Genomic DNA, 144179 nt, shown 5'->3' on the forward strand with positions numbered 1-144179 from the left:
GGAGGCATTAGGACTAAGCATATTTTTCTTTCTAAACCATTATTTTTCATTTTTTTTACCACCTACCCAAAATCCCCCTAGATAGCCCCTTTGAGTCTAAACCTTTCATTTCATTACCCCAAAACCCTTTTTACCCACCAAAAACCCTTTTTATTTTTCACCCTTTATTTTAGTAACAAGCTCGGTTTTTCGTAAACTCGCCTTTTTATGTGATGAAAAATATATATATATATATATATATATATAAATGATGAAGTCAAAAACAAACAAAAGCTATATAAAAGCTTGTTTGGAGAAATACTTCAAAATAAAAAGTCATTAAAAACAAGGTATGTCACGAAAACCGACGCTTTTTACGATTTTCGCCCTTTTTTTTAACTAACCCAACCACCCACCTTTAACCCAAGCCTAACCCTTCACCCAAAAAAGTCCTCTTGATATTTACAAAGGTAAAAAGTTAAAAAGGAGGAGGATTGATTGCTTGGCAAGCCTATGGAAGGCGTAAGTTCCATGCCGCTCTCGAGTGATTCACTAAAAATTACACCTTCGGCCGAGTGTTGAGTGATCTCCCGTGAGGTATGTGAACTTGTATATAAATGGAATTTTAATAAGGCATGCTATGCCCGAATAAGTAATTTATCTTATGAAACGTTCAAAATAAATCATAACGAATAGGATTGTAAATAAATAAAAATAAAACTTACAAAGACCTTGGATTCCCGACACTCTAGGACAAGCTAAAAACTTTCTCTTCTACCTATTCCATTTGGGAGTGTAAGCCACATTTAAAAGAGTTTTGCTTGAGTACAAGCAAAAGTTCAAGTGTGGGGGTATTTGATGTGTGTAAAATGCAACATATAAATCACATCAATTAAGGCATAAAACTAACCCTTTTTAAGTACTAATGTTGGAAAAAGAGTGTTTTTGTCTTCCTTTTGTATTTTCAGGATGAAATGAGCTCAAAATCACAAAAGAAGCAAAAAGATAACTAATTCTAGCATAAATACAAGAAAAGGAATAAAAGTAGACTGCCCGGATCCTCAACGGCACCTCCCAAGGCAAAGAAGAGAAAACAGAAGACTGAACACGCCCCGTGTCCAGCGAACACGGGGCCGTGCCCAAGAAGCAGCAGAAAAGACAAACCAGTAGAAGCTTCCATTGCCCACCACGGGGCCGTGTCCAGCGGGCACGGGGGCGTGGTGAAAGTACAGCAGGCGCATTAATTGTAATTGCGAATTACAATTAATGAAGAGAGAGAATGTCAGACGGGCACGGGGGCGTGTCCAGCGGACACGGGGCCGTGCCCAGCCTTCTGTTCAGCCTATAAATAGGGGTGCTTGGTTTCATTCCATCTCATCCCTTGGCACACCACCTCTCTCACACTTCATCCACCACCCACCACCACCATAACACCATCATCCACCACCATCATCAATTGTCCATCATAGAGTGTGTGAGTCGTCTCGGGATCCAAGATTGATCGTAAGAGTTCTTGACAATCAAGGCCATGTTTGCCTAAGTCTCTTACATCACTTGGTGAAGACAAGTGTTTAGTATAATACTTTTTATTTTTAATCTTTTGCACTTTTTATTTGGTTTTGTATTAATGACTTTAATAACTAGTTACTTATGTTGAAGGTGATCTTTCCTTATCGTTTGTCCGTGGTGTCTTGGCATTATTTTACCGTCTATATAAAATAAAAGATTTTCACCATTCATATCTCCACGGTCTATATGGAGGTATGTTGGCTACCTGGTCGGGGGTTAAGGGAACGGTTTAGTAAGGGTCTTGCCCTTGTTCAGCGTTTAGAGGTCCTGCTTGGGACCTGGGTCAAATTTAGTAGGATCTCCTTCAATGCCCATAGGTATTGGATGGCGGGGATCCAAACTCTTTGACCCCCTCATAGGTTAACTACTATTAATACTATAACCCGGCTATTTAGGACTGTATCCCTGCTGACTCAGACTACTTAGCCGAGGGTAACGTCACCGCCGAAAGCGGGGCCTACCACAATTTGCATTAATAACTTAATTCATTATCTTTCAATAATCCGACCCTTTAGGATTGTATCCTTGCTGACTCAAACTACCGGGTTGAGGGTAACGTCGCCTTCAAAAGAGGGGCCTACTACAATAACTAAGATAATCTCTTAAACAAGTGCAAAAGTGCGAAAATAACCAAAGGTTATACTAACACACGTGTCGGATCCAAGTGATTCATCTTGTCTATCTGTTTTTATTTTATTTTATTTTTCAGCATTTAGTTAGTTTTTATTTTTCTTAGTTTAAAACATTTTTCTCACTTTTTGATTTGATTAGACGTTGAGGATAAACCGGTATTAAAAGCTCTTGTGTCCTTGGACGACCTCGGTATCTTACCAACACTATACTACGTCCACGATGGGTGCACTTGCCCATATGTGTGTTTAGTGTTAGTAAATATCGTGTTTTATAAATTTAAAACTTGGCTAAAAGTGTAAAAAGGGGCTTAAATATACATCTAAAATATAACACACTTCACGCACATCATTTATCATGAAACTGGTATTAAAATGTATTTCAAGAAGGTGGACGTTGTTGTGTTGGATGATCCTATTTACGATGATGACGGATTTGATCTACTCCTTGCGTTAGTGTTATTACGCTTATAGTTAAATATTTATCTAATACGAACTTATTGGTTAATGTTCAAGTTAAGAATGTCTAAAATTTTGAATATTATGTTTTTTAGTGGGAACACAAAGATAAGGTGATTACATATGAAAGTGATGTTGATGAAGATGTTGTTGGTGATGTAGTTGGTGACTATATGCGGCTTTCATCTTCTTGTGATGCCTATCGGTCTCATGTAAGTGTTCACAACGTTCCTTATATATTATATAACGCTTTTAATTAGTTGGTTATATATTTATATGCTTATTATTCACTTTTATGTAGAATGACCCAAAAGGGAAGGCAAAGATTGTATTTGGTCATGAGACTGTATCTCCAATGGTTGTTTGTTATATACTAACTTAATTTAATACTTATTTTCAATACATATAATATACTTTTTATTCCATTAGGTGTCTTTGTTTTCTATATTTTTTTGATATCAAAAAATTTATTTCCTCTATACTAACTGACTTTACAAATATATAATCCTTTTAATGAATAAATATATTTTTCATTTTAATATGTTAATTTAATACTTATTTAATGTTTGTTTTCAATATTCAATTTTTTTATAAAACTTTATCGTGTCATTTATACGATTACATATAATGTTGACTTAAACTTTATACATCAACACTTTATATTTCTGTAAAAAATTTACACTTATTGTTTACTTTCAATTATTTAGGCTAAACCAAAGGGTAAGGTATCCGGATCCTTGACATCCACGTCTCATATGCCTTATGGTACACGTTCTATGTTTCTGAAAGTTGATGATTGTATGGTCCTTCAGGAAATCAGCTTTGCTGAAAACAAACATGTAAGTATTCTACCATTAAATTATCTCTGATTATTTAAACAACCATGTATCGTATTGTTGTACACTTTTTTCTTATTAATATATTTTATATAACAAAAGTTTACATTTCTATATAATTTTTACACTTATTGTTTTAGGCTAAACCAAAGCGTAAGGCATTCAGTTCCTTGACTTCCAAAGCTCATGATGTTGACCGTAAATGCTCTACATCGAAAAAGTTCAAGAAAACTGCTGTAATTGAGTTCACAAAGAAAGCAGGAAGCAGACTGGTAAACTTTATAATATGATTTTTTTCCTTAAAATTTTATAATACAAGATACATAACTTATTAATGAATCAGATAATTAATCCTTTTTTTTCTCAGCGTTTACCGACTGATGTTTCAAGCCATCTGTGTCTTTCTATTGACAACTTGCACAATGTTACAGTTCAAAACGAAAAATTTGAACTCACTAAGTTGTGTACTAGAGCCGAGAAGTCTGGGAAGGGGTTCAGGGCTTTAAAAAGTGGCCAGCTTTCTTGAAATTGAATCACATCAAGTTCGGCGCCACTCTTTTCTTTTCGTACGTCAAATCTTCTCAGCGTTTGATGTTGACGAAAGTCGTACACAAGATCACAAAGAAAAGACGCCGTGCCTGAATGTTGGTTATTATGTTTATGTTAGATGGTTAAGCATGAATATTAAATATGGTTTTTGGTTGGTTTGTTTTGTTACTTGGGGATAGTACGGATGGTTGGTTAGTACACTCTTTTGGTAGTATGTATATGTTGGTTATATGCTGATGATGTGGTTAGTGTGTTTCATTTACCTTTTGAACAAATAGTAAGTAAACAACACTCTATTGTATGAAGGTTGATAATTTAGTCTTAGTGTTCCTGTTAATGGATAACACAACTTTGACATTATTTACTGTCAAAACTTGGTTGTTAATTGTTTCGACGTCAAATGCAGTTTTTGTTATCATATAGTGTCACACCCCAACCAATGGCGGAAACATCGGGATGAGACGAAGTGTGAAGATTGCTCGAGACATCATAACGCTAATAATTGTGACAAGTATTTAAATAATCCGATTTCATTTCATAAGATAAATTGTCAACATTACAAGAAATTCAAATACAACAAGTTTAACGAAATACATAACAACATAACAAAATTGATACAACATATTAAACCTAAACGTCTATATGTGTATCTAGGCATCAACGCTACTTCTTTTCATAGCATCGTCATCATCAACCTGTAACATGTTTAAAAATACAATTCAATGCAAAAGCAAAGGCGAGTATACAACTTTTGGTACGTACTTAACAAAAGATATGTTTTAAACAATTCCTCATAGCAAGCATGTGATTCAAGATAAACGTTTAAACATGGCATGTGTCTAACATATCAAACCAAGGAAACGCAATATGCTCATGACATTACCAATGATAAAGGGCGGGTCGTTAATCCTATAGCGCTACATATGTCACGGTTTGGCTCGTACGAAGTTAATGATAAGTTCAACACATAAGTTTCACCCAAGTTTAAAGTATCAAGCCATCACGTATACAAGCATGTTATAGGAATGTTCATGTGTTTAAGCAAAATGTTCATGTGTAAGTTTGTTGATAGGTAAACATGTTACACCCCAAAAGTGGTAAAAGTAAAAAGGGGAAATACGAGTATACTCACAAAGTTTGCATATGTTTTCCGACTATCCAATGTGACAAAGTTGACGAGGTTGGAAGGTTGAATGCGTAAATGTTTAAGTTCAAGCATGTTTAGAGTCGAGATTCGGAATGAAAGTGACATGAAAATATATATCAAAATATTCATCTTCACACATAACACTTGTATGACACTTGGTAACCACAAGGGTTATAATGATTTCATGAGTTGAACACCCATAAGAATCATAACAAGGTTTAGGTCCTTAGATGATAACCTACTACTTTGACAAATGAATATGATTTCAACATCAATGATTCGAGTGTACATAGATAGTATTTAGGTTGTATAATATACACATATTATTAAGTCCAAATGTTCAAGTATTCAAGTAAGAGGTAGAAGATTACATCTTCATTTAGGTACCTCAAGTTGAGTCATGGGTGTCATGGATGGGGTAGGAAGACAAGGCTTCCATTTAGGTACCCCTTTGATGTTCACCATTACACTTGATGTAAAAACAACCAAGGAGGGTCATGAACTAAGGTCTTTACATGTATGTAAAGTAAACTAACTAATAGAAATCATCAAATCATGTGAGGATTGTATGTTTGGACAACCCAAGTTGTTCCATAATCACTCATGTATCAAAGACTATGTTTGACATGATTTGTGGGTTGAAACCCTAGACAAAACACCAAGTTTATGAGGTTTAATCCTCTGATTTCAAATGTCTCAACCTTGTTTTTAAGCTTAACCAACCATGGGATAAGTTGTAAGCATTAGGACATAGGCATGAGATGTGTTAGACACAAGTTGCATAGGTTTAAACAAGTTTTGAAGAACATAAAAATCAAACAGAAAGTTTATGGACTATTTCGGGGCATTTCCAGGTCTGATTTCTCCAAGGATAAGTCTAGGAATCGAACCCCATGATTATCCAAGCAAGTAGGAAAAAGAATCAAGTGAATCGGATAAGAATTGAGTGAGTTATGCTCATTTTCGTGAAGGGGTGTCAATCTGCTCGAACCTTTGCTTTCAGCTACGGTTTGGAGGATGTTTTGAGAGTTTTTAGGGTTGCAAAAGTGGTAGGGAGGCTGGTTATAAGTGGTATTTATAGGGGGAAGGATTAGGGTTTCAATGGGTTGGGCTTTGGAAGTGTTTAGAAGGGGTTACACCTTGAAACTAGCCCACAAAACCCAACTACATGGGGCTGAATTTTGCTGAATTGGGGCTGCCATATTTCTTTATTTTTTTATTTTTTAAAACATTATAATGAGTAATTTTGTTAATTAAGTTGTGTAATAATATGCAACAATGTTTCCCCTAACTTGTAACAAGGTGAAATATGAAATAAAACATGATTTAACTAGGTAAAAAGTGTAATGTACAAGTATGTAACATGTTTGTAAGTGACAAGTATATGTCACATTTTAGATGATTAACCGTTGTATAAATAAGTATATTATTAGGGGTTTTTAGGTACCAACAATTTAAGGACAAGCATGGACATGCATCGTGAATAAGTATCGTATAAGTATGAATTACAAATAAGGATTCGATGTACAATGAATTCCAACGTATGAACATGTATGAATATGTAGATGGTGAATTTAAAGAAATACGAAATTTTATTTATGATCCAAGTCTCGGATTTTACAACGAAAAGACGACTACAATAATACAAGATTTCCAAAAATAGCATTACAAGGCGAGCTTTCTAATTATGGAAAGTATGAAAAAGCAGGGCGTTACAGTCTCCCCTCCTTTAGGAAATTTCGTCCCGAAATTTATTTAAGAGGTAGATTTAAAGAGTTTTGGTAACAGTTCGAGACTTGAGATTTTGAAACGTTTTGAAAAGTACGAGATTTTGGGAAGATAAAGATAAGTTTGTAAAATGATTTGTCGAGCCGAAATGGGTTTGAGGCATAAGCATAGGTAAAACGGGTATGCGGGCGCATAGGCAAAGGAGTTTAAATAAGTTTGAATGTGAACGGGGTTCATATGAAAGAAAGGATAATGGAGAATAATAGGAGTATGGGGTGAACAATTGACACTAAATGAATGCAAGTATATGAATGATATAAGTATTAGATAGACGAAAGTAGCGTGTTAAAGATGAAGTCTCGGCATGGATAATCGGATATGATGCGTTTGTGAGTTGTTTAAAGCTTGTATTAGGTCTAAAAGGTCTGTAAAACACTGAATTTCTCATGGCACGTTTTACGAAAGTTTGGTAACATGGTGAAAACACTTATATATAGGAAGTACCAGCGGCGTATCCACCATGTTTTGACCATGTTACGTCCGTTTCGTCTTCGGTGTCATGTTACGTTCCGTGTATTACCATACGCAGTAGCACACTCTATGGTTCTCATACGCCTATCACTATAATCCCGTGTGCACCCGTGATTATTTTGATCGTCGTATGATCCGCATAGCTTGTACTAGTTGTGTATGAATCGGGGTATACATAAAAAAATTTAGAATGTGTACGTACAAGAATGTAGTATATAAGCAAGTCCATGTTTAAGTATGTGTGGGACCCACGCAAGCAAATCCCTCGGGTTGCGCTCGCGTATAGGTACGAATGTATGAATCATGAGTAAGGATGAAAGTATGAGCATAAGTTTAAGTATGAATACGCATGTATGTATGAGCATAAACATAAAACGTGTAAGTAGTATGTGTACAAGTAGAAGCGTAAAACGTATAAGTAGTATGCGTATAAGTACAAGCATAAGACGTATGAACATAGGTGTAGGTATGAAAAATAAATATTGCGTAAATAGTGTTTGTTGGGACACCACGGATCTAAGTGTATAAAACATTCAAAAGGTCGAGTATGTAAATACGAATGATATAAATGATGTTATCGCGAGGTATCGACCAAAATGTGTACGATGATATGCATGTATAGTTGTTTAAATGAAACATTGAGTTTATCGAATCAAAATTAGGTTGACCTTGGTTGAAAGGGTAGGATATAGTTGTGTATGTAAGAGGATATAAAGTACTAATTGGTTAAGCATAATGTATTTTTGTAATGATTGAAATGCTACTTTTGTTAAAAAAAAAATTCATGTAAGTTAAAGATTGTCGGTTCCCATGAAGACTTCTTGCCCGCGTGTTTTGTAAATTGGTGTAGGAAAAAGGTTTTCGTTAAAAAGTAAGTTCGTTTCATCAAATAAGAAATTATGAATTTAGGAGGTCCTTGTGAAAACTAGGATCTTTAGAAGGGAAATTTAGCAAAAGGTCTTAGAAATAAAAATAAAATAACAATTGATTTGTTGGTGTTGGAAAGGGTATTGGGTAAAACAATCATATAACTTCTATAAGATCTTATAAGTATTCGGGAAAGGTTGGTTGGATTTTGATTAAAAGTAGAAGGTGGGCGTGTTTTAGTGATTAAGTCGAATATGAAGTTCATGGGCAAGAGTTTCATTGAACCGATTAAATTGATAGGTAGCATTTCGTAAGGTTTTGACGTTCGAGCAATAAAACGTTTTAAGACATGATTATGAATTTCGCGTATATGAGTTGAGTGAAAATAGATTGTAGAATAAAAAGTACGTTTGACAAATCAATGTATTTTGAAATTGGTATGAGTGGGTATTTTGAATAGGGATAAACAATTTGGGTATAAAATATGATCGAGTTTGCATAATAAGATATTTTGAAGAGACGTTTTGGTAACGATCACCTAGGTAAGGGAATCACCCCTAACTCGTTGGTGATGTCGTTTTTTTTTTAAGAAAAGGGGAGTGGAGTTAATCGTCAAGATAAGGAAATCATTCCAATCTTAGTGATATGTCTCCACTAGTCGTTACAAGGAATATGAATTTAAATTATATGAAAATCATGCATATATATAAATGTATGGAAAAGATTCAATATGTTGTGTGTGTGAAAAGAGAATATCGAAAGTAAACTCGAGTTTGAAGGATTGCATCGTATAAAATAAATACTAGAAACACATGTTGATCAAAATTTGGATGGTCCCAAAACGGAACTTTGACTAACCAAAGTGGTCGAAAAGTCTTTTGAATTTGAGGAGCATGCTTTGGCCTAATAGGTAAAATACTCTCACCGACAAGTCGGTTAACGGTATTTACCCTTCCGGTTACTACATGTCCCAAATCAATCGAAATTTCGAGACTTGGCGGGATTTATGAAAAAAAATACCTAGGAGTGGAACTAGTCGACAAGGTGCGGGTTTCACCCCTAACTTGACGATTTCGTATCCTAAGTGTGGTTGGTACTCGTCGGGTCAAAATTTAATTTCGACGTGTTGACGAGGGTCCACTAGAATTTGAAATTTGAGATTTACCATTAAGATGTGGATTTCACTCCTAGCTTAATGGCGATATCTCGTGTAAAAAAAAATAGGTAGATTGAGAGTCGTTCACCAAATTGTGGGTTTCACGCCTATTTTGGTGGGTTCGTCTCATTTGTACAATATGAGTGTTGTCGGATTTAGAATAATCGAGTAAAATGCATGAGGGAAGTGTATGTCGAAGGGAGTACACAAACAAGTATAAACACATAAGAAAGCATATCAAGAATGGTACTTAAATAATGAAATGATAAAACAAGTATTAACACATAGAGAAATATGTCAAGAATAACACATAAAGAATCGAACAACGAAACAAGTGTTAACACATAATAAAACAAGCATTAATGCGTAAGAATAACATGTCAAATATTACACATGAGTAACATACATGTTTAAAAGAGCATAAATAAGTAACAAATAAAGTATCATGTAGTAGTCCAAGCAAAGCATACGAATAAGGCTCTAAAACTATAGACTAGGTGAAAGCATTCCTACTTTTCCTAATTCCCTATAGTTATGGCTCTGATACCAATCTATCACACCCCAACCAATGGCGGAAACATCGGGATGAGACGAAGTGTGAAGATTGCTCGAGACATCATAACGCTAATAATTGTGACAAGTATTTAAATAATCCGATTTCATTTCATAAGATAAATTGTCAACATTACAAGAAATTCAAATACAACAAGTTTAACGAAATACATAACAACATAACAAAATTGATACAACATATTAAACCTAAACGTCTATATGTGTATCTAGGCATCAACGCTACTTCTTTTCATAGCATTGTCATCATCAACTTGTAACATGTTTAAAAATACAATTCAATGCAAAAGCAAAGGCGAGTATACAACTTTTGGTACGTACTTAACAAAAGATATGTTTTAAACAATTCCTCATAGCAAGCATGTGATTCAAGATAAACGTTTAAACATGGCATGTGTCTAACATATCAAACCAAGGAAACGCAATATGCTCATGACATTACCGATGATAAAGGGCGGGTCGTTAATCCTATAGCGCTACATATGTCACGGTTTGGCTCGTACGAAGTTAATGATAAGTTCAACACATAAGTTTCACCCAAGTTTAAAGTATCAAGCCATCACGTATACAAGCATGTTATAGGAATGTTCATGTGTTTAAGCAAAATGTTCATGTGTAAGTTTGTTGATAGGTAAACATGTTACACCCCAAAAGTGGTAAAAGTAAAAAGGGGAAATACGAGTATACTCACAAAGTTTGCATATGTTTTCCGACTATCCAATGTGACAAAGTTGACGAGGTTGGAAGGTTGAATGCGTAAATGTTTAAGTTCAAGCATGTTTAGAGTCGAGATTCGGAATGAAAGTGACATGAAAATATTATATCAAAATATTCATCTTCACACATAACACTTGTATGACACTTGGTAACCACAAGGGTTATAATGATTTCATGAGTTGAACACCCATAAGAATCATAACAAGGTTTAGGTCCTTAGATGATAACCTACTACTTTGACAAATGAATATGATTTCAACATCAATGATTCGAGTGTACATAGATAGTATTTAGGTTGTATAATATACACATATTATTAAGTCCAAATGTTCAAGTATTCAAGTAAGAGGTAGAAGATTACATCTTCATTTAGGTACCTCAAGTTGAGTCATGGGTGTCATGGATAGGGTAGGAAGACAAGGCTTCCATTTAGGTACCCCTTTGATGTTCACCACTACACTTGATGTAAAAACAACCAAGGAGGGTCATGAACTAAGGTCTTTACATGTATGTAAAGTAAACTAACTAATAGAAATCATCAAATCATGTGAGGATTGTATGTTTGGACAACCCAAGTTGTTCCATAATCACTCATGTATCAAAGACTATGTTTGACATGATTTGTGGGTTGAAACCCTAGACAAAACACCAAGTTTATGAGGTTTAATCCTCTGATTTCAAATGTCTCAACCTTGTTTTTAAGCTTAACCAACCATGGGATAAGTTGTAAGCATTAGGACATAGGCATGAGATGTGTTAGACACAAGTTGCATAGGTTTAAACAAGTTTTGAAGAACATAAAAATCAAACAGAAAGTTTATGGACTATTTCGGGGCATTTCCAGGCCTGATTTCTCCAAGGAGAAGTCTAGGAATCGAACCCCATGATTATCCAAGCAAGTAGGAAAAAGAATCAAGTGAATCGGATAAGAATTGAGTGAGTTATGCTCATTTTCGTGAAGGGGTGTCAATCTGCTCGAACCTTTGCTTTCAGCTACGGTTTGGAGGATGTTTTGAGAGTTTTTAGGGTTGCAAAAGTGGTAGGGAGGCTGGTTATAAGTGGTATTTATAGGGGGAAGGATTAGGGTTTCAATGGGTTGGGCTTTGGAAGTGTTTAGAAGGGGTTACACCTTGAAACTAGCCCACAAAACCCAACTACATGGGGCTGAATTTTGCTGAATTGGGGCTGCCATATTTCTTTATTTTTTTATTTTTTAAAACATTATAATGAGTAATTTTGTTAATTAAGTTGTGTAATAATATGCAACAATGTTTCCCCTAACTTGTAACAAGGTGAAATATGAAATAAAACATGATTTAACTAGGTAAAAAGTGTAATGTACAAGTATGTAACATGTTTGTAAGTGACAAGTATATGTCACATTTTAGATGATTAACCGTTGTATAAATAAGTATATTATTAGGGGTTTTTAGGTACCAACAATTTAAGGACAAGCATGGACATGCATCGTGAATAAGTATCGTATAAGTATGAATTACAAATAAGGATTCGATGTACAATGAATTCCAACGTATGAACATGTATGAATATGTAGATGGTGAATTTAAAGAAATACGAAATTTTATTTATGATCCAAGTCTCGGATTTTACAACGAAAAGACGACTATAATAATACAAGATTTCCAAAAATAGCATTACAAGGCGAGCTTTCTAATTATGGAAAGTATGAAAAAGCAGGGCGTTACATATAGATTTATCTCATTAGCCATACACGCAGTTTTTGGTAAATGGTTTATTGAGATCGGCTCCACTCTTTTCTTTACGTACGTCAAGTCTTCTCAGCGTTTGATGTTGACCAAAGTCGTACCCAAGATCACAAAGAAAAAAGGCGGTTCGTGAATGTTGGTTATTATGTTTATTTTGGATGGTTAAGCATGAATATTAAATGTGGTTTTATGGTTGATTTGTTTTGAAACTTTGGGATAGTACTAATGGTTTGTTAGACAAGTATTTTCTAATATGTATATGTTGTTGATATGCTTATGATGTGGTTAGTGTGAAATGCAGTTTTTGTTACCATATAACCTAAATAATAAATAAATTAATAAATAAAAAGTAAATATATTGTCTATTTTGAAAGTTTTCTCTATTTTTTAAAATTAATTAACATTTGACTTTTATCATCATTCTTCAAGAATGGTTTTATTTTCGTATTGATATGATATTTTTGGAATGTTCCACATAATTGTAACAAATTATAAGGAAACAATTAAAATTGATTTCTATCAATACATATTTGGAAATATGTATCGTTAGTTATTATATAAATTTTTACAAGATTTGTAATAACATTGTTTTGTTCTATTTTAGTATATGTCACCTATTTATATATATATTCTGCAATTCGGTTTTCTGTATGATAACCAAACAGTTTTTTTTATATATCTAAGTATTTCGAATCAAAATCAAGTTACCTGTTCTTGATCGTGAAGCAAATCTACAAGGTACGTTTCTTACATTCTGTATATTTATGAAACCGAATGTTTATGAAACCTATTAATGTATTACAAACTGTTATTATAACATCTCCATCACATTTTTGTTTATGTAACTAATCAGCATGGATTATGTAACATGTTTTTATACTAATAAGCTTATATTATCACATGGTTGATAAGGATTCGTTATGTGTGTTTAGTTGATTTTATTTCATATATGTTTTAAAAAAAATAATTAGCATATATTATAACTAAAATTGATAATTAATTTAATTAATTTGAAAATTCATAATAGATATTCTTAATTGTTTTGTTTATGTTACGTGTGTTTGTAGGTTTTTAATATGGCTGAAAGTTCTTCAAGGTATTTTTTTCTTTTTAATGTTATCATTTGTTGCGAATAATACCATTAACAAGTTATATTTTATTAATATCTTCTTTTTTCAATCAGTATTAGAGAACCACTCTTTTGTAGACACATGAATGTAGCGGACGAACTTTTACTGGTATTTTCTAAATTCAGACATTAATTATACTTTGTTTTTGTTGTTATCTTGAAATACAATTTAAAGTTATGTTATGCTTTATAAATTAGAAATATAATTATAACTTATTTTTGATTCATTGCTTTATCAGGCCATTCCTTCAGACGTTGCATCCAAATTGTGGGGTAACAATAAAGCACCTACAAATGTTGTGATACAAAGTCAAGATGGTCGAACATTTAATGTTTAAGCGAAGCCAAAGGAAAACATTTCTTTTTCCATGGTTGGTCAAATGTTGTAAAACATTTACATCTGAAAAAAGGTTGTTTGGTGCTCTTCAATCCTATCGAATTTTCTACATTCAAAATAACACATTTCATTGATGGTGTGATCCAAAGCTCTTTCTGGACATCGCTGTTATCTACAACATGTAACTTTATTGTAAGATTATTTTTTACTTTCATTTTATTTATGTTAATATATTTACTTTTTATGAACTGATTACAAAACTAACATTTTTATTATTTTTGTTGTTATTTCTACAGGTCATTCCCGAGTCCATTCTGCCCAACTATTATGATTATACATCAAATCATATAATTTCCATTATAGATATAGGCAACAAAATCTTTCACGTCAAGATTGAAACCCTTGATGGTAAAGTCGGTTTCTCCATTGGTATTGATGTAATTGTTAATCTGTTTCAATTGGAGGCTGGTTGTTATTTAATATTCACAAGAGGTTTTGGAAATTATTTCCATTTAAAAATTCTTGGAAAAAATGGTGTTGAAATTAATTTTGCTGATGTAGATGTTGATGAGGTAACTATACATTTGCTTGTTTTTTTATATACTTAATTACTATATTGTTATTCTAATAAATGTTATATGTGATTTTCAGCATGTAGTTGCACCTATTGATGCAGTTGAAGAGCCAGCTATTGATGAACAAGAAGATGGTCGTGTTTATAAGTTTGTTCGTACGGCTTCTAAAGATTTTGTAAGTTTTAATATTATTCTTGGAACTACTTATATTAAAAATTACATTGTTTTATTCACATAAAAGTACATTGTTATTTTTATATTCTTCTTCTTATTAATTTTATTTTAAAAACAATACAGCGGCTGCCTGATAATGTTTCAAGGATGGCTAAACTTGATTCTGATTTAAAACCTATGACCGCCAGACTTCTGCATTTGACTGAGCAAGAGGAGTTTACCAATCGTACCAGACGTGAAAAGAGAGGAGAAGGTTTTCGTTATGCGTTATGCAAATGGTCGAGATTCATGAAACGTGCTCGCATTAACGAGGGTGATACGGTTCACTTTTCTTTTAATGAAACTCATCAAGTCTTGAATGTTGAATTCGTTATACCTCCAAAAAGGAGTACTGATTAGTTGTTTTACATTTAGGTTTTCGATAATTGGTTTTCATATGATATACATTTACTTTGTTATCGTTAATAGTTTTTAACAATGTTTAATGGTTTTGAATTTTAAGTTATTATATCTTATCATATGTTAGTTTACTATTAGTGTTTGTTTTAGTGGATAACACAATTTTCACTGTTCAAACTTTATTGATAATTGTTTCGACTTACAATGTAGTTTTTGTTATGATATCCATTCATATATCAGCCACAGACCGTTTTATCATTTATTCATACACTCTATTCATCATACAATTTATCATTTATTAATATATATGTATATATTTATTTGTTTAGAAAGATAGATTAATAACCCGTGAGTATTCACGGGTTATAACCTAGTGTTTTACAAAAGGGGTAGATCTATCTATACGCACCACAATTAAACACATCAACCATGTGTGACACATTTTGTACTAGTTTAACTAAGAAGTAAAAAATTAAGGTGTTAGTTTGTTTTTTAAGAGATAAAATGTCTGCAGACTGCGGATCACCTCTACAACATTTGTAATCAGAATAGGTGGATCAAACCTCTGCAGTCTGCAAGAAGAAGGTTGTTTGTTTTTTAACGTATGCAGACTTCTAAAATAAACTAGTGGTGGTGTACGGATAATGGTGGTGGGTGGTGGTGCTAGACGGTGATGATGGTATGCTTGATTTTATACATAATTTATCGGTGAGATTCCCTTTGTTTTGATGTGTTTATGTATTGATTTACCCATGTTTTTTATATTGATTTGGTTAACTTATGAATTTGTGGGAAATGGTGGAAAATCAAGTGATTATATGGAGAAAACGAAGAAACGTGGAAGAGTGTGGAAGAGTTAAAGAGTTTATGTGAAGATATGTCGAAGAAACGAGAAAAAAAAAGGAAAATAGCATTTTACATACCCTATATAGACCGCATGGGACAACCCATACGGTCCGCATGGGTGTTGCAACAATAACAATATTTAGATACACGATTAAGGATCACATGGGGATACCCCATACGTTCCGCATGGAACGCCAGAATCGAAAAAATCATAAAAATCCTAGTTTGGCTGGATGGTGAAGGGATAACTCGTAATTGACGAATCCAGAGCAGTTGAGGGAGAATTTTAGAGTTGTGATTGAAGGTTTGAAGGTTCGGGATAGAGAGATTGAAGTAGGAAGCGATACGGGTTCATTTTACTATTGTCAGGTTGTTCTTAAACGTTGCAACTTTGATTTCCATTGTTTTGATTATTGTTTTGGATATGCTTTTGAAAATTATGAGTAGCTAAACGTTTTGAAGTTACTTAGGTTAGATGAACTAGACCATGTTTTGATGATTTGATGTTGGTTATTAGATGAATTGTGTTGATTTACATGATTGTGGCATATTTCTGATTTTGAATATTGTGTGATAGTGTTGATTGTACTTTCTAGTTGTTTGTTGGTTTTGTTGGTCTAGGCACATAAAGATATCCCCTAGTCTAAGAAACCATTCTAGATCGTTAATCTTAGGGTTTTCGGTTTAATTCGTTTCATTAGAAATAATACAAGTTTAACAACTACAAAAATTAAAATTAACTGAGGTGCGCATCCGTTCTTGGCGATTCGAGAGATGAGTTGGGTTTACTAGTTTATTAGTTGGGCGTTGTTTGGTAGTTGGGTGACTGATAACTTGGATTCATCTACTTATTTGTGTCTAGAGTTTTTTAGGATTTCAGTTATCAGGGTCTAATCAGCTTCACAAATTGAGGATTTTGGCACCATAGTTGCTATATATCTGATAATTGTTCATGGCCAAGCAGATGGCTAAGGTTATACCAGACATCGTCAGCAAGGTTCAAACCCCAAAGAACATCGAATCCCCCCATGGCTCAGTCGATTCCAAAACCGACCCACCCAACATCAAGGATTGTTACCCAAGGTTCACCATGGTGTAACAAGGTAGTACAACTCCATAATTGATGTCCAAGATATGATACATTTTATGCTTTTACAAAACTTTTACAACTTGTTCTTGTTACATTCTTCTTAGGGAAATAATGCACCAAACCTTGTTCCCAACTAAAATCATGTTGGGGGACGTGTGTTATGGTAAATTTCCAGAAGTTATGAGGTAACGTTGTTGATTGATTGATTCATTTTTTATTAACCTTTATTCTAACAATCAACAACACATTTATCCTAAATGAGGTTATTTTCTATACCTGTTTTATCGTTATAGTGCTAATGGCATTTACAACAAACTTTGGTACAATGTCTGTTTCAGGTAATCACCTTATTTTACCTGACATTAATTGATTTATAGTGATTTACGTGAAATGAATTGATTTATGGTGACCCTCTTTATTTGTCCTTGGGGTTTAATGTGAAATTAGAACCCATAAACTAACAAATGGGTTGATTGGGCCGTCTTTTATCTTACACTGGTCAAGTATGTAGTTATAGGTAAAACAAGAACTGGTCAATCCTAAAGACTATATATGTAGTGTATATAGCTTCCTAAAAAATTATTCAAATACTTAGATTATTATTCCATTACTTCAAGATAAAAGCTATTGGTATTTCCGTACATAACATAATGAAATAAGCTAAGTCTTTGAATAAATATTTTAGGAAGATGAAATAAAAATATATTGGAAATAAAACGATAGAGGCTTAACTCAACCCAACACGCTTAAGCAATGCTAATAAAGGACCCATCAACTTAAACCGATGAATTTAAAGCTCATTGTTATTGATATATATATATATAGAATAAGTATAATGTACATTACGGCTTATCCTACAAAACATACGCGACAAAATAACGCAAGTTATAAATGGAACATAATCACGCATGGGAAGTTATAAGTTGACCTAATCACGCATGGAAAGTAGGTATGTGCTTTATTACGCATGCATGTTCAAATCACGCATGTTTAAATAATCACGCAGGGGACTGATTAATAACGCATGGATCTGATCTGACGGTTACTATACTCGCGTACGTGAAGTATGATAAGCCCTAATGTATGTTAACCGCACTCTATATATATATATATATATATATATATATATATATTTTGCAGCCATGTTGTCATTTTGTTTGACACGCTTGTATGAAAGGCTATGATTGTCCTTTCGATCATGAAGTATCCAAATACCTTTGTAATTGTTATTAAACAAAAGGGTACTGCAATTGAGGTTCAGATTGAATATTTTTCCATGACGTAATACATCATTTGTGTATATTATCTAATCAAAGTAAGTCTATATCTAAAGGGTTTCATGTGTTTGAAGAATATAGACCTCTAATGAAATAGTATGTTTAATCTCTAACGGTTTCTAATGATGAGATTAATATTGGATTGCTAAGTTGATTACGTCAAAAGGTCGGAATACAACATCGCGAGGTAACGTTGTTGATTTATTGATTTGTTTTTTTATTAACCTTTATTCTAACAATCTACAACACATTTATCCTCAATGACATATACAACAAACTTTGGTACGATGTTTGTTTCGGGTAACCACCTTATTTTACCTGACATGAATTGATTTATAGTGATTTACGTCAAATAAATTGATTTGTGGTGACCCTCTTTATTTGTCATTGGGTTTTAATGTAAAATTAGAACCCATTAACTAGCAAATGGGTTGACTGAGTCGTCTTTTATCTTACACGGGTCAAATATGTAGTTATAGGTAAAACAAGAACTGGTCAATCCTAAAGACTATATATGTAGTGTATATAGCTTCCTATAAAATTTTATTCAAAGACTTAGATTATTATTCCATTACTTCAAGATCAAGAGCTATTGGTATTTCCGTACATAACATAATGAAATAATCTGTCTTTGAATAAATATTTTAGGAAGCTGAATTAAAAATATATTCGAAAGAAAACGATAGAGGCTTAACTCAACCCAACATGCTTCAAGCAATGCTAATAAAGGACCCACAAGCTTAAACGATGTATGTTTCAAGTAACCACCTTATTTTACCTGACATGAATTGATTTATAATGATTTACGTCAAATAAATGGTTTCCAAGTACCCAGTTATAAAAAAATGACGTTCACTACTACTGATCAGCATGACTTTCTTTCTTGAGTAAGGTAAAGGGGTATGGAAACGTCCTCTTATCACAGCTTGAACGGGATTCATTGTACATCTCATCATTCTTTATTGTATTTTCAATACATATTTTGATAGCATGTGTTTGTAGAATTCTAATTGCACTCCATTATTTTTATCTATGGCAAAGTAAAACTGCCTTCCAACATTTGATAACCTCATAACCATCATGAATTGTCCCTGATGTAATATTATTGTTATCTATTTTAAAAAAGGCGGGATCCGTAGCAGCAGGTGTGTGACTTTTGTCCCATTTAATTGTTTCTTTGTTTCTTGTATAAGATGCGTTTTTTGCACACCATATTTGTAAGTTGTAGTTTGCTTTACTTATAATAGTATACTTTCTTTCGTTATGATCCGTAATTTTTAATTTCATAGCAAACTATAACTAATGCTTATGTCATTGTATTGATCTTTTTGCTGTTGAGACTGCCTATTGAGAGCGCAATGTCATTGTCTTTAGTATAAATCACTACTTAATATTTAGTTTATTTCATGAGTTAGTAATTGTTGGAAATTTGTGGAAATATCACTTTTCACAAATATAGGAAAATGCATTTTTTCCTAATTTTGGACGAGAAATAAATATAAGAAACTGAGGGTTTTCTATATATTTATTTGTGGGTTTGTGTTCTATGTTGGAAGAGCTTCGCAACGAACTAAACCACGTTCAAAACGGAGCTAAGATGAATGAGATATCGATGCTCAAAGTTTGGTGTTTTGAAACGTAGAACAACACTGAAAAATGGGAAAGTGACACATTGTCCCACATGGGAGGAGAGATGAAACTTAAATGAGTATTTAAGTGGGAACTCTCCATCCTTATTGTTTCATGGAAGCACACACTAAGTGTACTCGCGAAGAGTGCAGAGCACCCTAACTCGCACACGTGCGCGTGGCGTGGGCGATGAGGCGCAATGTGGCGTTTTGATGGCGTACTTTGCACTTGCGCATGAAAGTGAGCCAAAATAGCGCACACGCGCATGAGTGTGCACGACCTGCGCACATAAGCCAGAAGGACGTGCGCACCAGTCTGTCTTGCGCGCGCGCGCAGAAGCTTTCAGCATTTAATGACAGTGCAGTTACACTTCAACATTTGAAACTGACGAGTCAACAGTTTTGACTGAGAATTAAATAACGAATTAAAGTGCATTGAAGACGTTTAATGCAATTTAATTATCCCATTTAATTCGTTTTTCAATTTCATCCAAGATATGCAATATAAATAGGTGGACACCCCTGCTGCAGAAATAGACCGAAAACACACAGCTCTTACAATCTTCTCCCTTTTGAATCTTCTTCTATCCTACTTCAAGGTAAACCTTCGGGTTTTAGTCAAGACCGGCAGTGCAACTGCTTAGGCTGCTGTATCCTGGAAACAAACGAGTTCTCCTGTGAGACTCGAAATTTGTTTTAAGGGACTCGTGTCTAACACGATCCTCAGCTAATAAATTGTTTTCTATTGTAATTCAGTTCTTGTTTTTCATTTATTTCCGTTGTAATTGTATTGTATTTTCTTTTCATTCTGTTATTGTTTAGAAATTCAAGTTAATAAAATTTTGTATCTATATTTACATGAATGGGTTACTACAGTAACAAAGCATGGTTTTGTTGTTTTTATGTTCTAATTTGGTGTAAGGAAGAGTATGGTATTTAGTGTTTTTTTATTCGCTGTATGAAATTCTTCTCAATCTCATGCCATTTGGATATGTTTGTGTTTTGTTTTTTTTTTAGTTTAATTAAATGCGTTCAATATGCAATCTCTGGAATAAAATAAGTAATTGAACGTTTATTTAATTTCAAGGTAGTCAACACAGTTAACCAATTTAATTTACTTTGAGTAACTTGTGAACAAATTCATATAAATTAATGAATAAAATTTAAAGCATTATGTACTTACGATTGATTCGATAGAAAGATTGATCTAATGGTGTAAAACAACCTCGTGTAATACACGGGTCATAAGCTAGTATATATATAAATATTCAATACCCCGGCTGAGTGTTCAAGCAACTTACATTTAATGATATAATATATTGGATTGGCCAAGTCCCATGGAAAGCAATCAATCTACAAACTTGTTTTCTAATGATGAATTAACTCTTTCCAAACGCTAGACTTTTGTTAATTCAAATTAAAAATGTTTTCAATCCAGTGTGTAAGCTTATAACATAAATCAAGGAGTAAGAAGTTGCTCAGCATAGTAACTAAGCAAGTAAACATGTAAGCTTACAAACCAAGTAACCATGAACTCCTATAATTTAGTAAAGATAATTGTGTAACGGATTATAAAACATTGTTTTCGAAGTAACAACCATATTTACAATAAATTGCAAGAAATAGATCATCATAGTGAAATTATAATTATAATAAAGGCAAAAAAAATCAAAATATATAACATCAATGGAAAACGGAATAGCGTAATAAAGACTCAAAAACATATTAGTTACCCGAATTCCAAACGGTTCATGTAAGCAAGAAGCAATAAGTGACTTGTGTTTACGTTTGCTGTCACACCCCCAAATTACCACCTAGGGTATGTCCCTATTGGAGGTGCAACGATCCAACAAAGAGCCACCAATCATATCAAACACGAGTTATAATGTATTGAAATACCCAATTGAAATAAATGTATCGTTTGAAAAGTTAAACCAAAACCAAAGTACTGAGCGGAAGCATAAATGTATGTACGTATAAATGTATCGAAACCAAATCAATGTAATTGTTTATTATGACCATAACCACTCCAGCAGCATCAGACGGCAAGCTTCCAAGTCCCTTCAATAATTACCTACAAGCATGTAAACAAGTGTGTCAGACTACGCTGGTGAGTTCAAGGTTTGTGTTTGTTTACCAAGTTGTGTTACCGATCATGTGAGTAAAACAGTTTACAAGACGATATGTTGTTCGTTGTTATGATGTTTGATGTTTCGATGTTGTTATTACTCGATTACCGAATGGCCATATGATATGTGATTGCCAACCCCAATGCCTCTATCAAAGCATTGGTCATGTTTTAAGGTAATTAGTTCACGCCCGTTCTCCTCGAACGTCGTGAGGGTGCCAAACCTAATAGCGCTATCAACTAATAACCCCCGTTGCCCTACAAGCAACGTGCCGGTAGATATTGTGGTCTTACAATGATAGAAAACTGAGTACAATAACCAACATCCCATTACACATGCATTCCCCCTCGGAACGTTACCCATTATCCCTTCCCTGGGATCCATGCTTGAGAAAAGAGCAATGAACTCACCTTAGGGTGCTCAACAAAAGTAAATCGAGTGTAAAAGCCTCTATGTCAGATACGCCCTAATATCAATACCATATTACTATTAGATAAATTAATTAAATGTCATCGCCTAGTTTCACATGGTTGGCTTGGTTTCGAAGTCGAGTATCCTAACATCATACCAATCTCTAACACCTAAATCACTAGCACATTCGTACACATCACACACGCCTGTAATTATATATACCCCCCTAAACCTCAGTTTATCACCATACATTATGTACACATTAATCACGTTTCAAGCAACTTGTAATTATTGCATTGCACAGATAATATCACAATACTACGCAAAAATACAAACTTCCATTTAATCCCATCATATCATGTGTCCCCTCCTAAGGCAACATGTAGGGATACCATTCCACAATACATATTTCACAGAAGCTCATCCTACGATCTCATAATATCATCACTATAACACATGCATACATAATTCATATGCACTACGCAGGCTACTGTACAAGGTTTCATGGGCTTGCATACATCATTCACATATTGATACATACATACACTACGTGACTTCCACACAATCATGCTCAAGAAACAACACAAATTAACATAAATATGGGGTTGGGTTCGGTCCAATAAACGATCAACATATGCGGCCACTCAATTCAACTCATCAAAAAGTCACATGCATATTGTGTTGATTGGAGTCTAGTATCGGCCCACTAAGACACAACCGAAAGGACTTCGGTCCAATCAACATCACTCACAACAATTTGTCCTATATGTCATTCAATTTCACTAGCATGTGCATGTACCAAATTCATTAATGCATGTCAGACTTTACACAAGTACCTATTCAATCCCTAGCCCCTATTCAACAAAGACACACCACGTGACATACATACAAATTGTTGACACCAAGCATGCAACCAATCATAGCCATACAATATTAAAATCCCTAATATTATACTTATCAGAATGTCAATTCAGAGAGAGGGGAAAGCTGATTCGTTGGGCAGAATAGAGTAGCATATACACATTACATACAAGAATTTAATGCTACTGAAGAAATCACATGCAATCCTCATGAAACAATCATACAATCCTCTTACAATAGTCAGTTTCCTCATGCCAACAAATATTCATGCGTCACATTTATGAAACCACATATTCATAATGCCGATAAACATAACTATTACGCAATGAATCAGTCAATCACAGTTACATAAACGACAAATAAAAGCACTGACCTAGAGATGAGTTGCCTCGAAGGGTGGGGGTCTCCTATGCCTGCCGCGAATTAGAGAAGAGGAAGGTAGGGTTTGTTTTAGTTTTTAATCGATCTATTTATAATGATGTGTATTGCGTGTACTTGTTACCCAAGGAAGTAAATAGCCAAACTAATCATTTAATAGGCTGGCCAAAGGAAGTATTACGGTTTAGGTTGCTGGCCGAAGTAGTGGGCTTAAGCCCAGGTAGAATAGGCTGCCAAAATCTTTTAGTAAACAATTAATATTGATAATTAAGGGGGGGGGGGTGGGATCCGGCTTAGATTTGGGCCTCATATTTGGGCTCTCGATTGCAAGTATAAGTAATCATTTAATTAGGCTGGACCACAAAGGTTTTGGGTGCGGCCCACTCGAACATGAACACTAAAGTGTGGCCCGATGCACTAATATACGGTTACCGAATCATACAAACGCAGAACGTGTAACGCTTAAAGAGAAGTAACGAGGCGTTGAGACCACAAGGTTAAACGATACTAACCTGAAATGTTCGGGTTGTCACATCATCCCCAACTTGAAAGAAATTTCGTCCCGAAATTTGACAAGCGTCAAGTGTGCGAGAAACGAAGTGAGAAGTCAGAATTGTTGCGGGTTCTGCTCAGTGGTGACATCATCCCCAACTTGAAGCGGAATCTCGCCCCGAGATTCGCCAGTTTTGCTTGACTCTGCTTTGTCTTTGGGAAAGAGGTGAGGGTACTTTAGCTTCATCTGATCCTCGCGCTCCCATGTGAACTCTGGTCCACGTCTTGAGTTCCAACGAACTCTAACGATGGGAATACGACTATGTTTACGCACTTTGACCTCACGGTCCATGACCTCGATGGGTTCTTCAACAAACTGCAATTTGTCGTCGACTTTTAACTCTTGAAGAGGTACCGCTAATGGGTCATCAACATAACACTTCTTTAACTGTGATACATGAAAGACGTCGTGAACATTACCCAGCTCAGTAGGTAACTCCAGCCTATAAGCCACCTTACCGATACGCTCAAGAACTTTAAACGGCCCAACATAACGTGGGTTCAGCTTGCCACGCTTCCCAAAGCGTACAACCCCTTTCCACGGCGAGACTTTCAGCATGACGCGGTCATTCACTTCAAACACTACCTCTTTGGCACGCTTGTCCGCATAGGCCTTCTGGCGGTCCCGAGCAGCTGCCATACGTTCTCTGATTTTTACGATCATATCTGACGTCTCGAGTACCATCTCAGGACCGGTGATCTGACTATCACCCACCTCAGCCCAGCAGAGAGGTGAACGACACTTCCTCCCATACAGTGCCTCAAATGGTGCCGCTTTGATACTGGCGTGGTAGCTGTTATTGTAGGAAAACTCTACCAACGGCAAGTGCTTCTCCCATCCTTTCCCAAAATCAATAACACATGCCCGCAGCATATCCTCTAGTGTCTGAATAGTGCGCTCACTCTGACCATCCGTTTGTGGATGATAAGCCGTGCTCATATCGAGACGTGAGCCGAACGACTTATGCATAGCCTGCCATAACTCCGAAGTAAAACGAGGATCTCGATCAGAAATAATAGAAGTCGGCACCCCGTGCCTAGAAACCACCTCTTTAAGGTACACTGCTGCGAGCTGCGAATACTTATATGTCTCCTTGATTGCTAGGAAATGTGCTGACTTTGTGAGACGGTCGACAATCACCCATATAGTATCGTTCCCTGCCTGTGTTCTAGGTAACCCCGTAACAAAATCCGTAGCGATCTGTTCCCATTTCCACATAGGTATCTCCGGCTGCTGAAGTGGACCCGAAGGCTTCTGGTACTCTGCCTTGACCCTAGCACAGGTCAAACACTTACTCACGTAGGTGGCAATAATAGCTTTCATGTTCGGCCACCAATACAAAACCTTGAGGTCATGGTACATCTTGTCAGACCCTGGATGAATAGAATATCGTGACTTGTGTGCTTCGTCCATCACAAGTTCTCGAAGATCACCAAATGAAGGGACCCATATCCGTTCCATGAAGTAGTAGATATTGTCAGACCGTTGCTCGAAATTCTTCTTGTGTAGCCCTCGCAATCCTTCGGCCTCGATATTTTCTTCCTTTAACGCTTCAATCTGAGCTGAACGAATCCGGGCAGGTAAATCAGAGTGAATAGTAAGCTGTAGGGCACGAACACGCTTCTGTTTCGGTTCCTTGCGACTAAGGGCATCAGCTACAACATTAGCTTTACCCGGATGATACTTGATAGCACACTCATAATCATTGAAAAGCTCGACCCAACGACGTTGCCGCATATTCAATTCCTTCTGGTCGAAGATATGTTGAAGACTCCTGTGATCGGTATAGATGGTACACTTGGTACCGTACAGGTAATGCCTCCAAATCTTCAACGCAAAGACTACGGCTCCTAACTCCAGGTCGTGTGTCGTATAGTTCTTCTCGTGTACCTTCAACTGTCGAGAAGCATAAGCTATCACCTTGTCTCGCTGCATCAACACACAGCCGAGACCCTAAATAGACGCATCGCAATAAACCACAAAATCTTCAGTACCCTCTGGTAGCGATAAAATCGGCGCGCTGCACAACTTCTGCTTTAAGAGCTGGAATGCTTCTTCTTGGTTCGATCCACAAGAATAAACAACTTTCTTTTGAGTCAGGGCGGTGAGGGGTTGAGCAATCTTAGAAAAATCCCGGATAAACCGACGATAATATCCCGCAAGACCAAGAAATTGACGCACCTCCGAAGGATTCTTTGGTGCCGCCCAATTTCGAATAGCATCGATCTTGGCAGGATCCACATGAATACCCATTTCGTTAACGATGTGCCCGAGAAAGTGTACTTCCCGAATCCAGAAGTCACACTTAGAAAACTTTGCGTACAACTGCTCCTTCCTCAGGAGCTCCAAAATAAGACGAAGATGGCGCTCGTGGTCTTCCTTGTTCTTGGAGTAGATCATTATGTCGTCAATGAAAACGATAACGAAGTCATCAAGGTAAGGTTTGCACACGTGGTTCATGAGATCCATGAAGACCGCTGGTGCGTTGGTCATCCCAAATGGCATAACCAGAAATTCATAGTGGCCATACCGCGTTCGAAAAGCTGTTCGAGGCACATCCTCCTCTCTAACCCGTACCTGATGATATCCTGACCTCAAGTCAATCTTGGAATAGAAACTTGACCCTTGCAGCTGGTCAAACAAATCGTCAATGCGTGGCAGAGGATAACGATTCTTGATCGTCACCTTGTTGAGCTCGCGATAGTCGATGCACATACGAAAAGACCCGTCCTTCTTCTTCACAAATAATACAGGGGCTCCCCAAGGAGAAGAGCTAGGACGAATGAAACCCCTGTCTAGTAACTCTTGAAGTTGATTCGATAATTCTTGCAACTCTCCTGGTGCAAGACGGTATGGAGCACGAGCAATCGGTGCTGCTCCTGGCTGGAGTTCAATCTGAAATTCCACCTGACGATGTGGAGGTAAACCAGGGAGCTCTTCAGGAAAAACATCAGGAAACTCTCGAACAACAGGAAGGTCTTCGAGTTTCCTCTCGTCAGTCTGAGAGTCAGTAATAAGGGCCAAGAGGGAAGGATAGCCCTTACGTAGACAACTTAGAGCCTTCATGGCTGAGATAATACCTACTGTAGCACCGCTACGATGACCCTGAACCGATAAAGATTCACCACTAGCAAGGGGAATATGAACGACTTTCTCCTTGCAGAGAATTTCCGCCTGATATTTGGATAACCAATCCATTCCAACAATTACATCGAAGCTTCCGAGAGTGACAGGAAGTAGGTCAATGTCAAATACTTGACCTAAGAGATCTAATTTGCAACCCATGAGGACATGAGACGCTTCAATAGTTTTACCATTTGCTATTTCCACTACATGCTTAACAACAAGAGGTGTAGGACTCAATCCTAGACGACTACTGAATCCCGTAGACACATAACTCCAATCGGCACCCGAATCAAATAAAATAGAAGCATAAACACCATTCACAGAGAACGTACCAGTAACTACATTGCCGTCGTTCCGAGCTTCACCAGCTCCAATAGTAAATCCACGCCCACGCGCCACGTTGCCCCCATTGCTCCCATCATTGTTCCCCGTGTTGTTACCACCTGTATTCTGTTTCAATTGTGGGCAATCCCGCTTCATATGTCCCTCAGCCCCACACTGATAACATCCTTTTCTGAACCCCTGACCCTGCTGAGATTGCTGCCCTTGCTGTCTCTGATTCGGCTGAGTCTGCTGCTGCTGCTGTTTTGGCTGAGGAGCCCTACAATCCTTGGCCTCATGGCCTACCTTGTCGCACCTGCGACAAACTCGATCACACTGCCCATAATGATGAAACCCACATTTGCTACACTGAGGCTTCTTTCCCACATAAGATCTCTGATTTTGATTCACTGAGGATGATTGGCTAAAGCTGCGAGTACTGCCAGTGTCTGTCTTCTTTTGGGGCTGAATCGAGTGGGACGCCTTGTCCACATCACCCCACTTGCGCTTACTATCAGTGACAGGAGTAGTGGCTGTGGTGGTGGCAGCAGTAGCTTTAGAAACACGCGGTGGTAGTGAGTTGCTTTCCACCTCCTGATCTATAATCTTGTGAGTCAGCCGGACAATCTGGGTTAAGTTATTGAGGTTTGCAGCAGTAACCAAACCCTTCACTCGTGGAGGTAACCCCTTGATGAATAGCTCAATCCTTCGAGACATAGGTCGAGACAAATTCGGACACAAGTCAGCCAACTCATACGACCGCTTCACGTACGCTTCAACTTCAGATCCCACCAGTTTCAGATCGTAATACTCGTTCTCTAGCTTCTGTATCTCATCACGAGGACAGTATTCCTCCCTCATTAATTCCTTGAAGTCATCCCAAGTAGTAGCGTTTGCTGCATCAATACCCAGCAGCTGAACCTGGGCATTCCACCAGGTTAAGGCACCATCCTCAAGCGTGCCTGTCGCATACTTCACGCGGTCCCCCACGGGACAGTTGCACATAGCGAACACTGACTCAGCTTTCTCGAACCACCTCAATAGTCCCACAGCCCCTTCCGTCCCGCTGAAGGTCTGTGGCTTACAATCCATAAACATCTTGAACGTACAGGCGGGCTGGTTGTTCGGGTGCGCTGAGTGAAAGAAGATACAACACAGGAGTAAGAGTTGTGTACACGATACAGGATTAAAAGTATTTGGTACAGTTCATACCAGCTTGGTAGGCTGCCAGAGCCTCAGCCACACGTGTGTTTATCAGATTTGTTAACTCAGCCTGAGTCATGTTAATCCTACCACGTCCGTGTCCTCGTCCACTCATGTTTCTATAATAGGAGAAGGAAACGAATTTAGGAGTCGAGAACGAGAAAAGTGCTCAGGTTTATCACGTTAGGGACGATTAACTACCATGTTCTTACACAAACAGGGAAGAACCCCTCTTACACTCGTTAAGCCTCATTGAGATTTGCATGCACCACGCGTTATTATTATGTGTGCACCCATGATAATAAGGCGGTTTGCATGCTCCTCTCGATGCTTCTTAACTTATGTTTGAAGTTTCTCCCACCCCAATCAACACAAAATATGCACTACCAACAAGATTAGGATCTACTAGATGTAAGTGTTATGATACACTATCAATGTCACGATGCCTACCATGCCGTATCGTGTATGCTATAAATATAGTTACGTTTACTAGGCATATAATGCGTAAACTAATGGGGAACGAACCTTGCAATCTGAAGCTGAGTGTCATGGCCATCGTTTGGATCAATTCGGTTATAGTCTGGTTTTATGAAAACGTTTTAAAACCGAGTTCTCTATAACCAGTGGCTCTGATACCAAACTGTCACACCCCCAAATTACCACCTAGGGTATGTCCCTATTGGAGGTGCAACGATCCAACAAAGAGCCACCAATCATATCAAACACGAGTTATAATGTATTGAAATACCCAATTGAAATAAATGTATCGTTTGAAAAGTTAAACCAAAACCAAAGTACTGAGCGGAAGCATAAATGTATGTACGTATAAATGTATCGAAACCAAATCAATGTAATTGTTTATTATGACCATAACCACTCCAGCAGCATCAGACGGCAAGCTTCCAAGTCCCTTCAATAATTACCTACAAGCATGTAAACAAGTGTGTCAGACTACGCTGGTGAGTTCAAGGTTTGTGTTTGTTTACCAAGTTGTGTTACCGATCATGTGAGTAAAACAGTTTACAAGACGATATGTTGTTCGTTGTTATGATGTTTGATGTTTGATGTTTCGATGTTGTTATTACTCGATTACCGAATGGCCATATGATATGTGATTGCCAACCCCAATGCCTCTATCAAAGCATTGGTCATGTTTTAAGGTAATTAGTTCACGCTCGTTCTCCTCGAACGTCGTGAGGGTGCCAAACCTAATAGCGCTATCAACTAATAACCCCCGTTGCCCTACAAGCAACGTGCCGGTAGATATTGTGGTCTTACAATGATAGAAAACTGAGTACAATAACCAACATCCCATTACACATGCATTCCCCCTCGGAACGTTACCCATTATCCCTTCCCTGGGATCCATGCTTGAGAAAAGAGCAATGAACTCACCTTAGGGTGCTCAACAAAAGTAAATCGAGTGTAAAAGCCTCTATGTCAGATACGCCCTGATATCAATACCATATTACTATTAGATAAATTAATTAAATGTCATCGCCTAGTTTCACATGGTTGGCTTGGTTTCGAAGTCGAGTATCCTAACATCATACCAATCTCTAGCACCTAAATCACTAGCACATTCGTACACATCACACACGCCTGTAATTATATATACCCCCCCTAAACCTCAGTTTATCACCATACATTATATACACATTAATCACGTTTCAAGCAACTTGTAATTATTGCATTGCACAGATAATATCACAATACTACGCAAAAATACAAACTTCCATTTAATCCCATCATATCATGTGTCCCCTCCTAAGGCAACATGTAGGGATACCATTCCACAATACATATTTCACAGAAGCTCATCCTACGATCTCATAATATCATCACTATAACACATGCATACATAATTCATATGCACTACGCAGGCTACTGTACAAGGTTTCATGAGCTTGCATACATCATTCACATATTGATACATACATACACTACGTGACTTCCACACAATCATGCTCAAGAAACAACACAAATTAACATAAATATGGGGTTGGGTTCGGTCCAATAAACGATCAACATATGCGGCCACTCAATTCAACTCATCAAAAAGTCACATGCATATTGTGTTGATTGGAGTCTAGTATCGGCCCACTAAGACACAACCGAAAGGACTTCGGTCCAATCAACATCACTCACAACAATTTGTCCTATATGTCATTCAATTTCACTAGCATGTGCATGTACCAAATTCATTAATGCATGTCAGACTTTACACAAGTACCTATTCAATCCCTAGCCCCTATTCAACAAAGACACACCACGTGACATACATACAAATTGTTGACACCAAGCATGCAACCAATCATAGCCATACAATATTAAAATCCCTAATATTATACTTATCAGAATGTCAATTCAGAGAGAGGGGAAAGCTGATTCGTTGGGCAGAATAGAGTAGCATATACACATTACATACAAGAATTTAATGCTACTGAAGAAATCACATGCAATCCTCATGAAACAATCATACAATCCTCTTACAATAGTCAGTTTCCTCATGCCAACAAATATTCATGCGTCACATTTATGAAACCACATATTCATAATGCCGATAAACATAACTATTACGCAATGAATCAGTCAATCACAGTTACATAAACGACAAATAAAAGCACTGACCTAGAGATGAGTTGCCTCGAAGGGTGGGGGTCTCCTATGCCTGCCGCGAATCAGAGAAGAGGAAGGTAGGGTTTGTTTTAGTTTTTAATCGATCTATTTATAATGATGTGTATTGCGTGTACTTGTTACCCAAGGAAGTAAATAGCCAAACTAATCATTTAATAGGCTGGCCAAAGGAAGTATTACGGTTTAGGTTGCTGGCCGAAGTAGTGGGCTTAAGCCCAGGTAGAATAGGCTGCCAAAATCTTTTAGTAAACAATTAATATTGACAATTAAGGGGGGGTGGGTGGGATCCGGCTTAGATTTGGGCCTCATATTTGGGCTCTCGATTGCAAGTATAAGTAATCATTTAATTAGGCTGGACCACAAAGGTTTTGGGTGCGGCCCACTCGAACATGAACACTAAAGTGTGGCCCGATGCACTAATATACGGTTACCGAATCATACAAACGCAGAACGTGTAACGCTTAAAGAGAAGTAACGAGGCGTTGAGACCACAAGGTTAAACGATACTAACCTGAAATGTTCGGGTTGTCACATTTGCGTACACTCACTTTTTGTACATGTGTAATAACTAACAAGGAACATGCTTTCTAATAGGATCGCGTTTTTTTGTTATTCATTTAGTTTAAATTTAAATGATGTTGTGTAGAGGGGGCAATCTTGACCCAAAGTCTTTGATATGGGTCATTTTGGGTTATTTATAAGATGCTATGGGTGGATTTGGGTAAAGTTATTTAAGTCAAAGGGTTGAAATGGGTTAATTAAAAAAACAAAGATGATATCTACGGGTCAATACGGGCTAAAGAAACGGTTTCTTTACACTATGTTCCCGAGTAACTCGGGAACAACGACAATTCATTACTCATCAGCCATCAACGACGCGCCGCCTCCGCCGTCTCCTCCGCCACAAACCCCCACCGTCTCCGTCGTCGACTGAACATCATCACTTCAGCGACGACATCTTCGATTTTTCCAGTGAAGGTATCATCAAAATTGTTTTTGTTTTGTTTTCATGAATTAGATGAGTTAAGATAATATTTACAAAAGAATTTGATTTTCTAGTGTTATTATTATAATGATGTATTGGGTGTTCTTCAATCTTCATTAGGATGTCAATATTGATTGATCTTTTTGCATCGGTTGATGATTATGCTTACATGTTTGACTAACTACATAAGTCAAAATAGCAAATCTTTGTAGAATATTCTGATTTTCTGTTATTTTTAGCATGTTATTTTGATTTGTTGTAGGAATTAGAAAGGGTACTGTTTAAGTCATTAACTGGAGTTTCTTCACTTTTTGACCTTTTTTACAATTTGTTGATATATATTTTACATGTTTCTCTATTTTTAATGTTTACATCCTTTCATGTTATTTCGGATAATTTTAGTTGTTTTGATGCAAAACTCGCAGACGCAACAGTAGGCTGTGATGTTTTAGTGTAGTTAGTTTGGTAGGTCTGTTTCATTTGAGATAATCTTAATGTTTAACTGTTGATGTTTTATTTAACTATGGTTTACTTTACATATATGTACAGCTAGACAAGCAAAGGCTGTTAAAGTTTTTGATCTAAAAATCTGAGTTTCTATAAGTTTTGATAATTTAGTTTTTTATGATTCCAATTTCCGTGTTTGTCACTTTTAAATGTTTTTTTTTAGATTACTGCCTCTGTATTATATATTTCTTTCTGCTCCAAGTATGACTCCAAGCATATTAGTCAAAAAAAAAAAAACTGACCCGACCCGAAACCCGTTTTGACCGGATCCGTTTCGACCCGAACCAAAACAACCCTTTTTTTATATAATTGAACCGTTTTGACCCATGACCCGACCCGACTCGTTTGCCAGGTCTAGTTGTGGCATGTATTTACTTTTTAAAGATCATTATTACTAAAATATTTATTTATTTATGAGTAAATTACTTTTTGAGTCACTGTGTTTTAGTGGTTTTAAACACTAAACCACTTGAGTCCAAAATCAAAAACGTTAACGCCCAGAGTCCTTATCAATTTATTTTATAACCTTTTAAGTCCAATTTTGTTAAAAAAATGGAAAATTGGACTCAGAAGGTTAAAATTTTGATGCAAAAGGTTATAAAAAAAACGTCTAGGGACTCAGGGCGTTAAACATTTTGATTTTAGACTCAAATGGTTAAAACCACTAAAACACAAGTACTCAAAAAATAATAATAATTTGCTCTTTATTTAATATTTAATAATATCTATAGAAGATAAATAGTAAAATTTGAAGATAACATATAAATAAATAATATATAATAAAAGTGAACGGTTGAAAGAGAGGGGGGGGGGGCAAAGTGAAAGTTAAGGGGTATAAAAGATATGAAATCATCCCCCAATTTCCTTAGGAACCCTAAAACGAGATAAATCGGATTTTTAGAGAAGAGAGATGGAAGAAGGTACGCAATTTTAGAGTTTGATGATTTGTTTTAGTTGAATTGAATCGGCATTCACTCTTTCGTTTCGTTAATTCATTCATTCGTTCGGTTGATGTATGTATGTATCTCTTGGTTTGGCTTGTATGATGATGAAGATATCTGGATTTATACTGTTTATAATACGTAGTGGTAAGGGTGAATAATGCCCCATCGATGGGCGTTTTCCGCCACGTGTCATCCTAAACAGCAGATGGGTGTTTTTCACAAATGCGCATAGTGGTGATAACGCCCAATAATGCCTTGTAAATCATTACACAGTTATTAATCTTTTTAATTAAAACTATTAAAAATAAAAACATTTGAGTTAATTGCCAAAATCGTCCCCTGAGGTTTGGGCACGTTTGTCGTTTTCGTCCAAAATGACACTTTTGTACCAAATTGCCCCCAAGGTTTGTAACTTTTTGCCATTTTTTATACAAACCACTAGCTTAGTTTATTTTTTATGTTAAGTTGAGGATATTTGGATGAAAGTGGCAAATATAAAACCGCAGGGACGATTTTGGCAATTTACTCAAACCCTTTTTAATCTCTTTTATTTATTTACTTTTGTTACATATATAATAAAAAGAATATACATGGAGTTTTTAGAAAAAAATTAATAGTTTGGTCACATAATTTTTATAAATTTTTATCCAAATCACTAACTCAGTTTATTTTTTCTGTTAAGGTGAATGATGTTTTAAATTTTATAAATTAAGATAGAAATTAATTTACAGCTTCTTTATATAAATCGGTTTTATAAAGAGAAAACGTCATTGGTGTGCAACACATAACAATTGATTACAACTTTTAGTATTTATTAGTTGTAGAGATAGAAAAAATTATAAAACGTTACATATTTTTTAAATCTGTTGAGCACATGGGAAATATGTTGGTAAAAATAAAATATTTATTTAATTTAGATTACGAGGGTAACTAATTAATACTTATTCTTAGTGTCTTGAGTAAAGAAACATTTGGTTCATAGCATTATAATTATTTACAACTAGAATTACGACCCGCCGCAATGCGGCGGGGATTCTTTAGTTATAACTAAGTCAATTTAGGACCTGCACGTTTTGTTGAACATGTCAAACAGTAAAACATAGACGATGTAAAAACGTTCACCCACACACGCACGTTGCGTCGTGTTAACTCGCAAAATTTAGAACGAAACGTAAAAACGTTAAACCAAAGACGCACGTTGCGATGTGTTAAGTCACAAAATTTAGAACGAAGCATAATGCGAAAAAATTGCGGAAAATGAAAATTATAAAGGAGCGAAGTTGAAAGAAAAAAAAAAGTTGTGAGGATAAATTGCAAAAGATTAAAAGTTTTGGGTTAAACGTAAAAAAATAAATAGTTTTAGGTTAAAAGTAATTTATCAAATACTTTTGGGTGAAAAGTAAAAAGATCAATTTTCTTAAACCCCCAAAGCCATGGTTACAACAACCATATGCATAACCATTTTTTCTTTGAAAAACTCACAAAGCCAAGATTACAATACTTCGCGAAAGATGAAAAGTATAAGGGACCAAAGTTGCAAAAGATGAAAAGATTTGAGTTAAAAGTAAAAAAATCAAAGTGGTTAAATCACAAACGATGGAAAATTTTGAATTAGAAGTGGAAAATCAAATCAATCAAAAGGTTTAAATTGTATAAGATGGAAACTTTTGAATTAGAAGTGAAAAATCAAATTAATCAAAGCGGTTAAATTACCAAAGATTAAAACTTTAAACTTAAATTGTCAAAGATTAAAACTTTAGAGTTAAAAAGTAAAATTCCATTTTTTTCTGAAAAACTCCAAAAGCTAAAGGTACAACAACCTTAAGCACAATTAAGTTACTTATTTATAGGTTAACCGGCGGGGATTCTTTAGTTATAACTAAGTCGATTTAGGACGCGCACGTTATGTTAAACCTGTCAAACGGGAAAAAATAGACGATGTAAAAACGTTCACCCACACACGCACGTTGCGTCGTGTTAACTCGCAAAATTTAGACGAAACGTAAAAACGTTAAACCAAAGACGCAAGTTGCGTTGTGTTAAGTCACAAAATTTAGAACGAAGCATAAAGCGATAAATTTGTAGAAAATGAGAACTATAAAGGACCAAAGTTGAAAATAAAAAAAAGTTGTGAGGATAGATTGCAAAAGATAAAAAGTTTTGTGTTAAAAGTAAAAAAAAAAAAGTTTTGGGTTAAAAGTAATTTATGAAATACTTTTGGGTGAATAGCAAAAAAATCAAGTTTTTTTTTTTTTTTTTTTTTTTTTTTTTTTTTTGTGTAAAACCCTCAAACCGAAGGTTACAATAACCATATGCATAACAATTTTTTCTTTGAAAAACCCCAAAGCCAATATTAGAACACATAAGTAAAAAAAATCAAAGTGGTTAAATCGCAAAAGATGGAAATTAATTGGAAGTGAAAAATCAAATTAATCAAATGAGTTAAATTGTATAAGATGGAAACTTTTGAATTAGAAGTGAAAAATCAAATTAATCAAATGGGTTAAATTACCAAAGATTAAAACTTTAAACTCAAATTGTCAAAGATTAAAACTTTAGGGTGAAAAAGGAAACAAAGATTAAAATTTTAAACTTAACTTGCCAAAGATTGAAACTTTAGGATTAGAAATGAAAAATTCAAATTTATTTTGAAAAACGTTAAATTACCAAAGATTAAAACTTTAAACTCAAATTGTCAAAGGTTAAAACTTTAGGGTTAAAAAGGAAACAAAGATTAAAATTTTAAACTTAACTTGCCAAAGATTGAAACTTTAGGATTAGAAATGAAAAATTCAAATTTATTTTGAAAAACTCACAAAGCCAATTGTACAAGTATCATATGAATAAAGTAGTTGGTTATTAATAAGGTTTTAATTTAATTTAATTACATTCTTAAAAATAAAAATAAAAACACAATTATTATATAGTTTTAGTAGTTCCAGCCTGGCCATAGGTGACGTACGAGATGTATCCCCAAACCCAACACCTTTTAGATTTAAGTTTCTTTTTTAGATTACACCCAAACACACAAAAAAACCCTAGCACCTCAAATCGTTCTCTCAGCTCCTCTCTGTCGTCGGACATTGCAGCCATTGTATACCTCAAATCCCTCTCTACCACCACCAGATAATGTTGAAGGCAGCTGTTGACGGTTTTTACGGCGGAGTAGCTGGTCATCTGGCTCACTTTTGTAAGGTAAATCACACAAACTATTCGATCCCTCTTTGTATCTGTGTATAAGTATCCACATGTAATAATTTAATTTTTATTGAATTTAACCGTTGTTCAATGGTTTGATTTTGAAATTCCTGCGGGGCCATGGCTTGTTTATAAAACACCTTTCAAAATTTTGGTTGAAAATCTGTAGGGGGGGGGGGGGGGCGTGGTTTAAGAAAAAAACGCCCAAATTTGGGACGACTACGGATGGTCTAAGATTTTACCAACACACACATATATATATAGGTAGAAAAGCTCAAGGGAAGAAGCGTCCTTGTGTCTCTGCATCAACAGCAACTACTGGTAACTAATTCATCACTCTTCTAATCTTGTATAAAGTGTTTTTGTTTGTTTAAGTTTAATACAGCTTGTTATGTCAATACCTATCTATGTACAGGTAGAAGATAAGGACAACTTATAATAGTTGAGAACACAATTGAATACTAATTCTAAATATATAAATTCGGTATTGTTTTGCAATTCAACCCTTAATGTTTAACTACAAGCTCACAATATACCTTTATGCTAATTCAAATGAGTTGTCTGTAGGGATGACAATGGGTCGGTTATTAATCGCAGTCTCATACCCGTTTACAAATCCTGGTCCCATACTAAAGTCATGTTAAGATGGACCACAATTTATCAATCAATTGCAATTAGCACCGTTCATAAGTCATATGTACTAAAGTCAAATATTTAAATGCTAATTCTTTATTATTTATTATATATACATGCGTTATCACTTTTATTACTATTGTGTAAAATATTGAGGATGACTTCTGTTTAGATAGAACCTTACATTAATGGATTTCTCCCACACTTGTTTAACTTGTATGAGCTTTAATATGTCTATCTTGAAAATAAAATCCAAGGGAATGGTTTTCAGGTGACGTTCTTACAATAGTCTTATTTTGATAATTATATATGAATAACACTTTTAGCAAGAATATTATGGACACATAAAAAAAGGGCAAGAAAATATGATAAAAAATAAAATGGGTAGACTACTAAGAAAATATAACTAATAGTTTAAGACTATAAGTATCGTGAAAATAATAATATGTAATTACTACTAAGCCCAAACCCAACTAAAGAGCCCAAACCCCAAAATTCAGAACCGTTGACACTAAACCCTAGTTTTCACCATCTCCACATAACACTCCACTTTTCACTCCAACATCGCGCCATTGTCGAAGAATTGAGCTGGAGGTATTTTGCTCTTATCCTTTTTTCACACCCTCTTCCTTATAGAATCTATTAAAAATGGAAATAATAATAATTAAATAAGTTAGCTGCAAAATAGGAAATTCACATTCATTTTGGGAGTGGAAAATATTGTAACTAAGTTTTGTTTTATTACACTTCACAACTTGTTTTTTTGTTCGAAAATAGTAGATAAAATCATAAAAATAACGTGTTATTTCTTGGATTTTGATATTTTAGTGAAATAGTCATGATCGAACGTAGTGCATACATACATACATTTAATTGTACATGCATTTTTGTGGAAATCATTAGATATTATTATTATTATTATTATTATTATTATTATTATTATTATTATTATTATTTAACGATGCTATTAATTAATTAATAATTAATTAATTTTTTTTACTAAGATTGTCTTGTAGGGTTAAATGCTGTTTATAGAAAATATTATGTAAGGGGTTGAATTTATTTTGTTTGGTAAAACAGTGACTATGAGCATGTAATCAATCCACTGTTTGTTCCATCATATTATTGATTGGTTTGGTTTTGTGAATTGTAAATTACAGGTTCTAATGGCCCGCTTCGGAGACATGCCGGAGGATGTACTACTTCTCATTTTCTTGATGTTGGATTTCATTGAGCTTGTCTCGATCAAAACCACTTGTCGCCGCTTCAGACAATTGGTTTCGAATCAGAATTTTATAAGAGAATCCAATGAGCAAGGTGCAAGCCACACCCTGTGGTACTACACCTATTTTTATGGCCGGCGGGCTCTACGTCCACATAGGATCAGCTCTGTGAGGCACAATGATTTCAAGAGAGTCGTGTTCTCCCTCGGTGGCTTGGATGCCGGCCTCCGTCTCGAGTTGATTGGTGTTTGGAGAAACATGCTCGTCTTCTTCCATGTAGAAAACGGTTTCCTGCTTTACGATCTATGGAGGGGGAGACCTATCCATATTGTCGATCTTTTTAATCAGGAGATAATAAATACCGAAATACGCAACTCCACAAGATATAACTCTCCTGGCCTCAATATAACTCTTGTGGAGTTGTGTATTTCGGTATTTATCATCTCCTGATTAAAAGGATTCAATATGGATAGGTCTCCCCCTCCATAGATCGTAAAGCAGGAAACCGTTTTCTACATGGAAGAAGACGAGCATGTTTCTCCAAACACCTATCAAGTCAAGACGGAGGCCGACATCCAAGCCACGGAGGGAGAACACGACTCTCTTGAAATCATTGTGCCTCACAGCGGTGATCCTATGTGGACGTAGAGCCCACCGACCATAAAAATAGGTGTAGTACCACAGGGGGTGGCTTGCACCTTGCTCATTGAATTCTCTTATAAAATTCTGACTTGAAACCAATTGTCTGAAGCAACGACAAGTGGTTTTGACTGAGAGAAGCTCAATGAAATCCAACATCAAGAAAATGAGAACTAGTACATCCTCCGGCATGTCTCCGAAGCGGGCCATTAGAACCTGGAATTTACAATTCACCAAACCAAACAAATCACTAATATGATGGAACCAACAGTGGATTGATTACATGGTCACTGTTTTACCAAACAAAATTGAAGAAACACTGGATAAATGACCGGAGTCAAATTATCCAGGGGGTTAGGTTCTGCATAAAAGAGTGGTTCCCTCTCGTTCGATTCGAAGGGACAGGTCTTCTTCTCCGGTGAACACTGCAAAACAGAACACCGTTAGCCTCGTCAAGGGGAGAAGGGAGGTTCTCTCCTTGACCCGACTCCGGCGTAAGAATAAGTATGCGTTTATGAAGAAGAAGTATTGGTGAAGTGAGTGTAACTTGAAATCCATAACTGAATTACTCTCATATTTATAGCCAGGAGTTTGGGCGGGAAAACTCGTTGAAATATTAACGGAAGATGCTAACCCCGTAAGCGGTTATTTTCCCTCCGTTAATTCTTTTGATCGGATTGTGGAAGCACACGAATCGCGATCTTGATCAATAGCTGGGGTACTGCCACGTGGAAAGTGGTCAAGTGGAGGTTTCTCTCCAATTTCATGCCATCATCGTGATTTCAGGATGGCCTGGGGTGATGACACGTGTCCCAGACGGTTATAACCGTCTGGTGGTGCACGATTGAGTCTTCTAGAAGATTATTGCCATAATCCAGTGTGACTCCTTATTGTGTGGTATCAGCTTAGTAAATAATATCCAAGCCTGGGTATTATTATGCGGAAGTGCTTAACTGAGATTTTTATCCCTGTTGGTTGCGGAGGATAGCGCAAGGACTCATTAACTTCCTTTTGGGGCGCAAGTGTTAGTTGCTGCCTTTCTCTAAAGTTTCTCCTTGTTGAACCAGTGCGCGGCCGCGCAAGGTCTAAAGAGGGTTAAAGGGCGAGGTTCTGGTATGGTCCCAAGTACTTAATACGAGGTTTTTGGGACCTTACCCATTCAAGTCCCCCCAGTCTAGTGTTGCTCTTATGCAAAATAAGTGGAGCACTGGACTATATGGGAGAAATGCTTTGCTATAGGGCTTTTGGGCGCGGAAGTGGGGAATCTTCTTTGAGAAGATACACTTTGCTCATTATGCTGATTTTGAAAATCTTTGACTTTGGGGAAAGATATTTACCTTTGTTTATTCTGAATTGTTGTTTATACATTGTTTCCATTGTGACTTGGTCGCAACTTGGCCTCAGAGACCGTTTTTCACCACTCCTCGAGGCCAAGGACGGGGTCGAACCGTCATTCCAGGATTTGCAGTCCAGGCCAGAGGCCAGATCATGAGTGAAATATCATGATCGGGTCCACTAGGCCAGATATCTCGATCAAAACCACTTGTCGTCGTTTCAGATAATTGGTTTCAAGTCAGAATTTTATAAAAGAATCCAATGAGCAAGGTGCAAGCCACCCCCTGTGGTACTACACCTATTTTTATGGCCGGCGGGCTCTACGTCCACATAGGATCAGCGCTGTGAGGCATAATGATTTCAAGAGAGTGGTGTTCTTCCTCCGTGGCTTGGATGCCGGCCTCCGTCTCGAGTTGATTGGTGTTTGGATAAACATGTTCGTCTTCTTCCATGTAGAAAACGGTTTCCTGCTTTACGATCTATGGAGGGGGAGACCTATCCATATTGTCATCCTTTTAATCTGGAGATGATAAATACTGAAATACGCAACTCCACAAGAGTTATATTGAGACCATGAGAGGACGCGCAATACATAATATCGTGTGTTCATCCCGTGCTTCCACGTCGGCAGTTGCGCCTCTGCTTGCGGTTTTTCAGCAGTAGCCTATATTCTCTCAAAGCGATCTCGCGCCGGATCGACGATTTGACTGCCGAAGTTTTGGCGCATCCTCTTCGGAGGTTTGTCCCGAAGCCTAGAGAAAGATTATATGTAGTCGTGTCAATCGAGGACGGTCACCTGGTGCATTTTATTCGAAGACATGGAGAGGTATTTGGGGAGACGTTTTGAAGGCACTATGCAGTCTCACTAAGCCAGGTGCTGGGAAACATGAGATATGCATCCGAGTTAGTTCATTAAAGTGACGGTTTCCTAGCCGTGTTGGAGAAGTATGTGGTGATTGAGAATCCTCGTGAAGAAATGATAGCAAGGGTCAAGATATTCGGGATTGCACCGGACTTATTGGGTGGGTACCATTACATTTCTAGGTTGCCTGAAGAACACATCCCGCAAGAGTTTTTTGTAAGCTAGCTTGTAAACAATTTACAAGTTTGTAAATAAATTTGTAAGCAAAAATTTCCCCAAAATAGTTAAATAAAAAGGGACCGCGAAACTCACCGTGATTACAAGCTAGAATCTTCATTGTCAAGCTTAGGATTCCTTCTACCACCTCCGGCTGATTACAAACATTATGAGGTTACAATAATTGAGATACAACTTAAATGGGTCAAAACAACCCGTATACACTTTATGTGGTTATAATAATCGTAATTCAATTTAAATAGGTCAAAATAACCCGTAGTCACTTTATGAGGTTACAATATTAAAATACAAATTAAATGGGTAAAGACGACCCATAGACCTTTTTTGTAGTTATAATAATAATAATCAAAATACAACCTAATTGGGTCAAAACGACCCATTGACATTTTATGTGGTTATAATATAATAATCTCTTCTGAAGAAATCAGCAACTGACACAGATATACATGCCCTTGCCAGGTTATGGGCACAATCGTGCGTGCATAACCAAGTCATTAACGTGAAGTCAAAAAGTCAACCCAAGACGGTCAACAAAAGTAAACAAATGTGCCGAAGCACAACTATGCTTCCAACCTGAAGAAAACAAGTAGTCGGAAGGCATGCCTAGCCATGCACATTCTGGGAATGGCCCTGCCCCTATCCCAGGAGTCAGTTGATATGTGTGGCCATGCCTCATCTGGGCATGCCATGCCTATTCCAAAAGAAGTCTAAAGAATTCTCGTTTCGGACAAACGGAAGAAAAGACAATTATTGTTAGGAGACGACCTGCAATAAGGAAAAAGAATCTTATTCTTCTTGCCTCCCCAAGTACAACAAGTACTAGCTTCTAAAAAGCCTTGCCTCCAACTATGTATAAGATTCCAAAAAGTTGTTTGTAGAAGGACAAGCACAACCGTGCCAACAGTAAGCACTTTCGTGGCATGTCAAGACGAAATTCAAAAGCTTTGAGATCCGAAAAAGTTGTCAAGATAAAGGACACTGTTGGGACAGGTGCCCACACACGGCCGTGCATAAATATAAGCACGACCATGCTATGCTGGTACTATCCAGGGACAAGAATCTGCCAAAGGTACAAGATCGGTGGTTTGTTTGGACACATCGTGCACTTGTACCAGACAACCAATATAAATAGAGGTCTTGGGTTCCCCATTTCAACTCATCCCCTAGAATCACATGATTCCCACACCCACCAGGGGGCTCTCTAGCCCCAAAATCACCCCTTGGAGTTTGGGGATCACTCCAAAACCCACTTGTAATAGCCAAAGAGAAAGGGGGAGAAAAACTTCTAATTATCAATCTTCAAGAAGTTCTTTGCTCTTACACTTGTTCATCATGATATTTTCCATGATCATTGTTTGTGAACATGTTTGTATAACCATTATTAGTTAAACTTCTTTTTCCAACTCTCTTTAGCTTGAGTGATTCAGAAAATGTAGGAGGAGGATTCCTAGTTTTGTATCTTCTGCAAACTTGAGGAAACATGTGCTTTGTACTAGTATCTTGCTCAACTGATGACGAGTCATCATTGTAGCAAATAGTTGAAGGAACATGTTCACAATCACAAACACACTCCAAATTTTCTTTTAGAAATATTCATCATACAGTCAAAACCATATTCATTCGTAGTGTGCAATCGAATTAGCATCTCAAACATTTTGAGACACAATTAGTATGATATGGAAGACTTAAAAACAATTGTACATAAATCAAAATATTTTTAAAATTTATAATTTTTATAATATATATATATATATATATATATTATTATAATTTTAAAAACTTTTAACCATTCAGGTATAGAACGGATCAGATACAAGATCATTCTAACTTGAAAAGCCTTGGCACCCTTCAAGTTTCTTCAAGATGGCTATGACTCAATAAATTTGTAAGCAAAATTTTCCCCAAAATAGTTAAATAAAAAGGGACCGCGAAACTCACCGTGATTACAAGCTAGAATCTTCATTGTCAAGCTTAGGATTCCTTCCACCACCTCCAGCTGACTATCTCGGAAACACATAAAATCTTACGGGATGTGTTCTTCAGGCAACTTAGAAATGTAAGAGTACCCACCCAATAAGTCCGATGCAATCCCGAATATCTTGACCCTTGCTATCGTTTCTTCGGGAGGATTCCCAATCACCACATACTTCTCCATCACCGTTAGGAAACCGTCACTTGAATGAACTAACTCGGATGCATATCTCATGTTTCCCACCACCTGGCTTAGTGAGACTGCATAGTGCCTTCTAAACGCCTCCCCAAATACCTCTCCATGTCTTTAAATAAAATGCACCGGGTGACTGTCCTCGATTGACACGACTACATATAATCTTTCTCTAGGCATCGGGACAACCCTCCGAAGTGGATGCGCCAAAACTTCGGCAGTCAAATCGGCGATTCGGCGTGAGATCGCATTGAGAGGATATAGGCTACTGCTGAAAAACCGCAAGCAGAGGCGCGCAACTGCCGACGTGGAAGCACAGGATGAACACACGAAACTATGTATCGCGCGTCCTCTCCTGGCCTCAATATAACTCTTGTGAAGTTGCGTATTTCAGTATTTATCATCTCTTGATTAAAAGGATTGACAATATGGATAGGTCTCCCCCTCCATAGATCGTAAAGCAGGAAACCGTTTTCTACATGGAAGAAGACGAGCATGTTTCTCCAAACACCAATCAACTCGAGACGGAGGCCGACATCCAAGCCACCGAGGGAGAACACGACTCTCTTGAAATCATTGTGCCTCACAGAGCTGATCCTATGTGGACGTAGAGCCCGCCGGCCATAAAAATAGGTGTAGTACCACAGGGTGTGGCTTGCACCTTGCTCATTGGATTCTCTTATAAAATTCTGACTCGAAACCAATTGTCTGAAGCGGCGACAAGTGGTTTTGATCGAGACAAGCTCAATGAAATCCAACATCAAGAAAATGAGAAGTAGTACATCCTCCGGCATGTCTTCGAAGCGGGCCATTAGAACCTGTAATTTACAATTCACAAAACCAAACCAATCAATAATATGATGGAACCAATAGTGGATTGATTACATGCTCATGGTCGCTGTTTTACCAAACAAAATAAATTCAACCCCTTACATAATATTTTCTATGAACAGCATTTAACCCTTACAAGACAATCTTAGTAAAAAAATTAATTAATTAATAGCATCATTAAATAATAATATCTAATGATTTCCACTAAAAATGCATGTACATTTAAATATAAGTATGTATGCACTACGTTTGGTCAATGACTATTTCACTAAAATATCAAAGTCCAAGAAATAACATGTTAGTTTTATGATTTTATCTACCATTTTCGAACAAAAAACAAGTTGTGAAGTGTAACAAAAAAAAACTTAGTTACAATATTTCCGACTCCCAAAATGAATGTAAACTTCCTATTTTACAGCTAACTTATTTAATTATTATTTCCATTTTTAACATAGATTCCATAAAAATGGGAAGATGGTGTGAAAAAAATATAAGAGCAAAATACCTCCAGCTCAATTCTTCGACAATGGAACGATGTTGGAGTGAAAGTGGAGTAAACAAAAGTCACCCTCAATATTTTACACAATAGCAATAAAAGTGATAACACATGTATATATAATAAATAATAAAGAATTAGCATTTAAATATTTGACTTTAGTATATATGACTTATGAACGGTACTAATTGCAATTGATTGATAAATTGTGGTCCATCTTAACATGACTTATGTATGTTTCGTTAATTCATTCATTCGTTCGGTTGATGTATGTATCTCTTGGCTTTGCTTGTATGATGATGAAGATATCTGGATTTACATGTTAATTAATTACCAATCTTCTTATATTATATAAATATAATATTAATGAAGTTTGAGCATCGTGATACATACATGTTCATAAGATCTTAGCAACATGTATATATATATAGGTAGAAAAGCTAAAGGGAAGAAGCGTCCTTGTGTCTCTGCATCAACAACTACTGGTAACTAGTTGCAGATTCATTGATCACTCTTCTAGTCTTGTATAAAGTGTTTTTGTTTATTTCAGTTTAATACAACAGCTTGTTATTATGTTAATACCTATCTATGTACATACATACAGGTAGAAAAGCTCAAGTCAAAGGGAAGCGCCCTTGTGTTGTTGGGAATCCATCTACTGGTTACGTTCATCACTCTTATAGTAAGTGTTTTTGTTTGGGACATGAATACATACATGCTAGTATCATTTATGTCGAAAATACAATTGCGGCCTAATAACCATTCAAAGGAAACTTAAAAAAAAAGGATTCTTTCTTATGATTCTAGAGTGCTTGAAGAGGAAGCGCTCGATATAGAGCCTCATCTCTTCTGGTTTCAGAAACCAGGCGTTGTATCAGCATACCGTGGTAATTAGTTAATTAAACACTTGTTTACTTGTAAAATTATGGTCAGCATGACTGACCGACTATATATATACACACATTTTATTATGCTTCTTTTGTTATTAATAATAATAGCTTCTGGCCCCGAAGAAGGAGAAGAAGAACCTCCAGGGAGCCCTACTTTATGAATCTGTCAGACTATGAATCTTATCATCGTAACAGTTAAGTTTCTTGTTCTTGGCTTTTAATTTACGTGATATTATTATTATTTTGTGTCATTAACTAAATTAATAATTTGTTTTTCAGCTGTTAAGACCGTCTATCACTGGGAGGGACCAATGGATGAGCGAGGTCGTGTGGTTGAAAAAGTACCCTGGTGGGCTCGTGAAGAGGCTCATGAACGCGCTAAGATGCTCCGTGCGGACCCTCCCAAGACTCGGTCACAAACAGTATATACACCTTTCATTATTTTGTTAAATCAATGCCATAGTTCTGGTCTTTCTCATGATCATTTATTACTAGTATGTAATTATATTTACGGTGACAATTTTTAGGCTGCAACTTTGAAGTGATAGGGGGATCCGGCTGGACCCTGCACTCGTTTGGGCTGGGTTGTAACTTGTAAGTAAAACTTATAAATGTTATCTTTTGGTGTGTTATCTCTTTCTTTCTACTACTCTTGACTTTCTGTATGGATTTCTTAATTTCACTACTAACTAATGGCATATCATCCGACATGTTGGCTTTCTTCTTCTTGTGGTGGTGGTGATTGTTTTCTTTATGTATTCATTCCATATAAAAAAAATTATAAAGTCTCTTAAAGTTTCCATAAAAAACACACAAGGATGACAAGTTTGTTTGTATGATAGCATGACAGCAAACACCCCCAAGAAGAAGCTATTTGTCCTAGGATGCATAATTCATAGTCATATGGCAATCCAATGTAAGGCCACACGGGGCCATGCGTTATACATTAACGCGTGATTATCCACTACCGCCTCAAAGTTCAACGCGTTATAGCACCATGGACTCGATTTTTCGTTATTTTCTTAACGCGTTATTCTTTTGTTTTGTGAGGGTAGTTGTTGGTTGGGGGGAAATTGTTGGGTGTGGTGGTGAGTGATGACTACCCCCACTAAAAAAGGTTGCGAGTGATGGAAAAATGGTTGATGACATGACGTAAATTGATTGGTGCTTGTGAGTGATAGAATTCTATCACTAGTGACCACCCCCCCCCCCCCCCCCCCCCCTAAAACAAATAACCATAAGACTTAGGGGTGGCAACAAAAACCCAACCAACCATGATATTTTTGATTATTTTGGGCCTCTTTAAAAAAGAAAATAAGACAGAATGGGCTGGGGATTTAGTCAAGATGGGTTTTAAAATATCCATCTAAATTTTAAGATCGGCCGAGATGGGTTTTTAACTAGCCCTAGTTTGTCTCATTCGTCAATAGGGGTCTTCAACATTCTCCGGCGATGAGACAGCTCCGGTCTTTGGCTTTCTCGGTGCCGCAGCTGCCCTAGTTTTCTCCTGTAAGTTAATCCAATCATTTCGATGCGTTCAATTTGTAAATTGACTGATCTAATATCGAGATCGATTTGGAAAGATCTGTTTTTTACATCGATCTTGTAGCGTAGGTTTGAAAATTGAAATTAAAAAGTTATTTGATTGTTCAGTTTTAGGATAACTTTGGATTTGGAAAACCTAACAGATGAACACGATCTATGAGTGTGATTTGTTGAATTCTACTCGTTAGTCATTATTTTATAGGCTTGTAAACGATCAGATCGTTTAGTGAACTGTTTGTGCACGTTCGGTTCGGCTGAAGGTTCATTTAGAGCACAAATTTTTTTTGTGTATATACATACTAGGTTAAAACCCCGTGTATTACACGGGTTGCATAAATATAATTTTATATAATAAATAATAAAAAGATATATTTTTAAAAAAAATTTATCTATTGCACGTGTTGAATATAAATATAATGTTATATGTAAAAATAGTCATCAAGATTTATCTTTTAAAAGTGAACATTGATATACTATTTACTTATTATAACATTTTACTTTGTTTAATAGTCATCAAGATTTATCTTTTAAAAGTGAACATTGATATACTATTTACTTATTATAACATTTTACTTTGTTTTTTTTTATTTTGCATAAACTTAATTTTATATAATAAATAATAAAAAAATATATATCTTTAAAAAAACTCATGTATTGCACGTGTTTAATAAAATATAATGTCATATGTTAATATATACAGTCGTCAAGATTTATCTTTTAAAAATGAACTTTAATGTACTATTTACTTATCATAATATTTTACTTTGTTAAATATGTATTCTTAACTAACTTTTTGTTTAAAATTATTATTATTATTATTTAATATGATCATAATAAAAATAAACGTTTATATTGGTATCTAACTTTTTTAAAATTATTATTATTATTATTATTATTATTATTATTATTATCTATACTATATAATAAAAGAAACCACTTTAGGGACACTTGTCATTATATTAGGCCATCTCTTACAGATAATTATTATTTTAGTTTAATTTTTTCTAATTAATTATAGATAATCATCCTACTAAATATTATTTAGTTTAATATATTATATTATAGATAACCCTCCTACTAAATATTATTAGTTTAATATCTTATAGATAAATATTATTAGTTTAATTTCAGTGAGTTTTATATAATCATAAATCTTAAGTATAAAACGACTTATTTCACTCTTCCATATTTAGACCATGCATACTTTACTTTGTTATTTCACTTTACTCCATATTTAGACCATATACTCTACTTTAGTTCAATTTCTTTATAGTCTATTCGGTTAACTTTATACTCGGTATTTCATATCCACTTCCCTTTTTGTAGTGTTGTTTGTCACATTTGTAGCGATGGTCATGGATCCATGATATGAAAACAAATTATGTTATCGATTGAAACAACCGAAGATGTGAACATCTATATCTATATTTATACTATATAATTAAAGAAACCAATATGTGACATGTGTCATTCATTGGAGCCACCTATTTTTGGGGGTTTTCGCCTTTCTTTTATATTTATTATTTAGTATATAAATTAGATTTTTTGCTATTATTAGTATTTTTATTATTTATCAAATATATTGATTACTTAAAATTTATATATAAGACTTTATCCAAAATTATATTTATTTAATACACCATTAATCTAAAATTATATTTATTTAATATACTATTAATCTAAAATAACATTTATTTAACTCGTGTAATACATAGAGTTTTTAAAGATTTAACTTTTTTTATTATTTGCTATATAAATTACAATACACGAGGTTCTTAAAAATATATTTTTTTTATTAGTTAATATATAAAATTACATTTATTCAACCAGTGTAATAAATGAGGTTTTTAAAGATATATTGTTTTATTATTTAGTATGTAAAGTAACATTTTTTTCAACCCGTGTAATACACAGGGTAATAATCTAGTTATTATTATATATGATCATAATAAAAACAAATGTTTATCCTTATCTAAATATTTATTCTTATCTAATATTTTTGTTTAAAATTATTATTATTATTTAATATGAGAGATAAATAGGAAAATAAGGTGAGAAAGTACCAGAAAGTGACACGTGTACAAAAAAGATTTTTATTTATTAGTATAAGAAGATTTATTTTTTTAGTTGAATTATTTATTTTATTAATTTAAATTTGAATTATGTTTATTTGGCATTTAATTGTTTAATTTATTTAATGTTAAAAAAAAGTTACAAGGTACTTTAAGGTATGTGTGACCAGTGTTTTATGATTTTAAGATACTTTAAGGTAGATTTGATCTCACAGTGCAAGATTATATTAGCTAGCCTTAGGCTACTTTAGGTTTGTGTCCCTTTCCTCTAATTATAAGAGAGAAAAATACAATAGAATATGTTAGAATGTTAAAAATTATGCTATTAATTAATCTAGATGGGTATAAATTAAATATGTGTGATTTTGGTTTTCTAACTAATTTAAATAAATTAATTAATACATGTAACTTTATTTGTTTAACTAATTTAAACAAATTAATTAATACATGTAACACTTCTATATTAAAAAATTCTGCACGAATTGATTTGGATATATCTTTTTGTTTAAACAAAAAAATGTAAAGTTATTATTAATCTTAAAATTCTTTTTAAAAGATTAATATTCTTGTTGTAAATGATGATTATGTTCTCGGTATTGATATCTTTAATATTTTCTTTATTGAATATCATAGTTAATAGAAGAGATAAGTTAAAAATTTATTAATTAATATTATTATTATTTAATAAGAGAGAAAAAAATAGAAAATAATTACAGGGGCATGAGAAATTGACATATGTCCCAAAAAGATTTTCATTTATTAGTATAGAAAGATTACATAAACAAACACATGTCACGGTTGTGAACGTCTGTTTAAGTACGTTCTTTTACGCTCGTTTATGCTTGTTTTGTTTTGGATCATTTATATATTCATTTAAATTTTTTTAGAAACATTACATTTTAGTCTAGTTTTAGGAAATTAAAATATGAGCCGCTACAATTAGGGCCGTTCAAATCGCTCGACGCTCGCTCGCCGCTCGTTCGGAAACTGCTCGGAAAATGCTCGTTCGATTTGACGCTCGGTTGTAAATGAGCCGCTCTGCTCGGTTCGGTTTGTAAACGAGCCAAGCATGAGCAAAGGTCCGCTCGGCTCGGCTCGGTTCGGCTCGAATAATTATTTAAATTATTATATATATATATATACATATACGTATACACATACATCTATAAACATGTATATACACAAATATAAATTATACATATATATACACACATACACCTATATATATACACATTTACACATACATATATACTTAAATATAAATTAAATTTATAGTTTTATATGTACCAATCTATTAGATTTTGGTCAACTGTATAAATTTACAACTATATCGATACGTACTAGCCCAACTACGCCAATAAAAAATTAAAATCAAAACTAAAAGTTAAACCCTAAACCGATAAACGACAGTCTGTTCATCGCCTCAATGTTTCATGTCGTTACCCTAAGTCGATCGTCTCTTGCTCTCAACGTAATTGTTCGTGCAATATGATCATCGTCTCGTCAGCCACAACATTCTTATTCATGAGAAAAATATTATCCCATGAAATGTGCATGTTTTTAAAGACATAAAAACTTGAGATCCAACATTGTCACTATCTCTCTCAGCAAATTTAATTTGGGAGACACGATTGTCCAAATCGCTCGACGCTCGCTCGGAATTTTTACTGCTCGAAAAATGCTCGCTTGATTTGATGCTCGGATTTAAATGAGCCGCTCCGCTCGGTTCGGTTTGAAAACGAGCCAAGCACGAGCAAAGGTCCGCTCGGTTCGGCTTGGCTCGTGAACAGCCCTAGCTACAATTCAGTCTAGTTTCATCATTCTTTTCAAGCCCCACAAATTGATGCTCATGTTTGGGTGAAGATACAATAGGAAGTTTATTTGGTTAAAAGGCTAGGAAGTGATCTTCACCATCCATTTAGTTAATCAAGAGCTAAGATTAAATGATGGAAATTGAAATGAAGAAAAGAGGCGCGTGAGTTTGTTTAGGGGTATTCTAGTCAATGCAAGACAATAGTTTCTCTCTCCTCCAATTCCCCCCCCCCATTTTTTAAACGTTAATAACTCTTTCATACGACATTATTTTTTTTATAAAAATTGCACCAAAAAAACGAACGTTTTTTTATTTTTAAAACGAGTATATTATTGCTATATTTTCAAAAAAAAATTAAAAACCCAGTTGCGTAAAACGTAATAGAAAAACCCACAGTTACGTAAAACGCAATGAAAAAAAAACCTAAAAATGACATTTTTCTAAAACGCAATGCACAAAAAACACAAAAAAATGTCTTATTTGTAAAACGCAATGGCCAGAAAACACTTAAAAATGACTCATTCTAAAACGCAATTGCCTAAAAAACAAAAGAAAGTGTTCTCTGTAAAACGCAATAGACTGAAAACATCTAAAAAGGTGTTTTACCTAAAACGCAATGCACCAAAAACACTTCAAGAATGTGTTTTTTCTAAAACGCAATGGCCAGAAAACACATAAAAATGTTTTAGTTCTAAAACGCAATTGACTAAAAACACCAAAGAAAGTGTTCTTTCTAAAACGCTTTGAACCATGACAATAGTTTTGTCTGTGCTGTGAATTGTCTGTGCTGTGAACTGTCTGAACCAATGCAGTTTCCAGAGGCAATTTACAGAAAATTAATTTTTCTGATGCATTTTTATTACAACAATTTAATCGAAAAACCCAGATCTTAAAGATCGTAAACCGCAATGACTAAATCAAAAACCCAGATCGTAAAAATGAAATTAAAGAATTTCTTATATGGATCGAAGTGATTTCTTCAACAATTGACGAATTTTGAATGATTGAAACACTTATCAGCGTTCGAATCGAATGGATCGAGTGATTATCTTCAAAATCACCGGAAAAAACGAGATTTTGTATAAAATTAAATTGAGTTTTCTTCAAAAAAAACTGAAGAACACGTTGATCGGGTGTTTGAATCATTGATTGGTGATGAAAATCGCACTATAATGTAGTGATTATTGAGATAGAAATTGAAGGAATGGTTGAAGATGGTGGGTTTTGAAGATGGTGGGTTTTGAAAATGGTGGGTTTTGAAGTTATTGGGTTTTGAAAAGGAAGAAGAAAGAGTTGGATTGACTAAAATACCCTTTTTCTTTATTTTAAATGTTACCACTTGTCCTAATCCTATTGCTTCCTACACTTCCTAGCCAAAATAAACTTCCTATTTGATCTTTTCCCTACTTTTTAATTGGTTATTGCTCGGTTATGTTTGTTCATTTATGTTAGTTTGTTTACGTTCACGAACACACTTACTTTTTTAACGAACAAATCAGAGACCTTATTATCTCTTTGATGAATACGCTCATCTTATTTTTTTTTTGAATTTTTATGATTTTTTAATTTTTTTAAATTTTTCTGATTTTTTTGAATTTTTTAAAATTTTTCTGATTTTTTTTTAAATTTTTCTGTTTTTTTTTTTTTAATTTTTAGTATATCATGACCGAAACCTAATCTGACCGAAACCTATTGTGACATAAACCTATCCTAACCCATTTCTTAATAAACTCATTCTAACCCATATCCAAACCTACCCAACTCATTGCCACCTCTAATAAGACTAGACGAATATTATGTATGACCCATGCCTCCTAGTTTACCTTAGATTTCAAAAGCATCAACAACTAAAGTTGTATCCATATTTTTTAACTCCCCAATATGTTTTCGAATGTGTTTCTCACGCAACCTCTATACTTTTATTTTTAAGGGTTATTAGATTTTATCACGCCCAACTATCATTTTGACGCCCGTCACCTCCAACTTAACACTTAGTGTGTTATATCACCACACCGTTAACTGATCACTAACTTTTGATCATGTTACTACACTTTTTAGGGTGTCATAGGGATTTTGAGAAGGTTTTAGGGATCTTAGGACACCCCCAAAAATATAGTAACATGATCAAAAGTTAGTGATCTGGTGACAGAACACACTCATTGTTATGTTGGGGGTGGTGGACGTCAAAGTGATAATTGGGGGTGGCAACGGCCAATGGCCAATAGTTAAGGGTGATAAAATCCAATAACCCTATTTTTAACACTCGTATGTATTGAAGTTCCTATGTTTAGTGAAGTAAAAGCTTTATTATTCTGCTACCAACGTATATCACTTCCAGGGTACCCAAAGATTCATGATCAACATGTGACAACCCTCACAATTACAGGTACCGTACAAGTAATTAATTTTAATTATGTGCTTAATGACTGTGCTTGATTACAACTGGCAACTTAAACTGCTTTATGATTTTTGGTATCATACATACATATGCATCATACCTCATACAGTCACTCCATTCATTGCATACAAACTTTACTGACATACTTGATGCACATAGCACAGTTAGCACACTGAGCGGATAACTCATAAATATACTGACAGTGCCAACAAATAGACAGACAGTGTTTTGAGGCCCGGTATGGGTTAGGGACAAGGTACTACACTAGTATGATGTGTAGGGAAGTGAGGACCATAAAACTGCGTCACTAGGTGATAGTGTGAGTGCCGGGAAGTGCCTAAAACACACTTTAAGTGCAGAATTCTGCACTTTCAGCAAAAATTCAGCATTTAATATGCTAGTAAGGTGCCAAAAATATGGCAGAATGGTCCTGAATGCTTTCCTAAGTGTTGGGAATTAAAAGTGATACAAAAAGACACATAAAGGACACTATAATGAATAATTAAGCTCTTTAACGGAATGGTATCTAGCCGAACAACCGGACATTACCCGGAACACCAAAAATTTACAAGAAACATTGTTTAATTATTTTTGAGCTAGTTATGATCCCCGAACATCATAACACCCACTAAAAATATCTACTAACTAATATAAGTAACTAATACTTGAATTTAAACAAGGATGTAACCAACTTAGTTAAACCTATGCTAGTACCCCCCCCCCAAACCTATCCCACGGCCCACATGGCCTATATGGAGATCTTATTTGATTTTTGCTTGATCTTGTAAAGATTGCCCAGGTTTGATTGGATCTTGCTTGATTTTGTGGGCAAAATATTGGAAGTAAAAATAATAAGTATGGCCTAAAGATGCTAGAGTTCAATACATTCCACAACATCACACATTTCATCACTCTCTCTCTCCCCTCTCGGCTCACATACAACCGCCACCACCACCACCTTAACTCAATCATCTTCATCCATTTCCAAGCTCCATTCAAGTGTAGGAAGGTGTCTTGAGAAGATGGAAACTTGAAGAACCTCAAGGAGCTTCATTACTTGCTTTCTCACACCATTCTCACCACCATTTTCACTAGAGTTCTTCCCTAGCTTTAAGCTAGTAGTAAGTTGAAGGGGTATGGTCCCAAAAAGCCGCGCAAACCTCCATCAAGGTTGCGCGAGGAACCATACTCCTTATTCAATAAACTTCCTACCACGAGCCTTGCGCAAGTTAGACCAGCTGCTGTTCTACGACGCGCGAGGGATAGCCGACAAGAAGCTCCGATAACAACACTTAGCATACTGAAGGAGCACACAGTCACCTCAAACCCCGCGCAAGTCAGTTACGTGCTCAGCAAGAGTCACACAAGGAAGCAGCGCAAATCTGCTCCAGGTAGTACACAAGGTACAAGTGGCAGAGAAAAAGAGCCAATGAACATCCAGCAGGCTCTGTTCAATCGTGCGCCATGATCGTCTGACGAGAAGTACTCAAGGACGCCTACGTGGCACCAATCAGAGGACGGAGACATCTGTCCCACGATCTCCACTTGTCTGCTGATGGCAGAAGGACGACAGGGCCGACAACAATGACACGTGGCTCCAACCAAGGTGCGCCAGCGCCGAAGAGCTTCTAGAAGCCACTAAACGGTCGACTCCAGTGAGACAAAGAGCATATCCATTATGTTCTCAATTACCGGCCCAAGGCCCATCAGCCCATATCCTCTTACACCTCTCCGGCTATAAATAGAGACCTCACTCCACAGGTTAAACACTCTATTCCCTCTACTCTCACTCTTAGCACTTAATCATCCTTCCAAAGCAGTCGCTTATTCTCACGCCGGAGCCCGGTTAAGAGGGAAACCCCCACATTCCCCTCTTGACGAGTAACGGTGTTCTGTTTTGCAGGATTAAACATCAAGTCGGAGCTCAGATATTTCATTAGAAGATTAACCACTATGGTAGAAGCATAAACCAAACTGATTAGTTGCCTAATTAGTTCAGTGTTTCTTCATTGGCGCCCACCGGTTTTTCTACAACCATTTTCATCTTCTTTTTTCTGAGTTTTCGACATCTCTCTTCCTTCGATCATGGCTGGTCAAGGAATCATTCACGAGTTCGGCTTCGGAGCCAACTCTAATGCGGCGCTGGGCGAAGGAATCCAAAATATCCAAGCCCAGCAAATCGAGGAAATTGGTGAAGTCGAAGTAACCAATACTGGGGGCCCGCGCGGGAGCATCACCCGCATCACTCAGACGGTCACCCCAGGAAATAACGGCGAGGGACCTTCAAACCCAACACCACCTCAGAATGTTTCAGCGTTGCTAGGGCTACCAGAAGGTGAAACTCCAGCCTCATGGTATGCCAAGAATATCGCCACAATCAACGCAGCGTACCAATCTCTGATTGCGCAGCAAGCAGTCTTGACGGCAGAACCATCATTGGTCACTCCTCAAAGTCAGGGGGCACGCCAGATGCCCCCACCGTCAAATCTCCAAGGCAGAATCAACAGGCCACCCCCTACCAGGCGTCTAAGCGTGCATGACACGCGCGACACAAGGGGAGAAACGGAAAGTTAGAACGACTATCCGTCAAACCTTCAAAGAGGTCCTGTTCATAGCCGGCTCACGCCGCGCAACATGAACAACAAATGGGAGGAGACAGACCCGAATGATCCAACTTGGGAAGATGACGAGGGCTCGTTAGTCTTCAACCGCTTGCAGAGGAACCATGAATACTTCAAACCACGACAGCATGTTGGGTACACAGAAGAAGCTGAAAGAGATTTCCTCCTGGCCTACAGGCCAGCGGAAGCTGCGGAGCATTCAAAGTTCATCCCAAAAATCGCACTCGCGCCGCTTTCAAGAGAAAAGTTACCTCCGACTGTCGGGAAGTTCAACGGATTGACTGATCCGGATGACCACGTCAGAACTTTCACCAGCGTAGGTTGCATGGGAGGTTGGAACATGCCTATGTGGTGTCACTTGTTTATTCAAACCCTTACCGGGGCTGCTCGCGCCTGGTTCGACAGCCTTCCACCAGGGAAGATTAAATCATGGGTAGATTTCAAGACACAGTTTTTGAGCTACTTCAGCCAACAACGACGCTACCAGCGCGACACAGCCGAAGTAGAGGACATCTGGCGAAGAGATGGCGAAGGCCTGGAAGATTTTATCACCCGTTTTAACAAAGAATGTTTAGAGATAGGCGGCGTAAGCGAACAACTCATGCGTTGTCACTTCAAGAAAGCCATCCGCTATGATAGTCTCATCAGAACTATCACGGGCAAAGACGGAATGCCAAAAGAATGGGATAAACTCATGGAAGCCGCAAAAATCGTTGCACAAACAGAGGAATCACTCGCTGGAAAAAAGAGCCATTATTCTGAAGATCGATTCTCCAGAGGGAACACGCGCGACAACAACAGGCGCAACAAATACAAGGACAACGATTGGAAGTCTGGGAGATCAAGGGGCCACGATGAAAGGCCGCGCTATAGAGAAGACGCGCATGAAACAATCGACAGAATCGGTTACAGGAAAGCAGTCAAGGATGATAATCGTGATAAGCACTGGACCCCGCTCATCAAAACGCCAAAAGAGGTGTTAATGACGGAGAACCACTATTTCAAGGCTCCCAGGCCTATGACAAACAAGAAGGGCAAGACCCCAACTTGTACTGTGACTTCCATAAAGACTCAGGGCACCTGACCGATGACTGCTATAGTCTGCGTCAAGAAATTGAGAAAGCGCTAAAAAGCGGAAAGCTAAGTCACTTGGTGAAGAACGTGCGCAAAGAAACTCGTCAGCTCCATCGCCACGATGAGGGAAATCTCAAGAAAGTCCGACGCTTAGAGACCCACATGGTCAACGGACCAAGATACAGTGCGAAAGAAAAAGGAAAGCGCCCCCACGAGCCCTCATGGCAAGAGCAGCAGGTCATTTTCCCGGTAGTGCGCGGCGGTCCTCGCGCCACACGACCCGTCGTCATTACCGGCATTATCGGCCACTATGAAACGGAGTACGTATTCATTGATCCAGGAAGTACGGCTGACATCATCTATGACAGTGCTTTAATCAGTTTGATGAAGAGGACAAAGCGAGACTCGAGCCAGTTGATTATCCTTTGTCCGAATTTTGCAACGAGATGGTTTTCCCACTTGGTCAGATCAGCTTCCCCGTCACGCTCTCTGACGGGAAACATTCAAGAACAACAAATGTAAATTTCATGGTGATGCCTGTCAAATCGAGGCATGATGTATTGATTGGGAGGGAAACCCAAGGCGAGCTGAACATGGTGACTTCCACCCCCCATTCAGCGATAGGGTTCCCAACCAAGACGGGAGTGGCAATTATCTATGCCAAGAAGGAAGTGATGTCAACCGAAGAATTGCACCCAACAAAAGCAGCGAAGGTCTCAACAACTGAGCCAGAAAAGTGGGTATTAAACCGTAAATATCCAAAGCAAACAGTGGCAATTGGCCACGCCATTTCGTCAGATATCAGAACGCATTTAAAACAACTACTGTTCAGAAATATGGATATCTTTGCCTGGACCCCGGCAGACATGACCGGTGCCCCGCGCAACATAACCGAGCATTGCCTAAACACCTACCCCTCTGTTGAACCAAAGGTCCAAAGAAGGCGCAGCTTAGGGGCAGACAAAACAAAGGCAATGAATGAACAAGTATGCGAGCTGCTCAAAGCTGGAATTTTGCGAGAAGTACGTTATCAGAGTTGGGTCGCAAACCCGGTAATGGTGGAAAAATCAAACGGTGGATGGCGAATGTGCGTGGACTATACTGATCTCAACAAGGCATGCCCTAAGGATTGCTATTCTTTGCCTGAGATCGACAAAAAGATAGACTCCCTCGCGCCGTACAGATGGAAATGTTTCTTGGATTGCTACAAGGGGTATCATCAAGTTCAAATGAAGCTCGAGGATGAAGACAAGACAGCTTTCCATACTGATCTCGGGATTTTTTGCTACACAAAGATGCCATTCTCAAAAACGCTGGTGCCACATACCAGCGCTTGATGGATAAGACCTTTGCAGGAGATGTCGGAAAACATATCGAAGTTTACATCGATGATCTAGTGGTCAAAAGTCCCGAAGAGAACCAAATGTTGAAGGACATCGAAAAGACGTTCAATTCTTTGCGCAGTGTAAATATGAAGTTGAATCCAACCAAGTGCTCTTTTGGCATGGAAGAAGGGAAGTTTTTAGGCTTCATAGTCACAAACGGCGGCTTTAAAGTGAATCCAGAAAAAGTCCAGGCAATAGAGCGAATGCCATCGCCGCGAACAATCAAAGAGATGCAACGGTTGGCCGGCCGCCTGGCCGCGCTTAACCGCTTTCTATCAAATCACGCTGCGAAGTCGTACCCTTTTATCAGTACTCTGCGCAACTGTGTGAAGAAACAAGAGTTCAAATGGACCCCCGAGGCAGAGAAAGCTTTTCAGCAAATGAATGAATGTTTGATTGAGCTCCCTACCCTGACTGCCCCGTTTGAAAAAGAGCCACTCATACTGTAGTTATCTTCTTCAGATAAGGCAGTAGGGTCGGTATTACTGGTGGAGAGAAATGGAATCCAAACTCCAATTTATTACGTCAGCAGGGTACTCACTGACCCGGAAACAAGATATTCCACGATGGAAAAATTGGTGCTTGCGCTGCTACACGCCTCCCGAAGGCTGCGCAGATATTTTACAGGGCATGTGATCACCGTGCTTATAAATTTCCACATTGGCACGATATTCAAAAACCAGAAACATCCGGGCGATTAGCAAAATGGGCCATCGAGTTGGGGGGCCACAACATTTTGTACAGGCCGCGCCCAGCCATCAAAGGCCAAGTCCTAGCTAACTTCATCACAGAAGTCGCAATTGATAAAATCAAAGAATGTGAGCTGGTGGAGACTCCCGAAAAAGACGTGACAAATGAGACTTGGATGCTTTATATTGATGGGGCCTCAAATGAGGACGGCGCGGGAGCCGGATTGCGCCTCGTGAGCCCCGAAAATCATGAAGTCACTTACGCCATCAAGTTGGATTTTAAAAACACCAACAACGAGGCGGAATACGAAACATTTCTGGCAGGCTTACGCCTCGCCATCAAAATGGGAGCTAAAAATTTACGAGCACACGTTGATTCACTCCTGATAGCCAGCCAAGTTAACGGTATATACGATGCAAAGGGCGAAGTTATGGCCCTATATCTAGAGCAGGCGAAAGAATTGCTTCAACAGTTCCAGTCTCACAAGGTAATCCACATCAACCGCTCTGAAAACAAACCAGCGGATGCGTTGAGCAAGCTCGCTTCAACCTTCTTTCAACATCTTGCTAAAGATGTAAGAATCGAAGTACTCAAGAATCCATCAGTCCTGCTACGACAAGTCAACGTGATCGAGCTAGGGCAACCGTCTTGGATGACCCCTATAATTCAATATTTGCAAGAAGGGATACTCCCTGAGAACAAAGCAGAGGCGAGAAAAATTCAAAACAAGGCCCTGCATTACGAAATGAACGGTGGTATCCTATACCGAAAATCCTTCTTCGGACCATTGCTGCGCTGTGTGGACCCCCAAGATGCGAATTACCTGATCAGGGAGATCCACGAAGGGATCTGCGGCATCCATGCAGGTCCACGCATGGTTGTCGCGAAGATTATGAACGTCAGATATTACTGGCCAGGGATGCATGTCGATGCCCTGAAGGAGCTGCGCAAGTGCGATTCCTGTCAGCTACACTCTCCAAAAACCCTGCGCCCCAAAAACGATCTTATCCCTGTATCCACTGCTTGGCCTTTTCAGCAGTGGGGAATTGACATGGTGGGACCCTTCCCAGAGGCTCCTGGCACTGTCAAATTTATAATAGTGGCCGTCGATTACTTCACGAAGTGGGTGGAGGCCAAAGCTCTCGCTTCATTACAGCTATGATGGTGCGCAAGTTCATTTGGGAACACATCATCTGCAGATTTGGCCTACCACTCAAGATTGTAACTGACAACGGCACCAACTTTGCGTCTGAAGACCTCCAGAAATGGATGAAAGAGATGAAAATCGAACACACTTTCTCCCACGTTGCACGTCCTCAAGGCAATGGGCAGGTGGAAAGCGTGAACAAGTGTATCGTCGATGGGATAAAGGCCCGACTGGGCACAAAGCGAAGAGGCTGGGTGGATGAGCTCCCGAGTATCTTATGGGCTCACCGAATCATGCCAAAAACAAGTACCGGCGAAACCCCTTTTAGCCTAGTCTATGGCTCAGAAGCGGTTATCCCGGCGGAAGTTGGCCTGCCCTCCCCGCGCTTGACAGCAGTCAACGCAATCGACAACGAGGCAGAGCGACGTCTTGACTTGGATTTGCTAGAAGAAAGGCGCGAAATCGCGCGAATCAGAGAAGCCAAGTACAAAACACAACTGGAAAGGTACTACAACGCAAGAGTCCGCATCTGTACCTTCACTCCAGGAGAATATGTCTTCCGAGACAACGAAGGCGTCAAATGCTGAACGCCCAGGGAAACTAGCACCCAAATGGGAAGGCCCATACTTGGTTCACGAAGTGCTAGGCAAAGGGGCTTACAAGTTACGCACCCTAGATGGTCACATCATACCGCGAACGTGGAATGCGCAACAACTGCGCAAATGCTATAGGTAATTACTATCGGCCTTGGGCCTTTTACTTTCCTATGTTGGCTACACGCCCTTTACAATTACTGTATGTTGGCCTAAGCGCCTGTTTCCAAGACAATGAAAGCATACGACATGTTTTCCATTACTTCTTTCGTTACAAATGCATGTTAAACTTTTGATTAGCACGAAAACACTCCAGTAACTTAAGCCCTCAAACGGGAACGCCTCCAAGGTCCTCCGCGAACAAAGCGCGAGACCAGGCAATTGCACTCACATGGGAGACACTTCCATTTATTCGAGCTAACTTAGCCAAAGTTTCTAACAACAGTGCAATAATTGTAACGGGAAAGAACAAATAACATTCATTCAATCTAAAACAAGCGCGACCGCGCAAAAGTTTACATTCAAAATAAACAAAAAATTACAAGGCACAAAGCCTGCCGACAGAACCTACTCAAATTCATCACTACCATCACGTTGATCGCCTTCATCACCGTCATCACCATCGTTTCCACCATCATCATCATCGTTTCCACCGTCATCACCATCGTTTCCACCATCATCACCAGCTAGCTCCTCCTCATCTGATAGTTCAACAGTTATCGGTGGGTCGAGAATGGCCTTGAGGCGATGACACCAGTCGTCATGCTCTAAAGCCTTCGCGACTAAGTCCATCACAGGCAGTGATAGGTTATCATAAGCATCTTCAGCACGTGTCAACTTGGCACTAGCCTGGTTAGTCACCGAGCAATGACTCACGTCAAACTCCTGTCCGAACATCTCTTCAACATGTTGCGCACATTCCAGATACCTTCCTCGATGACCAACTGCGCGCGCGGCATCGGTCAAAGCAGCAACAGCGCGATCTAGTTCTCCAGCATTAAGGACAGAGTTGGCAACCTAAAAGGGAAAATGCACATTAAAAACAACTCCTTAACACAACTTCCAAAGGACAAAAAAAATAGCATACCAGCACTACTCCGCGGTTCCGCATCCATTCGGCCTCAGAGACAAGCGTATCCACGATGCCTTGAGCTTCAGAATAGTTAGTCTGCGCTACATTGAGGGCGGCAGTACTAACATCACGCGCTTCCTCAGCAGTGGCAGCCTTAACTTTCTCTGCTGCAAGATCGATTTCCAAGGATTCGCATTTATCAACCTGATCATTCAGGCGGCGTTTTAGTTCAGCGATCTCGACATCCTTGGCATGCAGATCCTTGTCTTTGCTCGACAGCTGCAACTTCACATCAGCCAACTCAACCTAAAAAGCAACAAACGACTTAGGCTATTCTGCAAACAGAGCACAGAAGGGTATAAGTTTTACGAACCTGAATCTGCTCCTTAGCAGCCTGTGCAGCTTGCGCATCCTCGACCTTCGCAGTCAACTCAACAACCTTGGCTTCAAGATCGACAATCTTGTTACGAGCCGCGAACGCGCGTTCATTGTCTTTCTCACATATGCGCTTGAACTCGGCTTTCTCCTTAGCCAGTTGCTGCTCAGCAGCTTGAAGTTTGTTTTTCAGGCCCTCACGCCCCCATTCCTCTGCTTTCTTGTCAGCATCGAACTTTGCCTTCTCTTCATCAAAAGCGGCTTTTGACTTCTCAAACTCGTTAATGCGCTTCAACATTCGCTCGCGGTAACTCTCCCAATCCGCCCGCTCCCTAACCATCGTTCGCCACTCACGAACTATTTGATGATTAGCGGCGCGAGTATTGGCCTCCCCGATCACATAAGTACGATATAGCCCTTCATGAGTCTTCGCCCTCTGCCGATTGACCTCACCAGGAGTAAAGGAATTTAGGAACCAATCACGGCAAGGACCGAACTCCTGAAAGGTGTCCCTTTGCTTCAAACCCCAGGGAGCTTGGTGAGGGGCATTACCACGTTCCTCTTCAGTATAACTTTTATAATAGATATCACCAAGGGTATCCTTCACCCCAATAACTTGTGGGTTGTAACCCCCAGCCCCACCAGAGCTCGCGCCGCTAGAAACATACCGGCCCGACCCCCTGGCAGAAGTTACCTTGGTGCGATCAGGGACCTCAGTATGCGTGGGGTGGATAGGTTTCTCAAACTCAGGCTTTTTTCTCCTCTCTTGATGAGGCTTCTCAGGCCCCGTGGTGATCACAAACTCCTGATCATCGTTGCCCTTTTCTACAGCTTTCTTCCTCTCCTTCTCCTTCTCCATATCAGCGGCTTTCTTCCTCTTCGCCTCCTCAGCCTTTTTATCTTCCTCAGCTTTCTTCTTCTTCTTCTCTTCCTCAACCTTCTTCCGACGCCCCTCAACCTTTCTTTTCTCTTCAGCAGCCTTTGCTTTATCCCCCTCGGCAACATTTTTCTCCTTGGCAGACTCAACCCCAACAGTCGTGGAAGATTTAATGGTAATCTTTGGCCTCTTTGGCTCTGGCTCGGTAAACTTAACACCCTTCTCAGGGGTAGTCTTCTTGGTCTCTGCAGAAACCAAGTGGTTAAGAAAGGAAAGTAACGAGAGGAAGAGAGGGTAAGAATTTACCCGGAGAGAATTTATAGAGAGAACGCAAGTTGCTTGTTTTCCCAATCAAGGGAATCGCACCAGCTACCGACGCAGAAGCCACACCAGTGGTGGTCTCGCTTCTAGTTCTTTTTCTACTGATCAGCTTTTCAGTAACCTCCTCGTCTTCTTCCTCTTCTTCATCTTCCTCATGCGCAGCAGTAGAGGGAGTAGCACCAGCATCAGGGTTACGAGAACCCGCGCTACCAGAGCTCTTTGAACCACCGCTCCAGTCTTCTTCTCGGCTGCACGCGACAAGCCTTCAAGTGAATCACTAATTATCACATAATCTTTTAAGTTACTCTGACGAAGGCGAAGAGTACCTTTACCAGCAGCACCAGCGGTTGCGCGACTACTCCCAGCCCCCTTACTCCCTTACTGGTCACCTCAGGATTCAAGTTGCCTACCTTCTTCTTCCTCAAAGGTTTTTTCTTCTTATCTTCAGGGTCAATGCCCAGGTCGCGCAACACACCTGCAAAGATGTTAGACCACGGACTTAGCTCTCCGTTCGAAGACCCTACAGACTTCTCGCTGGAAAGATAGACAACCTCTTTCCCAGCAGAAGTCACAAAGCGCAAAGGACGAGGTTTAGGTATTTGCGTACCTTCGGTTGCAGTAGGCGGCGAGGCAAATGCATCAGCAACCGGGTACATGAAATTACCCCTAATCTGGTGGTACCAATACTCCTCCCTAGCCTGGAGGGGGCGCACACTCATAGAACCACCAAAGGTGGGAAATACAGCTTGAAACAGTTGTGCCTCTACACAACAAAGCACGTAAATAAAACAAGAGTTACGAAACAAGAAGTCAAAAAGGCTTAAGTAAATTAATAACCTCTATCGTTGAAAATCAGAACCGGAACATCTTTACTATCAGCTGGCCATTGGTCACTCATTGCCACACCCCGATTTCCACGTGTCTCACCGGTGGGCCCGGTGGGGGATTACCGTGACGATGTTGGCAACAATATAGTCAAACCACACAATTATATAATGCACAGCGGAAGCTTAAAGATAAATATATATATATTTCAACCTCTGGTTATAATATCAGATGTATTACAGAAGTCGAATATCCACAGCGGATCAAATAAGAAAATATTGTTCATTCAGATACAGCATCGAGTTTGCGAGACTATGTACGATGCTTAGGACGCCTATACCAGCCCATTACGTATAGTACCTGCATTTAATCTTTTTGGGGAAAATACGTCAGTTTACACTGGTAAATACATTCAACTGACACATTTGAAAATGTTTATTAAAATTGATTTGAATGCACAAGGCACAAACTCTTTTATAACTTGGGAAAATTATAATAAAATCTTGTGAACGTTTTGCATGTTCTTTTATGCGTTCAGTAGCCCGGGTCGTGCCGGGTTAAAGATTTATAGACACACCACATTGCGTAAAACCGTAGTATAAAAACCAACGGCTACGTCTTTTAATTTAATGTCGACACTTTATACCGGGTGTACGCCTACACCGGGATGTCGATGGTCGTGGCCATTTCGTAAAATGATGCCAAGGATATCCGGGACAACGGTCATTAAACCCCCCAAAGGCTTTTAAGAAACAAAACTGTTTAAATGAGCCGATCATATTATTTAATTAACCACCTAAGCGATGGAAGAATATAATGCTCAATCAAGCGGTATTAATATACCGTAACCCAAGCCCATATAGGGGAAATAAGTTAAAGTATTTACCTTTGCAAGTATATTTCCTTAATTTGGATTAAATCACCGATAGCTTTTACTGGGGCTCCTAATCTGGAACGAAGGTTTTAATTAACCTCTTAGAATCCTAACGAGTCTTTATAATGGCCGTAGCCTAGACCGGTTGGTTCCGATATATATAGATATGGTTTAATCGCGTGAAAGGCGAAAACCGAGAATGGAGTGTGATTCTGACCCAACAAGTTCAGAGACTTGTTTTATATGGGTCTAAGGTTCACACTCTGGATTTTGGGGTTCAAATAATATAATTTGACCCGTATCGGCTAATTTATGAAAACTAGTTTCATAAGCCGAACCGTGCGCGCAATAGGCGAAATGGTTAACCATGAGAGTCGTACGCTTATTTCCTAAGTCAATATGCCTTAAAGAAGTTGTGGTATCAGTAGGATACCTTCCGTGATGCCCGTAACGAGTTTTAGTTAATATTACGCCCCGTAGGGGCTTTTCGGTCATTTTAAAGACTTTTAAAGAGCTTTTCGAGTTCTACAGGAAATCTGAGTTTCCCGAACAGTTTATAATGCTTAAAATACTTTATTTATTATTTAAAATCAGTAGCAACTGGAATCGGGTCAAAAGACCTTGTAGAACTCATGTTTTGGCCGAAAAGGGCATATTCGGTATTTACCGAACCGTAGCCATAACCGCAGGTTATGAGCAAGGTAAAAATTATTAAAAATCTTTACAATTCCCAAAATATTATTTTAATACAGTGGGTAAAAGTTTTGGTGACGAAATCTTGGTTTAGATAGGTGTTATGCTAATTGCGCCGTTAATTACTAAAGTTTACTTTAAATGCGCCATTTAGCATAACTCTCATTCTAGACCTCGGATTGACGTGAAACTTTACGGACATGCTTATAATTTAATAAGCAAGGTTCTGGTCCGTTCACGCGTCCGAATTACTCGTTTTAATTTCAAAAGGCCGTTACGGTCAACTTTTAGGCGAATGACGGAAATGCGCAAAAGACTCGGATAACTCATGAACCGATCACAGAAGTTTATTCCAACATGTGACCTGGTCCTAAGAGAGTCCTAAGGTATATCTATACCTCACTAAAACGGGTCAGAATTGAAGTCAAAGCAAAAGTCAAACTTTTGCGACATTCGGCTCCGAACCGGGTCAATATAGCAAATGATCGATTCAAACGAGCGCAAACAAGTTTATATACTTACTATCATGTTTTATAAGTGTCAAAACAGGTTTCATAACATATACATTACAGATTATGCATAAATTGCTAAAATAGCTTTCTGTTAACTTTTTAACCGCACGTTTGACTCGATATTTGACATAGTTAGAGTGGTGATCAGGGGGAACCCTTTTAGAGGTTTATTACCCACATAATTACCTACTCAAAACTACTTTTGATCCGTCATAAGACTGAACCATTTGCAAGTTATTGTAATGACAACCGTTAGTTACGACGGTTGTGTTTATAGGCTAAAACTATGGAAATGCAGGACCAAAATGAGTATGAACGACTTACAGAAGTGTGTTCTTGCTTATAGAGCAGAGAAGAGGACTTGAGGGCTCTTGCAATGACCAGAGATGTGTGTTTTTGGTGTTGTGAATGTTATGTGCATAATGTGGCTATTTATAGCCAATGCCAAGCATCCATGATCATTACAAACACCTACAACAGTCCAGAGATGATGGGTAGGTGTCCCAGAGGGCTATGGGTCGAGTAGGGGGCGCCCATGCCTCATTGATTGATTGTTTGGTCGTTCATAAGCTCCAAAAGGCATGTAGTTACTAACATTCTGCATCTGGGCACTTTACGCGACCCGCATGGAAGTTCCATGCTTGTTTAACGCGGGTCGCCTGGGAATCAATTAACAGACGCGTAATAGAGGAGGCTCGCGGCCCGCCTCAACTTAACCCATAACACAACGCGGGTCGCGAGAGGTCAGATTTCCAGAAATTCTAAATCTTTTGTAATGATTACGAAATCCTGGTAATTAATAACGAAATCTTTCGTAATGATTTACCTGACCTTTCGGGTTTGAAGGGGTAACTTTGCGGTTTGGCCCTCGGTTATTTACCGATAGGGGCCTCGTGTTATTTACCCGCATTATAAAGTCCCCGGTTAGTTTATTAATTATTTGGAAAGCCTTAACTTTCACTGTTGACGCTTTTAACCCTTCTCATACGAATTTGAGTACAACTCTCTCGTTTTAAGACGGAACTTCGCGGAATTTATACAGTATATTCTAGTGAGCGTATAATACTGTTACGAAGCCTTGGGAACGTTAAAGGGTCACTCAGAGGTATAATTAAACATGTTGACACAGTTAACCCCCTGTAGTTCGTAATCTCTCACTTTCTTCCGTGTTTTGCTTCCGTACGATCTATGATTTATTCGTTTGAAGGTACAAGCATTATTTTAGGGTTACTATACAGTATATTTACCCTTGTTGACATTTATAACCCTCGAATTTATATACTTTCAAGGTTTGTCAAAATTAGTCCTTTATTTAATATCAATGCCACGTGTAAACAAATGACACGTGTTAGCACATTATTGGACACAAAAATTCGAGGTGTTACATCCTCACCCCCTTAAAATAAATCTCGACCCGAGATTTACTCAAATAAATAGGGGTACTTTTCTTTCATTGTAGCTTCGACTTCCCACGTATATTCAGGACCTCTACGAGCATCCCATTTGACTTTTACAATCGGTACGTGCTTTCTGCGAAGCTTCTTTACCTGTCGATCCTCAATCGACAAAGGTTTTTCTATGAACTTTAAGCTCTCATCTATATGCACATCTGTATGTGGAATCACCAACGATTCATCGGCGAAGCACCTTTTGAGATTGCAGATGTGGAACACATTGTGAATTCCATGACCTCAAAAGGCAACTGATAGGCAACTGATCCAACTCGTTCAATGACCTCAAAAGGTCCTATGTATCTCGGACTCAGCTTGCCCTTCTTTCCGAAACGCATCACCCCTTTCCAGGGTGACACCTTAAGCAACACTTTTTCACCTACTTCGAAGTGAAGATCCTTACGTTTTGGATCAGCGTAGCTTTTCTGTCTATCACGGGCAGCCTTGAGACGTTCCCGGATCTGGACAATCTTGTCCGTTGTCTGGAAAACAATCTCTGGTCCTGATAATTGGACCTCTCCTACTTCCGCCCAACAAACAGGCGATCTACATTTCCTACCGTATAATGCCTCGAAAGGCGCAGCCTTTATGCTGGTGTGGTAGCTATTATTGTAGGAGAATTCGATTAGGGGTAGATTCTTATCCCAGTTACCGCCTAAATCGATTGCACATGCACGAAGCATGTCTTCAAGCGTTTGGATAGTACGCTCACTTTGACCGTCCGTTTGTGGATGGTAAGCCGTACTAAAGTTTAGACGCGTGCCCAAAGATTGCTGGAAACTCTTCCAGAAGTGTGATGTGTATCTAGTATCCCTGTCGGAGATAATAGACACAGGTATGCCGTGTAAGGCTACAATCTTATCAACATAAAGTTGGGCTAACATATCGGAGCTATACGTCTCCTTGATGGGTAGAAAATGAGCCGATTTAGTCAGCCTATCGACTATGACCCATATTGTATCGTTTCCTTTCCTGGTTTTGGGTAACTTGGTTATGAAGTCCATAGTTACGCATTCCCATTTCCACTCGGGAAGCTCAGGCTGTTGTAGCAAGCCAGACGGCTTTTGGTGCTCGGCTTTGACTTGAGCACAAGTCAAGCACTTTGCTACATGGGCGGCTACAGACTTTTTCAAGCCTATCCACCAATAATTTGCCTTTAAGTCTTGGTACATTTTGTCTGCACCAGGATGGACTGAGTATTTGGAACTATGGGCTTCCTGGAGAACAACATCTCGTAGTCCTCCATAAATCGGAACCCATATACGTCCGTTCAGTCTAAGGATTCCATCCTTGCTAAGAGTCAACTGCTCCTCAGTTACTCCTAACTTTTCATTAGGATAATTAGCTTCCAACACAGCCTCTCGCTGTGCAGCTAAAATCCTTTCAATTAAATTGTTCTTGACCTCAATGCTCTTGGCATTGATTCGAATAGGTTTTACCCTTTCTTTTCTGCTCAAGGCATCGGCGACTACATTCGCCTTGCTGGGATGGTACCTGATCTCGCAATCATAGTCGTTCAAGGTTTCCATCCAACGGCGCTGCCTCATGTTCAACTCTTTCTGGTTGAACAGGTGCTGGAGGCTTTTGTGATCAGAATAAATCACAAATTTAATACCATAAAGGTAGTGCCTCCACAACTTCAGTGCAAATACAACGGCACCCAACTCCAAATCATGGGTGGTGTAATTCTTTTCATGCACCTTTAATTGCCTCGAAGAATAGGCAATCACCTTGCCCTTCTGCATAAGCACACACCCCATGCCCATGTGTGATGCATCGCAGTAAACTACGAATTCATCTGTACCTTCAGGTAGTGTCAACACAGGTGCGTTGCTTAGCTTTTGCTTCAGTATTTCGAAGGACTCTTGCTGCTTTGGGCCCCAATTAAACTTTTCTTTCTTCTTGGTTAGGGAAGTCAAGGGCGCAGCAATCCTTGAAAATTTTTCAATAAACCTCCGGTAGTATCCTGCTAACCCCAGGAAACTACGAATTTCGGTAGGCGTCTTTGGCTCTTGCCAGTTCATGACTGCCTCTACCTTAGCGGGATCCACTTGGATACCACGCTCACTCACAACGTGTCCTAAAAACTGAACCTCTCGTAGCCAGAATTCACATTTCAAGAATTCGGCGTAGAGTTTCTCACGCTGTAGTAATTCGAGAATGCAACGGAGGTGCTTCTCGTGGTCTGCTCGGTTCTTGGAATATATAAGGATATCGTCGATGAAGACTATGACAAATTTGTCCAAATACGGCTTACAGACGCGATTCATGAGATCCATGAACGCAGCCGGTGCATTTGTGAGCCCAAAAGGCATCACTAGGAACTCGTAATGACCATAGCGAGTCCTAAATGCTGTCTTATGCACATCCTCATCTCTGACCCTTAGTTGATGATAGCCCGACCTCAAGTCGATCTTTGAGAAATAGCTTGCTCCTTGCAGCTGGTCGAACAGATCATCGATCCTTGGCAAAGGATATCTGTTCTTTATGGTAACTTTATTTAGCTCTCGATAGTCGATGCACAACCGCATCGATCCGTCCTTCTTCTTTACAAATAGGACTGGTGCTCCCGAGGGAGATGAACTAGGTCTGATAAAACCTTTCGCCAGCAGTTCATCCAACTGGGTCCTCAGTTCTTTCATTTCCGTTGGAGCTAGCCTGTAAGGTGCTCTTGCTATCGGAGCTGCTCCAGGAATGATGTCTATTCTGAACTCCACTTGTCTATCTGGTGGCAAACCAGGTAGTTCTTCAGGAAAAACTTCGGGGTATTCAGAAATGACAGGAAGATCCTCGATCTTCGGCTTAGGTTCTTCTATTATCACCTGAGCCATGTAAATTACACAGCCTCTGTTCAAACACCTTGAAGCTTTTAGCATAGATACGTCTTCGGGTAACCTGTACTGCGTATCTCCTCGAATGGTAAGAGATTCACCACTCGGAGTCTTTAAAACTATATGCCTTTTGCCGCAAATGATTTGGGCCTGGTTATGGGATAACCAGTCCATGCCTAGCACAATGTCAAAACCCGCTAATTTGAAGGGAAGTAAAGATAAAGGAAAAGAATGGTTCCTAATGGACATTTCACATCCTTCTAGAACAGTTGAGACGGTTTCTAACGTGCCGTCTGCTAACTCTACTTCGTATTTCATATCAAGGGTTTTGATAGGCATATTTAGTAGTTGGCAAAATTTCTGGTCTACAAAGGATTTATCAGCGCCAGAATCGAATAGTACTCTTGCAAATATATTATTTACGAGGAAAGTACCTGTAAGCACATTGTCGTTCTGGACCGCTTCCTTTGCATCCATGCGAAAAACTCTCGCATTTGACTTCTTTGTCTCTTCCGCCTTCTTGGCATACTTTGGGCAGTTACTCTTGATATGCCCCTTTTCATTACAACCATAGCAGGTTGCATCCTTGATCTTCTTGCACTCCACAGTCTTATGATCCTTGGACTTGCATAGTCCACAGGAAGGAGTCTTTGATTGCGACTGTGAGTTCGATGCAAATCTGCATTTCCCAGAGTGGGGTTTCTTGCAGATCTTGCAGTTGGGCCTTTCACCAGCTTGCCCATCTTTCTTCGCCTCCGACCCTCTTTTGCCTTCACCGTTTCCGCGGTGCTTCTTCCCTGATCTTCGTGAGGTATCATCCTCACGTTTTCTCTTCTCAGCCTCCTTGTTCCTTAGTGTCCTCAGACGGACAGCGTCCAAGGTAAGAGACAAGGAAAGGTCAGTAACTGACCTGAAGGTCGTCGGCCGAGAGGCCTTTACACTCGCCTTTATTGCGGGCTCCAAGCCCCCAATAAAACGGGCGATTCTTCGGGGTTCTGGTGTCACAAGGTATGGGACCAGACGAGACATGGTATTGAAGCTCGTCAAATATGCCTGGCAGTCCAGGTTCGTCATCACCAGTGACACAAAGTCAGCCTCAATCTTCTCAACCTCATGCTGAGGGCAGTAGTTTTCCTTAATAAGAGCAATAAATTCCTCCCATGTCATTTTGTACAAAGCAGACTTACCAGATGCCTGCACCAACGCCCTCCACCATGCCAGGGCCTCGCCCTTGAATGATTGGGACACATACTTCACCACATCCCTCGCTGCACACCCGCTGATGTCCACAATAGTGTCCATCTCGTCTAGCCAGGTGATACAATCAACAGTACCTTTTTCCCCTGTAAATTCCCGGGGCTTACAAGATACAAAGTATTTGTAAGTGCAACCCTTGGCATTTGATGCATCAGTATATTCTCTATCGCGATGAACGCTGTTCTCAGTGGACGAGTGTTTGTCGTCATCTTTCTTGGGTTCAGAGGGTGGTTTGGAGTGTGTCTTTGGTTTAGAGGGTGGTTTTGACACGGTTCTGCCTTGGGACTCAGTATATTGACGATCAAGAGCTGCCTGAACAGCATTGTCAATCAGAGCCTTCAGTTGTGCGCCTGTCAAATGTACTGGCGTATTGTCGTAGTCATCATCATTAGTATGGCTATTCTCTCCGTTGGGATCCGCCATTGTAACTTGAATCTGTTACAGAAGATAACAAAATTTTATTCAGGAGATTATTATATAATCGTCTTTTATGACAATTTATCAACCATGGTACAGAGACCATATTTGGTTAACTTATTATTTCATTACATATTAGGATTTGAATATATCCTATTTCAGCTATATAAATAATATTGGCGGCATAAAGCCTAATCATGATGATGTTTTATAATATAAGCCGAGATTTCAGAGAATCAAAGGCATAGAGAATTGAACCGTAGTTCTTTTATCTCTTTCTGACAGGGAGTCATAGACCACCACTGCCTTTTGTCGTTATAAGACAATTAATACGGCCCATAGGCACTACACCTCAAATGGATGTTTTAATATGGTTGGCCCGTAGGCACTACATCTCTAATGGATGTTTTAATATGGTTGGCCCGTAGGCACTACATCTCTAATGGATGTTTTAATATGGTTGGCCCGTAGGCACTACATCTCTAATGGATGTTTTAATAAGGTTGGCCCGTAGGCACTACATCACTAATGGATGTTTTAATAATAGTGGCCCGTAGGCACTGCATCACTAATGGATGTTTTAATAGTATTGGCCCGTAGGCACTACATCACTAATGGATGTTTTAATAAGGTTGATTACCTTAATTGGTGATTTAACCCATGATTTATAAATCATTTAGTTGGGTCTTGGAATCCTTAAAGGATTATCGTATAAGAATGACGTGCGTGATTTTAACGAATCACATCTGCCATGAATGTTAACATGCGTACAGAGGTTAACAGGGAATCAGAATCTTTTCAATTAGGTCGTACCATCTTGACTGGATCTTAAAAGACACCAAGCTAGGTTTCACCTTTTAAGATTCTTTATTTAGGCAGATCAATTAAAAGGAATGGTTTTGATTTATTTTTATACACATTAAAACAAAACTCATAACATACATTCCATAATCTCAATACAATTACATATTGCCCTAAACGGGTCTTTCAAATAGTACATACCTCCTTAGAGGTATAAAATAAGTGACAAGTCCACGCAGGGACTAACATAATGGGAAATGTCCATGCAAGGACTTAAAAGATAAGTCCACGTAGGGACTGAAATACAATAAGTGTCCACGCAGGGACTTATTTCAAAGTAGAAATTACATTAGCACTACTATTAAGGGCTAGTGGTCACGTTTCTTCTTTTTGCCCTTTAGTAGGTTCGCTAAGCCCTTGAGAAATCCTCGGTGGCTCTTTTTCTCTTCTTCGAACTCTCTCTCCACACGATCTAGTCGATGGAGTATTTCTTCCTGTTCAGGAGGAGAGAAACGTGGTTGCGGCGCTTGATGCGGAACTGGAGGTCTGGGAGGTATTGGATACCCATGAGCTGAGTAGTCCGGTGGTCCCATGTTTCCATGTGCTCCGTCAGGGTAGCGCGCATTATATCTTGCCGACACCACATATGGGTCGCGCTCATAGCCGTAGTTGTATTGTGCTTGTGATGGTTCGAACGGGTTGTAAGCCGTTGGACCCGTGTAAGCAGGTATGGGTTGGTCATACCCAAATGGTGGCGAATTTTGTGCAGCTGGTGCGGAGTTCGCCTCCTGTATAGGACTTGAAGGTCCTTCTTCTCGTAGTGGCGGATAGTGGCTACTACTAGAATGTCGAGGAGTGCTGAAGTGAATACCCCCTCCTCCTCGTGTAGACATACGAGCATTTGTCCTCCTACGCCTCGGCGGATCAGGCATTACTGGTTGCGCCGGTGGCGGAGGTGGTGGCGTAACTGCCTCAAAGCGTGAATCCTCAGAGGGATCCTGTGGATGTCGCGGTTGTTGAGATGTCTGTTGAGGTGGCGTGTAGTACCACTCATGTCGGTCAAACAACGCTTGGAAACTGTCTGGTCCCTGATAGGGTGTGCCATGGAAGGATGACCCATCAGAGACTTCTATCGGATGCGTGGGCGTACCACGAGCTGGTTCAGTAGGATCCTCATCTTCCTCCATGGGATCTTCAGAAAAGTGGTCTTGTGGCCCTAGTGGAACAAAACCTGAAGGTTCCTGTATGTAGTCAGCCGGATTAAACTGACCTATGTAGTATGGAGTAGGGTCGTCATAATTCCGGGTCGATACCGAACGTTGTAGAGGTATGAAGGAAGGTTGTGGGTTGTTGGGATCATTCTCTGAGTTTGGTCCAAAGGAGTGCCGATAAGATGGCGTCGAGCTGTGTGAGGTGGAATGCCTCGCGGGTTCGTAGAGATCTCTCCTTCGTTGTGGTTCTTCACTCCGTGTCATCGAAGGATGTCTTATACCTGATGGTCCAGCTTCGTTATCGTGATGTGTCACGACTTCTCCTCTGCCTCTTCTTCCCCTTCCTCTTCCTCGGAATATAACAGGTGGCATTTTCCTGCTCCAAAACTTATTAAAACCGATTTGAAAATAAAGACAAAAAGGAGTATAAATCCGAATTTGTCCTAAGTTATTGTCTAGACTCAAGTATGTGCAATTGTGTCATTGAGATTAAACACAATAGGATAGTGTTTAATTCACTCAATGTTGGCTCTGATACCAACCTGTCACACCCCGATTTCCACGTGTCTCACCGGTGGGCCCGGTGGGGGATTACCGTGACGATGTTGGCAACAATATAGTCAAACCACACAATTATATAATGCACAGCGGAAGCTTAAAGATAAATATATATATTTCAACCTCTGGTTATAATATCAGATGTATTACAGAAGTCGAATATCCACAGCGGATCAAATAAGAAAATATTGTTCATTCAGATACAGCATCGAGTTTGCGAGACTATGTACGATGCTTAGGACGCCTATACCAGCCCATTACGTATAGTACCTGCATTTAATCTTTTTGGGGAAAATACGTCAGTTTACACTGGTAAATACATTCAACTGACACATTTGAAAATGTTTATTAAAATTGATTTGAATGCACAAGGCACAAACTCTTTTATAACTTGGGAAAATTATAATAAAATCTTGTGAACGTTTTACATGTTCTTTTATGCGTTCAATAGCCCGGGTCGTGCCGGGTTAAAGATTTATAGACACACCACATTGCGTAAAACCGTAGTATAAAAACCAACGGCTACGTCTTTTAATTTAATGTCGACACTTTATACCGGGTGTACGCCTACACCGGGATGTCGATGGTCGTGGCCATTTCGTAAAATGATGCCAAGGATATCCGGGACAACGGTCATTAAACCCCCCAAAGGCTTTTAAGAAACAAAACTGTTTAAATGAGCCGGTCATATTATTTAATTAACCACCTAAGCGATGGAAGAATATAATGCTCAATCAAGCGGTATTAATATACCGTAACCCAAGCCCATATAGGGGAAATAAGTTAAAGTATTTACCTTTGCAAGTATATTTCCTTAATTTGGATTAAATCACCGATAGCTTTTACTGGGGCTCCTAATCTGGAACGAAGGTTTTAATTAACCTCTTAGAATCCTAACGAGTCTTTATAATGGCCGTAGCCTAGACCGGTTGGTTCCGATATATATAGATATGGTTTAATCGCGTGAAAGGCGAAAACCGAGAATGGAGTGTGATTCTGACCCAACAAGTTCAGAGACTTGTTTTATATGGGTCTAAGGTTCACACTCTGGATTTTGGGGTTCAAATAATATAATTTGACCCGTATCGGCTAATTTATGAAAACTAGTTTCATAAGCCGAACCGTGCGCGCAATAGGCGAAACGGTTAACCATGAGAGTCGTACGCTTATTTCCTAAGTCAATATGCCTTAAAGAAGTTGTGGTATCAGTAGGATACCTTCCGTGATGCCCGTAACGAGTTTTAGTTAATATTACGCCCCGTATGGGCTTTTCGGTCATTTTAAAGACTTTTAAAGAGCTTTTCGAGTTCTACAGGAAATCTGAGTTTCCCGAACAGTTTATAATGCTTAAAATACTTTATTTATTATTTAAAATCAGTAGCAACTGGAATCGGGTCAAAAGACCTTGTAGAACTCATGTTTTGGCCGAAAAGGGCATATTCGGTATTTACCGAACCGTAGCCATAACCGCAGGTTATGAGCGAGGTAAAAATTATTAAAAATCTTTACAATTCCCAAAATATTATTTTAATACAGTGGGTAAAAGTTTTGGTGACGAAATCTTGGTTTAGATAGGTGTTATGCTAATTGCGCCGTTAATTACTAAAGTTTACTTTAAATGCGCCATTTAGCATAACTCTCATTCTAGACCTCGGATTGACGTGAAACTTTACGGACATGCTTATAATTTAATAAGCAAGGTTCTGGTCCGTTCACGCGTCCGAATTACTCGTTTTAATTTCCAAAGGGCCGTTACGGTCAACTTTTAGGCGAATGACGGAAATGCGCAAAAGACTCGGATAACTCATGAACCGATCACAGAAGTTTATTCCAACATGTGACCTGGTCCTAAGAGAGTCCTAAGGTATATCTATACCTCACTAAAACGGGTCAGAATTGAAGTCAAAGCAAAAGTCAAACTTTTGCGACATTCGGCTCCGAACCGGGTCAATATAGCAAATGATCGATTCAAACGAGCGCAAACAAGTTTATATACTTACTATCATGTTTTATAAGTGTCAAAACAGGTTTCATAACATATACATTACAGATTATGCATAAATTGCTAAAATAGCTTTCTGTTGACTTTTTAACCGCACGTTTGACTCGATATTTGACATAGTTAGAGTGGTGATCAGGGGGAACCCTTTTAGAGGTTTATTACCCACATAATTACCTACTCAAAACTACTTTTGATCCGTCATAAGACTGAACCATTTGCAAGTTATTGTAATGACAACCGTTAGTTACGACGGTTGTGTTTATAGGCTAAAACTATGGAAATGCAGGACCAAAATGAGTATGAACGACTTACAGAAGTGTGTTCTTGCTTATAGAGCAGAGAAGAGGACTTGAGGGCTCTTGCAATGACCAGAGATGTGTGTTTTTGGTGTTGTGAATGTTATGTGCATAATGTGGCTATTTATAGCCAATGCCAAGCATCCATGATCATTACAAACACCTACAACAGTCCAGAGATGATGGGTAGGTGTCCCAGAGGGCTATGGGTCGAGTAGGGGGCGCCCATGCCTCATTGATTGATTGTTTGGTCGTTCATAAGCTCCAAAAGGCATGTAGTTACTAACATTCTGCATCTGGGCACTTTACGCGACCCGCATGGAAGTTCCATGCTTGTTTAACGCGGGTCGCCTGGGAATCAATTAACAGACGCGTAATAGAGGAGGCTCGCGGCCCGCCTCAACTTAACCCATAACACAACGCGGGTCGCGAGAGGTCAGATTTCCAGAAATTCTAAATCTTTTGTAATGATTACGAAATCCTGGTAATTAATAACGAAATCTTTCGTAATGATTTACCTGACCTTTCGGGTTTGAAGGGGTAACTTTGCGGTTTGGCCCTCGGTTATTTACCGATAGGGGCCTCGTGTTATTTACCCGCATTATAAAGTCCCGGTTAGTTTATTAATTATTTGGAAAGCCTTAACTTTCACTGTTGACGCTTTTAACCCTTCTCATACGAATTTGAGTATAACTCTCTCGTTTTAAGACGGAACTTCGCGGAATTTATACATTATATTCTAGTGAGCGTATAATACTGTTACGAAGCCTTGGGAACGTTAAAGGGTCACTCAGAGGTATAATTAAACATGTTGACACAGTTAACCCCCTGTAGTTCGTAATCTCTCACTTTCTTCCGTGTTTTGCTTCCGTACGATCTATGATTTATTCGTTTGAAGGTACAAGCATTATTTTAGGGTTACTATACAGTATATTTACCCTTGTTGACATTTATAACCCTCGAATTTATATACTTTCAAGGTTTGTCAAAATTAGTCCTTTATTTAATATCAATGCCACGTGTAAACAAATGACACGTGTTAGCACATTATTGGACACAAAAATTCGAGGTGTTACACTCATGCGCGTCGCCACCAAGACATTTTCTCCAAACACCCGGTTTGGAGTAGAAGTAAGCTTCTTGTACCAAGCGTCATTCTTGGGGATCACCAAATCCTCCTTCAAAATTGGTTCTGACCACGCGCGAAAAGTCATAGCGATCGGTATCACCTCTTCGCGAATATAAAAGAACTTCGGCTTCCAGTCATGAAAAATCTTGGGTGGGTTCAGAAGTATCTTTTTTGCAGCACCCCGACTGGCAAACGAATAGAAGCCTATGTTTTTGATTAGCTGATAGAGTACCCTAAACTTGTCAACCGTCGGCTCAATACCATGTGACCAACACAAGAACTCAAAGTGACGAACCCGGACCATCCCGGGAGGGCTCATCTGCGATATATGAAACCCATAGAACTGCAGAATATGGGCCATAAAACTGGACGCTAAGTACCCCGGCCAAAACCAGACGGCTGCTGATGCACCACCGGGGTATATCACTTTGTTCGAAGACTTCTTTCACAAGAAAGCAGCGCAAATCTGCTCCAGGTAGTACACAAGGTACAAGTGGCAGAGAAAAAGAGCCAATGAACATCCAGCAGGCTCTGTTCAATCATGCGCCACGATCGTCTGACGAGAAGTACTCAAGGACGCCTACGTGGCACCAATCAGAGGACGGAGACATCTGTCCCACGATCTCCACTTGTCTGCTGATGGCAGAAGGACGACAGGGCCGACAACAATGACACGTGGCTCCAATCAAGGCGTGCCAGCGCCGAAGAGCTTCTAGAAGCCACTAAACGGTCGACTCCAGTGAGACAAAGAGCATATCCATTATGTTCTCAATTACCGGCCCAAGGCCCATCAGCCCATATCCTCTTACACCTCTCCGGCTATAAATAGAGACCTCACTCCACAGGTTAAACACTCTATTCCCTCTACTCTCACTCTTAGCACTTAATCATCCTTCCAAAGCAGTCGCTTATTCTCACGCCGGAGCCCGGTTAAGAGGGAAACCCCCACATTCCCCTCTTGACGAGTAACGGTGTTCTGTTTTGCAGGATTAAACATCAAGTCAGAGCTCAGATATTTCATTAGAAGATTAACCACTATGGTAGAAGCATAAACCAAACTGAATAGTTGCCTAATTAGTTCAGTGTTTCTTCATAAGTCTTGATTTACTCTTGTTTATTTCTATTTTGAGTAGTCAAAAGTTGTAGTATGATGAATATCACAAGAACACTAAAATGTTTAAACAAGAAACATGAGCAAAAAGCTTTACATAAAGATGAAACAAAATAAAATGTTGTTAGTATGATATTATAGTGAATATGTTGTTGATTTCATGTCGATTCTTGGTTATGTAATATTAATCACCATATGGAACTTGTTAAGTGATGATTAGAAACATGATTTAACAAGATTAGGGAATGATATTGTGTTACATAAATAATCACCTTCTAATAAAGTTATGAACTTGATGATAATATGATTTCTTGAAAAATAGTGAAACAAAATGAGTTGGTGATCATGTAGATCCGAGATTTACAAGAGACTTTTCTAAACAAACCAAGTTCAAGAATCGGTTTTTGAAAGATCATGACTATTACATACACTTACACTATTTTTGGTGATAAAATAAGTGTAAGAACCATTTATTTACAAGAAGAGTTCAAAAGATTAATTTTTGTAAAAATTATTTACAAGTTGTAAACACTTAACTCCTTTAAGAAATGATTTTTAAATAAATGAATACACTTTGGAAGGTAACTAAGTCCACTAAACGCCTTACTAAGTTACTACGCATTTTTGTGATATATCAAGTTCATGATTAATATGTAACGCATATAGTTTTTGCTCTTGGTGATGTATAATTGTTTAAGGATTGATTGTTGATTGATTTTGAAAAGAAAATGATATGCTTAATAGCATGGACACCTCCGTTTTTAGGGGAAACTCTGGCGAAATTTTCTAAAAAATCCCAAGACTTAGAAAATTATTTTCTAACAAGTGTTTACAAATGTGTTTAAATTTGTTTTTCAAAAGTAAACTCCGCCATAAGTTTTGTTACAAAATTTCAAAGTGTCAGAGGTGGGTTTTCGTAAATAAAAGTGGATAAATATATATATTTAGAATATATATTTTATACTAAAACGCTTGTGTGAATATTTGCATGATTTGTGAACTAGTTATATTATTTTAGGGAAAAATAATATATCTTAACCAAAGACCATGAAATTACAACTCCAAAGTAATGCAAAAAATCACAAGGGATAAAATATAAGTTACACATTTAATATTGTGAAGCCAAACAATAAAAAGTAACTTATAAAATATTTCGGAAGATACCGATAAACTATATTTTTGGTAAATACTATTTTGGAAAACGAAAGAAGTGAAAATATGATTTTTGTACATATTACCAAGTATATCATATTTTCGACAAAGAGAAAATATATTATTTTTGGGAAATAAAAATATACTTTATTAAGCATATTATAAGAAGTATGATTTCGTGAAAATATATATTTTCTGGACGATACATTATTTTTGGGACAAAATGAGTTATCATATATTTTCTAAAAGTGGGACTTGGAAATATATTGTTTCGGCATAATATATTGGGAATACATTGGCATATTTACATTTAGAATACTGCACCGGAATACGACGCCAATACATGACAAGTTTCACGAACATAAGAATACAAATATACAAGTATGAGATACTCCCATCCTTGGGAAGGAAATACGAATAGCAATACTTGAGAAGTATTATTATAAAAATATTGAAGACACTTTGAAACGTAACTAAAAAACGTAAATACAAAGGCAAGGCACGACCCGTTCGTCTAATAGACCCTAGTACATTGTAGGAGTCGTATTTGCTGAGGAGACTTGAGTTACGAGCACAGAAGACGCAAAACAGTGAGTTCATGTCCCCCTTTTCTTTTAAATGTTTTCGGTTTTATACTTCGGGGGTGAAATACATGTTACAATTATTACAGACATTTTATACATGGTATGGTTAGCTTAAGGAGGGTTACTACTTAGATCATGTGAGTGGGTAGGCGGATACTTAAAGCCATTAATCCTCGTCGTAGGACCGAGGGACATGAGTGATAGATCTATTTGGGTGTAGCGAGCTCCACTCCTGAGTCCGCCGAATGGACCATGTGGTGACTATGTCTTACAGCCGGAAGCCCGGTGCGAAATCTGCTAGGTTTGAGTCTTCCTGCATCACTTCACACATATCAATGGCCTTGCAAACCATTGGTGATCTCTTTTTCCTTATTGCTACATACCAGGGACTTGCATACATACCTACAATGTTTCAAAGGTTTATACATACTCACAAACGAACACATGAACTCGCTTAACTTTTGTTGATGTTTTTCAAACTACATGTATTTCAGGGAATTTGTAAAGTGGATCTGGCGGGCGTTGGAAGTTTTTATGCTGCGTTATGAATAAAGGTGTCATCCAGGGTCTTTGAGTTTGGTTAGTGTGTCTTATTCCTGGGCGAGACACGTCTTCCAAACCTTGGCGTTATTCATTAACTTTTGACGAGTCTTTAATGAGCTCATAAACAATTTATATGATTTGTAAAACTTGAATTTGGAGTCTACATTTAAAAACGATGTTGTTATGTTTTACATTTATTTAATGGATGACAAACCTATGGTTTTATCATATAGTTGATGTTATGATTGAATGCAATGATATTAAGAGAGTCACACCATAATCACGCTTCCGCAAAAGTCAGGGTGTGACACAACATTTGAATCAATCTACGTCTGGTACCTTTAAAAATATAAAAAAGTTCAAAGAGTACATAAACACGGGCCAAAGTGATACAAGCCCGACCAAAAGCTTCATTTAACCAACACACTAACTTTAAGGGGGTGTCGCACTGATGGTAAGCATCTGATTCCCTCTACATATAAAATGACCGAATTGCCCCTCTCGTTAACAGAAAAAATGAATGAAGTTAACCCAGTGAACTAAAATGGCAATGATAAAACATTTTTGGACCCGTTGGCGAAAAATGAAATCTTGGACTAAAATGGCAAAATGACCTAGATCACAGGGACTAAAATGACATTATATATACTTCTAATTTGCAACAACTTTATGCAATAGGTAGTTGTAACTCTAGCTTTATTGGTTTTATATGCATAAGTAAGATGTACATTTGCTTAGGTTGATTGTACACTAAAGCTTCTTTTGGAAGCTTTATATTTCATAGAGTAAATTACGATTTTGGCCCCTGTGGTTATATCACTTTTACAATTTTAGCCCAAAAATTAATTTTTTAACATCTGAGCCCCCAACATCTTTTTTTCTAACCCTTTTGGCTCCTAATACTAACCTCATCCATTAAATGTTAGGGGCCAAAAAAGTTAGAAAAAAAAGACGTTAGGGACTAAAAGGGTTAGAAAAAAAGACGTTAGGGGCTTAGATGTTAAAAAATTATTTTTGGGGCTAAAAGAGAAAAAGTGATACAATCACATAGGCCAAAATCATAATTTACTCTATTTCATATAAATAGAAGAGAGAGACATGAGAGATAGAGATGCAGATTTGTTTGAGAGAGCAATAGTGGAAGGACCACCGTTTACGGTGGTTACTAGGCGGCGCTTTTCACTTATGACGCTACACGACTGAGACTCAAAAAATCATCGACAGAAACCTGTGAGGTGGTGCGAACTAGGGTTCTGATGAGATTTTGGTTAACTCTTGCAAGAATTTCGGTAAGCCTCGATTTAGTTGTATGTTTATTTTTTTCAGTTAGATGGGTCTATGTAGTGTACGTTGAAGCTATTTTCAGTGTTACAGGAGTCCATTTAAGCTCTGGCGATTTAAATCAGGTATAACGTTTTACAACAGTTGTGGGGGAGGATGCTTACAAAACATCTTGAAGGGGATATATGGCATTAGCTCTCCTTAGATTAGCAAAGTGCTGACATCAATGTTGCTCCAGCATATGTAATAAACTAAAGCGATTCGACTCAGTGAGAACTGGCTGAATATAAATATAAATCTAGCCTCCGTCGCATCGCGACGGGTTACATTTCTAGTTTAAGGGGCTGTTTGGTAGCCTCTGAATGGTCATTAAGATGCTACCTCTTAATGGAACCAATGAAAATTTTACCAATGAGAAGGTAGAAGAATGTGACATGTGATGATTTACCATTCAGAGGTTACCTTTTAATCATTCAGACTTGAGGTTACCTCTTATTCATTCAGAGGTTTTAAACTGTTAAGAGGTAGTCTCTAATGGTCATTAAGAGCATTCACATCCTGGGAATCAAAATCTGTATGTGGGGTTTTAAAATATAAAAAGTATAAAAAGTGGTTGTGAGTGAAGGAGAGAGAAGATGTTACTGTTCATCTGTATATTTGGGGGACACTGTTCACCCACTATAATTTTTTAATATATATTAAAAGTGGTTGTGAGTGAATGAGAGAGAAAAATGTAATGATAAAGGTATAAAAATATTATTTAATTGAAAAAGAGAGAGAAAAAGTATTTGTTTTTAGTGAAAATATATTGATATAGAAGTTGTTTTTTAGTGGAATGTATGTATATTTTTAGGGAGATGAATATGAATGCTCTAAGAGGCTACCATACAGCCCTAACTCTAAATAAAATAATAAAAGTGAACGGTTGAAAGTGAGAGAGGGGGGGAGGGGGGCAAAGTGAAAGTTAAGGGGTATAAAAGATATGAATTCAATCGTCCCCCAGTTTCCTTAGGAACCCTAAACTAAAACGACGAGATTAATCGGGATTTCAGAGAGTGAGAGAGAGAGAGAGATGGAAGAAGGTACGCGATTTTATTTTACGATACGATCGATAAGAGGAGTTTGATGATTTGTTTTAGTTGAATTGAATCGGCAATCACTCTTTCGTATTCGTTTTTCTTCTGTTTTATCGTTAATTTAATCGATTTTTCAATTATTTGCATTCAGAATTGTTAATAACGATACGTATTCGTTAGATCTTATGTACGATATCAAAATTTTGACATTTAGGAGTGATTATCGGCTTATAATTGAATCGATTAGACTTTATAATTGAAACGGTCCGCGTCGAAACGGTACGCGGTCGAAATCATATCAATGGGTTGGATAGAACATGTAGCAAGCACATCAAGGGACGAGACCGCGTGAAGTGCAACCTGAGCCGCCACAGACCGCCAGTGTTAATATCACCGTTGCTGAATCGACTGCAGTGGCAGCCGTCATGACCCAGTATGCAGGAAAATCACGGGAGGAAGTAGCTGCGATCATAATCCAAACAGTTTTTTCGCGGTTACTTGGTATTTAATTATTGAATTAAATCAAGAATATCAAGTACATTCTACATTAAAACGTATAATCTAAACAAAGCGCTTTGGAGTAATAACACCTGTTTTCTTCTTTTGTGTACTAATCTAAACAAAGGTGTGATTTTGTTAAAACCAAGCGTAATAGAATTGCACATACAGTATATGTACTGTGATAAATGCAAGTCATGTATGGGGATGCTAATTCATCACTCTTGTAATCTTGTACATAGTTATCAAAAGTGAGCGTTTTTGGCGCCTAGGCGCTTTTTCTGGGCGACTCGCATTTACTGCGCTTATAGTTCCTAGGTAATAATAGCGCGCTTATTTCATCCCATGCGTATTTAATTCCGGCGACGGTGCTGCTTTCAGCCGGAAACCAGGAAGAAGGGGGAAGAAGAAGAAGAAGAAGAGAGCGGCTGCGTTCATGAGTGTGTTAGGCTTTTAGGGTTTTAAATAAGTTTAGGTATTTAAACATTTAACCCCTCTATCTTTCCCTAGTTTATATTCAGTCCCTATAACTTGTATTTTTTTACTTAAAAAGTGTAAAACTTGGTTGTGTATTTAAACATTTAACCCCCTGTACCTTCAGTAGTTTACATTTGGTCCTTAAACTTTTTAATTTATACATAAAAAGTATAAACTTAACATTATAAATACATATATAAATTATAAATAGCTGTTTTTTATTTTTTGAATTATCTACTACCTTATCGCTTTTTTTTTTCTCGGGCACACGCTTTATTTGCACCTATCGCCTAGTCCCTAATCAGTGCCTATGCGCCTAGAGTGCGCTTCACGCCTTTGATAACTATGATCTTGTATAAAGTGTTTTTGTTTGTTTGTTTGTTTCAGCTTGTTATGTTAATGTTAATTAATGCCTATGTTATGTACAGGTAAAGGTAGAAAAGCTCAAGTCAAAGGGAAGCGCCCTCGTGTTGGGAATCCATCTACTGATCACTCTTATCGTAAGTGTTTTTGTTTGGGACATGAATACATACATACATACATACTAGTATCATTTATGTCGATAATACAATACAATTGCGGCCTAATAATTAAGTAAACTTGAGAAAAAGGATGATTCTTTCTTATCTACAGTGACTACTGAAGAGGAAGAGCTCGATATAGAGGAAGAAGGTCATCTCTTCTGGTTTTGTTTTTGTTTTTGTTTTTGTTTGGGACATGAATACGTACTAGTATTATTTATGTCGATAATACTATACAATTGCCTAATAATTAAGGAAACTTGACAAAAAGGATGATTCTTTCTTATCTACAGTGAGTAGTGAAGAGGAAGAGCTCGATATAGAGGAAGAAGGTCATCTCTTCTGGTTTTGTTTTTGTTTACATGAATACATACATACATACTAGTATCATTTATGTCGATAATACTATACAATTGCCTAATAATTAAGGAAACTTGACAAAAAAAGGATGATTCTTTCTTATCTACAGTGAGTACTCCAGAGGAAGAGCTCGATATAGGGGAAGAAGGTCATCTCTTCTGGTTTCAGAAACCAGGCGTTGTATCAGCATACCGCCGTAATTAACCAAACTCGTGTTTGCTTGTAAAATGCTACTAATATACATTTTATCATGCTTCTGTTAATTTAACAACTTTTTGTTTTTATAGCAAATTACAACGTACAAGCAGAAGGAGAAGAAGCTCCAGGGAGCCCCTACTATATGAATCTTTCAGACTATGAATCTGAATATGGTCATGCCCATGGTAACAATTAAGTTTCATGGGGTTCTTGGCTTTTTATAATTTACCTGATATTATTAATTCGTTTATCAGCTGTTGAGACCGTCATAACCTGGGACGGACCATTGAATGGTGGAGGTGGTCCGGTTGTACAAGTACCCAAATGGGCTCGTGAACGCGTTAAGAGGCTCCGTGCTGATGCGGACCGCTGTCCCAAGACTCGGTCGCAAACGGTAAAATTCTTTTTACCTTTTATTATTTTGTTAAATCAATGCCATAGATAGGTCTGGTCTTTCTCATGATCATTAGTATGTAACTATATTTATATATGGTGACAATTTACAGGCTGCAACGTTGAAGTTGAAGTGATCATAGGAGGAGATCCTGCTGGACGGCCACCCTCTAAACCCCTGGCACTCGTTTGGGTTGGGTCGGGTTGGGTTGGGTTGGCTTGGGTTGGGTTGTAAGTAAGTAAAACTTATTAGTATTTCAAATGTTCTCTCTTTCTTTCTACTTACTTCTGTATGGGTTTCTTAATTTCACTACTTATAACTAATGGCATATCATCCGACATGCTTCTTCTTCTTCAATCGAAACGGTGGGTTCCTCGCTTCGGTGGTGGTGATTGTTTTCTTTATGTATTCATTCCATATAAAAAAAATTATAAAGTCTTTCCATAAAAAACACACAAGGATGACAAGTTTGTTTGTATGATAGCATGACAGCAAACACCCCCAAGAAGAAGCTATTTGTCCTAGGATGCGTAATTCATGTCATATGGCAATCCAATGTAAAACAAATAACCATAAGACTAGACTAATATTATGTATGACCCGTGCCTCCTATTTCACCTTAGATTTAAAAAGCATCAACACACTAAAGTTATATCTATATTTTTTTAACTCCCTGGTCAATATGTTTTCGAGTGTGTTTCTCACGCAACCTCTTTTTTTTTTTTTTTTGAAAGGAGAACTTCATTAAAAACAACACCCGAACTCAACCGAGCCAGGAAAACAAACTACAAAGGACACATTACAAAAAAGCAAAATTACACCAATCCAACCACGAGATATGGTTGTTTCTTGATCTATACTTGAACCATAGAAAACCTAGGGACTTAATATCACTAAAAATACTCTCCACTATAGCCTCAACACCTGAGAAAATGGCCTTGTTGCGAGCCGTCCACAAGCACCATATAGCCGTATGCATAATTCCTTGAACAATCGTCTTCACCGAAGCTTTTAAGTGAGTCGATTTATGCACTTACAAGAGATCTTTGAATGAAAACGCATAAATAGGGGGGGGGGGGGTATTACACCACCGACTGACCTTTTGCCACACAATGACCGCAGTGAAGCACGAAGTGAAAAGGTGATCCACCGATTCGTTATCCGATTTGCAAAAAGGACAAAGCCCCTCTCCGACCTCTATCCCCCTCTTACTCAAAGCATCCGCGGTTGGAATTCTGTTCATTTCTGCTTTCCAAACAAATAAGTTACACTTACTTGGCACCCACTTGTTCCAGTAGAGAATAAACCTAACATTGTTCACGGTGGTTCCAGCCAAAAGATTCTTCACCGACCGGACAGAAAAGGATCCCGACGGGTCGCCCAGCCACCTCCATCCATCATCTCTGTCACCCAAAGAGACCGAAGATAAGTCCGATAAGAGGGTGCTCAGCTCTCTCGTTTCGTCCTCAAGCTCGGGATCATGTTTCCACAGCCAAACACCGAGAACTCGACCCCGAACGTGCAAGCTTTGACCAACTCAAGCGAGAAAAGATTCGGATACACTTCTTTAAGCGGTATTTCCTTCAGCCACGGATCAAGCCAAAACAAGATCCGATCACCTTTGCCCACTATCCCTCTAAAAGAATTCCGGAGAACGGTATTACCAACGCCATTTTTTTATTAATAACTGACACAATACTATGCCACACACCACTACACGATCTCTTAACCGGGAGGAATGACCAATTCAGCCCACTTGAATGAATTAGATCTTATCACCCCCAACTATTGGCTAAAGTTCCTTCTTTTTTGTTACCCGGTTTTTTAACACTCGTATGTATTGAAGTGCCTATGTTTAGTGAAGTAAAAGCTTTATTATTCCGCTACCAACGTATATCACTTCCAGGGTACCCAAAGATTCATGATCAACATTTGAATCAATCTGCGTCTGGTACCTTTAAAACTATAAAAAAGTTCAAAGAGTACATAAACTCGGGCCAAAGTGATACAAGCCCGACCAAAAGCTTCATTTAACCAACACACTAACGTTAAGGGGGTGTTGCACCGATGGTAAGCGTCTAATTCCCCCTACATAATCTTTCAAGAGTTATCACATTCTCACTTAGGAATACACTAATCTTTCTGCCTAAACACTTCCACATCACAATTTACTTTTATTAAAAAATGAACTAGTCACAACATGATACTAGTTTTGATGCTTAGAATCATACAAATTTCTCTTCTACTTTATAGTATTTTTTTTTTCTAAATAAATCATATATTTCATTTCCAATCATCAGGGCAAATTACATCACCCTACCTTTTATATTTTTTCTTTCAACAATATAAATGACATCTTTTTCAATATCGCAACTTAATTATTATCTTTGACAAATGCCATGTTAAGATTCTACTCTATACATTACCTAATACTTCTAGACACATAATTAAGCTTGTGATCGAAATTACATGTAAATTCTAGTGAATACAGTAACATAGAAACATCATGACTCTTTCAGTAACATAATTAAGCTTGTGGTACAGTGGGGTTTTAGGTGGACTGTGGTCAGAATTTGCAATATCTAGTGAAGTGTATAGTTGACGTATATGTCACCTCAATATATCGTTTCTATTGTTTGAACCGTCTGGGCCAACAAATTTGTTGAACTCTAGAACTTGTTTTTCTGACCTTTAAAAAAGGGTTATTAAATTTTATCACCCTTAACTATTGGCCATTGGCCGTTGCCACCCCCAACTATCATTTTGACGTACGTCACCCCCAATTTAACACTTAGTGTGTTCTGTCACCAGATCACTAACTTTTGAACCTGTTACTATACTTTTGGGGGTGTCCTAAGATCCCTAAAACCTTCTCAAGATCCCTATGACACCCTAAAAATTGTAGTAACATGATCAAAAGTTAGTGATCAGTTAACGGCGTGGTGACATAACACACTAAGTGTTAAGTTGGGGGTGACGGGCGCCAAAGTGATAGTTGGGGGTGACAGTGGCCAATAGCCAATAGTTGAGAGTGATAAAATCTAATAACCCTTTAAAAAAACACCGGATGCTCTCATCCTCCTGCAAACTCTCTGGTAGTGACGTTAAATATTTTGTGCTTATATAACTCTAAAAAAAGAAGAGAAAAAGAAAAAAAAAAAAAAAAGATGCAAAAGAAATCTACCATGCCTTTATTTCATCCAAGCCAAAAGTCCTACTCTCAGAATCAGTCTAGTCATTAATATTGACAAAAATTAAATAGAGGAAGAATTTTTACTAGATTGAAGAATAAGTACATTACTAGTCATTGTTTTTTTCCAATGTGGGGCTAGCCCATACATACGTCTCTTAAAGAGGAGGTCTCAGGTTCAAATCTTGACAAAGGGAGTTATTTACTTATTTAGTGTAATATACGGTAGGAGCAAGCTTTGTCGTTCAAGAAAAAAAGTTATTAATTAGTATCTATCTAATAAAATTGACGTGTAATACAGGGCAGGAGCAAGCTTTGCTGTTCAAAAAGGAGTTATTAGTATCAATTGGGGGGGGGGGGGGACTCCACGGGTAGGGGCATTCGGGTTCGAACTAGTGCCAGCACACCGCCGCCACCCCCAAGGGTAGGCAAGGTGGGTTGGTTAAGCTAGTAGGTTTACCGTTGCAAGGGAAGAATTTGTTTGAGGAGGTTGTTGAACTTGGTATTGGTGGATTTTGATTGGTTGGGGCATTTAGCTTTCTTTAAATTAAAAAAATATAGTTTATGACATAGGTAGGTTCTGCCAGTGTTTACTAGCTAATAGGTACTTTTAGCAAAATCTGACATGACGGTGTTGGTTGATTGGGGCTAGAGTTCATACCTTTTAGTGCCCCTTCCCCCCTTAAAGGAGGCACTTAAAAGTCTAGACCTTATTTAAAAGCCTATGTCTTGACTTCTCCGGTCTAGTCTAGATGTTATGGGATACCATTACTCAAGTCTAAATCCTTACGAAATACAAGTTCATTACAGTTTTTGTGATTAAAAGTAAGGCTATGCGGTATGGTGATGGGTCCCCCTTGGAGGATGATCCGCCACGTAGGCGTCACGTAGGATGAGTGTGAGGATGGGGCAAAGAGGATGGAGGTAAGGAAATGGGAGATGACCTAAAATGTATTTGTATATGCTGTATGTATAGGTGTGTGAGAGAGGGTGAGAGACGTCTCCATCGTCCGCAGGGAGATGGGGAGGACGCCACTGGAGGGGGGCGAAGTGGGCGGAGGAGCGGCGCCGGTGGGGGACGGTCCAAGGACGAACCCCATACCGCGAAGCCTAACAAAACATGGTTCTACAAAACAATGTCACCAGTCACTACACCAGCCAAAAGTCCTACTTTCATAATCAGTCACTAGTCATTCCTATTGACAAAAATCATGTATACAGGTGGAAATTTCCTAGATTGAAGAATAAGTACCTTGACTACTTAACAATATTGTTTATATTAATTTGACAGCAAATTAGAACAAGCATTTAAAAGTCTAGACCTAGTTTGTTTAAGCCAATGTCTTGACCTTTTTCTCATGTTATGATGTTGATATTACACCCAAATTAAAAAGATTTCCTAATGTCATGAAGCCGTTGTTTCAGGCGCAAGAAACCTTACTTGTGTTTTGGTTAAATTAACATAGGAGTCAAGAAGAGCTTTCTCAATCCACTTTTCTGTACAGTGACAGATCTAGAAAATCCTTATATGGGCAACGTTTCAAAAAGGGGTAACGAAATCCAAAAAACGTCAAAATTTTCCAAAATTTACACTACCGCCGGATTATCAAGAGGTAGCGGGGGCTACCCCTATTTTGAAGCTATATCCGCCCCTGTTCCTGTAAACATCATTACCCCCTTTCATAAGTCCATCTGTCAATACGTGTTTTTAATTGTCTATATGGTAGCAATCTGACTAAGTCTTGCAGCCAATTGAGGGGGCCGATTTGTGCAAGTTTTTCTTGCAATAAATAGCTCTATAGACTAGGGCCAGCCATTAGAAGGAACCTGTCCAAGTTGTGCTTTTGACAATGAGGTTATTCTGGTTGGAATTGAGAGACAGCTTCCATGTATTGTCTATCTAATAAGACTTAGTGACCATTAGGTCTTGGGTTTGATTCTCACAAGGTGTTTTTCCTAGATTTATTGGGTTTCTTCCTGAATTGTTGTATAGACATTATTGCCTAGTGAGGATAGATATGCTTGGGTGGTTACGTTTGTGACACGATGATAGTCTAGTGGTCCGTTATTGATCCAATTTAACGTTAAAAAAAAAACAAACAAACGACACTCAATATACTAGGTGGAGTTAACCTTAAGCTTATCAAAACCAAACTAATAACCATCTAACCTGTAAAAACGGCCAAGAGACGTGTGTATCACTCCATCCGATTGTCAAATTCCTAATCCATAAAAAATGGTATGAATAATATGGCTAGTCAAAATAACGGCTAGACTTTTCAGACATAAAAGTCGTCGCCATCAGATACATAAAAAAACAATGGGAATATCCTTCATTCATTAAATAATTAATCGGGGTCGAAAACGTATATACCTAAAAAATTATAAAATTAGGGGTCGAAAATGTATATACCTAAAAAATTATATACGAAAACTACATACTAGACACTACTGAGCGAAAAGTTCAGGTAATCGGACGCAACTCCCGGCCGCTACAAAGCTACGCCCTGATGTTTTCTTTTAGTTTCTTTTTTGTTATCTTGATTTTGGGAGTACATGTATCCGGTTTCTTGCTGAAACTTTATCGAATAATTATATTATTTTCTTTTAAAAAAAGAAATAGTTATAGGCTATGGTTTTATGATCTAGTGGCATGGTAATTGTCCACCATAAAATATGGTGTGAATTTAAATTCTTATAAGTGCATGTCATGTGACACATGGGTCATCGAACTGGACGTGTTACCGGCCCCTACTAGTAGAATCGGTTTAACTAGATATTGAAATGGATGAAATAACAATTGTAATAAATTTAATAATTATTTGTTCTTAGTTCTAACTATCTGATAGGGCGAGGATCAAATAGAAAGTTTATTTTAGCTAGGATGGATAGGAAACAATAGGATTATGACATGTGACAAAATTTAAAATAAAGAGAAATGGTATTTTAGTCAATCATATCCTTTCTTCTTCCTTCTTCTTCTCAGTAACTTCAAAACCCACCATTTTCAACCATTTCTTCACTTTCTATCTTAATAATCACTACATTATAGTGCGATTTTCATCACCAATCAATGATTAAAACACCCAATCATCGTGTTCTTCAGCTTTTTTGAAGAAACCCAGTTTAATTTCATAAAATATCTCATTTTTTCATGTGATTTTGAAGTGAATCACTCGATTCGATCGCTGATAAGTGTTTCTAACATTCAAATTTCGTCAATCGGTGAAGAAATCTGAAGAAATCGGCTTCGATCTATGTAAGATTTTTTTGAATTGCATTTTTATGATCTAGGTTTTGAATTGAGTCATTGCATTTTACGATCGTTGCGGGGGTCCGGGGGCAGCGCCCCTGGGAGCAAGAGTCCAAGGGGCAGAGCCCCTGGATGTGGTCGAGCTGGTTTTTGATTAAATTGCTTTAATAAAAAATGCATCAGAAAATTTAATTTTCCAGAAATTGTCTCATTTCGAAGACAGTAATTCGTAGACAGTTTTTGATTTGCTACTCTCTGGTTCAGACAATTCACACACAGTTTTATGTGTCCATTGCGTTTTAGAAAAAAAAAACATTTTTAACTGTTTTCTGGCCATTGCGTTTTAGAAATAAGACATTTCTTTGTGTTTTTGGTGTATTGCGTTTTAGGTAAACACATTTTTATGTGTTTTCAGTCCATTGCGTTTTAGAAAATACATTTTTTTGTGTTTTTAGGCCATTACGTTTTAGAAATAAGACATTTTTATGTGTTTTTTGGCTATTGCGTTTTAGATAAACACATTTTTAAGTGTTTTTAGTCTTAGATAAACACATTTTTAAGTGTTTTTAGTCATTGCGTTTTAGGTAAAACACGATGAATACATTGTAAAATTACCAAAATATATATTTATCAGCTAGTAAATATCTCACAAATCAAAATTCATTTCGATGATACGCGTTCCATTCAAACGTTATTTTAAATGCATTAAATTATACTATGCTTCCAATCTTACATATATACATACATATATTTATATAAAATCATAGGGGATGGTTCAAATGAAAACCATTTTTATTGTGAAAACTCGAAAACTAACCAAAAAAGCCTAAAAAACACACCAAAATTTTTTTTTTCAAATTTTTTTATAAAAATCACAGGTTTTTTATATAAAAAAACATTTAAAAAAAATTATAGTACACATACACATGTGTAGTATTTACACATGTGCACTAAAAAAATGAGTACAATTTATATACAAACGTATGTACTCAATAACTAAATCAATATGCATAAAGTATATAAAAACATATATTTTATACATAATGAATAAACATTTATGTATATGAAATATGAATCACCTCCTATTTGCAATAACTTAAAAACATGATGTGTACAAGTAAATACTAAGTATTGAAAGCCACTAAATTTTGGATCTTTTTAGTAAACTACAGCGAAGGTCAGACAAAGCATGTCACATTCAAGTTGCAATATGCAAAGACTCTTATAAATGGCTTCTCAATTTGATGAAATAGTGGTTAACCAAGAGAGGTTAAATTATTGGTCTCGTCAAGTAGGGTTAATCCCTTCTTTTCGAGGATCGGTGGCTGGATCGTCCGCTGATCTGTCTCCTGCACAAGGAAAAATACACTGTGACTCGTAACAAGAAGGATGGGGTGGGTGGTGCTCCTTGTTACCACTCTCCGGCGTGAGAATCAGTAATTTGTTTGAGAGGAAATGTGTGTGATAGTAGTAAGAGTGAGAGAGTAGATAAGCGATACCTCAAACCTGGTCTGGGATGGGTATATATAGCCGATGAGTGAAGGAGGGTAATTGAGTGGCTAGACTGACAACGCACGGTCCCTTGCAGGTATGTCAGGCGCGTAGGCAATGGAGGTGACGCCACATCCCACTGTGGCTGTCAGTCTGTGTGTCAGCGTTGTTTACGTGTGGGCGGACAGATGATCGTCATCAGTGCCACTTGCTGTTTTGGCCACCTGAGTCAAGGTGTCAGTCCCACTTGCATCGTCAATAGGATGCGGTGCTAGGCCGCATCGCTATCTACGGTAACCGCAGTTGTTTTTGCGTCCCTTGCTTTGACGAAGATGTGTACAGGATGCGGTGCTAGGTCGCATCGCTACGTGCGGTAACTGTTGTTGTTACCGCATCCCTTGTCGTGACGAAAACATCCGTTTTCATACACAAGGTAAGTCTTCTCATCACTTGACCGATTGGATTCGGTAGCCGCGTTCGCGCGTGCCCGCATGAACGCAGATAAGTTCTTGCTGGTGGGAGTATTTGATAAGGGTGATGGTCACTCGAGACTGCTTTGGTGCGAGATTTGGGACCATACCCCTTCGCAATTCATTTGTAAAGTCATTTGAACGGCAGCCAAAGGTTGTAGTGACAGACCAAGACCCTGCGATGAAACAGGCTATCGAGAGTGTTTTTACTACTAGCAGACACAGATTGTGCATGTGGCACATAATGAAAAAAGTGGCAGATAAGGTAGACTATGCTATATTGTGTGTCATTAGCATTTTTTTACACTATATATCCGTTACATGCTGATAAGAAAACCATTTATCGGTGTAGGTTGGACACGAGTTGTGCAACAATGAGGAGCTTAAAAGGAAGATGTGCGATATTGTATGGACTTATTCCATTGAGCCAGAAGTATTTAAGAGACAGTGGAAGTTGGTAATGATAGAGTTCGGTCTTACACAAAATAAATGGATTGATGATATGTTTGTGATGAGATCCATGTGGATTCCGTTCTGTCGGTTCTTTGTCTGTTCTGCGAGGAACAAGAAGAAACTTGTGAGCATCTCTTCACGACATGCATGCTTTCTAAGGGGGGTGGAGGTGCTCCACTCATCACTCACCACACCCAACCAACTTACGACATGTCATCGGACTTCGTTCCACTCAAAGCTGGTAATTTGTGAAATAGAAGTTAGAATTGCATGAGTTTTATAGTTTAAATCAGATTTATCTAATGAAGGGGCCAATTTAGACAGCTAAGTGTAGGCCAAATCTGATAAGTTGAACCTACAGGTTTTGAAATAAAATCCAAATCGGTAAAGTTGGAGGCTTGAGCAGTTGAGCCGAACATACCAAAACCGCTAGAGCTCTCATACACTGTCTTTGTTGATTTGGAGATCATGTTTTATTCTAGCATTGTCATACCTGTTTTCCGTGCTGGTAGTGGTATAGAAAGCATTTTCTTTATTTGCTTCACTTATACACATCTGATTTTGAAATGGTAGAAACAAAAGAATGACAAGGATTTTCAACCAGTGAATGTCAATTATACCCAGGGGCGGAACTAGTGTAGGTCCAGGCATAGCACGGGCTATGGTTCAACTTTTTTTTTCTGGTAGTGTTATTTTTTTTTCGATTTTTATACATAGGACACCCCTGAACAACTACGAGGACACCCCTTTTTTACAAACTAATAATAAGCCCAAATAATACATTAGGTTAGCCCAAATAACCAAATAATAGCCCAAAATAACTAAATAATAGTCTAATAGTGTATTAGATTGAATGGGCGGCAGATTGAATGATCAGGGGATACCAAAGGTCGACTGGTCGAGACTTCCATTGCTGCTTGCTGCTGCTTACCTGTTGTCGACGTCTAGAACACACGAACATGAGACTTCCATTGATACTTGCTGCTTACTGCTGACCTGCTGGGATTGTCGACGGATTGCTTGCTGTCATCGCAGGACGCGGGTAACAGGTTTAAATGTTTAATAAATATTGGTAATTGGTTAGTTACTTAGTTTGATTATTGATTGTTTGATTGTTGTTACTTATTGTTATTGGCCGATCATATCGAATAAATATTGGCTAGTTTGATTACTGATTGTTTGACTATTGATTGTTTGATTGTTGTTACTTATTGCTGATTATTGATTGTTTGTTCTGACGATCATATCGATTATCGAACAACAGAAGATCACAGACGAATAGACGATCATATCGAACATAAGATTAGTTTATTATTGGTTAGTTTGATTAGCTTGATTAGTTTTATTCTTGTTACTTGTTGTTATTGGCTGATTATTGGTTATTAGTTTGATTGTTAATTGATTGTTTGAATTCTTTGAAGTGATGACGAAACCAAAATCCAAAAAACAAGCTTTAATTAGGAACTTTTTCAAAAGAAAATACGAAGAAATTAATGATGATGATACAATTCCGAATGAAACAACTCCTCCGAATGTTGACGTTGATTCAAGTCCGAGTGTTGATAATGATAATATCCAAGCAAATGATGACGTTGATGCAAGTCCGAATGCTGATAATGATAATATCCAAGCAAATAATGACGTTGATAATGATAATCCTACAACTTCAATTCCAACAACACGAGGTATTATTGATTTGAATGATCTTCCTTCGGATCCATTTGAAGGCCACCTATTGCTAGTTATCACCCAAATCAAATAGATGACATAAGAAGATCTTTTCAACCGTGTAGTCATAAGTTTCCTGTTAGAGACTTTTATGGAAAAAAGACGTTTTGTTGTTAGTTGGTTTAATGATTGTAGTTGGTTAGAGTATAGCATCAAAGCAGACAAAGTATATTGTTTATATTGTTACTTGTTTAAAGAAGACGTTGGTAATCAAGGCGGAAGAGATACGTGGTCTTCTAGTTCTAAAGGCTTTTGTGATTGGAGTAAAAAGGGGTCATTAAAGGAACATGTTGGGAATGTTGATAGTCATCATCTAAAGGCGGCACAAAAATGTCACAATCTCATGAATCAAAAGCAATCCATGGACGAGAATATTAAGAAATTGACTAAAGAAGAAATGATTGCAAATTATTATCGATTATTTGATTCTGTTATGAGTGCTAGATACTGTTTAGAAAACTCTTTACCATTTCATGGCCATGATGAATCGGAAGAATCTAATTCTCAAGGTATGTTTCTTTCGGTGTTAAACTTAATTAGTACTAACCACCCGGAAATTGGAAAGTACACATTAGGGAACGCAAAAAAGAACAATAAATTGACATCGCCAAAGATACAAAAAGAGATTATTGAATGCTTTTCAAAGGAAGTAACAAAAAGCATTTGTGCAGAAACTAAAGATGATGTGTTTGGGTTGTTGGTAGATGAAACTAGTGATGTTTCTTTGAAGGAGCAAATGGCTGTAGTTGTTAGATTTGTTGATAAACTTGGGGCTGTTAGAGAGAGTTTTATCGGAATTGTTTATGTGAAAGACACGGCTTCTACAACTCTTAAACAAGCCATTGATGATTTATTAGTAAGCAACCAGTTGAGCATAAAACAAGTACGTAATAAAATTCATAGTTTCTTTACATTATTATAATAATCATTGTTTTTTTATGTTATAATTTATTTTTGTTTTAGGTGAGGCCAAGATTATGATGGTGCAAGCAACATGCGGGGAGAATTTAATGGGTTAAAATCGTTGATTTTGAAAGATAACCCGTCAGCACATTACATCCATTATTTTGCTCATCAACTTCAGTTGGTTATTGTCGCTGTTGCAAAAAAACATGCTGGTGTCAAAACTTTCTATGAATTCCTTTCCATGGTTGTCACTACGGTTTCAGCTTCTTGCAAACGAGGGTGTCCCAATTAGATTATAACAGCCCATTAACGTTAATACACAGGTTTGTTAAAAAATGAAAAGTTAATACCCTGAAATGTGATTTTAAACTATTAGTACCTTAATTTGTGATTTTGTGTAAACCACAAGGGCTAACCACGTATTTAACCCTATTAATAAAAAACCTGCAAACTTTTATTGCGCATCACCAAAAAGTACTCAATTTTTAGTTTTTAAAGGAACTAGTTTTTTACTATCGCCACGTTGCGGCGAACGTCTTTTATTGTTTAGTCTGTGTTTACATGTGTTTTGAAATCACTACAAGTGCGTTGCGAACGGAAACCGCTGACAAGAATAAAAGAAAATATAGAAAAAAACACTAAAAGATAACCAAAAGAAAATCAACCAAAAAAGTTGTATGGTAATAATTTTGTTCGTATGAAACCTGTGGTCAGAGATGAGCAAATGATACTGGGTACCGGTACCGAATTTCCCGAACCGAAAGATCTTAAGTACCAATTCGGTACGACTTTTGGCGTTCCTGGAACCGGTTCGCTACCGTTTTTTACCTTCATATACAGGTACCGTAATTGGTATTTTCGGTACCAGTACCGATTCGGTATTGGTTGGCACCGAGCTCATCCCTACCTCTGAAACTAAAAAAAGAAATCATTAAAAGTTGAAGAAAATAAAAAAAAGTTGCACGATACCGTTGTTGTTCATACGACACCCGTGATCAGGGATAAGCAAATGGTACCGGGTAGCAGTACCGAATTTCCAGAACTAAAAGATTTTCAAAATCAATTCGATACCGACTTTTGGTGTTTATAGTACCTGGCTGGTGTCGGTTTTTACCTTTATGTACCGATGATCGTACTGGTATTTTCAATAGCAATACCGGTTGACAAAAGCTTATCTAACTTAAAAAGTAAAAAAGATAATAAAACTATTAAAAGAAAGCACATATATTATTATAACCTTTACTTGTTCAAGAAAATGTATTATTAATATACAGGAGAATGATGTAAATGTAAATATTTATACAACTATCAATAGTGACGATTCATAATTTTTTTATTTAACTAAACAATATTAAATCAAATATTTTATTATTTTTCATGAGAGTGGTACATCTTTAAAATGATACTTTTCCCACGATAGCCCATAGTCCGAATTCGTGGTTAACTTTTAGCTCGGAAATTTCGACATTCTGAACGCGAGCCAAAAACTTCAAAGATTTACTATTTTTTTTCTAACTATATTTTATCAGTCAAAAAGTTTTACAGTGGAGGGAGTTATCGCGTTTTTTCTCAGATATCGGTTTTTCCTTTAGAGTAAATTGCCATTTTAGTCCCTAAGTTTTGTCTAAATTTGTAATTTTAGTCCAAATAGTTTTTTTTTGCCTCTGGGTCCCTGACTTTTCCCTTTTGCTGCCATTTTGATCCCATACACTAACTCCATCCAAAAACTCCATCTTTAACCAGGGGTATTTTGGGGATTTTCATTTTAAATGTTTTCAATTGCCATTTTGATCCAATTCCAAAAAATTAAAAAAATTCCAAAAAATTCTAAAAAATTCTAAAAATTCTTAAAAATTCTAAAAAATCCAAAAAATCCGTTTCAGCGCGAACCGTTTCGAACCCGAACCGTTTCGAGCTGAACCGTTTCGACCCGTACCGTTTTGACCCGAACCGTTTCGAGCTGAACCGTTTCGACGCGAACCGTTTCGACCCGTACCGTTTCGGACCCGAACTGTTTCGACCCGAACCGTTTCGAGCTGAGCCGTTTGGACGCGAACCGTTTCGACCCGTACCGTTTCGACCCGAACCGTTTCGAGCTGAACCGTTTCGAGCTGAACCATTTTGATCGAAACGGTTCAGCTCGAAACGGTACGGATCGAAACGGTTCAGCTCGAAACGGTTCGATTCGAAACGGTACGGGTCGAAACGGTTCAGCTCGAAACGGTTCGGTTCGAAACGGTTCAGCTAGAAACGGTTATGTTCGAAATGGTTCGGCTCAAAACGGTTCGCGTCGAAACGGTACGGGTCGAAACGGTTCGCGTCGAAACGGTACGGGTCGAAACGGTTCGGGTCGAAACGATACGGGTCGAAACGGCTCGCGTCGAAACGGCTCAGCTCGAAACGGTTCGGGTCGAAACGGTACGGATCGAAACAGTTCGCGTCGATATGGTTCAGCTCGAAACGGTTCGGGTTCGAAACGGTACGGTAGAAACGGTTCGCGTCGAAACGGTTCAGCTCGAAACGGTTCGGGTCGAAACGGTACGGGTCGAAACGGTTAGCGTCGAAACGGTTCGGGTCGAAACGGTTCGCGTCGAAACGGTTCAGCTCGTAACGGTTCGGGTTCGAAACGGTTCACGCCGAAACGGATTTTTTGGATTTTTTAGAATTTTTATGATTTTTTAGAATTTTTTTAATTTTTTGGAATTTTTTTTTGATTTTTTGGAATTGGATGAAAATGGCAAGTGAAAACATTTAAAATGAAAATCCTCAAAATACCCCTGGTTAAATATAGAGTTTTTGGATAGAATTAGTGTATGTGATCAAAATGGCAACAAAAGGGAAAAGTCAGGGACCCAGTGGCAAAAAAAAAAACTTTTTGAACTAAAATGGCAAATTTAAACAAAACTCAGGGACTAAAATGACAATTTACTCTTTCCTTTATTTTCCTCAGTTTTTTTCAAAATTCCCTGGATTGCAGGGAATCGTCCCAATTTTCCCCGGGATTTCCTAAAACTATAATATTTTAATTTTGTTTAAAATTAAATTATCAGTATATTTGAAAAGTTTTTAATATAACTAAAAATAAAGCTATGTTAAATATATAGAACTGATTTTTTTTATGATATAACTAGGTTATAACCCCGTGTATTACACGGGTTGAATACATAAATTTTATATACTAAATAATAAAACAATATATCTTTAAAAACCTCCTTTATTTCATGGTTTGAATAAATTTAATTTTATATATATTAAATAATAAAAAGTTATATCTATAAGAATCATATGTATTGTACGGGTTGAATGAGTTGAATAAATGTAATATTGTTTACCAAATAATCAAAAGTTATATCTTAAAAAACCCTCTTGTATTACACGAGTTGAATAAATATTATTTTATATACCAAATAATAAGAAAATTATATTTAAAAAAAATAATGGATATACTCGGTACGCCATAGATATGGTGATTACGGAGATGATTATTGAAAAGAATATACAGTGGTCAAACATGCTATTCAAGAAGCAAATAAGCGGTTATTTTAGTGATAAAATATAAATATAAAATACATTATATTTTAAAAAACCCGTAATAAATCTAATTTTATATATAAAGTAATATTAAAAGTTATATACAATTTGTTTAAAAATTATGTAATAAAATCAATATAATAATTTTTTTTAATAATGAAAAAAATAAATAATATATTATCACAAAGTTTGGTTTTGCTGATTAAATTAAATAATATTTAGTAGGAGAGTTATCTATAATTAATTAGAATATATTAAACTAAATAATAATTATCTAAAAGAGATTAAACTAAATAATAATTATCCGTATGAGATTAAACTAAATAATAATTATCTATAAGACATGAGCCTGTGTAATACATGAGAGTTTTAAAAGTAAAACTTTTTATAATTATTATTTGGTGCATAAAATTAGTTTTATTCAACTTGTGAAATATACGGAGTTTTTAATTATTTAATATATAAAATTATATTTATTCAACCCGTGTAATACACGAGTTCCTAACCTAGTATTAACATATTATAAATGTAAAAATTGATAAAGAAATAAAAAGAACATAATGGATGACATATGCCAAATCTTGTTTTTGCAACTATTAAACATTAATCGTGTTATTTCTATTTTAAAATTAACCCCATTGACCATGTAAGTAGGGTATCTAAAATAAATATATGCTTATATAAATAAAAAATCAAATAAAAATTCATCTCGAAAGCAAACGAAGAATCTATGAGCTATAATATACTTTTTAATCTTTAACTTTATTCTATAATGTAAACTATAAATATAATACCAAATGGCTTCTAATGCAAACTATAAATATAATATAATACCAAATGGTTTCTAGTTATCTATAAGATATTAAACTAAATAATAATTATCCATAAGAGATTAAACTAAATAATAATTATCTATAAGACATGGTTTAATATGATGACAAGTGTCCCAAATATGGTTTCTTTTATTATATAGTATAGATTTCAACTTTTCATAAATAAAGTCTAGAAAACTTGTTAAGTTACATCAAAACAGAAGGTAGACGAGCAACAAGCTGCGACGCCAATCCTTTCTGAATTGCAAACCCCAACCTCCCGAACACAAACCCCTGCCGCCCTGGGGTCGAACAATTGCTGTGGATAATCCGTTGAACCCTCGTCAAGAAGTTGATAGCTTCTGGCGCTAGGGAGCCGAAAGTATCAAAGGCAAAAGGGATAGAACTGATTGAAAATAGAATATATATATATATATATATATATATATATATATATAGGGTGAAGATCATGCGAGAACCACCTCTTATTGCGAGAACCGCGAGAACCAATGTGAACACAACCAAAAATGCCTAAAAATAGCTAAAAATCACAAATTTTTTTTTTAATATTTTTTATATAAAAATCGATACTTTACGAAGCAAAAAAAAAAAAGAAGTTAAATTTTTTTTTGCCACTAAAAGTAGCGATTTAAGCATAAAAAATATTAAAAAAAATTAGATTTTTTTTTTGATTTTTTTAGATTTTTTTTAGATTTTTTAAGTTTTTTGGGGTTTAGTTTTTAGCATTTTAGCTTGGGGGGTGGGGGTTTAGGTTTTTTTTTTTTTTTTTTTTTTTTTTTTTTTTTTTTTGGGGGGGGGGGGGGGTTAGGTTTTTTTAGCTATTTTAGGTTGTGTTCACATTGGTTCCCGCAATAAATGGAATTCTCGCATGAGCCCCTCCCTATATATATATATATAGGGTAGGGATCCTCTACCTATATATATATATATATATATATATATATATATATATGTTTTTTCAAATTTGATAGAAATAAAATGTTTGGTGCTATTTTTTATTTGAGTTAAATGCCATTTAGTCTCTGTGGTTTGGGTCGTTTTGCCAGTTTAGTTCAAAGGTTTCATTTTTAACCTGTGGGTCCAAAAAGGTTTCACAATTGCCATTTTAGTCCACTGGGTTAACTTCATCCGTTTTTTCTGTTAACGAGAAGGCCAATTCGGTCATTTTATATGACGGAATTGCCCTTCTAGTTAACAGAATTACATACAAAATGACCAAATTGGCCTTCTTGTTAACAGAAAAAATGGATGAAGTTAACACAGTGGACTAAAATGCCAACTGTGAAACCTTTTTGGACCCACAGGTTAAAAATGAAACCTTTGGACTAAACTGGCAAAATGGCCCAACCCACAGGGACTAAAATGGCATTTAACTCTAATTTTAACTTTGTAACTTTGTCTTCTCTCTTGTCTCGTTTTCTGACGACTTGTATTCCAGCCGGCCAGGCAACCTATGTCTGTGTATGTATGTATGTGTGTGTTTCTCTCGTACCATGATTTGGTGAGTACTCACCATTTTTTTGTGGAGAAAAACCCCAGAATCGGGGGGTGGTGTGCCCGGTCGAGGCCGACTAGCCGACTCTCACCGAGCTCTTCCTGGGCTCGACTCCGAGTAGCCTTATTATTCACAGTTTTGTTATTTAAAGTTTAAACTCTATTTGGTATTAAAACTTAATGTAATTGTATAGTACTTTGAAGTTAGGTAAGAAATTTATATATGGAACATCTATTTTACAGTTTCAAGGATGCGTTTATGATAGTTGTTAAGGTTTAATCGAGCTCCAATAAATGAGTTAGGTTAGAGTTGAAACGGTTGGAAGTTTCTCTTAAGTTTCTCTTTTGAATTTAGTTGATAAACTTTAGGGTGAGAGGGCGTCTTGCGGGTAAGGGCTCTAGGGTACCTTGGGCGGGTTGGGTTTGAGAGTAAAGTAACCCAAAGAAAGTTTATGAAAATAGTATGTATAGTGGGTGAATAGAATAAACTGGTAAGACCCTTGATTATAAGGTAGGTGAAATGAGTGTATTGGTTAAAATACTTTAAGACACTTTTTCGATACATACACTACTACAAAACAGAGCTTTAGACCGGGTGATATGAGTTTTAAAACGGTGTTTTGAACACCGTCTTAAAATACAAAGTCTTAAGACCGTGGGGTATGTTGGGGCTTGGGTTGGGCTTGAGTTGGGGCATGAGTTGACACTTGGAATTGGAGCCCCCCCCCCCCACCGCCTAGTGACGTGTCCATGGGGTATGGCGGAGCGTTGGTTGGGCTTGGGTTGCGTGCACCGCTTGGCAGATTGTTAAAAAAAATTACAAAAAATTTGTAAAATTCACACAACATTTATAAAAAAAATATAAAATTTCATTAGATTTTTAAAAATTACATAATCCTAAAAATTACATAATACCTAAAAATTACAAAATAAAAAACCTAGATCGTTAGGTAAATTTCAAAAAGGGCGATTTTGTCGAACGCCTTTCGCTCCTTGCCTAGAAATTCAATGTTCGCCACCGCCACCCGGTCCTCGTGGCTTAAATCGCCGCTCGGAACGGCTTCGTAGTAAGCCTTGAAACGATCGAGCTTGGGCCGTAGCTCGCGCCATTTATGTTGGCACGCGTTGAGGTTGTGGCGGTCGTGTCGGACGTTATGTTTGTAGGTTGCGAATGCTTCCGGCCAATATCGTGTTTTAAAACCTGCAAGGGGGAGGTCGCAAGTTCGATTCTTACCCTGAGCAGACTGGGGAATTCACCGCCAGGGCGCTTGGTCGGGTAGCAAACTGGGGAGGGGGATCCCTCCCGTGGTCAGGGGTACCGTGCACTTACCCTTTTTTTTATTCTTCAGGTTGGGGTAGCGGGTTTGTGAGATCAAGTGGGTAGCCGGTGGGGTAGCGGTGGATAGTGACGGTTTGGGATGGGGTAGCCGGTGGGGTTGGGGGTTACATTTATAGGGGATGTTGGGGTTGGGGTGGCCGCTTGGCTTGGCCAAACGGTTTGAGTTTAAAATTCAAACTTTCAAATGGCCCGCTATGACATGGCGGGGTCAGCGAATAGGAGGCCGCCAGCTAGGATGTCAAGACCGCCCCACGCCCGGCTTGAAACCCAAGCCCTAAGGGCCACGCCCCAACCCAAGCCCACCCGGGGTGGTGGCTTGGGCGTTTTCCCCCAACCCAAGCCCCATACCCCATAGTCTAAAATCGAGTTTTATTAGAAGGTGTTCAATATGAACACTGTCTTAAACTTGATGAACACCGTCTTTTAATATAAAACATTTTCAAATATTTATAAAAACAAATATTTTTTAACACCGTTTTCCAAACATTAGCTGAAAAAAAAAACATTTACAGTAAAAAAGAAAAACATTTCAGGAAATACACATCAAGCTACACCAATGGAACATTTTCAAATCAAATCAAATCAAACCAAACCAAACCAAACCAATACACATTCAATTCGGAAATAAACACGTCAAATTACAATAATTTGTTGAATACATAAGAAACTACGTTAAATTGTATAAATAAACTACATATAAAGCTAAACTAACGAAATACCTAACTCGCTAAAAACTCCGGCATCAACGTCATCAACAAAACATCTATATCATTATCCGTAGCCTCTCTCGTGTCGTGCCATATCTAAAATAAAAGTAAATAGAAAGAGTTATTACAAATATTATAGACTAAAACTAAAGGCAAAGAGAAAAAAATTCGTAACATCATCAATAAAGTTATATATACATGTTATATACATCTAAAAACAAGTATATAATCAACTAAACCTTCTAAGTTTAAAAAAAATAAACAATTAAGATATATATATATATATATATATATATATATATATATATATATATATATATATATAGGGTAGGGTTCAAGAGTGAACCATATTGTTTTTGTGAACAAAATGAACAAATCTTGTCCATTGATTTAAGAGATCTTGAGATTTATAATAATGACAATTTCCTAATTATTTATGTGTAGAAAAATAAATGAAAAGGGTATAAGTGTAAATTATTAACTAGTTCTCTTTCCAATTAAATATTTAATTACATTCTCCCTCTTCATTTCTCTCACCAATTAACTAATTTATTAATTTAAAAATAAACACAATTACTATTCAGCCAACCTGTTTTATACACATACGTATATCCGTTTTATACACATGCATACATATGTAATTTGAATAATACATGTGTACTTTGAATATCCAATACAAGTACATATGTGTATAAATCATTTATTAGTTCTGTTTGTGTATATTTTATACACAGTTTCTATTCAGCCAAATTGTTTTATACACATATGTATATCTTTTTTATACACATACATACACATGTAAATTAAAAAAGTACATATATGTAAATATGTCATGAGAAAATGCATAATCTCTACAAAATAGGAAACATGTAACTGAAACCAAGAATTCAAACAAAATGATTTAAATAGGAAATGTGTAACTGAAATCAAGAATTAAAACAAAATGATTTAAATTTAATTTATGAAAATTAAAGGTAAAATTACAATCCTATCCTTTTAATTAAAAAACAAATGGATGGCTGAGATTAGTTCACTCTGTTCACAAATAAGGATGTTGTTCACTCATGATCCTAACCCTATATATATATATATATATATATATATATATATATATATATATATATATATATATATATATATATATATATATATATAGGGGACCGCTAAAATGAGAACCACCTCCAGTTGTAAGAACTGAGGGAACCACTTTCTAGCCTTTAGATCAAGGAGATGGATGGATGAGATTTAAAGTAACTAAATTTAATATTAAATAGATTTTGTCTTATTATGTCTTTAATATTATAATCCAAAAGGGTAGTATAGTAAAATTACACTATTTTGTCTTTATATATATATTAGTATTTAATTGCCTTTTTGTCTTATTCATTAATTACTTTATATTAAAAAAACAGAATTTTATGTTAAACAATAATTTAAATTCAGATTTGTATAATAATTTTTTATTAAAAGAATTTTTTTATTAAAATCTTTCTTTAAATTAAGATTTTTTTAACAAACCGTTTTTTTAATGCCGTTTTTTTTAACGCGCCGTTTTTTACGAGCGTTTTTTTACGAGCTTTTTTTACGAAACGTAAAAAAGTTTTACGTTAACGTTTTTTACGTTTTACGAGCCGGTTTTTTACGTTTTACGCGCCGGTTTTTTTCATTTTACGCGCCGGTTTTTTTTCGTTTTACGCGCCGGTTTTTTTCATTTTACGCGCCGGTTTTTTACGTTTTACGCGCCGGTTTTTTTACGTTAACGTTTTTTTACCTTTTTTACGGAACGTAAAAAAGTTTTGCGTTAACGTTTTTACGTTTTACGCGCCGGTTTTTTACATTTTACGCGCCGGTTTTTTACGTAAAACTTTTTACGTTTTACTAAAAAAAATTACGTTTTACGTAAAGCTTTTTACGCTTCACGTTTTTACGTTTTACGTTAAAAAAGTTTACGGTTTGCGTTAAAAAATTTACGGTTTAATTTTTTACGTTAACGTTTTTTTACGTTTTACGCGCCGGTTTTTTTACGTTTTACGCACCGGTTTTTTTACGTTTTACACGTCGGTTTTTTTACGTTTAACACGCCGGTTTTTTTACGTTTTACGCAACGGTTTTTTACGTTTTACGCGCGGTTTTTTTTTACGTTTTACGCACCGGTTTTTTACGTCAACATTTTTTTACTTTTTATGTTTTTAAATTTTACGTTTTATGTAAAACTTTTTACGTTTTAAGTTTTACGTTAAACTTTTTACGTTTTACGTAAAAGTTTACGGTTGAACCTTTTTTTCACAAAAACTTTTTTACACGAAACCAACATTTACGTTTAAAGTTTACGTTTTACGTAAAACCCAACATTTACGTTTTACGTTTTAAGTTTTACGTTAAACTTTTTACGTTTAATTTTTTTTTTAAAAAAAACTTTTTTTACGCAAAAATGAACGCGCCCAGAAATCGCAAACTCGGGAGGTGTCTCAGATATATTGTTATCATCATCGACGCCTCAAAAAAAAAATAACAACCCAACAAACAAAAATCAAAAAAACGAGTGGAATCTTAAAAAAAACGATGTTTTGGCTCAGATTTTCCGATAATCAGAGGCTGCAAAAGTGGGGTTGCAGGTTAAAAACCTACCCTCCACCATCTTTGCCACGCCCTCGTCATCAAAATATACGGTTTTTTTTTTTTCATCATCATCGCCCCAAAAATCCAAACCCAGAAAGTCAGATTCAACATGAACAAACATTCAAGCCCAGATTCAACAGAATCAAACCCAGAAAGTCAAACCCCCAAGAACACCCATCAGATTCAAGAACACCCATCAGATTCAAAAAAACCCAGAAAAATCAAGAACACCCATCAGATTCAACAGCACCCAAAAATCAAACCCAAATTCAAGAACACCCAAAAATCAAACCCAGATTCAACATGAACAACATTCAAACCCAGATTCAACATGAACATCAATAAAAAAAAAAGAATATCATTCAAAACGCCACCACCTACCAACCACCTCCCACCACCGACCAAACACCTCCCACCATCGCCTCGCCACCGAACAAAACGCCACCACCACAACACCCGTCGCCCACCTCTGCCAAAACACAACCGCCAGCCGCATATTAACCACCAAATGACATCACCATAACGACATCCCCCCAAACCGTCATCACAAAAAAATCCCCAAAAAAAACTCAAATAAAAAGACAGAGAGTAGGAGATCCCATGTCTAAAGAGAGATAGAGAGAAAAACATATCTTTGGCGATGGATGCAGCGGCGGAGGGGTGGTTGTGGGGCGGCGTAGACGGCGTAGAGGAAGGGAGGCTGGTGCTTGTCGCCGGAAATCGGAGGGGGGGGGGACGGCCGTTCAGTTCTGTAAGGGCGTTGGGTGGTCAGATCTCCGGCTCGAGTCGCCGGTTTCTTCACCGATGGGAGAGAGAGAGAGAGAGAGGAATGAGGTAGCAGATTTTTGGTGTGTAATGTCTGTGGATATTATCGAGTGGAAAGGAGAAGTAAATTAGGTGGTGTTGTTTTAGGGTTTTCATAAATTAAAGAAAGGAAGAGCAGAGGGTTTTCAAAGAAAATGAAGAAAGGAGAGAGACTACTACAACTATTAATGAGGAGATGGAGTTTTTAAAATGGTGGAGGAGAGAGAGTACTGACAACTATTAATGAGGAGAGAGGGTGGGGAATGACATTTGGAGTAAATGACCATAATACCCTTTGAGGTGTCACAATCTAATTGGTTGAGACTGGTTCTCACGGTTCTTACAACTGGAGGTGGTTCTCATTTTAGCGGCTCCCTATATATATATATATATATATATATATATATATATATATATATATAGGGCGGGGTTCGGCTACAAAGTCTACTTTTCTTACAAAGTGTACAAAGTCATAAAACACCATAATTTCAGCCATAAAACACAATCCAAACTCACAATTACAAAGTGAAGATCTCTAAAACACAATATCCAAACCCTAACAATCCAATTAAACTTCAAACACACAATCGTAGACCTATGAATATAAAACACAACATGATAATCAACATAAAACACGCTAATGTTAGTCATTCGATAATCGAAGCCTTATCATCCAAAACACAACACAAAACGCACAAATATGGCGTTTTAGTAATCTTCACTTTGTTATTTGTGGGTTTTGAGTGTGTTTTATGGTTAAAATTATGGTGTTTTATGACTTTCAACACTTTGTAGGAAAAATGGACTTTGTAGCAAACTCCCACCCTATATATATATATATATAGGTAAAGAGTATGGTACAAATCTCCTTATCGTACATTATGTACGCTACAACAGCAGCCATACACGTGTCCTGATTCAATTTTAATAAATAAGGGTATATCAGACATTCTATTCTAACATTTTCGACTGCTAATCATGGAATCCCGTCAATTATGGAGTTCGTTTCCTAACCGTTCCATTTAAGTATTCTTCGTTTTCAATTCGATTGTAGGGTTTTCGATTCTATCAGAACGGCCATTTCAGAAAATGCTTGATTCGTCATTTATTTGAGTTTTGGGTTTTTTTTGATTTGAAGTTTTTTTTATTATTAGATTTGTAATCAGGGTAGAAGATAAGTGTTTATTGGGTTTAATTGTTGTGTTGCTATATCGCATGTGTCTTTTTATATATCGCATGTGATGTTTTAAAATAATCTAACTAGTAAAAGAATGGATCTGTTGTATAATTTCGCATGTTAAAAGCACACAATGAAGTTTGATATATAATTTCGCAAGTTTAATTCAAGACTTCGCAAACCTTAAAGATTTTATCAATTGTAGCTTTTGATTTCGCAATCTTTATGAGTAATTATTTTTATTTTCGCACAATGTATTTCAATAATTGAAATCAAATAATTCAGTTCAATAATTGATTTCAATATCAATAATTTTTTTTTATTTATATATTCTATGTTTTCATCACTATTGCAAACATCCAATAAAAAATGGCAGATCTACCAACATCCTCTTCTTCTTCTTCTGAACCAAGTATCAAGCAGGTTTTGAGGAAAAGGATTCAGCAACAGATTCAAGAGGATCAAACTTGTCAAGAGATGTTGGAGGCCAACATTTCTCGTGTAACGGAAAACATGAAGAGAAGACAAGAAATTCTGAACTTGTTATCCCAGATGCAAGTGAGTAGTCTTAAAGAAATTGCAGTTATGTTTACGGTGGATTTGGGTGAGAGGGATGAGAAACAGTTGAAAGAGTTGGCCGGTGCAAAAACTGTATTAAGATGCTCAATGAAGATGAAAATAGAGTTACTTTCATCTTTTGAATGAACTGTTTTTTTTTTTTTTTTGGTGTATGTTCCAATAAATTTGCATCTTTTGTTATGTAATGGACTAGTATTTCGCAAATTTTAATAATTCAATGTGAAACATGCGATTTTCAAACAAAACACATGCGAAATGAAAACACAATTGCCAATTAAGAAACACCAATATATGCTAAATTAATAAGGGAACTAAAGCAGTTGAAACAGTTGAAATATGTAACATAAATTCATCATCAAATGAAGTTTACTCTCCCCTTCCAAAATATGTACTCATCCTATTTGGGATTATCTCATCCAGATCTTTCAGATACTTCTCTTTGTCTGGCCTTTTGTCGAAAGCGTTGGCCATTTTAATTATTTTTTGACGATGCATATTGTGTTCTGATAGAACGATTTTACTGAGATATCTGTGCCTTAGGAGATGAAGTTGTGATTTCTGTCTGTTGTTTACTTCATCTTCTTTCACAAATCCAGTCACCCATGGTATTTGGTCTCCTTTGTACGTTTCCATGTGACGCATCGTAAACACTCCACATTCTACGCCGTTATTCTTCGTCCTCCAATCCATCTTTTTTCTTTCTATCACTGAGGTTGCAAGTTCTTCTATAGCCGGTGTTGGTTTTAAAGCATTTCGTAGGTATAAAACCAATACCCTTCTCTGTAACATTGTAACATTGTGTTAGTAGCTTTTACATAATATATAACATGTATATGTATAAGTTTTTGTATTACCAGTGTGTCTGGAAGCCCCTTGTATCTTTCTTCAAACTCTTGTTCTGCTGCTGAATTGTCAATCAGCTCAATTTTGCCGGATTTTAAGTTGAAGCACAAGACATAGAAGTGGTCACCTTGAAGTACCGGAATAAATACCAGGTCAACCGATTCAAGTTTTTTTTACCTCATATCTAAGTAACATGTCTTCAAAATTCGAGGCAAATATTTTGAGTCGTTGGTTGTCTGTGTATTTCTTCTCGTCGTAACAGATATTTGGCTGTGTGTTATGTAAACCAGAGCCAAAGACATGCAGACAATGGTTTTTTTTTTTCACATGCGAAGAGTGTATATACCAAATGCGAAATTACAACAGTATGGGAAATGCAGACAATGGAGTTTTTCACATGCGAATAGTATATATAACACATGCGAAATTACAACAGTATGAAAATGTTTCAAAAGCAAAAAATTCTGCCATAATACATGCGATTTAGATATAACTAGTTTTGCGAAATCATTTAATATGCAAAAACTTTTAGAATTTTCAAAATGGCAAAATGTATATGAAAACATACCATCATTGTGGAATACAAGAAGAATCTGTGTGGTGATGATTTTCTATCCCTTTTCTTCTCTTCAAGGTTTAGAATATCTACAAATGCATCTATCCCGTTCGATGCTACGTATTGTTCCCTGTAGAAGCTTTCAAACACTGCTTTGAATGTTGCAACCTCAGTTTTTGATCGGTAAAATTCTTCTCTGCAAGTCATAAAATAAATAATAAGTTTTTGTTTTGTGTATATTTTTTTAGATGTTTGTTTGTTGATATATATTTTTTTACTTACTGCAAGCCTGCAAATGTAGCAAATGTGAAGCGGATCACACTCAATTCTTGGTTCAAGAGTGCTTCATGCAAGTTTACCACTCTATTGAAGTAAGGGGAACAAAATTTGTCTCCAAGCTCTGCACATCTTTTCTCAGCTCTTATTTTTGCTTGTTCTATTGTCTTATAAAGCAGTTCATTTAACCCTTTTGGCATAACTTGTTTTGGAACTTGCTTTGTCTTTGAGGTTTTTCTCCCCTTAGTTTGCTTTTTTTCTTTATCTTCTCCCAACATGGGTCCTAGGCTCAAAACCAACTCAACTGAATGCAATTCTTCAGCAGTTACCTGAGGGCATTCAGGTTCCTTTTCCTTCTCAACTTCAACGTCCGTATCGAGTTGTTGAGTGTCTTTTTCTGGCACTTCTTCCTGAACTTTTTGTGTAGATTCTGCCAAGTTCACTGCTTCTTCTTGGACTTTTTGTGTAGATTCTGCCAAGTTCACTGTCTCTTCGATAACAGTTTCATTTTCACCAGTGTCTTCATGCCAGAGTAATTTAAGAAATACAATAATTTGTGATGTTTAATTTTTATCCTAAAATAAAGTGTTTTTCTTACCCTTGGCAGTTGTTTGGTAAGCGTATACACCCGGTTCCACTGTTTGAATGTTTGCAATAAGGGTGTCTGTGACTCCTCCATCATCTGGTTGCAGTGTACCTATAGATACAAATTATTTTATTTAATACAGCAGAATCAAAATCGCAGGGGTATACATGACATCGTGTGCGAAATCAAATCTGAAGTGTTTTTGATAGTATCGCATGTGTTTTTCATAGGTTTCGCAAATGCATAATTTTTAGTGATTTTTTACATGATATCGCATGTGTTAATATTGAGTTCGCATGTGTTACCTTCTGATGCCAATTGTACCAAAACATTGGATATTACTTTTTGTGCTTCTTCATCCTCTCTACCTTCTTCGTTTGTAGTAACTTCATGATGAACCTCAGAAGTTGGGTTTTCAGGTTCTTGATGAACAGGAGAGGCTGCAGTTTCATGCTCTTGAACCGGATCAGGTGGCAGACAAATGGGATTATTCTGAAGCGTCTGATCCCACTCTTTACAAGCCTTCATAACCTCCGGATCCCAAAAACACTTAGTTTTTGCTTCCGACACTAAGTTGTTATCTCTTAAACATCTCGAACCATTTTAAGGTATTTTTTGACATTTGCTTTCATCTTTTTCAACAGATTCTGTTATATCAATATAGAAGTTAAATATAATTGATTAAGTTAAATAAGTTAAATTAATATTTTTTTACACTTACCTTTTTGTTTGCTCTCGAAGCCTCTAGTTGTTGTTCGTGGGCTGTGTCGTAGAATACCGATGGTGAAAGTTGAGCAGGAGTGTTGCAATAATCCATCATTTTCTGTGTCTGCGTTCCAACTTCAAAGTCAATGTTCATCTGAGACATTTCATGGATTTCAAAACTGAAATCCATGAAATCATCAATGATCTCGTCATCTTTTGGCTCTGCCCTGGTTTCTTCGTTTTGTACTGCGCGCACAGTCCTTCTTTTGTAGCTTACCGTCGTGTCAACCGGTGGTCGTAGTGTATAATCATCCTCCGGAGGGCCCTCTTCTTCTTCATTTTTTTCTTCATTTTCTTCTTCATTTTCTTCTTCTTCTTCACTCTCACTTGATATCCATAGAGGTCCGTTATCCGAAATATGATCTTTGACTTTATCAATCTCTGAAGATGTTATATAACGAATAACCGGCATCTCCACGGCTTTCTCAAACAGGTTAAGCTTTTTGTTGTACTCATGCGTGTATAGAAGCTGTATAAATCGCAAGATCATTTAATTATATAAAAGAACAAACTAGTATTTTAAATATGTTATTAAATGTAGTAATGTATACCGTAAGAAAGGCAACAGGTCCTACGAACTGTATCTTATAGTTCTTCCAGCCCGCTCGTGTCCGGCGCAAGGTTTCGAGTAGATATGAGCACCAATCTAGATTTTTTATTTCCTCAACATCTTCTACACCGAGCAAACATCTATCATTTGCAAGTGTTGCCTTTGTAATTTCTGCAAAGAACGTCATCTAGTATACAAGGAAATTTAATTTAAACAGACTCCCCCCGTCTCTTTGATTTTCCATTGTATTTGCAATTAAGCCATGGGTAATTCTCGCGTTTTGCCCCCACTGGCGGATGAATGTATCCCGGACCGCATTTCCCGGTTCTTGACTTTTTTCAATTTTCTCTTGCTTTTTGACTTTTCTCTTATCGGCTATTATTTCAACCTTCTTTGGACCCTTTGGTATTCCAAATACCTCGTAAACTGTGTCCGATGTTATTTTTATTTGGTGTTTTCCTACGTTTAGCTTATCGAACTTCTCATCAAAGTTTCTCGCTAGCCAATATGCCAATCTTGTCGAAATATGGTTGATGTTGATATCCAGAATAGCTCTAAACCCCATATCCCTAACATCATCAATCTGTTTTTTTGAAAATCTTCTAACAGTATCCATATATGAGTTAGGTTGGCATCTCAGCAGTATTGCTTCATTGCTGTATTTGAAAAACTCTCTATGTTCTGTTTTAGGTTGTTGCACCCTTTTTGAATGTTTTTTTGTGTGTATCTTTGATTTCCTCTTATCTTCTTTCTTCTCATATTTTTTCTTTTTTGGGGGTGGCTTAACAAAGTCATCATCTTCTAAACTTTCTTCAGTCACCAATCTCTTTCTATTCTTGTTAATTTTTATCAGAGTTGATATTGGTCCTTCAAAGTCATCATCAGATTCTATTTCTACAAAATTGCATGCTATAGTTAAAACACTTACAAAATCGCATTTATCAGTTAATCATGTACAACAAGTCATCAATTCGCATGTGTTAGATATCAATTCGCATGTGTTATTTTATCAATTCGCATATATGAGTTATGATTTCGCATTTGTTACATAAGCATTACCTAAACTATCAATCATTATAAATCATAAACAATACAACTAACTTATGATATAAAATCGCATTTGCATTTATATCAATTCGCAAGCTTAATCTAACCTAAAACAAAAAACCTTCGACATACTAGCTTTTTATCATATGAAATCGCAAATGTCATAAAAACCACAACAAAACCCTATATGATATCGCACATCTATCAGTATCTTTAAGACAACTACATAAAAAATGCAAAACCTAATAAATAAATATACCAGTAATAAACCCTAGCAAAATTGAAGTTGTTATCAATATGTAATGTTATAAAACTATATGTTTCAGTTAAAACGTTAATAAACAAAAAAAATCGCATTTGATTTTAAAGCTCCTGTATATTACACTTTAAATCGCAAATGTAAATAGATACCTGGATTCATCTTCTTCGCTTGTGGTATGTCGTTGTTTGCTTTGCTTCTTTTCTCAATATTCATGGAATCGTAGTTGAAATCGCAATGGAGAGTAGCAGGGAACGTTTTGGAGAAGGAGAATGCAATGTTTTGATTTTGGGTTTACGATATGATTTTGAGTTATTGTGAGCTGATTATCAGGGGTTTTGTTTCGCTATGGACGATTCTAACCTTGGCGGTTTCTTTTATTAATTTTAATTTGATTAATTTAATTGTTTAAACACGCGCTTTTAATGAGATGATCGTATGGTTGTTGTTGTAGCGTACATAATGTACGATTAGAGTATATGTATGATAACCGGCCTCTATATATATATATATAAGGTTATTGTAAAAAAGGTTAAAAAGTGAGAAATGTGAGAAATATTGTGGAGATGACATGTGTCCTAAATCTAAATTAATTCAAAAGGATAAACAAATAGTTTTATCATTAATTCAATTAATTAAAAACTTCCCATAACCGCCACCTTAATTATAGGAACTGGATTTTTTTAAAAGATCTCTATAAACACCATTCGGTAAGTATATAACACCATTCAGCAAGTATATAACACCATTCATGGACTAAACATCTGATCGAAACATATTTTTTTTCTCTGTATAAGTATATCAATATGGTACTCATATTAAAGATAAAAAAACGCTCGTTATTATGGTGTAATTTTTTTTTAAAAAAAAGTTACGTATAAAAAGTTATTGACGTTTAAAAAAGACGGAGGGAAGTTACATGTGCATTAATGTTAGTTTCTTAATTTAAAAATGTTACATTTACCTATATACCCTTAATCTAGAAAATTAATATGTTTAATAGTAAACATTATTTACAATTTTGTCATTATGATCTCAACCATTAGATCAAAGATCTAATGGTGTAGATTCTTTCTTACCTTTCTCACAAAAAATCTTTTTTTACAGGAACCTCTACATATATATATATTACTTTATCGGGAAATTAGTTTTGATACAAATTGACAAAGTCAAACATATGTTGGAGAAACATGTAGCCGCATTCCCATCCACCCTTTTGTTGCTTACAATGTAATAAATTAACAAATTATTATTTAAAAGTAAATAAAATCAAACAACTAAGAAATAGCAAAAACACATACATCAACCATTGTGTAGTCGAACTCGGATACTAAGGCGGTAGGAATTAGACTTGAAAGACGATAGTTAGAAGCATTCTTTTCACCTCTTATTCTTGTTGAATCCAAAAAATATACGTGTCCTATGTGTTGGGCAATGATGAACAAAGATTAATGGTTGCTACAAAATTAACGTTATAGAATAGTTAGGTGAATCATAGTAATAAAATAAAAGAAAGTTAACTAAAATAAACTTACTCAGTCAAATGCGGTGCAAGAATGAAATCTTTATCGACATGATGAGTCGCTAAACTCAAAATGTGATCTTCAACCTCTAGTGTGAAACCCGAGTTTTCAAGGTCCTTACTTGACATGTTACTCGTTTCGCAAAGTGTTTTCATAATTCGTATGCATTGTAACTTGTTCATGTTGGTATATGTTTAAGGTTTAGTTAATAAAATTTATGAACTATCTAAGAGTGGATAGACTTGTCACATGCATCTTTTGTGAGATTAAACATTAGACTTTCGCCATCATCAATCTTCGACGAAACATGTGACTTTCGTCACACTCTTCAGTCGACGAAACACTGGAGTTAAAATTAGCGAAACCCTAGACACTTTCTCCTCTCACTTGCATCCGACGGCAATCATCATTCTTTTGAAGTTCTTGTGTGTTCCATCTCACAACCGGTTAGTCACGACAACCTGATTCGATCTATTTGTGATGCTGTGTGTGTAGATATCTATTGTTATAAGTGAGGTTATTTGCTGAATGATTTGGGTTATGATTGACGTTTGAATTGAAAGTCATATAATTAGGATTGTACAATCTCATGTTAGTTTTGTGATTCGTTGATGGTGATATATATACATGTAATCTTGATTTCGTAATCCACTAATGTGCTGCTTGATTAACGATGATGATTAAGGGTTAACTAGTTTATGCAATTCTGTATGTTGTGAATAAACTGTATATGTGGTGAATAAACTGTTAAATGGGCATGATTAAGGATTTCGCTAAATCTGCGTATTGAGATTCAATGATTGGAAACTGTTATAATGAAGGATCGTATTAGGGTTAGTTAGTAACGATCGCTTGACCCATAGTTATGTTAAATTCGTGCAGTTGAGGTTTCTGCAACTGATTCAGACGAAACTTGTGATGGTTCGACACACATGCAGCCGACGAAACTTGTGATGTTTCGCCACACTTGTAGCCGACGAAACATGTGATGTTTCGCCGGGGTTGTTATGACGATTGTTGGGGTCCTTTCGTCGGTTAGAGTTTCGCCGCCCAGAGGAACAATTCACACAACAGACTGTAGTTTAGAACATGTTTGATAATGAATGACTATATGATTGACCTTTGTCTGTTAACACTGTTAGTTATGACTGGGAAAAACATGATTCGGTTTTAATAGCACACTTAACTGTGGTGTACTGTTATGAAACATACGTGTGACATGTAAACTGTGGATTGTATGAGTGTATATAACTCCTATGTGGTACTCGGTGATTATTGAATTGATACACGCTATGACTTTTATTTATACGTGAACCTTGAGACTGTGAGACTGATTATGCATACTTGAATACCATAGGCTTTGACTGAGTTAATGTGTGCGAGTAACTAGTCATACCGAGCAAACCAAGGCGAGTTCACTACTCTTGAGCATACGTCCCGGTGGTTGGGACAGTCTGTAACAACTGTCACTAAAATCGATTATTAGGACGATAATTAGTCAATAAGAAATCCCTAATTGAGACACCCAAGTAATTCTGCATTAGCCCTAAAATTTTCAGAACAATCGGAATCAGGATCAGGGCCCCTAAAACTCGAGGGGGGCGAACCCTAGTTGACATTTATCTAAATAAAACGTTGGAACAATCTGATTTGTTAATTTAGTTGACTCAGCTAGGCTAGTCCCGTGGGTGGCAAGCCTAGGACATTTAGGTGTCCCTTACGGACCGTAAGGGATCAGGCTTACGGTCCGTAAGCGAGGCCAAATTTTGGCTATAAATAGCCGACCTTGGGACTTGCACAGAAAACTTGGAACGACGTAAAGTTGCAGTCTGTGCGTCGATTTACTTCAAAAACAACACAATTAACACACACGATCACGAGGTGCTGCTACAATCAGGGTAATAACTCGATCGCTATTACGATTCAACGTCCGATCGATTATAACTATCCAACGATTGTCCGAGTGCTGCTCAAATTGAGCTTCTACTTTGATTATTCGTCGTGATTTCGACTTGAATATTTGAGTGCTGTTCGAATTCGGACTATGCTCTGTTATTCGTTGTGAATCCGATTGAATTATTAAGTAATGCACTTGTTAATCATTGTGAGGGTTTGATCTCGTGAATTGACGTAACTGCTGAATTAGTTACTAACCCGTTGTGTGTGCATTATTATTAAATTAGGTTTAATCAAGGCTAATCAGTAGGCTTATACCTTGCTCGATAAATCTGTAATGTGAGTCATTCTCTTTTTATCAACTGTTTTACAATACCTCAAATTATTTTCAGAATGTTATAATTACAGGGATTAAGTCGTGGTTATCTTAATCGCTGGCTAGTGGGGTATTGTGCACATTACTAATTTCTCACGGTTAGGCAATAAGCCCTAACAGTGGTTAGGCTAATAAGACCTAACAGTGACAAAACGTCGCTAATTGGGTGACTGGACCCAATAGCGGTATGACCATCGTCACACGGGTGGCAAGGCCAGATATAAAATAAGATACTGCCATAGTAATCGCTCTTATGCTGTAAATTATAACTATGTGTCATTTTATCAAAATGAATGATTCACTCAGTATTTCCCCGCTGACAAAACCTTTTTACAACATGTTTCAGGTGACCTACTGAATTAAGTACACGTGCTACGGAGCATCATCAAGCTTGAAGTAGTGGCTCAAATAAATAATAAACATGTTTGTAAAATAATGAAATTATGATATTTACGGGGTTTATCCCGAAATGTAAATAAATAATACTCGAGCATTTTTCGAAAGTTTAAAACGATCCTGTTAAAACTTCCGCTGTAAAAATAAATACCATGGGTTTTCTGTCCCGCGGCTCCTGGACCGGGTCAAACCGGGTAGGGGGGCCGTGACAGAAAAAGGTGGTATCAGAGCCACTGATCAAGCCACTGATTTAAGCCAATTAAGTATTTATGAAATACTAAATTTATTAACTCCTATTCTGTGATTATCTGCTTTATCTGACTAATCATGGACAGATCTGTATATGCTAGTCAATGTAGCAAGTAATACAAATTCTTAAAAATAATTTGACGTAAGTTTTAGTATTTTTAATATCTACAGTCTAGAAGTCTTATTCGGGAGATCATAAAATTTACAAATAAAACCTAGTGTGTTTTAAATTTTCAGTAGTTTTGGTAGATACCCAGCATGAAATAATATTTCTATAAAATTTTGTTATAAATTTTAACCTAGTAATTATGTGTATTTTGCTATACAGCATGAGTAACTTATCTGAGGCCCTTCAGAATTTAAATCTCTATCCAGTAAGAGTAGAGGTTTCCAGAGATTTCAATAGGCATATACCAAACATAGAAGAACCTATAAAATTCGATGCTTTACCTCTCGAGAAACCCAAGCCTAAGGAAATAGAAATTGGGGAAAGTTCCAGGCAAATTGAGAGATTACCATCTCAGGAAGAGTTAGATTTTATAATGGCAAGCTATAATACTATTAAACCTAATAGTGAAAATGTTTTTATTCACTCTCTTGAAACACAACTACCAATGAACTTAGAACCAGCTATTCCAAACCCTTCAATCCACTCGCAAATAGACGAATGGTTGATTAATGAAATACAGTTACAAAACCATCCCTATAAATTTTTTCCTCAGTTCAATTCAGAACCTTTACCAAATCCACCAATAAGTAACGAAAATACAGCTGAACTTCGCCTTGGTGAAGAACTAATGGACATTGGGAATAGGATCCAATAGATTGGAGGACAGATCTCCTGGAAATACGATGAGGGGGAACACCATTACTAGAATATCATCTGACAAAAGATAGGGAATTATGGAACTGTGATCGTATAATAATAATAATAGTAAAATGAGTATATGTAAAATAAATAATAAAACGTGGGTATATAGAAACATGGTACAATCTATAAAATGAAATTTTGGAAAATCATAATTTTGTTTGTACATTCGTGATTATGTGCACTTATTTGTGACCTTGAATTAATTTTTTATAATTAATTATTTATATATAAATTAGTTATCAGATGGAAAACGTGAATAATGAACCAGTTAATGAAGTTAATGAGTCTGAACAACAACCGGGGAATCAATATATGACTAGGCAGGATATAGAGAATATCGTTGCTCAAGGAATAGCCAACACTATTCCAACAATGATAGCTCAAGGGATAGCCAACGCTATTCCCGCAATCATTGTTGCTGTTAAAAATCCAATAGAACCACAGCAAATCATTCCTAGCAAACGTATTTCTGAAGATAACTTCAGTAATAGCGTAAACGGAGGCAATGATTATGTTAATCATGATGAGGAACCACGACAAGCTCCGCTCCCTAAGAAAAGGAAAGCTGCAACGCCTGGTTGCACTTACAAGGGGTTCCTTGCCTGTAAACCTGTAGAGTTCGCAGGCAATGAAGGGGCAACTGTGGCACTACGTTGGTTAGAGAAAACCGAGGCAGTGATCAGAATAAGTAAATGAGTTGAGGAAGATAAGGTTATGTACGCTTCACATCTTTTCAAGGAAGAAGCGTTAGAATGGTGGAATACAGTATTACAAGCTAAAGGAAGTAACGTGGCCTATGCCATGAGTTGGGAAGAATTTAAACAATTAGTAGAAAGAAAATTCTGTCCCGAATATGAAAAAGAGCAAATGGCAAATAAGTTTTTATGTCACCGAATGGTGGATGTAGATTGTCGAGGGTATACTTCAAAATTCTTTGAGTATGCCAGAATTGTACCTACTCTGGCTTCGCCGGAACCGGTACTTATCTCTCGCTATATCTGGGGTTTGATTAGTGAGATTCGTGACATTGTCAAAGCTGCGAGACCCCGCACGATTGACGATGCGGTAGAGTTAGCCAACACTCTAACTGACGGACTGATACGCACTCGAGAAGAGAATAGAAAGAAGGATTTAGCCCAGAAAATTTCCCAAGAATTTCATATAGATAATAGTAGCAATTTCAGAAAAAGAGGAACCAGGCGATTTTCCACTATCCCATTTTGCAATACTTGCAAGGGAAGGCATTTTGGAAAATGCAAAGGATGCTGCAATTACTGCAAAATTCCAGGACATCGAGAAGAGGATTGCAGGAAAAAGAAGGCAATAACCTGCTACAATTGTGGAGAAACCGGACATCTCAGAATAAACTGCCCGAAATTAGGCAACCCAGCAAACGAAAAGACGAAACCTGCAGAAGGGACTACCAAGAAAAACGCAAGAGCTTTTCAATTAACTACTCAGGAAGCTGAACTGATTCCTGACATTACGGTTGGTACGTTTTTAGTTCATGACGTTTATACAAATATTATTTGACACTAGTGCAAACCAAAGTATTTATAAATACTCCATTCTGCCAAACCCTTAAGCTACCCTTAACTAGTCTTAGGCAGATTTTTATAGTCGAAACGACAGATGGAAATTCTGTCAACATAGACAAGGTTGTGCAAAAAGGAGAAATAAAACTGTTAGGTTATAAGTTTTCTGCAAACCTGTTACCTATGAATTTAGCCGGATTCGATGTGGTGTTAGGAATGGATTGGTTAATTGCCAACCATGCTCGAATCCTGTGTGATAAGAATTCCGTAGAAATCCGTACCCCCTGATCGGAGTGTCGCGCTCCGGTCAAAGATAATATTTATATGCCCAAATTACCCTTAACAGTGTGTTAGTGGTAGTAAGGGGTCGATCCACGAAGAGTATGTGGTTTGTGTATGGATTTGACTGAATTATAAAAACTTGTCACAATTATGAAGCTTGCTAAAGTGTTTTTGTATTTTTGTTTAATAAAAAGATGTGAATTTGAACTACTGGAAGTGGATTAATTAATTAACAACTACTAATTAACGATTGCAAGAATTTTGGATACTAGAACAATAATAATAAAAAGGAATCACACCCGGTTTCGGTAATTATTAACCTAGGATTTCTACAAGTTCTAGTTTCAACTCAAATGCATTTGATTAACGAATTTAGTGTACCGTGACTTAGGTGCTAATAACTATCAACGCCCCGAAGAACGGACAAAAAGACACTTTGTAATCAACACAAGTAAATCCTAACAATGACAATGTACAATTACATATCACCGTTTCGCAAAGTCATAACTTTTAACATCACTCGACAATTCACGAATTCGTAACAAATGTAATACTATTGTCAAGAGTTTCAAAAACCAAATACAAATTGTCACTAAATTAAAACAAGAACAATTCGAAACCCTAGAATTAACAACTACCTACACCGGGGTGAAACCGAGATGATTAGCCGCTCATGGTTGAAGAAGCTTGATCACCGGATGTTTGGAATGCGGATGGAGTCATCTTGAAGCTTGATTGGATGAAGGAATGATGGAGAATTAGGGTTTATGGGATGGTGATGATGAGAAGGATGATGGATTGGTGAACTAGGGTTTGATGATGATCGTTGTTGGATGAGGATGATTCTTGATGATCGATGCAATGGTAGGTGGAATGGTAGGTGATAGTTGGTGAGATTAGGCTCCAAGATGATGTTCAAACTTCAAAAGAAAGTGTAACTCACGAATTCAATGAATCAGAGCCAATAAAAAACGAGCCAGCCCTTCAAATTAACGACTTTCGCGTCTGGAAAATCCGCTACCCGTCGCCGACGGGTCTGACCCCGTCGCCGACGGGTCCCCAAAAAGACAACTGGTCCCGACGGCTTAAACGACTGGATACGAGTGTTTTGGCTTACGGGGTTTTCTAAGGCCCGTCCGGGACGGGTATACCCCCGTCGCCGACGGCCTTCCCAACTCCATTTCCCCACTTTTTGCTTCTTGAACTCCCGGTTGATTCGTAACGCATCCCGGTGCTCCGGTTTTCGACCCGGTGACCCGTAAAGCTCCCGAAAAGCTCCTTAAACTCCATCAGACCTGCAAAACACATTCTTGATTAAAAGTAGGCTATTCGAAACTAAAACTTACATAAAAACGTTAAGTTAAACAATAACAAGCACCGGTTTACAACCACGTATCACATCCCCACACTTGTCTTTTGCTTGCCCTCAAAAATCTGTTTTTCACTTTCACGTGGGTCAAACAACGAATACACATCCCATTCCCGAGACAAAGGTTAAGGTCTATTGTCATACAAAAGTTCAAATTCGTTACCATCTCCACATATTTACCGGTAGAGTGAATAATCACTTATAATGATGGTTATCCAAGATTAACCCGCCCGTAAAACTAACAACTCATGCATATCCCTCACAATGTGCTCTCCACTCGGCTTAAAATTTTCTAACATGTATAATGTAATAGCATTTCAATAATTAATCGCTCAAAACCGATTAGAACACGTACCCGCATAGGCTTGCAACTCAATCATTCTCCACTATCGAACACAAATACTAAGCACAAGTCAAAAGGTCTTTGAAGGGTTGTAACGGGGCTAGGCGAAGGGTAGGAAATAGGATATTTTTAAAGTGGCTATGGCGATGAAAATTCGATATTTATTACAAACCACTAATTTAAACAAAACTAAATATAAACAACAACTATGGGCAATAATCTTTCACCCTTTTATTCGAAACTACTAACACTTCTTTTTGTGTTTTTCTCAGAGCTTTTTCAATCTTTTTCGCAACATTTTTTTTTTGAATCATAATAACTATACAAACTTAAGCTCCTATAATCGAATTTTCATCACACGGGTTTAAAAAGAAAAGGTTTAAGGTTTGGGGGTTATAGGGTGGTCAAACGAAAGGTTTAGGCTCAAAATGGGCGACTAGGGTATTTGTTCGGGTAAGGATAGAAAAATGGTTTTAAGAGAAAAGGTTACCTAATGCCTTAATCATTCTCGTGCTTGTATTTGGTCTATAGTCTCAAATGTATCAAAAGTTGCAAGTTCTACAATACGCGACTAATGGTCCACTCAAACGAAGAAACATGTAAATGTAAATCTATGATATATAAATGGCTCAAACCTCACGTATAAGGGTATGATATGTGATATGCATAGATTGCTAGTTCCTTAGGCGAATTATTCCCAAATAACCACCCGCTAAATACCCGTTATGCTTATTAATTTGAACTTGACCATGACAAAAGACCAAATGGGTTGTGACATCCCTCGTTGACTTGGTTACTTGTGCTTTTGAGATTGCTTTGAAAACAAGACATTTTTTGAAAAATTTTTGAAATTTTCCCCCATCCCCACACTTGAGGTAAACATTGTCCTCAATGTGTAGTGTTTAAATGAACGGGTCAAAATCGAAAATTTTTACTACTCCCCCATCCCCACACTTGAAGTACATATTGTCCTCAATGTGTAAGAACTAGAGTTTTAGAAATGCACAAGGGATGTGACACGACTAACCTTCCCAACTTTTCACCCCGGAAATTAAAATACACGTTACAATCCACTTATTCTAAACTACCAATCAAAGTAAAAAGAAACGCATGCACCTGATTTTTATCGCTTGATGCTCATATCCTTCGTCTCTTCATAAAAATAGTTGTCCCGCAAACATGTTGTACCTACAAATTCTAATCCTTGTGTAGAAGCATGCTTCTCACAACCATCAAAATTTGTTAGTACGTAGTTCTACCCTTTTTATGAATATATTACCAAGTCATGTATTATTTTACTTTGATTTTTATGTGGAAAATATTTTACAACACAACAAGCCTAACTCACTTTCGTAGGAATCACGGTTGCATTTAGCGTATGCAACAAGCCCTTTTAAACCTCCCAATAGCTTGGGAGGACGAGTAGGTCTCGTGAGGGTTATATAGGGAACACACCCACAAAGTTCATTTAACTAGACATAAATTAAATAAAAACGAAAAGAAATAACGGAACAAAATATACAACAACAACAACATAAAACATACCATACCTCTACCACTGATATCGCTCGTTTGGATCCATTGGCGGGTTGGGTTGGTATGGATAACCAGTGAGGGCCTCGAACATCTCCCTATAGTTATCTAGGGGACTTTGCTCCCCTTGAGGCGGCGGTTGGTACGGGATCGGAATGAAGCTAGACCCTACCGCTTCGGACCAATGTAGAGTCGGGTCGGACGGGCCTTGCGGGTAGGGAAGATCGGGGTAATTTGTCCACCCCGAGTGCTCGGCGTATGGGAGGCCGGCTTGGTAGTCTCTTTGGTGCCGCTCCTGATCATGCAGCACCTTGGCGTTATTGATCGTCATTTGTTGAGAAACGTACATGGCACTCCAACGGCGTCGGTTCAATTGTTCTTCTTCCTGTCGACGCGCTGCTTCTGCTTCTTCCCATGCCCGTCTTCGGGCTGCCTCATCCTCCTGCATCTTTGCCAACTGTTCCATGTGTGATCTTTGCATTGTTTGGAACAGTTCTTGTTCTTCCATAAACTTGTTCATTCTTTCCCTCTGGGCTTCTTGAGCGGCCCAATATTCTTGCATTGCGGATCCATGCGACCCCTCCCAAGTTTCCCTTCTTCGACTGTACTCCCTTCCTTCACCTATACAAGCGGAGACATTGTCATATATCTCCTGTTGCCCCCGATCAAAATTCTTGTAGGAAGGCACCCGTCTCATGGTCACAAAACCCGCCACGTCTGCGTTAATTTCCCTATGTGGCCGCATGTACCGTTGCCTCGGTCTTTGTGTACCGGAGGGTTCAACTTCCTCTTCTTCTTCCCCCATTTCCTCATCTTCTTCCGCTACGGGTGGTGCTCCAGCAGTACGTTTCTCATACTTGTTCCCCAAATCATCGGTCACAACGTACTTGTTTCCCGAGAACTTGACTTCAATCTTCCAATTCTTCCGCATGTACCCCAAATTAAACTCCTCCACCGGCTTAGAAACCCATAGTGATTCCGGGGGTAAACAATTTTGCTGCACAATCATGGCGCTAATGAGGCGTACATACGGAATAAAACGCCTCTGGGATGACTCCCTGGTAGCCCATGTGTTCATCATCACTATATGTCTCCACGACAGTGTTGGGGTCCCATACAGTAAGGCGTGCACCACCCTACAGTCACTCACTCTCACTCCTCCACGGTCACCAAACCTTGCCAAGATGTTCTCAACCGAGATCCCTTGAAGAATCTTTCCTTCAAGCGACATTTGCTTTCGTTTCATTTCTCCTCCTTGGTGGGTCGGTAAGATAATATCCAACAGTTGCTCGAAATCGTTGTTGTTCAAATGATTATCCAAAAACTGCTCGATGGATGGGTAATCATAAGCTTGTACTCCTGATACGTGGTTGTAAACCGGTGCTTGTTATTGTTTAACTTAACGTTTTTACGAAAGTTTTAGTTTCGAATAGCTTACTTTTAATCAAGAATGTGTTTTGCAGGTTTGATGGAGTTTAAGGAGCTTTTCGGGAGCTTTACGGGTCACCGGGTCAAAAACCGGAGCACCGGGATGCGTTACTGATCAATCAAGAGTGCAAGGAGCGAAAAACGGAGAAGTGGGTTTTTAGGGGCCGTCGGCGACGGGTGTATACCCGTCCCGGACGGGTCCCAGAAAACCCCGTAGGACAGAAATTCCCGTATCCAGACATTTAGGCCGTCGGAAGAAGGAGAGAAAACCAGAACCCGTCGCCGACGGGTTGAGGGCCGTCGGCGACGGCCTGTCAAAACTGGAAATGCGCAGATTTTTGGTTTGGGGGTTATGCTTGATTATGATTGGTTCCTGGACATTAAACTCGCGAGTTACACATTGTTTGGTTTTTGAAACTTAGTCTTGGAGCCATCTTTCACCTACCATCTCATCTCTAATCCATCTACCATCCATCCTACAACGCGAATTCTCATCCGAATCCAAACCCTAGTTTCATCACCATTACAATCATTCTTCAACCTTCCATCCATTCAATTTCTCCACCACAAAACCTAACCATTCCTTCACCTTAAAGCTTCATGATGATCCAATTCAAGTTTACAACATCCGGTGATCAAGTTTCTTCGATCATGCGCGGCTAATTCCTCGGAGGTTTCACCCCGGTGTAGGTTAATTGTAAGTCTAGGGTTAAAACATTGTTCTTGGATTGATTTTGTGACAAATTGCTTCTTGATTTGAAACTTATGATAATTGTCTTGCATTTGTATTGAATTCGTAAACCGTCGAGTGAAGATTAAACTTGACTTTATGAAATGTTTATGTGCAATTATGCCTTGTCTAGGTTAGAGTTTACATGTTCTTGGTAACGAAGTGCATTGTGGTCCGTTCTTTATAACGTTGATAGCTCTTGGCACCTAAGCCGTGTAACACTAAACTCGTTAATCGTTTTTGCAATTGAATCAATCTTAAAACGTGTAGGAACCCTAGGAATGCAATTACCGAACCGGGTGTGAACCTTGTTTTCTTATTATTGTTCAAACAATCATTTTCACTTCTTGCGTTTAGTAATCGTGAGTAGTTAATTTAGTTAATCACTTTAGTTATTCTAATTCACAACTTCCAATCAAACAAAAACATACAAAAACAATATAGCAAGCTTCATAAAAGTGACAACTATTCATAATTCAATCAAATCCGCACACAAACCACATACTCTTCGTGGTTCGACCCCTTGCTACCACTAGCTATTTGTTAAGGGTAATTAGGGTATATAAATATTATCTTTGACCGGAGCGCGACACTCCGATCAAATTTTGGCGCCGCTGCCGGGGAGTGCGTGCGCTTTGTGTTTGGATATTGTTTGAATTATTGTGATTAACTGTTTAATTTGTTTTGCTTTCTTTTTGTATTGTCTTTTTCCTTGTTATGCGGGGTGTGTTACTTGTGCAGGTTAAAGGTAGTGCATGCGTACACGAAATTCCGGGAGGACTTCACCTTTAGTCTACGAACCGGAAATTGAAAGACTCGCGAGAAGAAACCTAGCAAGCCGGTTAGAAGCAACTCTTGCTTCTAATCAAACCAACCAAACACCACCACTCACACCGACCATTGAAACCGATTCAATGGCAAACCACAATTCCAACCAAGAATTTAACCCAAACCAAAACCTCCACCCAAATCAATTCCAATCCCGAGGAACCTTTTATCCCGCTCAAGAGCAACCAGGTGGTAACACCAATGCAAGACCACCCACTCCACCTTTCCGAAACCAAAACACCAACAACGCCCAACGAACACCTCAACAACAACCCCTTCACCGACAAGCATCGTTACCTATCAATCTTGATGATCGGAATGTCAACTCCGATCGAAGAGGTAACCGTGATCGCGGCAATCCCGCAAATGAAGACCCGTTTTTCAACATCGACGATTTAAGGAATGCAATTCCCGATGACGAACCGTATAGTGTTCCCGGTTATCAATCGCCGGAACACGTAAGCATTCATACGGAAAATTCGGACGATGGGGGGTATTACGATGATCGAGCTAATGATGATGAAGATTGGGGCTACGTGAATAGGGGAAACGTATACAATGCTCGAAGGTACGACGATGAGGAGTTTGGGTATCAAAACGCCAATTATGTTGGGGAAGATGATTATGGGTACGGAGGTGGAAGAAACGATGGCTATGGGAACAACCGTCAACCACAAAACAATAACCAACGGAACCGGAATGAAGGGTTTTACAACAACAATAATAACAACAACAATGTAAACCCTAACCGGATTCCTCGTTTTGTGGGAGGTGGTAACCCGAGGGATAATCGAAGAGAGGATCGAAGGGGTGGAAGACGGGATAATCGAAGACCGGTCGATCAAGAAGTTAATGGGCCACAACGTCGTCAACAACCTCCACGGGGAGTAAATGACCGTTTCCGACCGATAGTGACCGAGAACAATTCTCCGATAGTATGCGAAAGGAGGATGTTTGATTGTAAGCCGCATTACATCAACATCCTTCCTCATTTCAACGGGAGGTCCAATGATGAGCCGTACACCCATTTAACGGAGTTCTCGTCTATTTGTGATACTATTGGAGGCATAATTTCGCACTAGAGGAAGTGAAGCTTCGGCTATTTCAATTTTCATTGAAAGACAAAGCAAAACAGTGGTTCCTTACACTTCCGGCCAATAGTATTCGAACTTGGGAACAAATGCAACAAGCGTTTTTGGATGAATACTATTCCATGGCCAAGACCGACGATGCTAGAGATGAAATTCGGTCATTTCGTCAACTTTCGAGTGAGCCTTTACATGAAGCATTCACCCGATTCAAAGAACTCATGAGGAGATGCCCACATCACCAAATAGAAAAATGGGAATTGGTGAAATGCTTCGTACGGGGTTTGGATGATGCAACTTGGAATCGGCTTGAGACGACAAGCAATGGTACACTCTTGAGCAATCATGAGGATGACGATTGGGAATATTTGGAGAGGATGAGCAAACGATCCAAAGAAAAAGAATCGGCCGATAGAGCCAAAAGGCATCCGGTTTCCCGGTCACTTCCCGATCTTGATTCCAAGGACCGGATTTCCACCTTAGAACGGGAAATAGCTCAATTGAAAAAGAAGAAAGAGGTGAACGCGGTTCAATTTGCGGTTTGTGAAGAATGTGGGGATATTGGGCATGCGACGGAACAATGTCCAACGGGGACGAATGACTACACCGAAGAAGTTAATCAAGTGTATGGGGACCGAAAGCAATATGACATGAACTCCAACACTTACCATCCGGGTTTGAGAAATCACCCTAATTTCCGGTATGGTAATGCTTCAAACCAAATGAACCCGAATTTTCAATCGGGTAACCAAGGAGGTCAAGGTGGGTCTTCGTACAATAACCGTCAAGGTGGTAACCAAGGGGGTTACCAAAGGAATTACAATCAAGGGGGTAACCAAGGGTATCAAAACCGTGAAGGTAATTATCAACGAGGTTACAACCAAGGCGGAAATGGGAGTAGTGCTTCAAACTCTCAAGGTGATGACTCGATAAATTCAAAATTTGATGCTATTATGAATGCTATCAATCATTCAAATCAAGAGATGAAGAAAGAGTTTGAGGTACGAGATAAATCCCATAAGGCGTTGGAGAAGCAAGTGGGGCAACTTGCTCAAGAGATGGCTCAAATTCGCGGAAGTGGAGGAGGACTTCCAAGCGACACCACGGTGAACCCTAAGCATCAAGGGTCGAGCTCGAAAAACACACGTGAGGTACCAATAAATAAAATTTCTTTACGTAGTGGTCGAGTGATAGATAACGGTGTTGAGCCACCACCACCCAAGTTTGTTGAAGGGGTGGTGGAAGATGCGAGTGATGATGAAGAGAATAACGGTCAAACGGGTCAAAATAAAAATGATTTAAAATTTAATAAAGATACACCCGTTGCGACCGTTCCCATCCCAAAGGCTAAGGACAAGGGTGTGGAGGGTAATACCGCCCCTTTTCCCGAAGCTCTTTTGGGACCATCTAAGAAAGTGGTAAACAAAAGAGGCCCACATCAAGAAGAGATGTGGGAAATTTTTAAACAAGTTAAAATTAACTTACCACTCTTAGATGCTATCAAACAAATTCCTTCATATGCTAAATACTTGAAAGATTTATGTACCCAAAAGAGAACTCACAAGTTTCCTAAGAAACTTGATTTAACCGAAAATGTGAGTTCAATTCTTTCGGGTGCACTTCCACCAAAACTTCAAGATCCGGGGGTGCCCATTATTTCAATACAAGTTGGTGAATTTAAAATGACAAGGGCACTTTTGGATCTTGGGGCGAGTGTGAGTATCTTGCCGGGTAGTTTATATGACCAATATGATTTTGGTCCACTTCAAGTGTCAAACACCACCGTGGTGTTAGCCGACTTGACCCCTAAACTACCCCGTGGGATAGTCACAGATGTAATAGTCAAGGTCGAGGACTTTTACTATCCGGTGGACTTTCTTGTGTTAGATTATGTTTCTTTGGACCGAACCAAGCAACCAACGGTGATCCTAGGTCGACCATTTTTGGCAACATCGAATGCCCAAATAAATTGCAAATCGGGCACGGTCAACATGACTTTTGGTAACCGTCGGTTGCGGTTAAATGTCTTTTCAGGATTAACGGATCCTCTAGTTGGCGATGAATGTTACATGGCGGACATCGTTGACGAGTGTATACCTCTATGTGACACTAGTGTCGAAGGGGAAAACACAATAGAGGAGTGTTTCATGTTTGACAGGTTGCAAGGAGAAACAAATCGTAGCATGGATGAAGAGATGAAAGAGTTGGAGGTTATGGCGGCAAAAGAAGGAAGACCCACTTGGACACATCAAGTGGAAAGTCTTCCGGAAAGCATAGACACGAAGTTGAAGCCGTCATTGGAAGAACCTCCGGCATTAGAGTTGAAGGTGCTACCCAGGCATCTTAAATATGCTTATGTGGGTGAAGGTAGCACGCTCCCGGTCATTATTGCATCCAATTTAACCGGGGAGCAAGAAGAGAAGTTGATGAAGGTATTGGTCACCCATAGAGCCGCTATCGGGTGGGCCATTGCGGATTTGAAGGGAATTAGTCCCTCAGTGGTGATGCACAAGATCATCACGGAAGATGGTATGAATCCTTCTCGCGACACACAAAGAAGACTAAATCCAAATATGCGAGAAGTGGTGAAGAAGGAAGTATTGAAGTGGCTAGATGCGGGTATTATATACCCTATCTCGGATAGCCAATGGGTGAGCCCAACACAAACAGTTCCAAAAAAGGCGGGTATTCAAGTCGTCATAAATGACGCAGGTGAAGAGGTCGCCACTCGGCCGGTAACCGGGTGGCGTATTTGTATTGATTATAGGAAGTTGAATGCCGCAACTTCCAAAGACCATTTCCCTTTGCCATTTATTGACCAAATAGTTGAGAAATTGGCCGGACAAAAATTTTATTGTTTTCTGGATGGTTATTCCGGATACAATCAAATTGCTATACATCCGGAAGACCAAGCAAAGACCACTTTTACTTGCCCATATGGTACTTTCGCATTTAGGCGAATGCCATTTGGACTTTGTAATGCCCCCGCCACCTTTCAAAGGTGTATGATGAGTATCTTTTCAGATATGGTGGGGGAGTCTTTGGAAATCTTCATGGATGATTTCTCAATATTTGGGTCATCATTTGATACATGCCTTGACCAACTCGAAAAAGTTTTGAAAAGATGTGTTGAGAAAAATCTTGTTTTGAGTTGGGAAAAGAGCCATTTCATGGTTCAAGAAGGGATTGTGTTGGGGCATGTAGTGTCGAGTCGTGGGATAGAGGTTGACCGTGCAAAAGTGCAAGTTATTTCTACTTTACCTTATCCCACGAATGTTAAGGGTATTAGATCGTTTTTGGGTCACGCGGGGTTTTATAGAAGATTTATAAAAGGGTTTAGTGATATAACCAAACCCCTATGTAAATTATTGCTAAAAGATCAACTGTTTGAATTTAACCAAGATTGTCAAAATGCCTTTAATGTGTTGAAACAAAAGTTGGTTGAGGCCCCAATCTTGCAATCACCGAATTGGTCGTTACCATTCGAAATTATGTGTGATGCAAGTGATTATGCGGTGGGGGCCGTGTTGGGTCAAAGGGTAGACAAGAAACCGGTTTCCATTTACTACGCAAGTAAGACTCTCTCGGATGCACAATTGAATTACACAACTACCGAGAAAGAGCTACTTGCGGTGGTATATGCGTTGGATAAGTTTCGTGCTTACATATGGGGTACTAAGGTCATTGTTTATTCTGACCATTCTGCAGTTAGGTATCTCATGGACAAGAAGGATGCAAAGCCGAGGCTAATCCGATGGGTTCTCTTGCTACAAGAGTTTGACCTAGAGATTCGAGATAAGAAAGGGAACGAGAATGTGGTCGCGGACCATTTGTCTCGGTTGAGTGTGGAGGATTCTTCCCGTGAAGAAATTAATGAGACTTTTCCAGATGAGCAAATTTTAAAAGTTGGAATATTACCATGGTATGCTAATATTGTCAACTATTTGGTTACAGGTGACTTGCTGGCTCATTGGGATAGAAGGAAGAGGTTGCACTTCCTGTCTCAAATCAAGTATTACACGTTGGAAGAACCGGACTTATTCAAGTTTTGTCCGGATCAAGTCGTTCGAAGATGCATACCCGACGAGGAGATTCCTAGCGTCTTGATGCACTTGCATTCATTTGCTTGTGGGGGCCATTTTAGTGGTCACAAAACCGGGCACAAAGTGCTCAATAGTGGCCTTTATTGGCCGACTATTTTTAAGGATGCTTTTAATTTCGCTAAAAATTGTGTTGAGTGTCAAAAGTTAGGGAGTATATCAAAAAGGGATGAAATGCCCATGCAACCGATCCTCATTGTAGATATTTTTAATGTATGGGGGATCGACTTCATGGGCCCATTCCCTAATTCGCATGGCAATTTATACATTTTGGTGGCGGTTGATTATGTATCCAAATGGGTCGAAGCGATTGCCACCAAAACAAATGACCACACCGTTGTTTGCAATTTTGTTCAAACGAATATAATTTCTAGATTTGGGGTTCCCCGGGTGATCATTAGTGATGGGGGATCTCATTTCAAGAACTTTAATTTTGGCAAACTATTGAAACGGTATGGTGTTGACCATCGAATTGCTACTCCCTACCACCCACAAACAAGCGGTCAAGTTGAGGTTTCCAATAGGCAAATAAAAGAAATTTTGCAAAAGATCGTTCGACCCGACCGAAAGGATTGGTCAACGAAGTTGAATGATGCCTTATGGGCTTATAGAACGGCTCATAAAACACCTATTGGAACCACTCCTTATCGCTTAGTTTATGGGCGAAATTGCCATTTACCGGTTGAACTTGTGCATCGTGCTTGGTGGGCTATAAAAGAGGTTAACATGAAATATGACGATGCAGGAAAGGAGCGAAAGTTAAAGCTTTGCGAGTTGGAGGAGCTTAGGGAAGAAGCGTACGAGTGTGCCTCAAAGTACAAGGATGACATGAAGAGGGCACATGACGCGAAGTTGAAGCCCAAGGAGTTTGAAGTGGGTCAAAAGGTTTGGCTCTACAATTCGAGGCTTAAATACTTCCCCGGAAAGCTCAAGAGCAAGTGGATGGGCCCGTATGTGATTACACGGGTCGGAAGGCTTGGAGATGTTACAATCAAGGACTCGAAAGACGGGTCAAAGCAAACGGTTAACGGTCACCGCCTTAAACCATTCCTTGATGGTAACGAAGAGAAAAAGGACGCAAACGTGGAGTTGGTATGTTTCTTGGTAAGCGTGCCAACATATGAGGTGAAGTAAAAGGACCGGTAACATCTCTTGTAAAGTTATGTATACTTGTTTAATTGTTTGCGTGTTTCCCGGATTATCGTTTCATTTCCTACTAATCCTTTTCGATTGTGTGAAGTCTAGACATTACGAACGGGTCGTGAAGATACAAGGTATGTTCTTAGACTTGTTTATGTGTATTGAGGACAATACACGAATTTTTAGGGGGTGGTAGGGCCATTAACGATGTCCGTTGTAAAAAAATTTTAACTCATAAAAACTCACAAAAACATTTTTAATAATTTTTAGGAATTTTTAATGTACATAGTCCTTTTATTCAATAATCATAATCTTCCTCCTATTTTTTTTTTTTAAAAAAAAAAGGGCCTTACCCGTCGGCGACGGGGTGATGACCGTCGGCGACGGGTCCTCAATAACTCCGTCGGCACAAGTTTCCCGTATCCAGATATTTAGCCCGTCGCCACCACCACCATTTTCCCTTACCCGTCGGCGACGGGGTGGGACCCGTCGGCGACGGGTTGCCAATTGTTTGCCGACGCAGTTCGGGTCTAGGGTTAAAAAAAACGAATTCAAACTCAATTTCACTTAACCGTGCACTATCAAGACTCAATATTAACCACAAATTCGACCCATAACCATCTTACATCACTCCACACTTTCAAAATCTCTGACTTCTCTCTCCAAACTCACCTATTCCCTTCATCTTCTTCATCTTCACCCCAAGAACCCTAAACCTTCAACCTCCCATAACTTCCTCAATTCTTAACCAAATCCACTGATTTTTGGGTCCATCTTGAGTAATTTTTCAAGACGAACAAAACCCCCAACACGGTTTTCATAAATTCTTGCTATTGTGCAAGATTTCTGGGCGTGTTCTTTAGGGTTTTTGAAAGGGTGTTCATCAAATTGCTTGTTTGCCATCTTTTCTTAGTTCTTCTTGTCTAACAACATCAAAGGTATGGATTCTTCTTAAATTTATGCTTGATTATTATATATTAGTGTTTTTCTTCCAAAATTTTAAACTTTTTGGTTTAAGAGTAGGTTGTTTAGACAATGTATGTTGTGCTAGCATGATTTTGAGCAAGATTAGTTGTTTTGAATGGAATTTGAGTATGTCATAACCATAGTGAAGTGATTACACTGTTATGAACATGATTGAACATGAAGATGATGTTGACTTTTGTTGAAATTATAAGAGATTGTAAGATTGACAAAAGATTAATAAGTTTATGATAAAGTGAGCGACTTTGGAAGTTTAAAGAGGCGATTTTGCATTTACTTATTAATTGAATTGTCAACATCATACCTCATGTTCAAAGTTTGGGAGTTAATGAAGGTTGAATCTATATTGATGTTTTGCTTGTTTGTGATTGTAGTCATGGCGGGAAGCAAGAGACAAAAGACTACGGGTCAAGCTTCATCATCCGGGATTGGGTCTTCTTCCGGTTTAATACCGAAGAAGTGGGAGCAACCGAGCTCTGTTGAGGAAAATGATGCAAGATTATACCGACAAGATTGGGAATGGGCAAAGTTCAGGGATAGCCAAAGTGCTAGAATTTGGGATGACGAGAAGAACAAACAGTTGTCAAGCTATCAAGATAGAAAGTTAGAAGCTAAGTTGTGGAAGTGGAAGATGGTGAATGGGGTGAACACATCGGTTCCAACAAGAGTGATATGTGAATGGACCGTGAATGTAGAAGAATTCCGGAACATCGGGATTGTACAAATGTTTGAGCGTTTGGGATGGGAGAGTGTTTTGGATTGGTGCGAAGACAATACTTCCAGGATTTACTTGTCGGAAGTATGTGAATGGTTGTCCACATTGAGGCTCGTAAACAAGAATGAATCCCCTTCACAGTGGAAGTTAGTGGGGAAGACTACTCGCGGGAGCATGACGATGTCTTTCGAGACCATGAATCGTATTGCTCGTTTTGACTCTTTGGGAGCACAAGCATATGACTACCCCACCATCGAGCAGTTTTTGGATAATCATTTGAACATCAATGACGGTGAGCAGTTGATAGAGGTTATCTTGCCGACCCACCCAGGGGGTGACATGAAACGGAAGCATATGTCACTTGAGGGAAAGATTTTGCAGGGGATCTCGGTTGAGAACATATTGGCAAGGTTTGGTGATCGCGGGGGAGTGAGAGTAAGTGATTGCAGGGTGGTGCATGCTTTACTGTATGGGACCCCAACACTGTCGTGGAGGCACATAGTAATGATGAACACATGGGCTACCCGGGAGTCGTCCCAGAGGCGGTTTATTCCGTATGCACGCCTCATTAGCGCCATGATTGTGCAGCAAAAATGCTTACCCTTGGAAGCACTATGGGTCTCTAAGCCAGTGGAGGAATTTAACGTGGCTTACATGAAGAAAAATTGGAAGATAGAGGTCAAGTTCTCGGGAAATAAGTATGTTGTGACCGATGAGTTGGGGAACAAGTATGAGGTCCGTACTTCTGGGGCACCACCCGTGCAGGAAGAAGACGTGGAAATGGGTGAAGAAGAGGAGGAAGCTGAACCCTCCGGTGCACAAAGGCCGAGGCAACGATATATGCGGCCACATAGGGAGATTAACGCAGAGGTGGCAGGTTTTGTGACCAGGAGGCGGGTGCCCTCCTATAAAAATTTTGATCGGGGGCAACAGGAGATATATGACAATGTCTCCGCATGTATCGGTGAAGGACGGGAATACAATCAAAGGAGAGAAGCTTGGCAGGGGTCTCACGGATCTGCAATGCAAGAATATTGGGCGGCTCAAGAAGCCCAACGTGAAAGAATGAACAAGTTTATAGAAGAACAAGAACTGTTCCAAGCCATGCAAAGATCTCACATGGAACAGTTAGCAAAGATGCAAGAGGATGAGGCAGCCCGAAGGCGGGCATGGGAAGAAGCGGAAGCGGCGCGTCGACAACAAGAAGAAGAATTGAACCGCCGCCGTTGGAGTGCCATGTACGTCTCTCAACAGATGGCGCTTAATAACACCAAAGTGTTGCATGATCAGGAGCGACACCATAGAGACTACCAAGCCGGCCTTCCCTACGCCGAGCACTCGGGGTGGACAAATTACTCCGATCTTCCCTATCCTCAAGGCCCATCCGACCCGACTCTGCATTGGCCCGAAGCGGTAGGGTCTAGCTTCGTTCCAATCCCGTACCAACCACCGCCCCAAGGGGAGCAAAGCCCCTTAGATAACTATAGGGAGATGTTCGAGGCCCTCACTGGTTATCCATACCAACCCAACCCGCAATGGATCCAAACGAGCGATATCAGCGGTAGAGGTATGGTATGTTTTATGTTGTTGTTGTTGTATAGTTTATTCTGTTATTTCTTTTCGTTTTTATTTAATTTATGTCTAGTTAAATGAACTTTGTGGGTGTGTTCCCTATATAACCCTCACGAGACCGACTCGTCCTCCCGAGCTATCGGGAGGTTTAAAGGGCTTGCGTGCATATGCTAAATGCCGTCGTGATTCCTACGAAAGTGAGTTAGGTTTATTGTTGTTGTAAAATATTTTCCACATAAAGTCAAAAGTAAAATAATGTATGGCTTGGTAATAATTTCATAAAAGTGGTAGAACTAGGTAACTAACAAATTTTGATGGTTGTGAGAAGCATGCTTCTACACAAGGGTTAAGATTTGTAGGTACACTATGTTCGTGAGACGACCGCTTGGTTGAAAAGATGAAGAGCACACGAGGAACTAGCAAAAAACCAGGTGCATACGTTTCTTTTTATCTTTGATTTTTAGTAGCAAATAAGTGGATTGTAAATTGTAATTTATTTTCCGGGGTGTAATTTTGGGGAGGTTAGCCGTGTCACATCCCTTGTGCTTTAAAAACTCTAGTTCTTACACATTGAGGACAATATGTACCTCAAGTGTGGGGATGGGGGAGTAGTAAAAATTTTTTCGATTTTGACCCGTTCATTTAAATACTACACATTGAGGACAATGTTTACCTCAAGTGTGGGGATGGGGGAAAATTTCCAAAATTTTTCAAAATGTCTTGTTTTCAAAGCAATCTCAAAAGCACAAGTAACCAAGTCAACGAGGGATGTCACAAACCATTTGGTCTTTTGTCATGGTCAAGTTCAAATTAATAAGCATATCGGGTATTTAGCGGGTGGTTATTTGAGAATAATTCGCCTAAGGAACTAGCAATGTATGCATATCACATATCATACCCTTATACGTGAGGTTTGAGCCCTTTATACGTCATAGATTCACATTCACATGTTTCTTTGTTTGAGTGGGCCATTAGTCGCGTATTGTAGAACTTGCAACTTTTGATACATTTGAGACTATAGACCGAATACAAGCACGAGAATGATTAAGGCATTAGGTAAACCTTTTCCTTTTAAACCATTTATCTATCCTTACCCAAACAAGTCCCCTAGTCGCCCAATTTGAGCCTAAACCTTTCATTTGACAACCCACTTAGCCCATAACCATAAGCCTTTTCTTTTTAAACCCGTGTGATGAAAATTCGATTATAGGAACTTAAGTTTGTATAGTTGTGATTCATTTGTATTAAAAAAAAAAATTTCAGAAAATGTTGCGAAAAAGAATGAAAAAGCATTGAGAAAAAACACAAAAAGATGTGCTAGTAGTTTGTTGAATAAAAGGCGAAAGTTGTTGCCCTCATAGTTGATGTTTATATTTAGTCTTGTTAGTTTAGTGGTTTGTAATAAAAATCGAATTTTTCATCACCTTAGTCACTTTAAAAATATCCTATTCCTACCCTTCGCCTAGCCCCGTTACAACCCTTCAAAGACCTTTTGACTTGTGCTTAGTATTTGTGTTCGATAGTGGAGAATGATTGAGTTGCAAGCCTATGCGGGTACGTGTTCTAATCGGTTTTGAGCGATTAATTGTTGAAATGCTAATACATCATATATGTTAGCGAAAAGTTTAAGCCGAGTGGAGAGCACATTGTGAGGGATATGCATGAGTTGTTAGTTTTACGGGCGAGTTAATCTTGGATAACCACTAGTATATGTGATTATTCACTTAACCGGTAAATATGTGAAATGTGTAAAGAGTTTGAACTTTTGTATGACAATAGACCTTAACTTCTGTCTCGGGAATGGGATGTGCATTTGTTGTTCGACCCACGTGAAAGTGAAAAACAGATTTGCTTGAGGGCAAGCAAAAGACAAGTGTGGGGATGTGATACGTGGTTGTAAACCGGTGCTTGTTATTGTTTAACTTAACGTTTTTACGAAAGTTTTAGTTTCGAATAGCTTACTTTTAATCAAGAATGTGTTTTGCAGGTTTGATGGAGTTTAAGGAGCTTTTCGGGAGCTTTACGGGTCACCGGGTCGAAAACCGGAGCACCGGGATGCGTTACGGATCAATCAAGAGTGCAAGGAGCGAAAAACGGAGAAGTGGGTTTTTAGGGGCCGTCGGCGACGGGTGTATACCCGTCCCGGACGGGTCCCAGAAAACCCCGTAGGACAGAAATTCCCGTATCCAGACATTTAGGCCGTCGGAAGAAGGAGAGAAAACCAGAACCCGTCGCCGACGGGTTGAGGGCCATCGGCGACGGCCTGTCAAAACTGGAAACGCGCAGATTTTTGGTTTGGGGGTTATGCTTGATTATGATTGGTTCCTGGACATTAAACTCGGGAGTTACACATTGTTTGGTTTTTGAAACTTAGTCTTGGAGCCATCTTTCACCTACCATCTCATCTCTAATCCATCTACCATCCATCCTACAACGCGAATTCTCATCCGAATCCAAACCCTAGTTTCATCACCATTACAATCATTCTTCAACCTTCCATCCATTCAATTTCTCCACCACAAACCCTAACCATTCCTTCACCTTAAAGCTTCATGATGATCCAATTCAAGTTTACAACATCCGGTGATCAAGTTTCTTCGATCATGCGCGGCTAATTCCTCGGAGGTTTCACCCCGGTGTAGGTTAATTGTAAGTCTAGGGTTAAAACATTGTTCTTGGATTGATTTTGTGACAAATTGCTTCTTGATTTGAAACTTATGATAATTGTCTTGCATTTGTATTGAATTCGTAAACCGTCGAGTGAAGATTAAACTTGACTTTATGAAATGTTTATGTGCAATTATGCCTTGTCTAGGTTAGAGTTTACATGTTCTTGGTAACGAAGTGCATTGTGGTCCGTTCTTTATAACGTTGATAGCTCTTGGCACCTAAGCCGTGTAACACTAAACTCGTTAATCGTTTTTGCAATTGAATCAATCTTAAAACGTGTAGGAACCCTAGGAATGCAATTACCGAACCGGGTGTGAACCTTGTTCTCTTATTATTGTTCAAACAATCATTTTCACTTCTTGCGTTTAGTAATCGTGAGTAGTTAATTTAGTTAATCACTTTAGTTATTCTAATTCACAACTTCCAATCAAACAAAAACATACAAAAACAATATAGCAAGCTTCATAAAAGTGACAACTATTCATAATTCAATCAAATCCGCACACAAACCACATACTCTTCGTGGTTCGACCCCTTGCTACCACTAGCTATTTGTTAAGGGTAATTAGGGTATATAAATATTATCTTTGACCGGAGCGCGACACTCCGATCAACTCCCAAAGAGTCGAAACGAGCAATACGATTCATGGTCTCGAAAGACATTGTCATGCTCCCTCAAGTAGTCTTCCCCACCAACTTCCACTGTGAAGGAGATTCATTCTTGTTCACAAGCTTCAAGGTAGACAACCATTCACATACTTCCGACAAGTAAATCCTGGAAGTATTATCTTCGCACCAATCAAGAACGCTTTCCCATCCTAAACGCTCAAACATTTGCACAATCCCGATGTTACGAAATTCTTCCACGTTCACCACCCTTTCACATATTACCCTTGTTGGCACTGAGGTATTCACACCGTTCACCATCTTCCACTTCCACAACTTAGCCTCTAACTTCCTGTCTTGATAATGGGACAACGGTTTGTTCTTCTCGTCATCCCAAATTTTAGCACTTTGGCTATCCCTGAACTTCGCCCATTCCCAATCCTGTCTGTATAATCTTGCATCATTCTCCTCCATGGAGCTTAGTTGCTCCCACTTCTTCGGTATTAAACCGGAAGAAGAACCAACCCCGGATGATGAAGCTTGGCCTGTAGTCTTTTGTCTCTTGCTTCCCGCCATAACTACAATCACAAACAAGCAAACATCAATATAAATTCAACCTTCATTAACTCCCAAACTTTGAACATGAGGTATGATGTTGACATTTAAATTAACAAGTGAATGTAAAATCGCCTCTTTAAACTTCCAAAGTCGCTCACTTTATCATAAACTTCTTAATTTTCTTGTTAATCTTACAATCTCTTATAATTTCAACAAAAGTCAACATCACCTTCATGTTCAATCATGTTCATAACAGTGTAATCACTTTACTATGGTTATGACATACTCAAATTCCATTCAAAACAACTAATCTTACTCAAAATCATGCTATCATAACATACATTGTCTAAACAACCTACTCTTAAACCAAAAAGTTTAAAATTTCGGAAGAAAAACACTAACATATGATAATCA

The 144179-nt window shown here is 37.9% G+C and overlaps 2 protein-coding genes and 1 long non-coding RNA gene across 5 annotated transcripts; 2 read left to right on the plus strand and 1 right to left on the minus strand.

The window, feature by feature from the left end:
- Nucleotides 1-21934: 21934 nt before the first annotated feature.
- LOC118482637 lies at nt 21935-28573 on the minus strand. The gene is made up of 2 exons (XM_035978217.1): nt 27710-28573; nt 21935-21993 (listed from the first exon to the last, which is right to left on the minus strand). The coding sequence occupies exons 1-2, from the start codon at nt 28557-28559 to the stop codon at nt 21983-21985; spliced, it is 861 nt and encodes a 286-aa protein (XP_035834110.1). The 5' UTR covers nt 28560-28573; the 3' UTR covers nt 21935-21982.
- A 5367-nt stretch (nt 28574-33940) lies between these two features.
- Nucleotides 33941-87896, plus strand: LOC110863700. Its single transcript, XM_022113060.2, has 8 exons — nt 33941-33950; nt 86473-86544; nt 86678-86716; nt 86859-86897; nt 87035-87121; nt 87213-87308; nt 87378-87517; nt 87630-87896. Exons 1-8 carry the CDS (start codon nt 33941-33943, stop codon nt 87651-87653), a joined length of 507 nt encoding a protein of 168 aa, XP_021968752.1. The 3' UTR covers nt 87654-87896.
- On the plus strand, nt 36964-48068 carry LOC110863752. 3 transcript variants are annotated; one of them, XR_002549349.2, is made up of 9 exons: nt 36966-37169; nt 37437-37493; nt 46024-46077; nt 46197-46274; nt 46400-46479; nt 46591-46676; nt 46762-46904; nt 47010-47076; nt 47913-48058. It is a non-coding gene; the product is annotated as an uncharacterized LOC110863752 (long non-coding RNA). The 3 variants fall into 3 exon arrangements; XR_002549346.2 differs by having other exon boundaries at nt 36964-37169; nt 46762-47076; nt 47913-48068; XR_002549343.2 differs by lacking the exon at nt 47913-48058 and having other exon boundaries at nt 36969-37169; nt 47010-47204.
- Nucleotides 87897-144179: the final 56283 nt, after the last annotated feature.

Source organism: Helianthus annuus, chromosome 1 (assembly GCF_002127325.2).
Source record: "Helianthus annuus cultivar XRQ/B chromosome 1, HanXRQr2.0-SUNRISE, whole genome shotgun sequence".
NCBI lineage: Eukaryota > Viridiplantae > Streptophyta > Magnoliopsida > Asterales > Asteraceae > Helianthus > Helianthus annuus.

Bases quoted from the DNA above. Each gene is read 5' to 3' on its own strand.
- LOC118482637 (XM_035978217.1), bottom strand. From the start codon at position 28,559: ATGAGGGAGGAATACTGTCCTCGTGATGAGATACAGAAGCTAGAGAAC.
- LOC110863700 (XM_022113060.2), top strand. The intron at 86,545-86,677 runs GTAAGTGTTTTT...TCTTATCTACAG, and splicing joins ATCTACTGATCACTCTTATC to TGACTACTGAAGAGGAAGAG. The intron at 86,898-87,034 runs GTCATCTCTTCT...TCTTATCTACAG, and splicing joins GCTCGATATAGAGGAAGAAG to TGAGTACTCCAGAGGAAGAG.